This window comes from Rutilus rutilus (genome assembly GCF_951802725.1).
Source record: "Rutilus rutilus genome assembly, chromosome: 6".
In the NCBI taxonomy this organism is placed as follows: Eukaryota; Metazoa; Chordata; class Actinopteri; order Cypriniformes; family Leuciscidae; genus Rutilus; species Rutilus rutilus.
The window spans coordinates 31,394,737-31,527,024 of NC_140214.1; the positions used below are offsets into that span (position 1 = coordinate 31,394,737).

Genomic DNA, 132,288 nt, shown 5'->3' on the forward strand with positions numbered 1-132,288 from the left:
TATCCTGAGAAAAGTGGATTTTGAGGGGTATACCGCCATTGACCTCCATTCATTCTGCACTCGTCCTGTGAGCGCCCTCATATGGAATCAGAGTGGAACTGCAACCAGTTCAGAAGCCGGAAGTGTAGTGAGAGTGAAACTTCTCGCCATATTAGACATTCTCTGGCTAAACTCTGCAGGGCTGTGGCCCTCCAGGAACTGAGTTTGACACCCCTGCTCTAGAGTATCACATTACAGGATAGCATTAAGTATATCTAATGTTTGATCCATCCGGGATTGGTTTGATTCTGAAAGAATCAAATGCAAGTTTACAATTTTGTTGTTAATTAACATTTAAATAAAAGTGTGCTTAACTTTATTGATGTCAGTTATGTTCAGTTTGTTTTCGTATTCATGGACTTTTAGTTTGTATTCATTAGTTTTCTGTCTTGCTTTGTTCATTTTCCCACTCCTCCTTTGTTCAGCTGTGTTTAATTAATTAATTAGCCTTGTTTGGATGTAGTTAAGTTCCTCCTTTTCAGTTCAGTGTCCAGTCTTATTACGTTGCATGCATTTGCAGCAACTCTTATTAAATATTGTGTTTTGAACTATCTTCATCCCCCTGTCTTCAGTGTGTGCTACAGCCTTGTGACAATTGAAGTGCATTCGTACATGCTTAATCGCATCCAAAATAAAAGTTTGTGTTTATATAATATATGTGTGTGTACTGTGTATAATTATTTTGTATATATGAATACACACACATATTTAAGAAAAACTTGTTATTTATATGTAAAATATTTAGATTTATATATAATATAAATAATGTATAACTATAGGTATACATATAAATATTTATTTATATATAAAATACACAGTACACACACATATTATGTAAACACAAACCTTTATTTTGGATGCGATTAACCGCAATTAATCGTTGCCCAGCTAATTATTAGTATAAATTATATAAAAAACTGTATTTGCTGATAAAATAATACTAATGAAATAAAAGGCCAATTAATTGTACTTAAAGAGAACATACTTTTCTTATGTTTCTTAAGTACACTTTTGAAAAGCATATACCGGTAACATATTTTAATGACAGTACATTTATTAAACAAAAATGAATTATTTTATTTATCCATATACCAAAAATAGTACAAACTTTGCTAAAGTGATTGTTTTGAACAAATACTGATTTAGACATTATTAAAAACATATTATTTTTAGCTAAAGTATTTGTGCCTTTACTCCAGTGTGTGAAGGCTCCCTCGTCACCTCATACATTTATACGCTTTATCACTTTTATGATTTATTTTCACACAAAATCTGTTGCTCCATCAATGTTCACTAAAAACATATCACTCAAAAAAAAAAAAAAATGTAAGCCTTTTTTTTTTTTTTACACAATTAAATTACATAAGGATCATTCAGTTCAATTTGATGGAATTTTACTATTAATTAAATTGTGTAAATCTAAAAAAAAATAAAAAGCCTTTCTTCTGCAATCATGCTGTCAGGAACCAATCAGACTCAGCATCCCTCACCAAACAACGATCACTCTCCCCAGAATTCTGATTACTCACACCTGTTCACAATTATCAACCTCATTCCACCAACACATAAAACATGCTGCAATACCCCAGTTCTTTGTCAAGCCTCCAACAGGAACTGACCCTTATCCTCTGTCTCTGATTCCTTGAGAAACCTGTGACTTCTGAACGTAAAGTATACTCACCTGTGATTTACTAATGCTGGGTACACACCAAAAGATAATCGGGCTGATTTTGGGCCGATTTCTCCCCTTCCGACAATCCTAGCTATGTCCCGATTATCTTGATGGTTTAACAGATTATTTTATCAGATTTTCCCTTGGTGTGAGGTGTGTTAAGAGTGTCCGAACCTGCTCGGAAGAACGTCGGAGCCGCTCCGATCGCGAATCGTAAATATTAAACATGTTTAATATTTACGATCAGAAATCCTGATGTGTGGGGGGAACTCCGAGGACAAACACGCGCACGCTCTGGAGATTATCACGTGAAACGAAACAATATCCAATCAGAAAGCGAGATGATGGAAGACACGTGCTGCGTTCCAGTCCACTTAGACACGCACTTGCGAACTTCCCTAAGCACTTCCCCTTGGGGGAATCCCTGCCGCCATTTTGAAGTGCGTTCCACTTCGTGAAGTGGACGAGGGAAGTTTATATGGACAGACCCTCGTTCCCTCGATTTTGACCGAGGGAGCGAGTCTGCTTCAAATGTACACTTCAGGCACCTATATGTCCCACAATGCAGTACGATTGTGACGTCACCACATATCTCATCTAATCACCACCACAACAGACAACTCTATGATATATTAATTATATATATTTTTGTTTAAAACAACCCAAACACACATAAACATTTGGATGCTGCATTAAACAAATTCTTAAAGGAAAAAAAAAATGTAAATAATAAATCAACTCCACAGCTGATTCCAAGTGATCAAGGGCTTAGGACGTTCCAGTTCAGCCCATTGCAGTTTCCGCCAGTAGTGGGCACTCGCAATGACGTACATCCGAGTGAACGAGACGGAGGGAAGTTTGCGAGTGAAGGGCATGACAGTTTTGGACTGGAACGCAGCAACGGTCATTCTCACACACACACTTGCAGGAAGCTTAATGTTAAGATTTAGTATTCATAAGTGTAAATTTCGAGGAAACAAGCCTTTGTTTTTCATTTTAAGAGCAGAAATTTGACAATACCTAAACACAATATTGGGTTTGAAAAATAAGAAAGCTGCAAAGTGCGTTTCAATCTGTAAACATTTTCAAATTTTTGTTTAACTTTTAAGTTTGTCACTGTTTATGTATATGTCTTTTTATGTTTGTTTATCAGCTTTACTCTTTGTACCCCCCTGACTGTAATTGTATGATTCTTAAAATCAATAAAAAAAAAAGATAAAAAAAAAAAAAGCTGAGTGTTAAGGGTTCAGTGAGGTTCTATAGACTAGAGGGATTAAATAACTTTTTCTAAAGAGACAATAAATCCAGTAAAGAATAAATAAAGACAATAAAGAATGAATATATTTCTGTATAAGGTTATAATGGTAGGTACAATGGTTTTTTCACGTGAATTTTCTGTGAAAATCATTCCAAACACTATCGCAATTTCTTCCTGCATATCGTCCGTCATGCTTATTCTGAAGTCTCACGATATTTTGCGAGATTTCCTGTGTTCATAGTCGAGACTCTGGTTGAAAATCTGTTTGTGTGTGGTGTGCTGTCTTTGTCACATCATGGCATACCACACACTATAGGAGCAAAACGCTTAAATCTAGGATTTTTTGTCCTCATGTTTGTGGTCTGTCACATTTTGAAAATCTTATAAGATGTAAAAAATCTTTTGGTGTGTACCCAGCATTACCTCTGGTTTCTTGATCTGTGACCTCCAGGAACATTGTCAGTATCCATTTGTTACCTGACATCCAGCGATCTCCAGTGTTTCACTGAATCCCCCTGCCACACGTTGAACCAACGCCAGAACCTGTAAGAGAAAAACCAGTATTAACATCCCAGAACGGATTGTGACTCAATTATCTGGAGTGTTTGAACTTCCCTGTTGTGGATCCCACATCCTGTGTTTCCTCACGTCTTCTCGCTCCTGATACTCACCATGATTTGTCGCACCATCGAATAAAGCTGTGTTATATTCACTCACCTCAATCTCTGTGTGCCTTGTATCCTGACACATGCACTATGGGAGTAGTGAAAAGCCTATTTATCCCCGTTGTCTCCTTTTAAAAGTACTCTAAAGTTGACTTCTTATTCATAAAGGATGGAAGAACAAGTTAGTACATGTTAATTATACGTTATGATCACAAACAATTGCTTTCTTTGCTAAATAACTTGAGCTGATTAATTGTTCCCCATGAGACCAGGAGCATTAAGAACTTAAATAGGGTCATTTGCCTTCATGTTGACTTTAAAAGTGATAAAGTCACACATATCCTCATCTGTGTGATTGGCAGGTGGGGTGTAGACAGCCTTAAGGAGAACAGCTGCTATGGAATGTTATAGAAATACTCCCCTCCTTAATTAAGTCTAATTATTTCTCTTCTGTGTTGTTAGTGCCTGGAGCAGTTTCAGCGCTCAAATAAGCAGCGCCTTCTCAACCGAGCGCATTAACCATTAGAGCAGAACCGCTAAACAGCGTTTGAGTATGTATCGGTTGAATGTATCGTGTTTGAGTTATTGTACGTGGTTGTGACTGATGTGTTAAGCATTTGTCATGGCAGGTGCTACATGGATTCATTGTCAAACCTGTCCTGGGGCAAAAAACAAACAAACATTAAAACAAAGTGAAAATGTACACACTTTAGATCAGCACTACATGATACAGCAGACATAGAACAAAAATATATACATATACTAGACTATACATTGTAGCGTAAGTAGTCATATTTGTACATATAAAAAAAAAAACTACTTTTGCATCAAAACCTTGTTAAAGTGTACTGGCGAATGTTCTAACTGTAACGATCATGTCTTGATTAGACTCATTATCTTGGTCTGTTTAGTTTCATTGTCATAACATGTTCTGTTTAGTTTCTAGGTCATAATTTTCTTTTTCACTGTCTTTGCCTGAGGGGCCGTTTTATACAACACCATTTTCAACTAAAAATTTTAAAAAGAAAAGAAAAATTATGCGTTTTGGCTGTTCAAACTTTCAAAAACAGGTTTTGGAAAGTTTTTGAAAACTACAAAAATGCGAATTTGTGAAAACGGTAACATCATGCGCATGCGTGTTGTGTTCAGTCTATAGGCGAGTATCGCCAGCTACTGGCCTGGCATGAATAATGCAGCGTTTTTGAGATAATTTTTATATTGTCGTCTGTAAGTGAAAAATGCAAAGGAAAAACTTGTCCGGTTTTAGTACATCGTTGTTGTGTAAACACGCAGGGCCCTATCTTGCACCCAGCGCAATTGACTTTGTACACTGACGCATGTATCATTCCTATTTTGCACCCGCGCACAGCGGACTTTTCCCTCCACAGACGCATGTCGGTTAACTAATGGCGCTTTTCCATTACCAGTACCAGCTCAGCTCGACTCGACTCAGCTCGGCTCGGCTCGCTTTTCGCTCTGTTTTCCATTGCAAATAGTACCTGGTCGTCATAGCGACGCCGCAGGAAACTGCCGTGACTTAATCTTTTACGCGAGACACACCCGCTACCCACACACACACAGGGCAAAGGAGGAAATCGAGTGTATGCTGTTTTTGGATGTTTTTGTTTTTGTTTTTGCTGTTTTTTATTCAGGATACTCCGTCTGGCGCGTGCAATGATGACGCAGTGAATAGTGACGATTCTCTCTGACCAATCAGCAGTCTGCCGTGTTTTCACGTCACATTTTAGTATCGCCTCAGCTCGCCTCAGCCCGCTTAGAACCTCGCCGGAGGTGGTACGAAAAAAAGTACCTGGAAGCAGGTACAGGTACAACTTTTACACAGTGGAAAACCAAACAGAGCCGAGTCGAGTCGAGCCGAGCCGAGCCGAGGCGAGCTGGTACTGTGTAGTGGAAAAGCACCATAAGAAATAGGCTACACTTGCGCTTCCCGGGTCGGTTCAGCGCAAAGAGGATGCGTGTTCCGGCGCAAACGTTCCCTGGTGCTATTTTGCAGGTTTAGAAAACAATTCCGCCACTGACCAGGAAAAACCCAGTCTAAAGTCAGTGGCGCGTTGCGCATGTTATTCATATGCTATTTTAAGGGCGCATGCTTGGCCATAATCAATGTAGCGTGTGCACAACGCGCATACACTTTGATTCTCTACACAGAAGCAGCAGTTTTCATTTTTGCAAATCATACATTATTACGATAGATAGATTTAGACAGTTTATTATAAAAGCATACATCTTACACATTTACCCAAATTATCATACGCCTGTTTAACCGAAGTTAATTTGGGTGTGTTTCTCCATCCCCAACGTCACTTCTCTGTATTTTACGGCCCTGACAAGAACGTCGGTCTCCTCGGCTGTGAACCGCTCCTGACGTGCGCCTGGCAAATCCGCCGTTATAATAGCTATCCGCCATGGAACAAGCGCGCCTGCTCTTAAAGCAGGGGTGTCAAACTCAGTTCCTGGAGGGCCACTGTCCTGCAGAGTTTAGCTCCAACCAGCTCCAAAAACACCAGCCTGGAAGTTTCTAGTAATCCTGAAGACCTTGATTAACTGGATCAGGTGTGTTTAATTAGGGTTGAAGCTAAACTCTGCAGGGTTGCGGCCCTCCAGGAACTGAGTTTGACACCCTGTCTTAAAGGAAATGTGAGATGTCGCTCTGATTGGTTTATTTCACGTTACGCCCAAACCACACCTATGAATAATGAAGCTACTTCAGACCAACCCGTTTTAGATTTGCGTCGGGCGCAAAAGTCATTTATCCCGCCGGTATAATAGCAACAGCGCCCGAGACCCGCCCACAAAGTTACTTGCGTTTCGCGCTTGATACTTGCGTTTCAGATCGTTAAAATAGGGCCCGCAGAGTTCTTGTTGGTTACTATGGTTTCTGATTAGTGCAAACCTGATCCCTGTTTCTTTGATTATCATTCTCAGTGTATTTAAGCCCTCAGTTTCCTGCTCGTCGTTAAAGGTTATGTGGTTTATGCGTTTTATCGCTCTCTGTGTTTATTAAAGTTTCTTGTTACATTGATCATTCAGCATCACGCATCTCTTTTTGGCAACTATATGCTGCCGTGACACTAACAAGCATTTATGGTCAACTAAAATATACATTAACATTTGAATATTACATTTAAGAGGGTTGTTTAAAACCAACTTACAAAAAAAAAAGACATTTTGGAGATTTAAAGTAATTCAACTTTTGTCTAACTTGTGACAGCTTACATGACAACTCAATGTTAACTCATTTGATTTGATTGCCTCGAACCACTTAAGTTTAAATACCAATATTTATGTACTGTGAACATATTTAATTTGAGTTTGTGAAAAGAAAAACTGTATTTCCTAATATTAAATAACTATAAACTCTGTTCAAATACATTTGAAGTCAAACTCAATTGAATTAACACAACTGAATGTGGTAAAGCAAAGATCACTGCTCTGGCATGTGATTAGTTATTCATTTTCAAATAAAACAGCATGCTTTATTTGATGCTTTAATCTCAACATACTGAAAAATAATATTTTCTTATTAATCATATGCAAATAAAATCGTTCATTCATATTTAAGTGAAATTTTTGTTTTGTTTTATTGAGTATTTTTTATTCAATTTTATTAGTCTTTTGCAGTAGCCCATGTGTAGTGTAGCAGCCTACAATAAATGGCATCATGAGCACGATTCTTAAAGAAAAAGAAAAGAAGCAGATCCTTAAACAGCCTTCTAGCTGACCTCATTACGGTGTTGTCTATTGTTCATCTGCCTGTCCAGGCCTTTTCCCTCAGTGATTTGAAAAGCTCCTTCACCATCCAGCTGCATGTCCTCATGCAAGATCAAAGCGGGAAAAGAAAATACCATCAAGACCCTCCTGTAGAATCATATTCACTCTTCTGCATCTATAAACAACTTAATTGCTTCCTTGTCTGATAAACCATCTCAAAAAACTCTTTACACCTTAAGATGTGCTATGAAAATGATTAAAGATTAAAATAATGGCAACAGAATGGGGCTGTGATTAATTTCTGTGCACCCAGATGGCATCCTTGAATTCAGTCGTGACCCCTGCTGACTGTGTGTGTGTGTGTGTGTGTGCGCGCATGTGTGTGTGAATTGGGGTACATAAGTGCATTGTGCTGTGCAAATGTATGTAAATCACCTTATGTCCAACATTTTGTATAAGTGCCAGTCCATCTTCCCCTCCATTCAAGTCAAGTAAGTTTTATTGTTGTACCTCACAAGAATACTGTTACATAAACCTATATAAATACACACAGCCTATCTAAAAAGAGGTAATCTTACTAAACATTTAAACATATACTCTAAACATATACATTAAACATATACATAAACAGAAACATTCAGGACAAACCGTGCAAACGGAAACAGTTCAAGAGGACATTACGGGCATAGGGACATTACTACGTATAGTATACATAACAATATGACATAGACAGATTCACATTATATAATAAAATTAGGTGCTTCAGACAATTGTGATGTGTGTGCATGGATAGCAGTGAGGAAGTTTAAATGCATAGTCGTCTTGTACGCAGGTAAAGACTGTGCACTCAAAAAATACTTTGGCTATATTCAAGATTTATGTATTTAAATTGCACATAAATAAATTATTCATTTTGATTACACAGCTGTAACATAAACTAATAATCTTAATTTGATGCATATCAATACTCAAAAAATCATGACAGTTTATTATTAATTATTTGCTTCTATTTGATTTGATTTAAATAATCATGGTTGAATGGTAATTGAAATCTGGATAGCTGTGGAACAAGCAGTATTCAGTTAGTTCAAATATATGAGATTGAAACAAATTGGATTTATTGATGGTAAAAATTGAGTGCTATTGAGTATTTGAGGGTATGTTTACATGACAATGATCAACATTTTTCATTTGCGTTTTTGCGTACAGGCGACAATGTTGTCTAAACGATCTCGTTCACTCGGATCAGCGAAAATAACAAAAAAAGCTGTATTCTGCTCCCAGGCCAGTAGTTGGCGATATAACATTGTAAAGATACACTACGCACCTACAGACTGAACACGTAATACACATGTGCATGACATCACCGTTTTCACAAACCCGTTTTTCTGTAGTTTACACAGAGATGATAAAACAGTATCGTTTTCAAAAACTTGTTTATTTGTGTTTTCAGGCTCCCAAAACGGAGTTGTCGTGTAAATGAACGACCAAAACGCATAAAAAGTTATACGTTTTTAGTTGAACACTGCTCGTGTAAACTGCCCCTAAAACACATTTGGTTTATTGGTACTATTACAGTGTTGTTATAGTATTATTACAGAAATCTTGTTTCATTTATGACTGACAAATATGCATCACATTAAGTCTATTAATTTGTTTATGTCAAAACTGTGTAATCCAAATGGATGGAAATTTTACACTTTAAATTTAAACTTTTATTTTATTGGAAATTTAAGATTCAATTTTATATAGAATTTGGCAGTGAGAAAGGTCACATGTGACCGAAATGTTTGTCATAAAAGCAGGGGCTTTATCTCGCAATTTTTCTTCCTCATTGATAGAGTGTGCAAACTTTTTTTAAATAATTGATACGTTTTTTTGTCTACACACACCAGACAGTTTTTAAGGCGCGGTGTCTATTTCTTGGAAATTTTATATGCAATTCAAATACATAAATCTTATGACAAGGGTCATGTGGCGTGTCATGGGGGAGGGTCTCTTCTGGAGTTAATCATTCCTGTACATGAGGGATTAAAATAAGCTTTCACTATTTTAATCTTTTCAGTTCGAGAGGAACGCACATATGTCTCTGATTAAATTTGCTTTTACAATATCTGTTTGACTCTCTGTAATGAAACACAGTCCTCTGATGATGTGATTACAGAGAACTATAAATATTTGACTTTATTTGAGCATTAATTATTAGGCAAAAACAAATTCTCTAACAGTTCAGTCTGTTGTTCTTCCAGTTACTGGCAGCAGCATATAGCAGACATCATATCGCACTGTAATTTGTGACGATTGTTTTCATTTAAGCTCATGTGCTATTTTGGATGAGAATCAGAATCGTCACGTGTCACTCATCTGTATGTTTCATCATTGAAGTTGCAAAACTGAATGTCAAAGATGTTTAAATGCTTGTCGCAGTTGCCTCTTCTGCAGAACATTTGCTGTAAACAAAAAATTCTGTCTTATTATATATGCACCCATATGTACTCAAAATGTTAAAATCCCCCCAACCCCTCCCCCTCATATTTGATCACCAAAATGACATATTTAAATGTTTTTTCCTTGACAATTTTTTTAATGCCTTTAAATAGCTTGAATGTAACTCTACACCCTTGCCTCATTTAGTATACGCGGTTCTATGAATATTCAAATTAGCCCCGCCTCCACTCACTCACACCAGCTCAGAGATCCACTTCCGATCACACGTTGACCTGATTGGTTACAAGGTAGTTTGTGACATCAGAAACACCAGCGATTTCAAACCGCGTCTTTGGTTCACTGCGGTTTTAAAGAGAAAATACTCAGCAATGGTGTTGACTTATGAATTTGCACATGGTTTGTCTTAAAGCATATTAAAAACACCACATATAAACAACATTAAACCTGATTCACTACGGGGGGACTTTAAAGTTGCTCTTCTCCATACGATCTGGTTCACCTCTATACGATGAGTATATTATCTATTTGATTGTCTTGTAGATACTGCACTGCTGCATTATATAACGGTTAGGTCCTGTCCGCTCCAGTATAACGTTTTTGGACAAGCAGCATTTCAAGAGAACTGATTTTTCACATCTCTAGACATTTTCATTGTTTGTATTGGAGTGGTTTTGATGATCCTTTTCTAGTCAAATCTACCCATCATTCTTTTTAAACTTTACATATTACACATTAGAATGAGACTTTGTAATCTCTAGACACTAGATAGCACTCATGCAACTTTCCAGGACAGACTGTTCTTGTCTTGATTCTTATCCCTATCTTCTGGTGATGTTTACAGCTTTCCCATTGACTGGGTTGGCTGACAGAAACACTGGAACTTTCCAGCGACAGGTTGGTGGCTATCATTACACTCTTGCTAACTCAGAATATAGACCTCGATCCATCCCCAGCCCACCTGTTGGTAATAATGGGGCTCTTTTTTATTTTAATGACCTGTCGTTGTCATCCATAATCAGTCAAAACTCAACCACACCCCTCATATCCGGCGTGAAAACCACTTAACGAGGCATTAGCTTACTATAATGCAATATTAGCTCATAAAAATGACCGGAGACATATGAGGTCTTTCACATCTGTCCCCATTCAGTCTAGCTATAGGGACATTATTAAGATTTGTGGCCTTCTCAGTTTGCTGAAATGACCACTTTGAAACTCTTATGAATAAATGTCAGCCATGGTTGTTTCAGGTAGTGTTGTTTATGTAAAATATGTGACGTGAACAGAACAAACCAAATTCAGTATTAACACAGCTCATAAAATCTATTCAGATGCATTGATGTTTTATGCTCTATTTAAAATAAGATTCATACTTCATACAGCTGAATTACAATGCGTTAAAGGTCGGGTTTTTTTTGTCACTCTACTGCACTACTTTTTCAATGTTTTTATAGGTAAATACGTGCTAGATGGACGTGTTTGACCGTTGCGCTCGCATCTTTTGTAGATTTTGTTTAGTCTCACACGACATGGTGTTCTAAAAGAGAAGTTTAGCTTTTAAATAACCAACCCGATCTCACAGCAATTCGTACGCATTTTACGAGATATGTAAAATATATAAGATTGAGCAAATTTTTTTTTGCTCAATCGTACGTATTTTACGAGTTGCCCAATTCGTATGAATTCATACAAATGACTTGCCCCTGACCCCGCCCCTAAACCTACCCGTCACTGGGGTTTAGACGAATCGTACGAATTCGTACAAGTGAGGTCGTACGAATTAGCCAACTCGTAAAATATGTATGAACTGGCCGTGAGATAGCGTTGAAATAACGCAAGAGCTTGCAGTTTTTTTTCTTTCCACTTGTTGTTTTAACTTCATTCGTTTATACTGATCGGATATCTGTTTTGTTAAAACGTTTCCAAAACGGATATAACTTCAAACTTCAATTCCCACACTATATGCAAATTTACTACGTCCACGTCAACAAAAGCTTATCATCAGCTAATTTCAAGATCAAAAACCGCAATAGGAGAGAGAGCGGCATCAGCACCAGTAAGATCATTTAGTCTAACTAATTTTAATGAAGATGATTGAGTTTTGAGCGGCTGTGACTTTCAGTTTCATTTGCGGCAGTTTGCGCGTTGGCTTGCTGAAGACTCAGCAAGAATTCAAGAACGTTGTGCAAGTTTACTGCAACAATGGTACCGTGAACTTGAAAATCCAGTGTTTGGTTAATCCTGGAAAGCGCTCATTGTCACAGTTGTAAACATGACGGCTTTCTTCTTCCATGAGGGGGTTTGGCGTCACGCCATTTGTTTCCAGGCGGACCGTTAAAGAACGCGACACACACGTCTCCCGGACATCCTGTATAATTCAACCAACCAGATGACGACTTAAAAAATCCTGAAGTGTTTCCAGTTAAGTGTGTCATATGCATCAAACGGTCCGTGAACGTGACTCATGTCTGAGGCTGAGACTATAGCCTATAACACGCTTTTACACGTTTATTTTTTTACATTTTGGGAGGAGTAAAATTTACATATGTGGTTTCAACATCCAGATGTATTGTAAATGCATCTGGTTGTTGAAACCACATATGTTAATTGTAATCCTCTCCTTTTGCGGTCTTTGATCTTGAAATTAGCTGATGAGTAATAAATTACAGTGCATATCTGCTGCTTTCGTTGACGTGGACTTTAAATTTGCATATAGCGCGGGAATTGAAGATCGGATTTATATCCGTTTTGCGGAGACACATTTGTATGGCAAAGTGTAAATGGAACCGTTTGAACAAATCAGATAGATATCCGATCAGTAAAAACGAATGAAGTGAACAGGCCCCCAATGTGTACAATTAAATCTGTTTAATTGGATTAATATTTAATTAAATTTTACAAATGAGAAGACTTTAAAACTAAGCGGGTGGAATTTTTAAAATAACTTTAGTCATAATTAAATAAATAGATGTAAAAGGTCAGTTTACTCAAGAAAGACTGCAGTTTGAGTGGGAAACACAAGATTCTTTGTGGTCAGTTGATCTTTGGTGACCTTTGGCAACACAAACTTCCTGGATGCTTTCCATCTCCGACCACTGTCTGGATACTGTGGCAACCCAAATGAATGCAGCCATGTCTATACGCTCATTTCTCAAAGGATTCAATAGACGATTCAGAACAGAAAAGGGAGGTTTCTGGAAAGATAAAGAGGCCTGAGGAATCATGTCAAAGGACAATTAGAAGATTATACACCATCTCTGCTACAACCTGTTTATCATTACTTTCAAATTCCTGTTTTCTGTCATCCTTTTGTGTAAATAGTCTTGAATGAATGTTGTAAAAGTGTGCTTATTTACAAAGAAACATATGATACTTTTTCATCGATCAGGAAAATTCTTAGTTATTATTATTTTTTGTAAATTTACAAATCAACTCTGATGTGTCTACAATATTCCTTTAGAATAGAAATAAATTAGAAAGTGTTAAGACTATAGAGCAATACAATTAATATGGATAGAACAGCTCAGATCATTTGGTCCTGGACAAGAAATGCTGGAGTTCCTTTTAAATCCCTAACTTTTGATTACAAACTTGGCAAATCAGACTTGATTACAGTATCTTGGCAAATCTGGGAATTTGTTGAAATCCTTTCGAAACTGGGACACATAGTGGAGTCTTTTTACTGGGGCTGAGAGTGCTTCAAAATGTGGTAATCAATAAACAGGGGTGAAATCAATATCATACATGATCAGTATACCATCCTGAGGTGACTAGACATTGCAAAAGTTGTAATACCAGGTGGTAGCTTAAACTACAGCAGGTCCAAGGAAAGAAAGAAAGAAGAAAGTCATACACACATAGTATGGCTTGAGGGTGAGTAAATTATGGGATCCTTTTCATTTTTGGGTGCACTATCCCTTTAACTAAACCATATTTGTAAACTAAACTATAATTATATATTTATATATTATTTAATATACAAGTAAATCTGATTACCACAGTAAATTTATATAATTTTTAGTGCTGGGCAACGATTAATCGCGATTATTCACATCCAAAATAAAAAAGTTTGTGTTTACATAATATATGTGTGTGTACTGTTTTTAACACAGTAATATTGTGTACTGTGTATAATTATTTTGTATATACAAATACACACACATGCATGTATATATTTTTAAAAAGTGTTATTAATAGCCTATATAAAATATTTATATTATTTAAATTATGTATAAATATATATAGCTACCATATACATGCAAATATTTAGCAAATATACAGATTTATACACTGAACAAAATTATACATTTTATAAAATTATAATGTTTTTGCCCCCATTTTTCATGAGCTGAACTCAAAGATCTAAGACTTTTTCTATGTACACAAAATGCCTTTTTCTCTCAAATATTGTTCACACATCTGTCTAAATCTGTGTTAGTGAGCACTTCTCCTTTGCCGAGATAATCCATCCAGCTCATATCAAGATGCTGATTACATGCATGTGGAGGTCCGGGGCTGGTGTGGTTACACGTGGTCTGCGGTTGTGAGGCCGGTTGGATGTACTGCCAAATTCTCTGAAACGCCTTTGGAGACGGCTTATAGTAGAGAAATGAACATTCAATTCACAGGCAACAGCTCTGGTGGACATTCCTGCAGTCAGCATGCCAATTGGACACTTCCTCAAAACTTGCGACATCTGTGGCAATGTGCTATGTGATAAAACTGCACATTTTAGAGTGGCCTTTTATTGTGGCCAGCCTAAGGCACACCTGTGCAATAATCATGCTGTCTAATCTGCATCTTGATATGCCACACCTGTGAGGTGGATGGATTATCTCGGCAAAGGAGAAGTGCTCACTAACACAGATTTAGACAGATTTGTGAACAATATTTGAGAGAAATAGGCCTTTTGTGTACATAGAAAAAGTCTTAGATATTTGAGTTCAGCTCATAAAAAATGGGGGCAAAAACAAAAGTGTTGCATTTATCATTTTGTTATATACAAAATAATTATACACAGTACACACACAAATATTATGTAAACACACATTTTGGATGCTATTAATCGCGATTAATCATTGCCCAGCACTTTTACAAGTAATTCAGTGCAGTAAGCTCAACAGCACTTGGCATTTAGTGATACAACACACATAGGCTACATAAACCGATTGTGTTCCCGTGTTCATTTGTGACCTCCTGATTAATTAACAACGGGTTAAATATTTTTTATGCGGAATATGAATGCTGTGATGTCACAAACTCCCAGATCAATAAGTAGCCTACTGTAGCCTCTCTACCTGAAGCACACCGTCTGAACTGCACGCGCACGATCCTCCCCGCTGCTGACGTCACGGGCGCGAGCGCGGCTCTGTCCTGCAGCGCGCGACTCTATCACTGCCGAGGCTCGCGAGCGCGGAGGAGGAGCTGTCAAAGTTTACAGCCAAGTCGAGCGAGTTTTCTCAAGAAGACGAGAAGGCAAGATCTCTGGACATTTAGAAACCTCTGAAAGAAGAGCTCTTCAAACTATGGAGTGAAGTCTGAGAGGTTTGAAACATAAGAAATGGCAGGACCAACTGAGCTCGGATTGATTTTTACCTTTCTGCTCTCAGGGAGCCTCTGTGCGACGCCGGAAAAGAAAGGTAGGAGACATTCAGTATTATGAAACGGCTTGTTGTGTAAGATTAAACCTTCATCTTTGAATGCTCTCCGGTAGATCTAGATGGGATCGTCGCACATACCTTCAGAGATGTGCGTGCGCTTAGAGGAACCTCAGTCAGTCAGCGTGGGAACAGTGGAAGTTTGTGTTCACTGTCCCACAGAGAACTTACTGCTACTCTTGGACTCAATTAGTCTTTTAAATTACGTTTTTATTGAACGTGACATTTACAGATAGTAATACTCCTTCTGGAGCAACCTGAGGTTGAGTCTATAGTTCACACAGGGATCAGCCCAAATTTTAAGGCTCTATAACCCCACCCCATACTTTTAATAAGGTTGTGATTTCTTTACGTTAGTGAACTGGCGTGATTTATAGTTGAGGCGAAGAGAAGAGGATATTGCCTTGAACTAGCCTACTTCTTCACTATAGATTAAACAGCTGTAATAATAATCTAAAATGTGCTTCATGTGGCAAATTGACAGGTTTTATTCAAGTCAAAATATTACTTTTATGAAAAAACTTAACATAACCTACATAAGGTGACGGTTATTATATTATGACATACGGTGACGCTTTACAATAAGGTTTCGTTTGTTAACATTAGTTAACTACATTAGTTAACATGACTAATTTATTTATATTAGTTCATGTTGATCTCAGCATTTACTACATTATTTCTTTTTCCATCATTTAAGTTTCAATTAGATTTTTTTAAATTAAATTCAAAGTGGTTGAAAAACTCCAGTGAACAGCAGCAGGTTATGAATTTTGAATTTAGTTTTTAATTTTAGTGTGTTGACTTTTTCTTTTTTTAAATTGAATGTGAGTAGTTGTTACCTGAAGGATTTCTACCTGATCCAACCCTGAAAATGACTTTTGTCGGTTTAACAAAATGTAGTCAGGTAAGTTCATTCATAATAAACATTACATTCGACTTAATATTACATGAAGCTTCATTAGGTTATCTAAAATGTGTGCTAATGTGCTGGTCCACCACATTTTCTTTGATGCGAGTCCAATTAACTAAAGCCATTTATTTAATCTATGATGTTAGTGTTAGAGTTTGTCACATTTATTAGATTTGTTTAAAGTGTGTTTATATGTCACTCTGCATATTATTTAGACGGTCTCAGGGGTGTCCTGTGTGTAAACACATGGCTCTGCCAGTACTGACAGATGGGACTCAAATCACTTTATTACAGTCTGCTTCCTCATTAGGACTCATTCAGGTTTACAGTCACGGTGCCAAGAGAGGAATCTCCTTCCTTTTAATATAAGTTCTGTTTTGACAGTCATCAGTGACGTTACCTTTGAATTGGGCACCTTTTGCTTTCTACTACATAGTGGGAGTCTATTGAACAAGTTTACGTGGTCACTCATTATCATTGTGAAATGCACTGATTGCCAGTTTTCCATACCCCATATTGGTTTAGAGGACGGGTATTATAGTGTCAATGAGGACAGTCGTGACGTCCCATAATGTCTTTGGGCTCCCTGTTGTGCCTCGCTCAAGGTCAGAGAAATGCTGCAGCTATCTGTTATATTTAAGAGCGAAACAGCTGTTTAGTCTTCATAGACTATCCATCTGAATACCAGATAAAAATGCGTTCACTGGCCCTGATCCCAAGGTGCACCGTGTAGAGCTATTAGAATTTTCAGTAAAATGTCCCACATTTGGTCATCAGTCCAGCCACATGCAACATAGACTTTCAAGTGTCTCTTTCATTTAGTTTGGCATTGACCTCTGGATGCCCTCCAGCCTCATTGTGACCTAGAACAATGTCTCTCAGGTGGTCACCTCAATGCAGTGCAGTGCAGTAGAGCCATATGTGGGTACAATTGCTGGATTTTTTTTTATTGTACTTTGCCACCTAAATAAAAGTAGCTTCAAAGCATACATCCCCAATAGTACAGACAGAACTCCTAATTTCTTCTGAAAAAGGGATGGGCTACAAAGTAAAGCTTGTCACATCAAAGTGGATAAGCTCCTATTCTTTAAACTCAAGTTTCTTGGGTTTTATTCCAGTTTCATTGGACCCAATTTATTCCAAAATGAGAAAGTCCCTAATAACTTGCCCTCATTGTATGTTTTAATTGGTTTTGTCTACAGGCACTGAGATTTAATCTAGTCCATCTTGAGAGAGTTGTTCTCACAGGTCTTCTTTAGACACTTGAAACTCTCATCCGGACGGCTCAGAGGTGACTCAGAGTTAAAGCATACAAATACGTGTGAGATGAGCTTTAGTTGTGTTTGCTGGGTCTGGGGCTTTGACTGGTTTAGTAGTAAAGGTGTAGGAATGAGGTTTGTCTGCATGTTTATACTGTACAGTATGTCTGGAAAAGTCAAAGTCTTATGCTTTTTAGTAAAATGCTGCTCTTCTCACGAAGTTAAGATAAAATCTCTTGTGAGCCTTCTCTGTTTAACAGACCAAAGGTACAAGTTACATTAGTATTTCACCCTCTTTTTCCACCATAATATAATTTCTTAAAGCATTTTAATTCTGCAGAACTGCTGCAGAAAACCATATTCACCCTTATGTTGTTCCAAACCTGCATGATTTTATTTCTTCTGTGGAACACAAAATCAAGATATTATTATTCCATACAGTGAAAGTCAATGGGGTCCAAAACAACATTGGACCCCAATGATTTTCATTGTTCGGACAAAAACAATTGAAACATTCTTCAAAATTGCTTAGGCTATGTTCAGACTGCCAGCAAAAATCCAGATCCAGATGGGTTTTTGAAGGTCTGGACAACAAACAAAAAAAAACAAGAAAAAAAAAAACACATGAAAACAATTTTTTGTTTGTTCAGGTGGTTTGAAATGTGATTCCAATGCAATTTTTACAGATGCGTCTGAGTCTGAATGCTCTGGCTGCTCAAATCTGATTTTAAATAGTTTTTGCATCACTCTTAACATACACACAATGATATCATCAAAACTGGTGAGGAAATGCCAAAAGTATTCATATACGGTATTCAAACAGTATGTCCAAAGATTTCGGTCTTCAGTCTTAAGGCCCTTGCACACTGAGTCCGAAATTTTCGTACGCGTTTTTTCGTATTCGTGATTCGGTGGCTCTGCATTGTCAAAACACCATTCAAAATGCTTTGCTACGGATGCGAAAAACGCAGAAAATTGAACTTGATCCGGATTTTTTTTATGACGGACAAAAGTTTCGGACACAGTGTGCAAGCGTGATTGACATAACGCGAGGTCGTATTGATTTTTTTAACGTGCGAAAATTTCGGATGCGAATTTCGGACTCAGTGCCGAGCCTTTAGTCTTAGTTTTGCACCACGACTCAACAGGATTTGAGGAGCGAGATGATGCATCTCCATTTTTCCTGTAGTCTTTTCGAAAGCCTCGCCACGTAAGTGTGAATGTCTACGCCATTACCAAAGCAACCCATGCGGATAGATTGGTTATATCTGGACACGTAAATCTTATTTGATCACTTGCAAATTATAGCGTGGACAGTCTGCCTGAAAAGATCTGATTCGAGAAAAAATCTGATCCCTAAAGTCTGAACATAACACAGCACTGTTATTGAATCGATTTGAATCAACTCTGAACAGACTTCAGCTGAATGATGATGACACTATTATAGCTGAAATTAACTAATTTCATAATTGAAGAACTTTGCAACATTGACAGTTATTGAACTGTATTGAAACGACACTGAACACTTAAGCAGAATAATGACACAATTGTCTTCCGCTGCTTTATCTTGAACAACTTTAACAACATTTTCCTGTTTATTAATATAATATGAAGCTGTGAAGCTTTGAAAATGTGAAAAAATATGAAGGTGCTTTGAATAAAGTGCTTGAATAAAGTGCTATATAAAAGTCTTAATTTGCATTTTCTTTTTCGTGTGATCTGTCCTTTTTTCAGTTCCTTGTAAAAACATTAAGAATTTAAAAAGTCTGCAGGATAAATGCATCTTTTGATTGACACCTTTAATGTGTCGGATTACATGTACTAGACGGTCCGATTGTGTGTCTTCATCGAAGAGTCAGCTTGTTGAGTCAGGCCTCATCTAATCATTTGCAACTTGCTTGTGTTTGTGAGCCAAAAGACAGATTTCCTAAATATTTCAAAACAGCTAAACAAAACAGTCCTCGTGTGCTGTACCCTTCCTTATGCAGTCGCTGGCATGTTGTGTAAGGCGTGCTCAGGAACTTTCCAGAGTGTCAGTGAATAAGAGCGTGATCGTCAAGAGTGTCCGGGATAGTTCACTCAAAGATGAAACGTCTATCATCATCATCATCTACTCATCCTCATGCCATTCCAAACCTGTATGACTTTCTTTCTTTTGTAGACGTCAACAGGAGGTCATTCTTTCCATTCACTCATAATGAATGAGGAGTTTTCGAAATTCAAACAAGATGCAAAAGTGGCATAAAAATATCAGAAAATAAGTCCAAATAGGTTTGCATTTTTAAATGAGTTTTTATTTTAACATCATTTTCAAATTCCCTATAAATTTCAGTTTAGTTTTAGTTAGTTTCATTAATGGTTTTGTTAGTTTTAGTTTAGTTTTTATTTCGTGAATACATTTCTATTTAGTTTTTATATATTTAGTTTTGGCTTTAGTAATTGTAGTTTAGCAGAGTTAACAGAACACTTCCAGCTAAAGACATTTAATTTCAGCAAAGTTTAATGTTTGCAGTTTACAGTTAACTCTTGTGAAAACCTCTTAATAATAAAAATAAAACAATTGTTTGAGGATGAACAAAGAACCAAACAAATGCAACTAAAACGTAAAAATTATTCATTCATACTCATTCATATTAAAAATTAAATTTTGTTAAACGTGGTGTATAAGAAAAAAAAAATGCATATGATTATTCTTTAAGGTTATTTCTATGATTAATCCTTTCAAACATTATTCTTGTATTGATACATTTATGCCTTTTGTCTATTGCATTGTTTAAAATCATATAGTTATACTCATATTCAAGTGCTCTATTCAGACCAGACATTTAGTTATAGGCCTTACTTCTACAAATGTAGCCTCTACGTCTATTTCTGGGCTAGACATTAACAAAGACAGTATCAAATGTATTGCTCATGGTTAGTTAGTTCATGTTTATACATTAACTAATGTTAACAAATGAAACTTATTGTAAAGTGTTAACCATTATTCTTCTGGCACAATCACTTTAGCAAAATATCCCACCACTCACTGATATGTCCATGGTTGCACTTAAAATCACATGGTCTAAAACACAATTGTCATCATGTTTTGCCAGTAGGACAGCAATTGTGTGTAAATTTTCAGTCATCTTTGCAGGAATGTAATATGAAGACTGTACATTGGAGCATTTCTCTTTAGCAACACTATGAAAGTATATAGCAGGCACTACAATGCCGGTATAACCGTATATCAGCACTGTAAAAAATGATCGTAATTTTAACGGTAAAAGACTGTAAAAATGCTATAGTGAAAAACTGTTAATTGGTTAACAGAAAGTTTCCGTACTATATACGGTAAATAACTGTGATAGATCTAACGGTACATTTAATGTAATTTTGCTGTAAAATACCGTTAAATTTACAGTTTTTGAAAGTGAAAAAGAACAACTCATTGTATAATTTACAGTGAAAAACCGTAAATTGGCATTCCCACAATTCCCTGTGTGACACGTGCAGCTTTTATAAATTAGTATTAACTTTCTTGTGGAAGAGCTGCTTGTGATGAGCTTTGATAGATCATGTGACTCTCATCACTGCTGTGATTGGTGGTTATCAGTGTATTACAATGGTACAAAACAGATATTAATAGTTCAATAGGATGGTAAATTCACATTATATCAGATAATAAAATACGGTTTATTACTGTAAATTTTAAGTTAAGTCTGTAAAACCAATAACGTTGCTACCGTATTTTTGACGGTAAAGTTCTGCCAACCACAGCTGCCGGTTTTTTACCGTAAAAATCACGGTTTAATTTTTACAGTGAGTGTACGATATACGTCGTCGTTTTCAAATACCTCAGTTTTCGCAGTCAACACTGCAACGCGGAAGCGTCGTTTGTAAATGCATCCACGTGGGAGAGCTCTGTCTTCGTGGACAAAAACAATGTGGATGAAAGTTCAAAACGGAGAGATAAAGATGCATTTTCAAACCAAAACGTGTTAGTCAAGTCAAGTCAAGTATATTTGTATAGCACTTTTCACAATACAGATTGTATCAAAGCAGCTTCACAGTATTAAATTAAAATAATACAACAAGGTTTGTTTCTAGTGGAATTTATTGATTGATAAAATCAAATTAAATATCCCCAATTAGTGTGGAGAAGGCAGGACAAAGATTCATTTTGTTGGTTGCCAAAATATTTTCAATGCAGGAAAAAACCTGAAGGAAGTCTGTTTTGAATGACGAGGGATGATTTCATTTCATCAATTATTTTATGTTTATTCAGGTTTAACTCTCCATTTGTTCATCTCAGGTCTCTCTCATTTACTGAAAATGCAGATTTTTCTCCTTGAACTGTTAATGATGAAGGTCAAACCTGGATTTGTTTTGCGCTCTTGTGGCAGTTTTGCCTCAGCCCCAGGCATCAAACCATTCGGATTTCTCTGGAAAACACCCTGATATCCTTGCCAATGCTGAGATCTTATAAAATCTAACAAAGAAAGACCATTTGCATAATTATAGACTCGCCTGATGTTCAGAACACAGATTGCACGTAACTCCATGTTCCTCAGGTCTGCCAATTCAGCTTATTATGATAAATGGTCTTTTTGATTTGTCATGTAGCCAATAAAAAATGCATGATAATCCGATTGTCCTCTATCGCAGTCACATATCCTTCTTGAAAAGCCATCATTTTCAGTTCTTCCACTAATGGCTGGAGAGCATCAGTGTTCTCCGTTGGGATCATGAATTGTTTAGCCAGTGATCTTGGGAAATACATCAACCCTGTATTTTCCCCTAATTGTGAGATGAATTTGAGATGTGATACTGCTCTTCTTTCCCATTACCCTCCTCCCCCGCCTCAGGACGTTCCAAGATGGAGGACCGTTGCGTTAAACCCGCCCGTCAGGCATCATTTCATCGCGTTGTCATGCTGGAACATCTTGGTCCCGTTAATTGACATCATGGGAACAGTGCTTGGCACTGGATTGTTGGTCTCATGCGACTTTAACAGCTCTTTCTCTCTGTCTCTGACTCTAACAATTTCTCAGCAAATAAAAAATCATTGCAAAGGAATGCTTTGAGCCTGCAGACTTTCTGTAGTTCAACAGGTACAGCGTGGCGCTAGCGACACCAAAGGTTGAGTTAACTGGAGTTTTGGCGAATTCAAAGTGCTTTCCATAATTTTGAGAACAGAACAAGAGAAAACGTTTAAACTTCGAAACTTTTCATTTTACAGTTTTCATCATCATGAGCACTCAGCAACAATTAGTCCCGTTGTCTAACAAACTCAGACGGCTAGACAACAGCACTTTTTCATATGGATTAGTTTTACGATCTCTTTACGAACTTTTTGAAGTGTCAGAGTGATAGCATGTCAATGGAGGGACAGGAATCTCTCAGATTTCATTAAAAAATATGTTCTGAAGATTGACGGAAGTCAAGTGAGTAATGATGACAATTTTCAGTTTCGGGGGAACTATCCCTTTAAGGTTTTTAAATCACCAAAAAACAGATTCCATAGGATCATTTTAACTTTTTAAATGATTATACATCTCTACATAAATATAGTGTCAAATGGAAATCTCAGAGACAATCTGATTTCTCGATTCATTTGCAAGAGCTTTGCTTGCTGGCTACAAATGCTTATTTTTGCAAATCCATTGACACAAGCCTCCACCTACTGATAGGCCACTCGCTTCACGTGCCTGACACCATGACTTTTTGTCTCAATAATGTTTATTCTATTTCCGCATTATTGTTTAGACTATAAAATGAGTTGCAAAATGCCTTGAAACCTCACAATCTCGTCACCATCCTGATTGTCCTCATCTGTCACCAAGCTCCCACACTGTTTGCACATGCTTTGCATGACCCAGTGATCGGTTTTGCAGACGGCCGGCTGTGATTTCTCTCAGCAAAACCTAATGCCCAGCGTCAATTTCCTGTCTTTAATATCTGCATACTTCCTCCTCCACCTCTGCAAAGTTTTCATCATCCGTCCTGAACGCTCTTTCAAGAGTTACCAGAGCCCACTCACGGCTCCATATTGAGCTCCCGGGAGGGCGATTGTAAAAAACTGTCCGTTACTAAGGGGCCTTCGGCATGTGATGGCGGGTTGTTTCTGGGTCTCGATGCCTCTCCCCGGTGATTGGCTTTTCCCAGAATCACATCTGCTGAAGCGGTTGGAGTTTCAAGAGCTGCGGAGAAAGTCAAACGAGTTTGTCGGGAAAAAAGCAGACCTCCTGCTTTGATAAACTGTTGAGCAGTTTCCTAAAACTGGCGAAGAAGTCAGTGCCTCATTTTGCTGGAGTGACTCTCTCTCTTTGGCAGAGAACAATGAGGGTTTTCTTCAAGCAGTTTCTGAATGTTTCTCCATACGACTGCTATGAAGGAAAGAGCTGTGTGACAGAAGTGTCATGTTTTTGAGTTCCTTTGTCGTTCACAGTCGTGTGGCGGCTCTGACAGTTTGATTGTGCGATGATTGCGATGACAGCGACTGAGCTTGAAATGGCCAGAATCTATTTAGAGATAAACGCTGTGATTACCTGTGACAGTCTTTCTTTCTTTCTTTCTTTCTTTCTTTCTTTCTTTCTTTCTTTCTTTCTTTCTTTCTTTCTTTCTTTCTTTCTTTCTTTCTTTCTTTCTTTCTTTCTTTCTTTCTTTCTTTCTTTCTTTCCACACATACATGGACTCTTATCGTCTCTGCATGTTATCACACATGCTAATTCTCAAGCTAATTCTGTGACGTTTGCCGGCTCACGGGAAGTCTATGTTTGGAAACATTGAACCTGCACGTCATGGAGTTTATAGTATTTCCATTATTGAGTGAGCCACTGTGATGGAAAGAGACCTTGGAATCCAGGCTGGAAAAAATAAACGTTCCTTGTCGTTCCTGACATCTCAGTAGGGTGTGGCTTCACATGAGAAGCTGCCGTTTCTGCAAATCCCACATCATGCCTCATCACATTTAATTGACCAATAGAAAAGACCACTATGTAATTCCTTTTATTTATTCCAAGGTAGGGAAAGGGAACAGAATCTAGTTTAAAACTAATTGCCAAGTGCCAAGTTCTTAGAAATGATTGATATATATGTATGTATGTATGTATGTACTGTATGTATGTATGTGTGTGTGTGATATATATATACACACACACACACACACACACACAGGTGAAACTCGAAAAATTTGAATATCGTGCAAAAGTTAAAATTTTTATGATTATGGCTTGCAGCTTATGAAACCCCCAAATTCAAAATCTCAGAAAATACCTGAAATCAATAAGAAAAAGGATTTTAAATACAAAAATGTCGGCCCTCTGAAAAGTATAATCATGCATATGTGTATAGTTATATATACTAAATATATTAGTTTCACCTTTTAATTTGAATTACTGAAATACACGAACTTTTGCACGATATTCAAATTTTTCGAGTTTCACCTGGATTTATTACCAAACAAACGATTAATTCTTTTTTAATTAATGACCCCCACAACATTTAACTATCCTAAAAAGGTAAACTTGTCTGATATTTTAAGAGACAACTTTTTTTAAGAGACGCATTTTTGAAATATTAATAATATTTTAACAAAATTAAGAAAACAAATATTAGGCTACTTAAGGTTTTCAATTTCAAAAACACCATTATAAAGAGTTTATTTATTTTATATTATTTTATTATTTATATATTTTATTATATATATATATATATATATATATATATTTTTTTTTTTTATTATTATTATTATTATTATTTATTTTTTTTATATAAGGACATTTGTATTTATGCCCCCAAAATGATCAAAATGAAATATCGAAATTGATATCAAAATGATCAAAAATAAAACAATGCTTATAATAGGTGTATTCATGCCACTGTATTTTAAATGTATGTTTGATTTAATTAATCGAGCTGGTCAAAATGACAGCATCACAACATTGACTGTGTGGTGCGTCACACTGGCACTCATTGGCGGTTATATTTCATTCACTATTGGAAATCACTGAGGTGTGATATTGGAGGGAACACATTGTCCAGGATTTTGACAGAAGCAATAACACAGCAAACAGAGCCTGTACTGTGTAAAGCGTAAAACATTTACTCAAATATTTGACTATTTGATCAAACAGTGCCAGTTGTCCTATAGCAATATAACACTGCTTATGAACCCTTCGGTTCTTCTGATATCTAGTGACTCGTGTATGTGTATTAGACTGACAATCTGGGAGGATGCAGAACAGTTGCTGTTGTTTTTTAGGATTATTCTTAGACGTTCAGGTGCTTGTTCTCAGACCCTTTGAATTGAAAAGTGCTGTTTCCATTTATTATTCCATGAGGTGTATATTTAGCAAACCTTAAAGGGAAAAAGAAAAGAAAACGGTAAAGGAAAACATTGAGAAACAGGATGACAGTTTCAGGCCAGCAGCTCCTGACACACATACTCTGAAATGCACACTAATGCAAGAACGCGCAGAAAGAAAAAAAAAAACGCTGTTTATTGAGCCTGTAACATATTCGTGGTTGACAGTGGCCCATTTTGAAGTCTGGAACAGTCTTTTAGCCTAAAATGTTTTTCAAAAAAGCCAATTGAAATCTCAGCATGTCAGCTGTACTGTCTGTATAGTCAGTGAATTGCTGACTAAACAAAGATGTCAAGAAAGATGTTTTTGCTTTTTCTTTTTTAAGCAAAGGCAACCATTTTGATTCACCTCTTCCCAAACCTGACCACATCTGACCGGTCTTTCAAACCATAATTTATAACTTATGTTCATAAAAAATTTCATTTGAGGCAGAGCTTGTAAGGAAATCTCCCTCAGCCAAAGTGAAACATTCAGCTCTCAATAACCTCGTGTCTTCATGGATGATCAGGTTTCAAAATAACACTTGATCCGAACAGGCCGCAGATGCCCTGGGATAGGTGATATAGCTATCACTGACACTCCCTCTACACACTTCTATTGTGAGAACACAGTATAGGACATGGTGTGAAAATATAGTAGACGTGTACGAAGTGAATTGTAATGGATCTCTTTGTTTACCTGCTTTGTTTAGTGTATTGTTGCTCTCAGGTGAATGGCCACCGAGGCAGAATGCAAACACCTTCGGACACAGAAACTTTGCTTTATTTTATTTATTGGCATTTTGCCTTTGTTAGTGGAAAACTGACAGGAAAGTGGAGGAAGAGAGAGGCAATGGGGTCAGGACATAACCCAGGCCAAAGTTGAACTCAGGATCCCACTGCGATACAAACTGTGTTTGAGAGTTTAAGTCTATTTTTAAGTCTTTTAGGGTGTGTTTACAATTGGCGGGTTTGGTTCGATTAAAACGAACCCTGGTGCGATTGCTCTGTTAGTGCGGTTCATTTGAATAAGTGTGAACGCTGCCATCTGAACCCTGGTGGCATCAAACAAGTGGGCCGAGACCTCTGAAAGATGGGTCTCGGTCCACTTCTAAACCAACTCTGGTGCGGTTCGAATGAAATATGAACACAACACAGAGCAAAGACATGTAAACTAACCAAAAACAGGACGTGATGTTACAAGATGTGACCCTAAAGAGGACAGAATGCTCAAGCAAACCTGGTTTTTCACAATGTTGCCCATTACAGTTCGGTTCATGCATCAGAACCGCATCTTCTTGCTGCAGATCTTCTCATCAGACTCTTCATGAGTTCTCAGCTAGTAAAAATACCATGATATACACATACAACGAGCGAGTTAAACCCAGTACAGCATTGGTTTAGATGTTCTGCAAGTACCGTCACAAAATATACTTAATAAAAGCTGTTTGTTTGTTCTTTAGATTCAGTCTTAAAAATGTCAGTGTGAACGCTAAGCGAACTAAGCACTAAATGTATAATTTTCTTTTTTGGTCCTGACTAAGTGACATCGTTGACCGTTGAGTACTCTTCTGCGCATGCGGGTCAATTCTGGGTCATTTCACGGTCACACAGGAGATCACAAAAGGTCGCATTTAATTGGAAATGTGAACGACCTTGCAAAAAAATCGGAATTGAGCATTAAGCCCTGCAGTGTGAACGCAGCCCAAAAGAACCAAGAAAACCAAACAACAAGTGTGAACACACCCTTAAAGTACTTTTTTTCTTCTTCTTTAAAATGATATATTTATGTTTTCATTGCAGTGTAATATTCTGACTTTACTATAGGTTTAGGGTTTGGTTTAGTGCTAAGCTACTTGTAACTATGCATAACTTATTAACGGTTTCAAGTAAAGAGTTACCAAACATTTTAAGCTTGACTGATAACATTTGCAGACATTTTAATTACTATAGAAAATTATTTAGATTCACTTTGTAAAAACAAACAAAAAACAAATTGCACTAATAGTGGGAGTCATAGGGCTCATTTTAACGATCTGAAACGCAAGTATCAAGCGCGAAATACAAGTAACTTTGTGGGCGGATCTCGGGCGCTGTTGCTATTATTTGCGCCCGACGCAAATCTAAAATGGGTTGGTCTGAAGTAGCTTCATTATTCATAGGTGTGGTTTGGGCGTAACGTGAAATAAACCAATCAGAGCAACATCTCACATTCCCTTTAAGAGCAGACGCGCTTGTTCCATGGCGGATTGCTATTATAACGGCGGATTTGCCAGGCGAGCGCCAGGAGCGGTTCACAGCCGAGGAGACCGACGTTCTCGTCAGGGCCGTAAAACACAGAGAAGTGACATTGGGAATGGGAGAAACCCACCCAAATTAACTTTGGTTAAACAGGCGTATAATAATTTGGGTAATTGTGTAAGCTAGATTTATGCCTATTTTTTCACATCTTCATGGACACAACAATGATTTCCCTCTTGTGGTAATATTTTTCCTTGTAATAATGATTGGTTTTCTAAAAATGAGAACTGCTGCTTCTGTGTGTAGATGAGAGAATCAAAGTGTATGCTCGTTGTGCACACGCTACATTGATTATGGCCAAGCATGCGCCCTTAAAATAGCATATGAATAACATGCGCAGCGCGCCACTGACTTTAGACTAGGTTTTTCCTTGTCAGTGGCGGAATTGTTTTCTAAACCTGCAAAATAGCACCAGGGAACATTTGCGCTGGAACACGCCTCCTCTTTGCGCTGAACCGCCCCGGGAGCGCAAGTTCATTTCCTAGTTTACCGAAGTGCGTCTGTGGAGGGAAAAGTCCGCTGTGCGCGGGTGCAAAATAGGAATGATACATGCGTATCATGCGTGTACAAAGTAAATTGCGCTGGGTGCAAGATAGGGCCCATAATGTTAAAACTGTGTCAAAAGTGGTCAAAATAATTTTCTGCGGTAATTGATAGCATTCCACAAATGTGTAATGTTGACTTGTATTTAACTTGGAAAATTCCTTTATAATCGATGCATTTCCAACTAACAATGGTAAAAATGTCTATGCTAATAAATAAATAGATGGATTTTGCATCTCAATCATAATTAAGTGTCATTTATCTTGGTAAACATCAAGACTTAGAAAATCTTCTTGAATCAAATGCATCCTATCTCCGTAAACTTGCTGAACTTGCACTTCAGTGATATGCATCTCGGATGCAGGCCCTGCTGGATGTGGTTTTCCCAGCCCTAGGCTCTCTGCCGCTGAGACTTGTGAGAACAGCTCAACTTTTTCCTCTCTTTCATTATTTCCTACTCTCTTTTAATTCACCGAAGTCTTACTGTTCAGTGCAACGGAACCAATTCATCACCGTGCAGCACATCCTCATGTTGACATATTCATATCTGCGATCGCTGTGTTATTTGCTCACTTTGCCGAAGGCATTTTTGCCTAAACCTCTGCAAATGTGCATTAGGGATATTAGATGCTCTGACAAAACTGACATGGAAACCTCCACAGGCATGTTTTCACATGAATGCTTTCGAAACTGAAGAAATTCAGGTGTGACTGCAATAAAGTGTATGGCTCATTTGGAGTTTACTGGAATCTGTTGTCTTGCTTCATATCCATCCTGCTCTACTCTTGGACATTTTTGACTCATGTTATGATAGCCTGATGATTTAGCCTTGGTTTCTGCAAACCGTATCTCTTGATTTCTTTTATATCGCACGGACCAGTGTCTTTTTAGTCAGACTGTGTTTGTTTGGTCTAGAGGTGCGTTATGGTAGTACCAAAAGCGAGACTGCATGTCTCGCCTGCAAGGTCTCGCAGCAAGTGTTGATTTGCAAAGTGGATCTAATCCCAGACGTCCCACTATCCTTTAGATAATTCTTCGGTTAATTTGACCAATATCCTCCAAGCAGAACCGCAGCTCCTCGTAATGAATGAGGCAATGCATGCCATAGTGTTTGGGGAAACATTAGTGCCTGCAAATGTAATCATAGAACCATTACATGAGATGAGATTCTTGAGAAGTACCACTTCAGGGCTGAAAAATTAGAAACTTTTGTGTTAAAAGTCTTTTTAGTGGCAAAACAACACATTTCCTTAGTGTTAATTTCATTAATGAAAAAACGATGACGAAAAATGTTCGTTAATTACCTTTTGACCATGATTAAAACAAAACGATGAGACAACAACCACATCACTGGACTAACTTTATCAACATGCAATATTGTTGAATAAAAAATAAATACTTTACCAAAATCTCTCTATATTTTCTTCAACAAAGAAGAGCAGAACAAATATTATAGACGTTTTTTTAAAGCCTCCACCAGCGTTCATGCTTGGGGTTGCCAGATATCAAGAGTTTAAATCCCCTAATCAAAGCCTTTTCTCTTAAAATGATAAATTTTTCTGCCATGTGTTTATTGATGTATGTTGGAGTTTAACAATCTCTATTCATTAAGATATTCTGCTCAAAATAAAGTGTTATACACAGCCAGTCTGTGGTCGCTCACGAGTCATTTGCGCTGTTTGCTGCGACTAAATCGATCATCAAACGTTCTCAGAAGAGCTGCACGACTTTGGATAAATTGAGAATCACAAATTTTTTGTTATTGTTTCAAACAGAGATCACGATTCTCTCATGAATTTGAACAGATAACTAAATACCAAAATAACATGTAATTTACTAAAGGCTCTGACAAAATGTTAATTGCTGCAGTCTTTTCAATATATTTAATCTAAATTAATTATTTAAAAAAATCGGTTTGAATGAATGATTCAATGACTCACTCGTAAACACTTATTCAGCATTTTTGAACGATTCTCTTTAACAAATGATTGAATGACAAATACATTTTCTAACAGTCACTTGTCGCCACCTACTGGTGTAACGATGTAATTGATACAATCGTTATTTGAAGCGCTTTGAGATTACTTTCAAAAGGTGATTTCCTCTACTTTGATCTATAATGTAGATCAGGGGTTTTCAAACTTTTTGTGTGTGTGGACCACTATTTGTAATCAAGAATTTTCGCGGACCACCTCATAATACACATAATAAAATATGTCTACTCTACACACGGATTAATTCCTACCTGAATTAATCCGCACCTCTAAAAAGGCTTACTAGCACTAAAACTATTCTGGTCATCACATCAGTACATACGGCTTGTTAAAAGAAAGTTTACTGCACACAACGGCTGTTTACATATTTTATTTATTTATTTACTCAAGCGCCCGAGGGCATAATAAGGTTCATTTGAACAACAGGCTTATTTCCATAGCAATGGAGTATGAAATCTATACAGTAAGAACACTTGGATATAGTCAACATTTCAAAACCTTTGGCGATTTTAAGGGATTATTAATCTTCAGAGTTTTACAAGTCCTCAAAAAAGTAGGCTTGAGTTTGTCCACTTAACAGCACATCCGCAAAACATTACAGAAACGCGAGATCAAGAAACTAACTGGAAATTAAAATAATAACAGGCCTTATTCATTCCATTTATAAACATTTCGTTTCATATAAACTGCCTATAAACTAAAGGCTATGCGTGTGATGTGATAATGAGAACACATTTGCCTCTGCCCTTTTCTCTTCAGAGAACCTGTTGCTATCCACCGATCCATGTTGTGGTTCTAACGGCACTGAACTTGAACGTCACGGCCAATTTTAGTAATCACACAATAACTTGACAATTTAATTTAAATTGTATATCAATATAGGCCTAAATATTCTTTTTACTTTTTTTATGGGAATTTCCTGGTAAAATGAAGGTAAAAAAAAAAAATTCTTTTATATTTTATTTTGCCTCTCCACGGACCACCTGCAGTACCCTCACGGACCACTAGTGGTCCGCGGACCACAGTTTGGGAATGGCCGATGTAGATAATATGCATATTTTGTAACACAGAAATGATGATTCTGTGTCATTGAAAAGACTGTTTGTGAAGCTTTTTCATACCTATACATGACAACTGCTCTCTCTGGCTCAACTGCAGCGCAAACACAGATATGAATTTTCGCCGCAATTGTACTTGGAAAAGGTTTAATAGCCGAATCGCTGCCATTTACGAATAATATTGCATGGGTGTTTGAATCGAGATCGTGATTTTATTTAGCTCTACTTCTCAGTGATAAAAACTGTAATAAATCCAAGCATAGATCTCGATCATATTGTTTGCGATTGTGATTGCGGAATAAATGCGCTTAAGCAACCTCTTTTATATCTTTTCATATAAAAACATTAAGGTTTGGAATTACTATTGGGAATTTGTAATGTTTTTAGCTTTGGAGATAAACCTTTGAGTTTTACCAGTTTTCATAATGGAGAGAATATGGGTTTGCATATAGGTAATAGTGCAATAATTTGACAACCATCATGCTCAATAATCAAGATTTTGAGCTAAATTAATTGTGATCATCAGTTTAACCATTACGCTTTTTAAATTTACTAAAACTAGAATAACTTGACTAAAAAAAGAATTAATGATCGAGTAAAGCTCATAAAAACTAAAAAGGACATTTGACAGTACCAAGACAAACACAAAATGTACTAAATTAAATTAACACTAATACCAAGACTTGCCCTGTAACCTCAACACATAATTATGGCGTCTGCAAATTCAGAACATGAGACAAATAGGAAGTGACAGACAGTGGAAACAGAAAGAGAAACATTTGCCCTCACGACTGAGGCCAGGAACAAGTCTGAGTACATTGACGTTTCCATGGGGACGTGTGCATGTAACACAAAAGATCCTTTATTCGACGATTTAGCATCGACTTTGAAACAGGATTTACCGCCATTGTTGGCAGCATAATGCTTTGTATACACATGACTTCGCTTACAATATTACTCCCTTTTACAGCAAAGACTGCGGCAAAGGAAGATTATTATCCTATCTTACTAACCCCTTTGAAACTAAGTAATCCACATGATGAACAAACCTTCGAGTTAAGCAATAAGAGTCATGCTGAGAGTCAGAATAAGTCACCTAATGCCGTGTTGATGAGATCTCCTCCAGCAGGAAGTTGAATCATCCTGTGGATTTTCTGTCTTTTACAGAGATGCATTGGGTGATTATGATAGCACAGGTCCTGCTCAGAAGCTCGAGTAATGAAAAGATTTGAGTTTGTGCAATTCTTCATCATTAGTTGAATTAACTGAGTTAATTTCATTTTACACTGGCAATGCATGTTGATAACGGACACATCTGTGGTCATAAAATGATCTTCTTCCGATAATTTATTGCGATTGACTTGATATTTTTGTATCACCCTGGCTCCCACGACGAGTTTATGACTTTGATGAATTTTTAATTAGCAGAAGTAAAAAGCTAGACGTAGGCTATAAACAAACTGCAGCATCACTGAGCTTCCTATAAACTTTCAACCTTTCAGTCTTTATTTAAAAAAAAAAAAAAAAAACATTTTCCCAGATTTTTTTTTTGTAAGTTCTTTTGCTGTGGGAGTGTTTTTGGCTGCTATTCATTGGTATTTTATGATTTGGCTTTAGAAAAGTAAGGTGGCTCACAGTGAATCAAAGACTTGAGTGTTCAGAAAAATGCAGGTTAACAATTGAATAGTGGCAAGCTGCCAAGAAAAAGATCCGGTTTGCCTTTCAGAAGTAAAATGGACTCTGTATTTTCAATTATGTGCGAATGTCCAGGCCTCCTTATGTATTTCCTTTCTGACAATAAACTAGCCTTTTATAGTATTTAGACTGCAGGTGTGTTAGCCAAGCTAAACAAGACAGAACCTGTTAACAGACTTTCTTGACAGTTGACGTCCAAACTAAAGCAATATTAATGGAAGTCACATTTTGTGAAATTTCACAAAAAAGAAAGCGGTATTTCTGGTGCTGAGAGTTGAGACGAGGGCATAAGAACACTATATTGTACTGTACGCTGTATATTGTACAAAACCGTCAGGGTGAGGAATTTTACTATGTTTCCTCCTAAGTCATGTTTCAAGTTTGCTGTGAAAGAATGCAGGAAGCCCATGAGCGGCAAATAAGAACAATATCGCTCATACTTGAGCTCTTTTTCAAACTGTCTTGCTGTCTGTTCCCTACATAGGCAGCTGCCTTCTAAGGCAGTATCTTAACTGAAATAGGGACCCGTAACTGGCTGATTTGGAGCCAACTTTAAAGGTACCAATGGCACACAAACTCTCCTCATGTGAAGTGTACAGAAGATATGACTCAAAATTGATTGCAATCATTTTTGTCGTTAGCATGTTGCTAAGCTAACAGCAACTAATAATTACAAAATAACATCTAACAACAAAGAAATTGCCCTCTACTGTCAGGGTTGGGTTTGATTTATTACTAAGTAACTGCAGTGTAACTGTAATTTAATTACTTTTCCCTGGAAAAAGTAAAGTAATGGATTACTCTTCATTTTTCTGTAATTTAATTACAGTTACTTCTGATGTAATTGCATTATATACTGCGTTGACTATAGAACAATTCTAAATAAAACAATAGTGGATTGAACATCAACATTTAACGTCTACCGCATTTGTCAAACTGCTTTCAATAGAGATAGTTGCAGACATGAAAACAGCTCAGAAGGATGTTTCATGCGTCAGAGCAAAGCAATTCATCTGTATCATTTCTAGTGATAGGTGTAGAGTCTCTTCGGGACACTGATAACATCTCCCCCAGAGATAAGCTTGGAATGGGTCCAGGAGCAGATTAACTCCCTGACTGGTCCAGAGACATTGTTTTATGTATTTAATTTCTCTCATCAGACTGATTCTGAAAAGGAATCCCTGAATTTTTTTTCATTTAAAGAACTTGTTTTGGTTTTACAACCATATTTATCCACGGCCTAATCTAATCTAATCTAACCGTGTGCTCATAACTCTTCCGATTAGAGGATTCATAATGGTTAAAGGGTCAAGGGGGCATGAATGCGAGAGGCTGTTTTCGTAGTGGCTAGCCAAAGCTATGAGAGGAATTTGAGGCAGGCGATGAGCGTATTCCACAGTTTTCCACTCTTACAATGCCAGCCGAACACTGAGCTGCATCAGGATTTTAAAGCCAGTTTACCAAAATGCATTCAGGTCTGACACCATAGAGATGATGCTTCTGTTTTGCATTCATGTAATATTTGTTATTACCCATTGTTCTATTCTATTCTATTCTATTCTATTCTATTCTATTCTATTCTATTCTATTCTATTCTATTCTATTCTATTCTATTCTATTCTATTCAGTTTCACTTTCACTTTATTTCGATAGTCCACTTTAGACATTCTATACTAACTATAAGTAACTTTGCAACTACATGTCAACTCTCATTAGAGTATTAGTAGACTGTTAGTTTAGGGTTAGAGTTAGTAGAATAAGTTGACATGTAGTTGCCAAGTTACTTAAAGCAGTATATTGTCTGTTTGGGAACCATCAAAATAAAGTGTTAGCAGATATTAATCAGACAGTCTACTAATGCTCTAATGAGAGTTAGTTGACATATAGTTGCAAAGTTACTTATAGTTAGAATGTCTAAAGTGGACTATCGAAATAAGGTGTTCTATTGTATTGTATTGTATTGTATTGTATTGTATTGTATTGTATTGTATTGTATTGTATTGTATTGTATTCTATTCTATTCTATTCTATTCTATTCTATTCTATTCTATTCTATTCTATTCTATTCTATTCTATTCTATTCTATTCTATTCTATTCTATTCTATTCTATATGAATCCACACATTTGTTATCCTGCATGGTTTGAGAATGATACACAAGCTCAATATCACACATTTACATATTTATCTATAGTTCTGCCATAGATCAGATATAGATAATTGCTATTTTAAATATTTTATCTTGTTTTTTTTTTTTTTTTTTTTTTTTTTTGTCATATCTTGTCTTGATTTAAAAAATTCGCAAATTCTACAACTTCTAACTTTTAAATCACCAAATGTGGTCTCAGACTTTTGGACACCACTTCATTTACCCATAATGTACAATGAATATTTTTTTTTGTTGTTTATGAAATTTATGCAAGGTTAAGACCCTCGTGAACTTTCCCCTTTTCCCTTTAATTTCCCCCTACATTTAACTTCACAGTTACAACTTCCATAAAAGATCCTTTGTTCAGAAGAAAGGCTTGAAGAATTTTCAAGGTGCAAATTAGGTTTAGTCATAAGTGCAATTTCGTGTTATGCAAAGATTTGCCAGCGTCCAACAGCTGAAAAATGCGAAGCATAAAACAAATGGTAATGTTCTTTGATTTAAAACCCGCAAAGTGCTGTTTCACACCTGACTATTTGCTAACGTCAAGCACATCTGAAAACAAATCATCCAGCCAAGTTACATTGTCCATGCTGGTGCAACATGCAGCATTCTTCCCAGGAAGCATCAGCGCATCTGCAGCCGGGCGAACATCTGTTCTGACTGACGTAATCCAGTTACGGCACGTGAGCATTCTTCGCATATGCTGCTGTAAACCATCCATATAAATAAACAAGGAAAATTATTCAACTGAATTCTAGTTGTGACTACAGACTTAGACGTTCAATTAGAGATTAATTATATTTATAGAAATAATAAAAACAATTTGTAACTAATAATAAACAGTTTGTTTTCTCTTTCAAGTCTAAATGATATTTTGGAGACTTTTTAAAGGAACCAGAAGAGGAATGCTCTGGATTGAATGACACATCTGTGGAATGCTATCGATTATAGCAGAAAGTGAACTCATCCCTCAGTATGCAGAAACAAACAAGAGAATCATGTGTGCATTTATGTGCTTCCAATGAAAGTTTATGGGGCAAGTCATTCTGAAGGGTTTAAAAATTGACCGATAATTGGTTTAGACTTAAAGGGATAGTTCACCCAAAAATGAAAATTCTGTCATCATTTACTCACCCTCAAGTTGTTCCAAACCTGTATGAATTTCTTTCCTCAGTTAAACACAAAAGAATAATTCATATTTTGAATAAGACTGGTAACTAAACAGTTTCTGGTCCCCATTGACTTCCATAGTAGGAAAAAAAAAATACTATGGAAGTCAATGGGGTCCATCAACTGTTTAGTTTCGTGACATTAATCAGAATATCTTCTCTTGTGTTCAACAGAAGAAAGAAAGTCATACAGGTTTGGAACAACTTGAGGGTGAGTAAATGATGACAGAATTTTCATTTTTGGGTGAACTGTCCCTTTAATATATAGACTTAAAGAATGTAACTTTCATGGTTTTACTGTATGTTGCTATACTCCGTTCAATTAAAATTAAAATTAAAATTAAATAATATATATAGACTTAACCATGAATGACCTGACCCTTATTTATTTTTTTATTTTTATTTTTATTTAAATATATGTTTTTACCTCATCTGTTATTGGTGGAATTCCATTTGGAGGGTCTCTAAATAATAGCACCCAACACTGGCATTGCGAGTAACAATTAAACCAAATTAAACCAAAAGTGAAATGTGCTACAAAAAGGTTTGTATATTATTGTATATATATTGTATCAAATATTATAAATATTTAAAAATCAGCATTTTATTGTAGTTCTAGACTTAATGGCCCTCATTTATCAAAAGTGCGTACACCAAATTTCCAGCGTACACCTGGCGTACACCCAAAACCATGGTGACTTTGAGATTTATCAATATGGACGTTGGCGTACGGCACGCTCAAATCCTACGCCAGCTCAGGAGGTGGTGTACGCACGTTTTGAGTGCGGGAATGCGCAGAAAAACAATTCCTAACACCACAAAACGCACTGACAAACTAAAAGATATGATATATTATGACCCACTGTAAAAAAACAACAACATAGTAATTATAAACTTCAGTGTTTATTTTTGTGCAACATGGACTTCAATGTTTAATTTGTGTGACTTTACCAAAGCATTTGAATTGTAGGCATATATGTATTCCTTCAGTTGCGAGCCTGTGCGCTTTACCTGACGTTTCAAGCCTTGTTTATACTTTCGCCTGGCTCCGCAGCGCGAGTCTCCGCAGACTGCGCGCGCACCTCCCCAAATGGACGAGGCGTTTATACTCGACGCGCTCGCCGTTGTACTATTCTTTGAAACGATGGTTAGGCCAGGGTTAGGCCCGGCAGGTGTGCACGGACTGGGTTCAGTAATGAAAGGCTTTCAATGACCAAAAAATAATTCAGACTGACAAAATAATAAAAATGACATTCTTCTTTTAAATAATAATAATAATAATACAAATAATAATAATAACGACATTCTTCTTCTAAATAACAATAAGCGTCATTAATAATAAAAATCTAGAAATCAATTTTGTTTCTTTCCACTTCCCTGGTTTCGCTTTCTCTTTCTCAAAGAAGTTTCTCTTCTTTGCCGTCTTCCGTGTGTCCATGGCGTAAAATGAGGGCGTGGGGGGAGCGGAGACTTGAATATATAGGGGCGTGTTATTCTAATGACGATCGTTTTCAGCCGCGGCATTTATCAAGGGCAGGTATTGCGTACACCTGGATTTCAAAGGTACGCACAGCTTCATAAATCAGGCGATGAGAGGAGTGTAAGCATAATCTTACGCCAATATATACGCCCGTTTCTATGCAAGAATGATAAATGAGGGCCAATGTGAGGCATTTACTCATCTCACTTGCACAAAAACAGATTCAATATTCCTCAAAATGAATGAAAGGAATGAATTGCAAACACAAAATATTACGCAAACCTGCAATAATTAAATATGTTAAATTACACAAATACACTTTATGTATTTAATCTCACTTTATTAACCATTGTCTTTACTGCTGACTTTCAATCATTCAAATAATCCATACCAATAAGCATAAATCACTTTAAATAAACATCCTATCTGTGTTTCATTCATTCCCCCCTCCCCTATATTCTTCTGCAATTCAGAATGGCAGAACAACTGAAAAGTTTTTTTTTTTTTGTGCTGCACCCTCTACTGTACAGGCATGCATTTGCATTTACTTCAATCTGAGGCTTATTCATTTCACTTTTGTCCTTTACATTTGACAAAAATATACCTTTTTTTTGTTATTAAAAAAAATAAACAAGCAAGCCCAGTCCAGGTGAGAAAAAGTAATGCAAAAGTAACATAATGCATTACTTTCCATAAAAAAGTAACTCAGTTATAGTTTCTTTTTTAGCGAGTTACGCAATATTGTAATGCATTACTTTTAAAAATAACTTTCCCAACACTGATTATTTGTAAGTAAAAAAACCCCTATACAAATCAGTTCTCATTGGTTATTGGACACTTAGTCATAAATATAATAAATTCTGGTCATAAAAAAATGATTTTGTTCTAGTTTAAAAGCTTATATGTGCAATTCCTGACATATGAAAGTACTTATATTTTTCATGTACAAAAATATACGCATTTTTCACACGCAATTGTTTTTATAAATGTGTTCATCATTCTACAGATGCTGAACATCTTGTATTGAACCCAGAACATTCCTTTAACAAACTCACAAATTAATATCTTTTAATCATATTCGTCATCAGACATTGGTGCGTGATCACAGAGTGGAACGTTCTTCAAACCACAAAGCTTTTGGCAATGCGACTGCTCTTCAGTCTCAGGCTGTCACAGTATTGGCTGCATCTCCCAACACATCATCTCATGTTTCATTGCACCAGTGGAAGTCTGGCCATTTCAAAGTAGAATTTATCTTGAAAAAAGTTTATTTCGAGCCAATTTCTATGCCCAGTTGAGTGATACAAGGCAGGCCGCTCGACCCTTTCGAGTTTAGAGTGAGGGGGTGGGCTTGAATCAACTGACTTGAGGATGTGATTGTAGTTTTAAACAAATAGTGCCATTGTTTTGAGAGCTCTGCCTTGGCCAGTGCCTTGTTTTCGATGGAAAAGATGACTATTGCAAAGACATTGGTGAACTCCAGATGAGATTCAACACTGAAACTGCAATATGTGAAATATATGGCATTTCAACTTACTCATTTCCACACAATATTTCCTTAGATTAACTCCTGTCGATCACAGTTTTTGGCACATAATCTGCATTTTAAACATGACTCCTTAATGTGTCATCCAAACCTCTTTGGATTTCGGAGCGAAAAAAACCCTGATTGGTCACAGTTTCAGAGGCTTGCCAAAAATACACTAAGACCCTTTTTGCTATTGCGAAACATGATGTGTACCCCGGGAATCTTTACGGTTAGCGCGAGTAGTCCATCTTCTGCGTCATTCTCTTGAAGAGAGTCATTCTTAATCTGCATGAACAAAACCACGTGTGCCATAATGTGAAATGCAGAATGCTACAATGAGTAAATGATGAGTAACGGTTGGCAGCAGCACACAGGAAGCTCATCCCCGTGCTCTCCAATGCACTCTCACTCTTTAAATCAGAGCTCCGGCCCCTCGGTCACTCACACACTCCTAATCAAAAACATCACATCTTGTTCTGTACGCCTGAACATCTGTTATAATGATACAAAAATCGGTTAGGGCAGCTGAATAAACATATTCATACAAATACATATTGATGTTCATAAATATGCTCGATAAGGGCGTTGTTTCATGTTTTTGTCCTAAAGATACATCTGTAGTTTGTGGTTAGCTGTCACCTCTCAGATTCACTGTGTGCTGCTCTGTGGAAAAGGTTCAGGGCAACAGGGGATTCCCGAAATGCAGCTGCCTCTTTCCGGTTGGAATGATGTGTGAAATGTGTGGGTTATCCAGCAAATGGTGTAGTAGACTATTTTATTGCAGAGTAGGGCTAGGGGAAAATGGGAAAGTGACCACAATTTTGCCCATGGTGCCCACTCGTTTTCTCTCAGCTCTCGTAACCTTCTTTCCTGTAATGATAAAATGTATTGTAGTGTAAAAGGTATGTGTGTGAATATTGCTGAGGGCTTAGAGCTGATGTAATAGCAGATATTCCACCTCTCCCGGAAGAGATCGGGAGTCTACTGCATATTGATAGCGGATCCCTGACACCCGCAAATTATATACAATATCCCGGAAATCGAGCGAGACGCCCTGTTTACACATGGTATTATGACGCGTTTTCGATGATCCGATCACAAGTGGCCAGCCAAAACACATTACTATTCAATGACGATTAATGATCGTTTCAATGATGTTCAGATTTTGTTGAGACCCTCGCCTCTTATTTCACCACACTTCGACATCACTTTCACTTTGCCGCATGAATACTACTGAATGAGCAAACCCGTGTTGCGCAGCACACACACACACATATATATATAGTGGAGTCGACCCATGTAGACCCTTATGACTTAGTGTTAAAGGTGCAGTAAGCTATTTCTGAAAAACGTTGAAGGGGGATCGGACCGAGCACCAAAACAAACTTGTGGCCAATCAGCAGTAAGGGGCGGACACACTCATTAGGAGGGAGGTGCCTGTGTTGCATAGCGTGTTCATTAATTTGGTGGTGGAGCTATCAAGATAGGGGTGTGATCCTTTTGGGTAGGGGCGTGTTTACTTTGGTGATTTAAAATATCAACAGCGTTTCTCAGAAATCTCTTACTGCACATTTAAGGCCATTAGGACACAAAAAAATTCTACGCAACAATGTGAATGCAAATGTAAATGCTCCTCCGCTCGATTTCACATATTGTTGCATTTGGAAAATGTTCAATATACGTTGCTTTTTCAGTGTTTCCGCAAGGGGTACTGCAGCAAACATTAATATAAACAAAAGTCTTCTTCTGTGGTCAGTTTATTTTTTTATTTTTTTTATTAATTACTGTAGAACCAGAGCAAATGTTTGAAACTGTTGCTCTGTTTATAGTTAGCTACTGTAATAATAGCACATTTTGCTTAATGGCACAGACAATTGAAGGTCCAATAATACCACACTAACTTAACTCTTCGGAGTCTTGGGCTATTTTGGCCGTTTTTGAGTACTTTTTATTTTTTTTATTTTGCGACATAAACAAATGTTTACCATACCAATGTTTGGTATTGTTTTTTTCAGCACAACATCACCTATATGAACAGACAATTATTTTTTCACTTTTATGTACTGTATCAACATACTGGACCCAAAATCACAAAACACAAAATCCGAATAGAAAAATTATAGTTTTTTTACTACAAAAAACACAAACATGCTCAATGAAGCATTTTAAAAGGTTTAAAATGTAAACACAAGTTGTAAATGTCAACATATACAGGTAAAATTCAGATATAATCAAGCTATATACAAAAAAAAAATATGATTTACAAAAAAAAAGCGAGTTGGCCATAGGCTTTTTTTTCTCTTTTTAGCTTTGCCACTTTTTAAAAGTTTATGCACACAATTATACAGAGAGCTATATTTAAGGCCTTGCATTCCCAGAGTATGAGGGTTCCCACTTAGTGCAAATACAACATAAAAAAGGTAAAATTGAGATAAAATCTAACTATATACAGCAAAAAGCAGGTGTGGCAATTGGCGTTTTTTTCTTTTCTTTTTTTGCTTAGAAACTCTACAAAACACTTCATGTACAATTACACAGGCAGCTACATTACAGGGCTTTCCTTCCTTGAGTAAGAGGGGTTCCTAAAAAGTGCAAATATACTATACAAAAGGTAAAATGAACACAAAATCAAACTATATATACAACTATTTACAACGAATATCAGGTGAGTTTTTTTTTTTTAATCTGTGCCACTCCTCAAAACAGTTTCTGTCAACAATGAGACCAAAGACATTCGCTTCATTTTCTTTCCACAAAAAACTACCTAAACTACCTAAACTATCTACACTACTCCTAAACTACTCTCAAAATCTATTCAAACTTTTCCAAAAACTAGCAATAATATCTCTCTCTCTCTCTTTCTATATATATGTCTCTCTGTCTACTCCGTCAATCTCCTGACTCCCGCGGGCGCCTTTCAATTTCACTTCTTTGCTCAGTTGGCTCCTCCTCCACTCCCTAAAATGTGCAGCCTGAAGATCTGAGTCAGCAGATTCACACATTTTTCTCCGTTTTGTTTTATGACAAAAACCGACGAAGTTATGAGAATAAATGCAACGCCTGTCACATCCCATCTTGCGTTCCTTTACGAACGCGTCAATATTTAAAAAAATTTTTTATATAAAGTTTAAATTATCATATCTCCGTTTTTACTTGGTCTATCAACACAAAACAAAAAGTAAAATAGAGTTTCAAGCCAGCACTTTCGACAGAAGTGGACAGCAGCGCTCAACGTGACTTTGTTTTTATGCTTCGACGTCTTAAACTGGTCATGTGATTTGATCACGCCGGCGTGATCGGCGACTCGGAAGAGTTAAGAACTCAACAGGACTGTGCTCTTCTTTTCACTTGCACAGAGTGAGTTGGAAAAGTTTAAGCGCATTCATTAGCCAGCACTGCCTCACACTCAAGAAATAAGGACAAAAGCTAGCCAGGGATTTTGACTCATAAAACAGTTTTCTTCACTTATTTGACACATTTTCTGGAAGTTCACTTTGAAGTTTTCAAAACCCTACTGACCTCACTGGCTCCCTGGTTGCTGTATTAAAATATAATGTCCTTCTCAACTTTGCCTAGTCATCTGATGGTCTAGGGTTATGACAGACTTGATGGCATAATTACAGCCCTGCGGACACTAATGTTGGGTTTCATACAGCATTGGGAATGAACTGGCTGGATTTGGGATGGAACATTGTTTCAACTCATATCCAGCCATACACAGCAACAAAAGAGGTTGTACATAATGTTGTAAGCCAGTAAGTGATCTTAACTTGACGCTGATGAGAACAGTGCATCTTTGTTACTATAAAAACACAGATGCAGTGTTTACTTCTTGAGAAGAAAGAGACACAAATCAAATCTGTGGACAGAAAGAAGACAACCAATGAATCAGCTCTTGGCTCCCTCTGGTTCTTCCAAAATGATGAATAAAGCCCACGACTGTGTAAGCACCAGTGATCCCATTAGCAACTCAATGGGTAACGGATCTGAGTATCATGAATGGGCACGTTTTGTTCACACGGTCAACATAAGATGAATGTTCTCCAGTTTTGTAGCTTTCCAATAGATTCATTTGGGTCATTCTGACAATTTGGTGCCATTTAGGTTCCTAATAGCTACAAGTTATAATGTTCTACTGATTAAGCCCAAAAGCCACCAAGTTAGGAATGACCTATAGTTGCATGAAATCCTGCAGACGTGATCTCACTGCAACTTGATCACAAGTCTACAAGGAAAATGTGAAATGCTAGCGTGCTAATGTTTTGCTAATGTTACAACTAGGTGCTCAAAAGTCCCTTTCTCCAGCATTCCAACCCTGGGCCTCAGGATAAACAAAGTCAAAGATTTGCAAAGTGTAACTGGAGATGTACACCGAGTTGTTAGGGAGCGCTTTCCAAGAGAGATAAACATTTGCCTCAGTTTAGGTCCTTATTTGTCTCTCTCAGGAGTTTTCATAGAAAAAAAGTGTGATGCTTTGCGAGATGAATGACCTTAAATTGATTATCCATACAGTTCTTAAAAAAATAATAATTCCAAAACCAATATCTAAGAACACAGTGTCCATCAGATTTAATTTATATCTCCTGTGTAGATGAAAAAGAGTGGGCAAAATGTTATTTTCTAATGGAGACATTTTGCTAAAATGTTTTGCTAAAATGTTGGCATCATTATGGTGATTAGTGTTCCCTATGGTTGGGCACTTGAAACTTCAATTATATTATTGTAATTTCCCTCCTGTTGATGCAGCGATGCAACAAGAAATCACAGTTATTTCTTTTTAAAAGAAGGAAAGTAATAAATAGGTTGCTTTTAAAAGCTGATAATCATTAATCAATAACTAGTCTATTTTTCATGTCAAATAATGATCTTGCAATTGACCATGCTTGAGTCACAAACAGACTGCCAAAAATCAAGAGTAAATCTAAAGTAAATGATCAAGTATACTCTACAGTTCTTTTTTAGTTACTAGAACTCTTGTGTAAGTAACTACGCATTTGTCAGTACAAAATACCATTCCTATTTCACTTTACTTCGTTTTATACGTCAATTTTCAATTGGTTTGCATGCTTTTTTTAAAGTTAGATTTTACAGTGCAGCATTGTTACGTTTGTTACTCCCAACACTGAAGCCTACGTACTCGTGTGCAACAGAGGAAGAAGCTTTACAGCGAGTGAAATGAAATCAACACAGTATCACTTTCTGGTAGTAAAGCCAATAATGCATTTAAAGTACACTCTGTGAAATAAAATACATGGATCTTGTGGGTGTTTTGCATCTGGCTCGGTACAAACACGTGTCTTTCTTCCCAGTTCTCTCAATTCCGCCCTTTCCATCCCTCTTTTTTGCTCCCTCTGCCCTCCCCAGAGGCCACTATAGCATCTGGGTTTGGAGTAACGCAATGACCGACCCCATACAAGGAACTTCCTGAAATGTCAGAAGGGCCATTTTTTTGGGGCTTCTCTGCTTTATTGCCATCCACTTTTTTCAAATGGTAGTGGTGTTGATTTTTTGAGTGTGTGAGTGTGTCTCTGTTTGTTCCATCTTCTTCCTGTGTGTTCTTCAAGTCCCTGATCTGGAACACCCCCACATTTCCACAGTTTTGAGTCTATATCCCACTCATTGGATCCACTCCCAGATGGAATCCAGAATTTAGCTTCAAAGACACAGAATACATTATTGTCATCTACACCCTGAGAATCTTTCATTGTGTTTTGATGCTATCTTTGTTTACATTGCGCCCATATGTAGCGGAATACACCTCCTCTCCTCAGCCTCAAACAATTCTGTCCTAGCAGGAGAGGGAAGTGTGGGCTTAATGCACAGGAAGACCTGAGGAAATGCTTTATTTTCCTCATTAAAACTGGAAGTGGTCCTGAGAGGTTTAAACTGCTCTTGAAACCTAAAGCCTTGAGCTCTAGATCCAAGAAGGATGATTCAGAGACTTCAAAATTACTTTACAAAAACATCTGCCTTTATTCTTGCAAGAAAAAAAAAAGAAAAAAAAAACGCATGTGTTCAGTTTTGTGCAATCCATCTTCCAGATGGACAAATGAAACTTTCAACCAAAGTGGGGATAAACTTGGACACATGTAATGAAATTGGGGAAATAATCATCTAAATGAATGTTATCTTAATATGTTATTTTATACAGGGAGTTCCTAATTTAACCTGTTATTTTTGGTGTAAATGTTTATTTAAAATAATAATTAATCAAATAAAAAAAAAAGACTTGTATGTTCAGTTGAATGCCACACTTAAAAAGGCCAGTGTGTTCTCTGAATAAAAGACACCGTTTTAATTTAATGTTACAGGTGCCTCCAAAGAATAAATAATGACTTATATAATTACATTAGAAATCATCTATCATTGCTGTTTCCTCATAACAGTGGATTTATTTTCATGTAACTCAGTTACATGATTTGAACAGCTAATGCCATTCCAGGTAATGACACTGCATTAACGGAAAATGATCTGTTCCATTTAGTCTATTTTATGTTGTCTTAGAAATGATTTTAGTACAAATTATTATTGTCTGTCTATTTTGTCTTAAAGATGCATTCAGTAGTTTGGTGCAAATTTAAAGCCACCATAAAGTCACAATTGACAATTCTTGTTTTTTTAATGGAATATTGCAGTATTGATTATAAATGATTTATCCATACACATCAAAAAAAGAAAATCATGTTCTCTCGTAATCTTGATTCAAAATAACATCTTTTGCAGCTCATCTCTTCTCTTCTTTGATGATGTGTTTACTGGCATGAGGGCGGGGCAACCTGTCACTCACATAAGGTCGACCAATAGCAAACCACAACCATCCAATCAATTTCCCATTGACAAAATCAAGTCCCGCCCAACATTTTTTCTTGTTCAAGAAGCCGTTTTACTCCGATATACCTCACAACAGGAAAGAAAAGACTGTCGCAGGTTTTATTTCATGCCACCTACTTCTGGCGAGATTCTTGAAGTGTACATCTGATTGGCACTTTTCTATTCTAGGTCACTATTAGTAGGTCACATGACAGTAACAACATGGCGGATATACAGTAGTACGTTCAAATTTCATTCATACTAACCAAATGTAGTACCTATGCGATTTATCAGCCATTGAGGAAGGGGGATATAATCTCAGATGACAGCTGCCATTTTTAAGCAGGAATTGTGTCATACTAACCACCCAAACAAGCCTTTTCTGAAGAATTTTGTAGTAACATGTTAAAGAAACAAAACACGCTCACAATGCGTGAGTAGACAGTAAATTACATTTTCTTCCGTATATTGCAACAAAATGTACATGACTAATGTTCTTCTTGGTGTTAACCCTGTAGTATGGATGCGTGGGAACACTTAACACACATAATGAAGGACGTCCAGCACACCTACAGCCAGGGGCAAAAAGTAACACTCAAACAGTTACGTCATATGCAGAGAGGAACAGTATACCTACTGAAGTTTAGCCAGCCTAGGTAAAGCCTCACCTTAATATGGCACTGGGCCAGAAGGATTGCGAGAAGGAAGTGAGCTAACTCAATCTTTAACAACAAAACAAGTGACGTTAACTCTGGTCATAATTTCTTCATCACATGATAAAGTATCATCTATGTTAATGGAGAAAATCCTACTGTCTCGTAGAGTCATGTGTTTTATGCAACATCCAGTGAAACCAACCAAAGTCATCTGCTCTAGAAGGCCTTCATTCTGCCTGGGACTGACGCAGGAAATGAGTAACTCCATATCGGCCATCCTAGATAACACTGTTAAAGACACTGTTTATGAATTTATCTTGTCTGGTGTGTGTAGGCGATGGGTTGATGGCTTCACTCTGTGCTATGAAACGCACTGTTGCTCTCATTGCAATGAGAGTATAGCAGAGCACAGGGAACCTGTTGTCTCACCCTCAGTTTTTCCTACTGAACTGTTTCTTATAACAGCTCTTCTGTTCTTCAGAACTTCTTGCCTTTCGCCATTTTGTAACATTATAAAAGTCTTTACTGTCAGCATCCTTGCTGTCTATATTAATGAATTAATGCTTGTAAAATCTTGATCGGAGCATCCCTATAAATAATGCTACATGATAAAAAGTATCAGCTGATACTGCTTCTTATCGGTATCAGTCGATACTGTTTCCTGTGATTGGTATCAGCCGATACTGTTTCCTGTGATTGGTATCAGCCAATACTGTTTCTTATCGGTATCAGTCGATACTGTTTCCTGTGATTGGTATCAGCCGATACTGCTTCTTATTGGTATCAGCCGATACTGTGATTGGTATCAGCCGATACTGTTTCCTGTGATTGGTATCAGCCGATACTGTGATTGGTATCAGCCGATACTGTTTCCTGTGATTGGTATCAGCCGATACTGTTTCCTGTGATTGGTATCAGCCGATGATTGGTATCAGCCGATACTGTTTCCTGTGATTGGTATCAGCCGATACTGCTTCTTATCGGTATCAGCCGATACTGTGATTGGTATCAGCCGATACTGTTTCCTGTGATTGGTATCAGCCGATACTGTGATTGGTATCAGCCGATACTGTTTCCTGTGATTGGTATCAGCCGATACTGTGATTGGTATCAGCCGATACTGTTTCCTGTGATTGGTATCAGCCGATGATTGGTATCAGCCGATACTGTTTCCTGTGATTGGTATCAGCCGATGATTGGTATCAGCCGATACTGTTTCCTGTGATTGGTATCAGCCGATACTGCTTCTTATCGGTATCAGCCGATACTGATTCTTATCGGTATCAGCCGATACTGTGATTGGTATCAGCCTATACTGTTTCCTGTGATTGGTATCAGCCGATACTGTTTCTTATCCAGGGTTTTTCCTGGGTCAAAATTGGTCTTCGGTGGTGGCTGACCGACATGGTCATCCACACACAGCAAAGAGTACTCTAGTACCCACATGATCCGCAAGCCCAATATTGACAATAAATGTTAAATTTAAAATAAATACAAAGAAACAGTTTGTGATTTTTTTCTTAAAGAAAAGAAAGTAATTAAATGAACAAATATGAAAATAAAACAAAACATAGACTTAACTGTATAAATTATACATTGATACTCATTAAAGCTAAAGTTATCAGTGAAGAGCAGTGAGTGATTTTCTCTTTGCATTTTGTTGTCTTATTAGGGATAGTTCTCCTAAAAATTCAAATTATCATAATTTACTCTCTCAAGTTGTTTTAAACTCGAATAAGTTTCTTTCTTCTGTTGAAAATAAAAGTTATTTGGAAGATTGTGGGTAACCAAACAGTTGATGTACCCCAGTGACTTCCATAGTATATTCTCCTATGAAAGTCAATGGGGATCAGCTACTGTTTGGATAGCCACATTCTTCAAAATATTAATATTAGAAAAATATTAGAAAATATTAGAAGGAAATTAATAGAGGATTGGAACAACATTAGAGTGCATTAATGATGAGATCATTTTTATTTTTGGGTGAACTAGGCCTATCCCTTTAAGGACAAGCGGCAGCGTGTTTACTATAACTACTGTCTCTTTGAGTTGCGCGCGACGCGTCTAATATACACGCATTTGACAAGCAGATTTTCTCTCAATTTTCTCAAGTTTGCTTTCACTTTAGACATAACCGACTTTGTTTATATAAACCTTGTGTGTATTTAACAGTATAAGCACAATAAGACTCGAAAGATAACTTAGTCCAGTATCCAGGCGCTGGTAGACAGGCTTTTAGTGCATGTGAGCTTCACAGCACACGTCAGAACAGCGCATCAGCACGCGAATTAAATGTTTAACCGACAAGGCATTAAAGCACATGCAAATTATGAACTGCAGTGTCCCGTTCCGCTGCGTTAACATTTATGTGAACATATGGCGCGTTGTTTAGTATGTTGGGAGGCGCCAGAACAGATATAATGCACGATTCTACGATATTTCTTCAAAAGCAGATCGTGGAGACATTTTAATCGTCCACGATCAAAAATCGTCATATCGCACACCCCTATAAAACCACTTCAAACTGGATAGATTTTTTTTTTTGCGTTTATTTAAAGTTATGTCAGCTGCATGTGCGGAATGCTTGTCACAAGCTGTAAGAGAAGATAAGGCAACTTTTTTTGACTGCAATTCACACCCAGCGCTAATTCAGCAAAAATATTCTCCGAATGCACCACGTGAAACATGAATTCGGTCTTCCGATCTTTCTGATCAGTTGATTTTGATGCGAGGGAGAGAGCAAAGAGAACTGAAGACGGAGAGTGCGCGCGCGGGGGTGGGGCGCTGTGATCGTTCTCTCCGTCACTCAATCAGTAGCCTGCTTTACTCACAAAACCCAATTACAGATCAAATAAGGCTTTGGCGGGACAAAAAATCGTTTTGGCGGCCGCCAAAAAATTTTCAATGTAGGAAAAACCCTGTTATCGGTATCAGCCTATACTGTTTCCTGTGATTGGTATCAGCCGATACTCTGATTGGTATCAGCCTATACTGTTTCCTGTGATTGGTATCAGCCGATACTGTTTCTTATCGGTATCAGCCTATACTGTTTCCTGTGATTGGTATCAGCCGATACTGGTTCTTATCGGTATCAGCCGATACTGTTTCCTGTGATTGGTATCAGCCAATACTGGTTCTTATCAGTATCAGCCGATACTGCTTCCTGTGATTGGTATCAGTCGATTCTGCTTCTTGTGATTGGTATCAGCCGATACTGCTTCTTATCGGTATCAGCCGATACTGCTTCTTATTGGTATCAGCCGATACTGCTTCCTGTGATTGGTATCAGCCGATACTGTTTCTTATCGGTATCAGCCAATACTGTTTCCTGTGATTGGTATCAGCCGATACTGGTTCTTATCGGTATCAGCCGATACTGGTTCTTATTGGTATCAGCTGCTACTGGTTCTTATCGTTATCAGCCGATACTGCTTCCTGTGATCGTTATTGGCTCCAAAAATCCTCTTTGGAGCACCCTTATAATTTTTTTTGTCCATACCATGAAAGTCAAAGGGTTTTAATGTTATTTTGGACCCCACTTACTTTCATTGTAGGGTCAAACATTCTTTTAAAAACATTTCTTCTGTCTGTGTTCTGCAGAAGAAAGAATGACATGAGGTTGAGCAAATTACAACAGAATTTTTATGCTTGGGTGAACTTTCACTTTTTAAATCCTTTTTAAGCAAGATGAAATGTGAGACTTTTGTCGTTCAGTTGTTTACAAGCTTTAGCCTTTCCTTCAAGAACAGACACGTTAAAGAATGCGACCCAGCAACCCAACAATAGCGAGTATCCTCCGTGATAAATCTCACCTGCTACGTCAACACCTCATCTCACAGTACAATACTAGTTTTGCTAAGAAGACTTGGAGGAGGGGTTTCTGTAAATGTGTTGTGCAGTTCATCCATTCAGTGTTTATAGAGAGAGACTTTTTGCACTTGTGTGACTATAAAGCTCCATTCTTCAGCTCCTGGTCTCCTTGTCTCAAGCTGGCTCCTATAAACTGTCTCAACATATATTTATCTTGAAAGTGGAGTCTAGCTTATCCTAAAACTAGAAACAACTTTGACCTGAGGCTAGTTGAGTTGTTTGGCCTCTCTGTTATCTAAGCCTATTAAAGAACTGAATTGCCACCCACACAACAACCCTTTCTACCACTGACATTGCACCATATATGCCTAACTAATGCAGTGGTTCTCAACTGGTTTTGGTTCAGGACCCAGAGTTGACCTTGAACATCATGTGGTGATCCAGCACAGCACCAAAAGGTCTTTAAAATCCACATCGAAAGTATTAAAATCACCATGAACTTCACATAATAATGTGAATAATAATGTTTTAATCACATTTTGAATCACAATTTTATTTTATTTTTTCTCTCCATCAAATCATGAAGCCATGATCTAAGCTACCAAATAATAGATGACTAAAATACCGTACAGTTTGCTGTTTATTCTGTATTAATACAGTTTATTTTGTTTTGCACAGTTGTTTAACATTGTTTTACCCTGCAGTTTGCTACCTTAAAGGGATAGTTCACCCAGAAAGTAATTCTGAAAGTCATTTACTCACCCTCAATTATGAATTTCTTTCTTCTGCTGAACACAAAAGATGATATTTTGAAGAATGTCGGTAACCAGACAGTTGACGGGCCCCATAGTATTTTATTTCCATACTATGGAAGTCAATGGGAAACATCAACTGTCTGGTTACATGCTTCAAAATATCTTCTTATAATAATTCATGCTTGATGGTGAGTATTACAGAATTTTCATTTTTAAACAGAAAATCTCATTTAAATTTAATTTCATTTACTCAACCTCAATAGATCTTCTTTTATCTCCCAAATGATGACAGAATTTTAGTCTCACGACCCATTTTTATGTCCCCTCCACCACAGTTGAAGACCACTGCAATATAGTGATGGAAATATTGAGGATAAAGTAATGAAAGAATTAGGGAGGAGGAAGAGAAAGGACTGTAGCAGAACATACCAGAAGCCATGAACACATCACTGTTGATTCATTGTTTTGTATTTGTATTGAGGTTACTTTTTTCTGTTATATTTGTCTTTTCTAATGTTTTGAATGATAATTTCTTTCAAATGAGTGGGAATTCCCATCACCCTTTCCAGCTAATCAAGTGATGTCTTAGGCAGTCACTTTTGAAATGACTGGATCTGTCTTCTGTTGCACAATAACTTAATTATTACTTAAGCAGTAATGCAATTATTCACAATTTTACAGTCTGATGCATCTATTAGTGGAAACTGCCAAGATGTTGGTCTCATAGGGGATATCTTGTGGTGCAAAATAGGGGTTGTTGATACAAATTTTGTCATTAACCATTGATGCCTCACAGTTTTATCTGTTTTGATTGCTGCTTTTTTCATAATGGTTTCTCTGCAGCAAAATAGACCAGAATGAGGAAATGTAGTAGTTATTTTTTCCCAGATGAGTGTGTGAGAAAGAGTAAGTTCTCGTAGCATTCATACAAGCTCTCTCTTTGCCACAAGCACTATTTATCTTGGCCAACCGCAGAGTCTTTCCTTTGCCGCTCAGAGCACTTAAAACGAACGCCCACCTATACTGAATTCTGATTGGTTCATTAGCTGCAAAAGACACCTACATGTCTCAGATTGGCTCCGGCTCTAGCATTTGCATTCACAGATGATTTATTACAATCGTTTTAGTCTTTTATTTGTATTTAATAAAGATTTGGAAATGGCTTGGCCAGAGCCTAGACCTAAATTCAATTGAAAACCTGTGGTTTGACCTGCAGATTGCAGTCTACAGACACACTCCATCTAATTTGTGTAATTGGAACAAATTTGCATTGCAAAATGGGCTAAAATTCCACAAATGTGAAATAAACAAGAAGGTTCAATACTGTGATTGTTGTTAAAGGGGTGTGTAGAAAGCTTTTTATGCTCACCAAGACTGCATGTATTTGATAAAAAATACAGGAAAAACAGTAATATTGTGAAATATTATTACAAATAAAATAACAGTTTTTGACAGTTTAATGTTTTTACAAATATATATACTTCATTCTTTTGATGGCAAAGCTGATCATCCTTCAGAAATCATTTTAATATGCGATTTGGTGCTCAAGAATATCATATACATAATTCACCCACTATATATCGAAATGGACCTGATTTTTCATATAAACAGACAAATATACCAGTATGGCTTCTCTTGAGACTCCTCTGCTTCAGAGCGGTCATGGTTAATGATATGCTAAAGCTCGCCCTGTACGTTGACCTGATTGGTTACAAGGTAGTTTGCGACATAAGAAACACTTGAGATTTCCAACCTCAATGTTGAGAGACTGTCTTTGGTTCACTGCAGTTTTAAAGAGAAAATACTCAGCAATGGTGTTGACATTAGAATTTGCACGTGGTTTGTCTTAAATCATATTAAAAACGTCACAGACATATAAACAACAATAAAAACTTTTATATATTTGAGGAAACTGTGATAGATATGTTTAAAGAATTCTTTGATAAATATAAAGTTAAAAAAACAGCATTTATTTTGAAATAGAAATATTTTGTAACAAAAGTCACTTTTGATCAATTGAATGCATCTTTGCTGAATACACTTACTGACCCCATATCTTACTGTATTATTGAATGAATAAAACTGATTCCAATGTGTTTGAAGTATGTTCAAAAATAATTTGGTTGGGAGGTTTAATGGATAAACAAATAGCAAAAAGAAACCAAAAGCATTTTTGCTTCTATTGGAATTTGAGTTTAATTATGCTTTTTTCCATGAAGGCCTCAGTGGATTGAATTGTTCTTTCTTTCTCTCTGTGTGTTTAAGTGTGTCAGGGAGCGAACAACAAACTGACCCTTCTGGGAACAGTGGACGACCATTATCAGATCCTGGTAAAAATGTACAGCAACTGCACCGTGGTTCTGGAAAACCTGGAAATCACATATTTGACAGAAAAATACGACTTGTCTTTTCTCAGGGTATGATATATATCTGTTTACAAACACTACGTTCAGTGCTATTTTACTGTTATCTTACTGTTTGGTTATTGTAAGTCAAGTCAAGTCAAGTCAAGTCAAGTCAAGTCAAGTCAAGTCAAGTCAAGTCAAGTCAAGTCAAGTCAAGTCAAGTCAAGTCAAGTCAAGTCAAGTCAAGTATATTTGTATAGCGCTTTTCACAATACAGATTGTATCAAAGCAGCTTCACAGTATTAAATTAAAATAATACAACAAGGTTTGTTTCTAGTGGAATTTATTGATTGATAAAATCAAATTAAATATCCCCAAAATATCCCCAACTGAGCAAGCCAAAGGCAACAGTGGCAAGGAACCGAAAAAACTCCATCAAGTGACCTAATGGTGTCCTAAAACTCCATCAGGTGACCCAATGGAGAAAAAAAAAACCTTGGGAGAACCCAGGCTCAGTCGGGGGCCAGTTCTCCTCTGGCGTTTATGAACTAGAGGCCGGATTGTAATTTGAACTGTAAGATTAAAAATATTATATGAATGCCTGGCTGAAGAGATGCGACTTTAATCTAGTTTTAAACTGGGAGAGCGAGTCTGAGCAACGAACAGTATCAGGAAGGCTATTCCAGAGTTTTGGAGCTAAATGTGAAAATGCTCTCCCTCCTTTGGTGGTTCTGGATATCCTAGGTATGACCAAAAGTCTTGAATTTAGTGATCTTAAAGAGCGCGATGGATTATAGGGCGATAGAAGATCCGTTAAATAGACTGGAGCTAAGCCGTTTAGGGCTTTTTAAGTCAGTAGCAATACCTTGTAATTAATACGGAACTTTATAGGTAACCAATGCAGTGATGATAAAAAAGTGTTATATGATCATATTTTCTTGATCTAGTAAGAACTCTAGCGGCGGCATTTTGGACTAACTGTAAGTCATCTATATACCAATGTTTTATTATATTTTGTATTTCATGACAGATGCCTCAACCATATTTAAATTATGCAGTATAACAACTCTTTATATAGTATTAGTGATGGATGTTAGTGAGCTTTATGTGTAATGTTTCTGATTTTTAGAGCATCCAAGAAGTTGGTGGGTATGTTCTTATTGGGATCAACACGGCTCCCAGCATTCCCCTTGAGAATCTGCGCATCATTCGTGGCCACTCCCTTTATGATGACAAATTTGCCTTGGCCGTCCTAGTAAACTCCAACAACAGCATCGGACAAGGCGTGAACCAGTTACCACTGACTAGCTTAACTGGTATGTGGTTATATAAAAGTGTTCTTTGTCCTAGTTTTCTTTTCTTCCAAATGAGAATAACACATGCTTCTAACTGACCTCTGTGTCTTTTGCACATTTGTTTTGTAGAGGGAATAACATTCATTAATCTCCATGCCTAGTGCTGAAAGTTATATTTGGAAAACAATAATAGACCTAAATTTCAACTGTCACTCTTAGTGAAGTTCGTCATACAGTACATAAATGCATTGTTCAAACACTGTCATTTTCCCTCTTAGAAATACTGAAGGGTGGAATAAAATTTACCAGTAACAGTTATTTATGTAATGTGGAGACCATCCAGTGGACTGATATTCTGAACATGAAGACCCAGCCCACAATCGAGGCGCCGGAACCAAACTCGGCTAGACACTGTAAGTCCCTCAAGATTATTATTATTTTTTAAATATACACACACATATTAAATGGTACTAATTAATTTTGCACGTTAATTAAGAATGTTCTACTCTACCTCCCGCAGGTAAGATGTGTGACCCGAGCTGTCACAATGGTTCCTGTTGGGGTCCTGGCCCTCAAAACTGCCAAACAAGTAAGTGGTCCTAAACTACTCGAGTATCTGAATCTGAATGTTTTTCCTACTTTCAGGCTTTTTAGTAAATTAGTGAAAACATTCTTTGTAGAAGTGTTTAAAAAAACACACACAAAAACACAGAAACCTTTTAAAAGCTAGAGATTGGGAACACATATACTTTACACTACTATTCAAAAGTTTGGTTCTGAAAACAGTTTATTTGAAGAAAGCACTGCCTTTCTGATAGCCTACTCTGCTCTGATTGGTCAGTTGACTCAGTCTGTTGTGATTGGTCTACTCTGCTCTGATTGGTCAGTTGACTCAGTCTGTTGTGATTGGTCTACTTTGCTCTGATTGGTCAGATGGCCCAGTCTGTTGTGATTGGTCTACTTTGCTCTGATTGGTCAGATGGCCCAGTCTGTTGTGATTGGTCTACTCTGCTCTGATTGGTCAGTTGACTCAGTCTGCTGTGATTGGTCTACTCTGCTCTAATTGGTCAGTTGACTCAGTCTGTTGTGATTGGTCTACTTTGCTCTGATTGGTCAGATGGCCCAGTCTGTTGTGATTGGTCTACTCTGCTCTGATTGGTCAGATGACCCAGTCTTTTGTGATTGGTCACTGCTTACAGCTCATGTCAGAAACAATTTTTTTTTTTATTTTTTTTGCTCATTATCATATCTGAATTTCATCTCTGGAGGCTTCCTAAACGCTTGATAAACAGTTATGAACAGGAACAATGGAATCCGTTTTTCCGTATCATCCTTTTTTGGATTTGCTTTTGCAGCGCAGAAAGCAGAAAACTTTTTGACATGTCGACAACATGAAATACATCGAGTAGATGTTGTTCACGGGCAGCCAATGAAGACCATAGACTGGCATTATACAAATCTGCTACATTCTTATGTAACTGTAACAGGAAGTGAGACAGGAATCGCTGACGACTCGTTTCAGCAGTTCAGAATCGATTGTTGTTTTTTAGGAGACAATACCTTTATTTGTCGTGCACTATGCTCTTTAAAACTTTGCAGACCTTTTACTGTTGTCACCCTGGGTTATTGCAAGGAACACATACGACAAAGGAGATTAGAACAGGGAACAGACTTTAATGATAAATCCACAAACGCATTTACGTAAACGAGATTGGACAAGTAACTGAAAAAAACAGGAAGTATAAAAACTCATATATATATATGTGTGTTTTTTTATATATATACATATTCACCCAAAATGTTGCATGGTAGTGTACTATATAGAAGCATTAAAAAAAATACAACAAAATCAAAAACAGGAAACTTTTAGAAGTTATTTAGGCAACTAGAAACACTTTGTGGTTCATAGACTTTAAATTGTTAACCCAGCACAACATTTAACCATTGGTTATCTTAAACCTGGGTTATCTTGTTTCATGCTGTACTGGTTAGTAATGCACAATACCACTGCAAAATGCAGTGAATTGACAGTTTTTGGATTTCTGTAAGGATTTCTGCTTTTTTTTATTTTTTTTTATTTTTTTAAATACTCCTCTTTAGTTTGTTTAGTTGATCCTTGACTTATATTTCACGACTGCCGAAGTACACTACTTGACCCCTACTTGTCTGCTAGCATCTCTGAAGTTTCTTCTCTCTCTGAATCTAGTGACTAAGGTGATCTGTGCGGAGCAGTGCTCGGGCAGGTGTAAGGGACTCAAACCTATGGACTGCTGCAATGAACATTGTGCTGCTGGCTGCACTGGACCCAAACCAACCGACTGCCTGGTGAGAAACACACGTGTGCAGATGCGTTAGATTCATTTCCCAACCATTCATTGTTTGCTCATTTATCATTTAGCACATACTGTATGCTATATGTGAGCGTAAGTACAGTTAGCTAATTAGGTTAGGTATTTATGAACTGAACTAGTGTGAATAATAATAGCAGTATGACTCAACATGTGAGAAATTCACAGCCACTTGAATGTGTTAATAAAAACTAAAATAACTGTTTTCTATTTGAATATATATTAAAATGCATTTTATTCCTGTGATCAAAGCTGACTTTTCGGGCATCATTTCTCCGGTCTTCAGTGTCACATGATCCTTCAGAAATCATTCAAATATGATGATTTGCTGCTCAAGAAACATTTCTTGTTATTATCAATGTTGAAAACAGTTCCGTGAATACCGTGATACTTTTGATGAATAGATATTTAAAGGAGCAGCATTTTCTATAGAAATCTTTGGTACAGTCCTGTTTCGCATGTACATACTATGTTCTTATTATAGCAATAACTATAACTGGGTTTAACTATAGGTACTACCCTTGAGCCTTCTCCTAAACATAATCTTATCCGATGTAGTTTCCTTAAATTACCAGTACTTTCTTGGGGAAGTACACTGCAAGTACACTATAGTACATGTACTGTAAAATATAGTGTAACCAAATCTTTTGTAACATTTTAAATCTTGTTACTGTCACTTGTGATAAATGAAAAGCATCCTTGCTGCATAATCAAAATAATACAAAAAATTTTTGTTAAAAACTTTTGAGCTATAGTGTACTATATAGTATATAAGCCTTTGAAAAAAAGGTTTGACAAGAAACCTTTTAGAAGTTATCTAGCGGCTGGAAACATTTGTTACAGTGAAACATTCATTACCAATGAAGTGCACAGCTGCAGTAAATGTAACCTCAAGGGCGATGAAGATGATTTCGGACTAGTTGCCTCATGGGAAATGCTGTTTGTTTTCTGCAGGCCTGTAAGGACTTCCAGGATGAAGGGACATGCAAGGACGCATGTCCACGGCTCATGCTCTACGACCCCAACACCCACCAGCTCGCTCTCAACCCCGACGGGAAGTACAGCTTTGGGGCAACTTGTATCAAGAAATGCCCACGTAAGGCCAGGCTGAAGTCAGAATGAGACACGAATCTTCGAAACCTGTTATTTATTTATTTTTTACTTGAAACACACAACCAGATTCTAATTATATCTTTCATGTAAATTCAAAGCTGTTAGGTCTTGAATTCTTGCATTCTGGAGATTAATTAAGTTCAGGGTTAAAATATAAACAACACAATCCAGGTAAAGAGAATCGCTCTGGTGTGGATCGTGAGCCTGCAACTCAAACTCTGGTTTCTGAATAACATCTCAGAAAGCAGGATAACTATGACAGAATGATTTGACGCATTAGGATTGTGTTGCTGGTTGGTTGTGGTTAACGACTCTGGAATAACTGATGGTTTGATGTTTTTCTCAGATAACTATGTCGTGACAGACCATGGGGCATGTGTGAGAACATGCAGCCCTGGAACCTATGAGGTGGATGAGGGTGGAGTTCGGAAATGTAAGAAGTGTGATGGCGTGTGTCCAAAAGGTACAGTTGAGACTGCCGGTCAGGTTTGGCAACAAGATGTTTTTTTTTTTATGTGGAAAGATTGTTTGTCTGTTTGTTTTCTCTCTTTTTTTTCCTAGTTTGACAAACACATTAGTCTTGTTTTAGTTGCATTTACAACTGTATTCTAATATAATTTAAAAGATATAATTAAAACTATGTAGAAGGCATAAAAACGACAATCCATTGCAGTGTCTGTTAGTGATCTGTCCTTCCATAGTATTGCACGTCAACTTTTGTAAATAAGCTTTTCCAACAATACAGTCAACATATAGCCATGATATGTTATATTTCAATCAAATAAAATAAAAAACACACACGTGTGTGTGTGTACACTATCAACATTTTTTATAAAAAATATTATAACAAGGTAAAACTTATTTAACTTGTAAATCATTTATTCCTATGATGTCAAAGCTGAATTTTCAGCACTATTCCAGTCTTCAGTGTCACATGATGTCGCACGAAACATTTATTATCATTAGCAGTTTTTTTAATGCAGTTGTTTTTGTGGAAACGGTGCATTTTGTTCAGGATTCTTTGATGAATAGAAAGTTCATGAAAGTTTATGAGAACAGCATTTATTTAAAATAGTAATATTTTGTAATTTTATAAATGTCAATTTTAATCAATTTAATATGGCCTTGCTAAATAAAAGTTTTTTACTGGCTCAACATATTTAATGATTTAATTTCTTTAAATAAAATGTTACCCCAAACCATTTAAACTTGTCATAATTCGATTTTTAAGATAATTCAAAGCATAAATTCAGTCAAGTTGTTACTGGTAGCATAAGTACTGAATTTAGTTTTGCCTTTAGGGCTAGTTATTCACCTAAGAAAGGAGTTGCAGTTAATTTTTAATGTGTGTGCTAACAACCCTTTAGTTTGCAATGGACTTGGAATGGGGCCTTTGTCCAATGTCCTGTCAATCAATGCCAGCAACATCGACTCCTTTGAGAACTGCACAAAAATCAGCGGAGGTGTTGCAATCCTCACCACAACATTCAGAGGGTGAGAATGATATTTTACACTCTCTGATAACAAAGAATGGACTGCACAATGCTGAGTGCCATTGCATGTTGCTTAAAGACATCCTTCAAATATTTTTGGTTACACTTTATTTCGATAGTCCACTTCAGACATTCCACTAACTATGAGTAACTTTGCAACTGCATGTCAACTAAATCTCATTAGAGTATTAGACTGTTAGTCTGGGGATTGAGCTAGTAGAATAAGCTGACATGTAGTTGCGAAGTTATTTATAGTCAGTAGAATATCTGTAAGGGAGCATCTAGTGTCAGCAGATATTAAGCAGACAGTCTACTAATACTAACTAAATACTAATACTCTAATGACAGGTATTTGACAGATAGTTGCAAAGTTACTTATAGCTAGAGTTGGGTATCGTTTGAATATTAGCGATTCTGATTCTGGCTACTGATTCCGATTCTTATTGATTCTCATTTCGATTAAAATTACAAAATGATTCAGTCAAGATCAGTTAGTGATTTTCTTTTTCTTTTGTTCTTTGATTAACATTAATGGCACAGACAGCAGCAGGAATATTAGGCTGCTGCCACTTTAAGAGCTGCACGGATCCATTATGCTGATATTATACAATATTATGTTTTCTTTCTCAACTGTTTATGTTCACAAAAGACAAAACCGACGAGGATATTTTAACATAATTTTGAGTGTATTTGTCTGTTCAAGCAAAAGAAGATGGGAAATAGAACTCAATTCAGTATTCGCGCACTGTATGAGAGGCGGGTGCTTGCGCTTTGGATGCGTAACAGCGCACAAGTGCTGAATTGAGTTTCTTTCGCGTCTTCTAGTGCTTGAATGGTTTGAAATCACATTAAAATTTGCACACAGGAATCGATAAGCGGAATCGAAATGCGTGTCTTATTGAATCCCCGGTTCTTGGAAACTTGGTATCGGTTCTCGATATCCAACCCTACTTATAATCAGTAAAATGTCTGTTGTTGAGGACCATCAGACAGTCTACTAATATCCTAATGAGAGTTAGTTGACATGTAGTTGCAAAGTTTTATTTAGTAGAATGTCTAAAGTGGAAATCAAAATAATGTTACAATATTTTTTTGCCATTTGCTTAGCATTTCGATTGTGTGATTGAGGCAAATTTTCCACAAACTCTTTGATATCAATCTGCTTATGGTGACGTTAGGATTTGACAATCATTTTGTTTTTGATTACCAGAAAGAAAGTCATTTTATGATTTATTTTATTTTTTTATTGCAGTGACCAGCATACTAAAACTCCAGGACTGGACCCAGCCAAGCTCAACGTGTTCAGAACTGTAAAAGAAATCACTGGTGAGAATGCAGTGGTTTAATATTGGACATTTATGATGGTTAAAATGGTGTATCATGTAGGGGACCTTGAGTGTTCATAAACTTCCTCTTCACCCAACTCAAAGGCTACCTGGTGATTCAGCAGTGGCCGGAAAACATGTCATCCCTCAGCGCCTTTGAAAACCTTGAGGTCATCCGTGGACGGACAAAACAGCAGTAAGTCAATAAAAAATACTGTGGTCTCAAAAGGGGCTTTCGCACCAGGTAGTTCAAGGTTCTTAGTTATATGAACTAGCCACCAGGGTGGTTCCCCGAGAACTAATGGTTCTGCTAGGGCTGCATTCGCAACACCAGTAGGAACTCTGAAGTGGCGTAAGCCGCGCTTGTTGTTGTGACTTTTATTTTGACTGCACTGAGAACGCCAGATCCTGAGCACACAGCGCTCCCATTCTCCGTCTTCATTAGTTTACGATCAGTTTAACAGTCCTGTCTAATATGTTATTAGATAGATCTGTTATACAATGAAAGTAGACAGTATATGAAAAAGTATTAGCGTTTGCTGTGTGGTTGATGTCGCTAGCTGAGCAGAAATACATAATCATGTTTCACTTGGTCACTTGCGTTGGATTTTCTCCTCAGCGTAAAGGTTGAGAGGTCCATGTTTTCCATGTTCGTAGAGTTAGTTTCTGGAGTAAATATATAGGCTATAATCTGTGTGTTTACACAGCTTTTTTTTTAAATAGCAGGTCCTGGTGTTTCACGTGCGTTCGGCCAATCAGCGTACATTTTCATTTACATTTACATTTATTTATTTAGCAGACGCTTTTATCCAAAGCGACTTACAAATGAGAACAATAGAAGCAGTTAAACTAACAATAGGACAACAATATGCAAGTGCTATGACCCTTCCCTGTTTAATCTAACGCAGTTCATGTACTTTTTTTTTAATAAATAGATATAGAATAGAAGATAAAGTGTTAGTACTAATGGATTGAGTGTTGCCGAAAAAGATGCGCCTTCAGCCGTTTCTTGAAAAAGGCCACGGACTCAGCTGCTCTGGTTTGAGTTGGGCAGGTCATTCCACAAGCAGGGAATAGACCAGGTAAAGGTCCGAGAAAGAGATTTTGTGCCTCTTTGAAATGGCACCACAATACGACGTTCACTTGCAGAGCACAAGTTTCTGGATGGCACGTAAGTCTGAAGTAATGAGTTTAGGTAAAAGGGAGCAGAGCCAGTGGTTGTCCTGTAGGCAAACATCAGTGACTTGAATTTGATGCGAGCGGCAACTGGCAACCAGTGCATTTTTGTGAGGAGAGGAGTGACGTGTGCACTCTTCGGCTCGTTAAAGACCACTCTAGCTGCAGCATTCTGGATCAGTTGCAGAGGTTTGATAGCAAGCTGGAAGACCAGCCAGGAGAGCATTACAATAGTCCAGTCTGGATAGAACAAGCGCTTGGACAAGGAGTTGTGTAGCATACTCAGATAGATCCTCCTAATGTTGTATAAGGCAAATCTGCAGGATCGGGCAGTTCTAGCAATGTGGTCTGTAAAGTTAAATTAATCAACAATCACAACTCCAAGGTTCCTGGCTGACCTTGATGGAGTTATGGTTGACAAACCTAGCTGAATGGAGAAGTTGTGGTGTAGTGTTGGGTTGGCCGGGACCACAAGCAGTTCTGTCTTTGCAAGGTTTAGTTTAAGGTGGTGGTCCTTCGTCCAGCCAGAAATGTCTGTCAGGCAGGCTGAAATGCGAGCAGCAACCGTCGGATCATCAGGCTGGAATGAGAGGTAGAGTGTCATCACCGTAGCAGTGATCGGAAAAAACATGTTTCTGAATCACAGATCCTAGTGATTACATGTAAGATGGAGAAGAGACGTGGTCCAAGCACTGAGCCCTGAGGCACTCCAGTAGCTAGATGTTGGGTCTTAGACTCCTCACCCCGCTACCACACCCTAAAGGACCTACCAGAGAGGTAAGACTTGAACCATTGGAGTGCGGTTCCCGAGATGCCCTTCGTCTTTAGGATTGACAGGAGGATCTGGTGGTTAACTGTGTCAAAGGCAGCAGACAGATCCAGCAGGATGAGAACTGAGGATTTGGAAGCTGCTCTTGCCAGTCTCAGAGCTTCAATTACCGAGAGCAGGGCAGTCTCAGTTGAGTGTCCGCTTTTGAAACCAGACTGGTTGTTGTCCAGGAGGTTGTTCTGTGTAAGAAAGGAAGAGATATGGTTGAAAACAACATACACTACTGTCACTGGTAGTTCCTATAGTGCTAGGTTTGACCCAGTAGTAGGAGCTACTTTAGTTCCCCCTAATAAGGCGTTCCTAGAACTAAAATCATTCCTAGTTCCTGTGGTGTGAACATGCCAAAAAGCAGTTACTTCCGCCATTAGTTCTAGGAACTATGAAAAGGTTCCTCCGGTGCGAAAGCTGAAAGCTTAAATATGTTAGCAGTCTCAGATAATTTTGATGGATTACGACAAATTATATATTAGCCAGCTGCTCCTAAATTAATCACTTTTTTGAGTCTGTTTTGCATATACAGAACCTCCATCTTTCTCTCCTGCTCCCACAGAGGTGCATTCAGCTTGGCTGTCACCCAAACTAAAATCACACATATCGGCCTGCGGTCTCTGAGGGAGATCAGTGATGGTGACGTGTATTTCTCTACGAATAAGAATCTCTGCTACACCAGCCCTGACCAGTGGAAACGCCTCTTCAAATCTAAAGACCAGACTGCCAAAATATCAGGAAATGCTGATGCTGCCATCTGCGGTAAATTAATTATCACAATAACACCTGTCAAAGAATTTCAGTTTAGTTCATCCAAAGAAATTACAATTCTGTTGAAAGTTTACTCACCCTTGTGTCACTCCAAGCTTGCACTGTATGTGGCTGCCTTTATCAGTGAAGCACAAATATACACAGTTGTGGTCTTTTCATTGAAGTAAAATAATTGAAAGTGGGGGGTAAATCACATTATGCTTTTTTCCAAAACACGCTGGCCATAATTATTGGCTCTTTTTGCAACCTCCTTTTGCCAAGATAACAGTTTTCTCCTTTAATGCCTGATGAGTTTGGAGAACACCTGACAGGAGATCAGAGACCATTCCTCCATACAGAATCTCTCCAGATCCTTCAGATTCACAAGTTCATGTTGGTGCTTCTTCTCTTCAGTTCACCCCACTCATTTTCTATAGAGTTTAGTAACTTTAGGGGACTGGGACGGTCATGGCAGAAGCTTCATTTTGTGCTCAGTGACCCATTTTTGTGTTGATTTTGATGTTTGTTTTGGACCGTTGTCCTGATGGAAGATCCAACCATGGCCCATTATAAGATTTCTAGCAGAGGCCGTCAGGTTTTTTTTTTTTTTATCTGTTGGTATTTGCTAGAATCCATAATAGTCAAGTCAAGTCAAGTCAAGTCACCTTTATTTATACAGCGCTTTTAACAATATAGATTGTTTCAAAGCAGCTTTATAGTGATAATAGGACATTAAAATAACAGAGATTGTTTTGGCTTTACAGCAGCTCTGGAATAAAGTTATTGTCCAGCTAAAGTTAGCTTTGATTGATTCACGTCTGTTGCAAAGATCATTAGTTATTAACTTAGGGGGCGCTAACACGACACCGTAACAGAAAACCCCCTAACGCGCTCCGGCCCGCTCATCCGCACAACAACAGTGCCTGGCGGCTCGAGAACGCAAACCCTGAAATAGGTTCCAAGGTGCAAGCCCTGAAAAAAAAGAAAAAAAAATCTCTGGTCAAGCGCAAACCTGTGAAAATGCTGACGGCGTGCACATGCGTATTACGCGTTCAGTCTAAAGGTATGCGCGTTTATATATATATATATATATATATATATATGTATATGTGTGCAGGCGTGTAGTCTTTCTTTACAACTTGACCTCAACAAATGACTTAAAAATGTATGTTATGAAAAAACATATATTAAAAAGTACTTTCAAATAATACAGTAGTAATTAAATAAAAGGTCACTTAATTGAGTACAATTTCATTACTGGTACTTAAAACACTTAAGTACAATTTTAAAAAGTGCACTTTGTAATAATATCAAATCAAGGTATATTTTATATCTTATTTGAATGTGTGTGTTACAGCGAATCAGAGCAGCACATGTGATGAGATGTGCACGACTGATGGCTGCTGGGGTCCTGGTCCCACTATGTGCTTCATCTGTAAGCATTACAGCCGTAGAAAACACTGTGTGGCTTCCTGTAACCTACTAGCTGGGTGAGTGAGACTATTATGCCTTCTCAGTTGATACATGTTCAAACTCGAAACAACAAATGACCAAGTCTCTCAAAGTCCCCCTGTAGTCAATAATTTATCCCTTAAAACTCATCTTTGATCAACAAAATTACATATTTAAATGCTTGTTCCTTGATTTTTTTTATTTATTCATGCCTTAAAATAGCTTGACTGTAACTCTACACCCTTGCCTCATTTAGTATATGCGGTTCTATGAATATGCAAATTAGCCCCGCCTCCACTTACTCACACCAGCTCAGAGATCCACTCGTTGACAATCACACATTGACCTGATTGGTTACAAGGTAGTTTGTGAAGTCAGAAACACCTGCGATTTCAAATCGCGTTTTTGAGACTGTCTTTGGTTCACTGCAGTTTTAAGGAGAAAATACTCAGCAATGGTGTTGATTTATGCATTTGCACATGGTTTGTCTTAAAGCATTAAAAACACCACATAGACATATAAACAACATTAAAAACTTGATTTTCACCACAGGGGGACTTTAATGCAAACACCTAATTAAAATTCTTTTATCATCTGACATTCCAGATGCGTATTACTTTCCTTCTTCTGCAGAACACAAAGAAAGATTTTGAGAGAAATATTTCCACTGTCACAATGCAAGTGAATAGTGACCGAAAATCTGAAGGTCCAAAAATAACATAAAAGTGTTGTGATTTGTGTGGACGGACAGATAATATAAAAATCGCTATAAAATTATCAACTCAAATCAGGATTGATTAATTGATTGATTGATGGATGGAAGATCGATTGTGGCCAGCTTTCTCTTTTTTTTGGTCTATTATTGAGAGGATAATATATTTATTGAGAGGAATGTAGAAATAGGACAGGAAATGTTGGGAGAGTATCTGAAAAACTATTTAGTGTATTTGAACTTTTGGTGTTAAGTGATTATTTGGATATATCAATGATGATTTAAACTTAGCGCATTTTTGTCAATATAGTGAGCCTCGTGAATATGAGGTCAACAAAACGTGTGTGGATTGTGACCCTGAATGTCTGGTCAAGAATGAAACTCTGACCTGCACCGGCCCTGTAAGTATCAAACCAAACCTACAGCACCGCATGTTCTGCTAGATGTCAGTAAACAGTGTTTATTCTTATATTTGAAATAGCTGATGGCAGCATACCAGTCTCTCAAACCAGTGTTTTCTGTCCCAGTAGTGTCCTGTAGACACATCATTAAATTCACATCACTAGAAGACTGTGGAAAAGTTGCTTGTTTCCATCTAATTTCCAACTTTTGTCCAGGGACCTGACAAATGTACATTCTGTGCTAACTACAAAGATGGGCCGCACTGTGTCCCACGCTGCCCGCAAGGCGTACCTGGAGAGAAAGACAAACTCATTTGGAAATATGCTGACGAGAATCGCGTGTGCCAGTCCTGTCATGAGAACTGCACCCAGGGGTGAGAAAGGCTTCATATATGATGCTTTCATTTGAATGTAATGACATGAAACGATCATTTGTGTGATTCAACCAGGTTCATTAGGGACTGCAGCATTGTACTAGTTGTGATTTGTTGGATTTTATGTTTTGCATTGCAGATGTACTGGGCCTGATCTGAAAGACTGCAAAGATTTCAAAAGGTAAGATGTAAATCCGTCCTATAATGCTTTGGGATTTTCCAGAAATGTGATGTATACAACAGCGTTCATCCGGTGACACATTATTTCCATGGTCCACTTTAGACATTCTACTAACTTTGCAAAGTAACTGCAACTAAATGTCAACTAACTTAAGGCTGGCCCACACTAAAAGATTTTTTAAATCTTACCAGATTTTCTAAATGTGAGAGACAATAAAAAAAATCTGATTTAACAGCTTTGTTCCTGTAGCACCCTATTATACACTCGTCGCAATGCAGCGCCAGGCGCGACGCAAGTGTTTTTGGCTAGTTTCAGCCCAACGCAGGTTTCATTTTCACGTCCTGCGCCACGTTGTTTAAATAGCAAATGCATTTGTGACCATCTGTGCACCCATGGGCGTGCTGGTCTGAAAACGAGGTGTGTTCAGGCGCATTGTTGGCGCGTTGCTATTTTGAGGCAACTGAAATAGACTTTTTTTTTTGTTATTTAAAGAGCGCGTTAGTAATGTGGGCCTATAGGCGGGTGCACAGCGTGCGTACACTTTGTCCCGTAGATAGTCTGCTTTTTAACCTCGCGCACGAGCAGATCCGTTTCCTCTCTGGAGAAGCGTTCAGTTTTTCCATGTAAATAGCGAATCTGCCATGGCGCGAGCGCAACTGGCTTTTAAAGGGAATGGGAGATGAGACTCTGATTGATTTATTGCACGTTACGTCCAAAACACACCAATTACTCATTAAGAGAATAGGGACAACCCTTTTAGACAATGCGCCGCGTCGTTAAACTAGCAAAAGTGGATTCGGACACAACCTAAGTGCATTTGCGCCCTGCGCTTTAGACCATTCGCTTAGATCGTTAAAATAGTGTGTGGAGTCCCACGATGTGACTAAGACATCATATCACACCCTAACAGATTCCATTCACAAACAACCAGAGTCCCGACTGTGAACACAGGAAATCTGGCAAAAATTCTTAAGACCAAACGTGACTTTAGAGTAAGCAAACATGGCAGACGAAGGGCAAGAAGAAATGGCGATAATAGTGTTTGGACTGTTTTTTACAGAAAATTCGCAGAAAAAAAGAAAAAGGTTTGGATGAAGTCGTGGAGAAGCCGTTAACATGGACTTTATATGTTACAGCGCGAGCTGGAGGTGAGCTCGCTTTCTGATTGGGTATCGTTTCGTTTCACGTGACGATCTACAGAGTGCGTGCGCGTTTGTTTGTTTCTGATCGTTAATGTTCAACACGTTGGATGAATATTTACAATTTGAGATTGGTACAGCTCCGGCGTTCTTCCGAGCAGATTCAGTCACCCTTAACACATCTCACACCACTGGAAAATCTGATAAGATAATCTGTAGAACCGTCAAGATTATCGGGACTTTACCTAGGATTGTCGGAAAGGGAGAATTGGGCCCAAAATCACTCCACTCACTCTCTTTCTGTGTGTAACCAGCTTTAGTTGACATGTATAGTTGCAAAGTTATTTAAAGTTTGTAGAGTAGACTGCTTAATATCTGCCCATTCTACTTACTATAAGTGAGACATTCTACTTACTATAAGTAACTTTGCAACTACTTGTCAACTAACTCTCATTAACTACATGTCAACTACCAGTTAATAAAGCATTAGTAATATCTGCTAACACTTTATTTTAATAGTCCACTTTAGACATTTTACTGACTATACGTAACTCTGCAACTACGTCAACTTGTTCTACTAACCCGAATTTAAAACCCAACCTTAACCCAACAGTCTACTAACAGTCTATTACAGTCTACTAATACTCTAATGAGAGTTATTTGACATGTAGTTGCAAAGTTACTAATAGTGAGTAGAATGTCTTAAGTGCACCATCTAAATAGTTTCTGATGAAAAATAATGAGGCTGTGAATTAGAACATATTTTTAGAAAATTATACAGAAAAAAGGGATTCTGCTTTGATTACGTTAAAAAAATTTAACGTGTTAAACTGAAAACAAATTTTACGCCAAGGGTCTAACATATTATTCATTATTTCAAATAAAAACTGTTTTACCCTTCACGTCTAAATGAATTCATTTACTCTTAAAATAGACATAAATGTTTTAATGTCCGACATAAAGTAAATAATTGTTATCCAATGACAAAAAATGGATATTTTAAACTCAAAACTGCTCAAATGGAATAAATCTCACAAATGCTGATGTTCTAAAGAAAGTTCATCATTAATAAGAGCACAACCACTCAATAAATGTGTTAAGATTTAGTATCTTTGGTCAAGAGAGAAACTGGGGACCATGGGGAATGAGGGGACCATCTGCAACTACATGCAAAAGATTTGTTACTCAATAATGTTCCTTTGGTCTGTAGTTCGGGTTTGCCCATGATTGCCGCTGTTGTGGTTGGAGGTCTGCTGGCGTTTGTAATCCTGGCTCTAGGAGTGGCCGTTATTTTCCGCAGACGCCACATCAGAAGGAAGAGAACCCTGCGACGACTCCTGCAAGAAAGAGAGGTCAGACCACAAGACAACCAGGATATAAATATTCTGAATATCTACTGTTAAACATCCAAACACTCACAGAAAGAAGAGAGCTGGCAGAGTTTGATGTCTGCGGGAAAGAGCTGAATGATTTATAGCTTCAGAATAGAGTCAGATATAGTAACTTCAGACAAGCTGAAAGAATGTGAGATCAATGCAATAAAGCCGGCTTGCAGCTGTAATGTCAACAGTCTAGTACGAAAGCTGAGGGAAATCAGTCACTGAGGCAATTGTGTTCGTGAATACAGGCAGATCCGTGTCACCCTGTGCTCTTTGGAGGACAGGATGTGTGTTTGAGTGTGGAGGGGAGGTTTCCTGACTCTGTTTGTCTCTACAGCTAGTGGAGCCTCTAACCCCCAGCGGTGAAGCCCCCAACCAGGCCTTGCTGCGAATCCTCAAAGAGACGGAGTTCAAGAAGATCAAAGTGCTTGGGTCCGGAGCTTTCGGCACTGTGTATAAGGTGACTGACCTCTCTTTAGGGTTGCATATGTGTATGTAAATACTTTTTTTTTGTGTGTTTCCTCTTCTAATGCCTTCTCAATTTTCTGTACAAAATAAGATCTTAATCGGGGTGGCGCCTTGTTTAATTCTTGACAGGAATGAAAACAAGGCTGTGAGTGATAGAAGTACAGTGCGTTCAATGTATAGCACTGTTGTTTAACAACATACCGATTGTTCAGCTGATAAAACGTCTTTTCGAAAAAATTTGAAAGTTGTGAAAATTACATAATCTAGGACTTTTATACAGTGCTTGCCATTGTAAAGACTCTAAGTCTCGTTTTCATGTGCTAAATCCAATATGGTGTCTAACCTGACTAAAGCCGGGTCCATGACTGCACGATATCAGGGTATACCTTGGACTTAGGGTGTCGTGGTGGTGATTCATAAACGACAATTCTTGCTTTGGGATCAAGCGGCAACCTTCCGGTCTCTCTTGATTCCAACGCGGAAGTGACTTAAACTGCAATTAATCGACTGGCCGCTAGAGACAGGCTCCAAAATAGAGTCAATCCCATATGTCCCCCAAGCTAAAATGCCCAACTTTACAGCGGAAATATTTTAAACTCATCCGTTTAAATTATATTTAGCCTTAAAGTTCTGCATAATTAAGGGCGTGGTCATTTGAGTGACAGGTGGATAGTCGCTGATGTCACTACTAGCCGTTTGTCTGCTGTCTGTTAGCCGTCACGTCACCTCAGCTAATCCCGCCTCTTAGTGTCGCTTGTTCCGCCTTCTCGATGACATCACGCTTGTTGTTAAAGATGCGATGGGTAGTCTGACTTTCTTGTCCACGACAACAATTTAGGAGTGAAAAATCGCATAACCTAAAACACTGACTATCGTAGAAGACAAAAATATGATGTAGTCTGAAACCGGCATCTAGGTCTATTTGTTGTTGATTTGTAGACTTAACCATTATAACTTTATCTCAGGATGATTTCAGCTTTGAAAACTTGGTTACAAAACACTGGATGTTACTCATGAAATATTAACACAAATATACGTTGCTGCAGGGTTTGTGGGTTCCAGAGGGAGAGAGTGTGAAGATCCCCGTCGCCATTAAGGTCTTACGAGAAGCCACGTCTCCCAAAGCAAACAAGGAGATCTTGGACGTGAGTATTAGAGTGTGAATTGAGGTGTTTATGTCATATCTGTTTTTTTTCACTGTGACTCATTGTCAGTTTACTGCTGTCAATACTGCATAGATAATTAAAGCCAAACATCTTAATGTCAGCATGAAACGGAAGTTGCGATAGTCTTTTTTTTCCTATCCGAGTAAAACGGCTTCTCAAATAAGAAAACATTTAGGGCTTACATTGGGAATTGATTGAATGGTCGTGGTTTGCTATTGGTCAATCTCATGTGATTGACAGGTTGCCCCGCCCTTACGCTAGTAAACACGTCATCAGAGAAGAGAAGAGATGAGCTGCAAGAGGGAGGGAGTTATTTTGATTCAAGATTTCGAGAGAACATGAATTAAAAAAAATTATGATGTGCACACCCTTTACCAAAATGTATTTAATTAAAATACATTTATTTCATACTAAGTATACTACAAATCCATTAACATATTTACTGACTTGTACACTTGAGACTTACTGAAATAAATATTATAATTATTTCTATAATTATTTATTTCTATATTATTTATAATTATAAATAGTACCGTATTTTCCGCACTATAAGGCGCACTTAAAAGCCTTTATTTTTTTCAAAAAACGACAGTGCGCCTTATAATCCGGAGCGCCTTATATATGGATCTGGCGCCTTATGTTAACGTCTGTTAAACAACCGAGACTTAAACCTTGTTTATACTTTCGCCTGACACCGGAGCGCGAGCCTCCGCTGACTGCGCGCGCAACTCCCCAAACAGACGAGGCATTTATACTTGACGCAACTGTTTTGTTTTAGACTGAACACCAGACCATATAACTGATTTAGACGCGCAAACTGGGTGCCGGTGTGATGAGATGTACTACTAATATCCGTCTGCTCGGGCAGATTCGGCTCAAAGTCATGCATCTTCGGATTCAGAGGCGCGCGCGCTGTTAAACCGAATCTGCCCGAGCAGACGGATATTATTTTTTTTATTAACTTCGCGCTCATGCGGACGCGTCGAGTATAAACAAGGTATCTTGGTTTACATTTGGACTTTGGATGTGATCTTAGGCTTGAAAAGGTTGGTGACCACTGCATAACGCAAACCCAGTCAAACGTTTGACTGCAGTATCTTCTATTCTATGCGCCTTATAATCCGGTGCGCCCTATATATGAAAACAGTTCTAAAATAGGCCATTCATTGAAGGTGCGCCTTATAATCCGGTGCGCCTTATAGTGCGGAAAATACGGGTACTTCTTTATTGCAGAATGCACATTTCTTAATATTAAGCCTAACATGTTTTTAATACCACTATTATGATATCTGTATAATATCAGTGTTTAAATACAAGATATTTAAAGTGTACCTAAAGTATACTTGCAATAGTTCCACTTTAGCGCCATTAAATATATTTAAGTATATCTTTAGTTGGACCTCAGCACTATTTCTGGATAACTAAAGTACATTAAGTACAACTTTATTTTTTCCAATTTAACAGACTAAGTATACTAATGTTGTATACTAAAAGTACAATTGCAGGGTATTTATATTAAGTACATAAATATGTAAATGTATTTGTAGTATACTTAGCATAAAGTAAATGTATTTCAAATACATTTTGGTATATTTGTTTTTCACTAGGGCAGATGAATCATTTAATACTGAAATATTCCATTAAAATCAAGAATTGTTCGTTTTGATTGTTATGGTGACTTTAAGGCTGGCTGAAATTGCGCAACAAATGAAAAAGCTGACTGTTTGATTTAGTGTTCAGAAACAAATCTTTGTCACACTGACCCAGCAAAACACAACATCTGCAGGAGTTTGTTGTTTGTGAACTAGTGAACAGTTTAAAGGGGATAGTTCACCAGAAATTGAATTCTGCCACTTTAAATGTCAAAGTTTTAGATCAAATTCTAATTTATAACCAAATGGTTTTTTATAGCACTTCATGAAAAAACATTTCAGAAAAGTTGTTTGTTAGTTTTTAAGTAAAACAATATAGATATGTAATACAGTATACTGTTAATGTTCAAATTAGAATGATTTTTAATCACTTTGTGATTGTCAAATGTTACAGTCTATACCAGCAATGAACTGACTTCATGCAAAAAATGTTTGGAAATGTTTTATTGTATATTGTTGTATGTGCTAACTTCTCAAGCCTGCTTTAGCTAGTGAATGAAAACATTCTATAAATTTTTTTTAAAAACTTTTTAAAATTTTGAAAGTTGGCTATGCATTTCACTAAAATCAAACCCTTTTCTTTACACACTCTGCTAATGATAATTCATGCTGTGATAATTCATGCGTCTGCACTGTGTCTGTGTGATCCAGTTAATTATCTCAGTAAACACAGTCAGTGTTCTGTTTTGAAAATTCTGTTTTGTCATTCTAGTTAAGATAATAATTGTGCAGAAAAGGCCTCAGTCTCCAGTGGCAAAGGCAGCTGAAATATAACCTTGAGGGTTGGGTGGAGTTGATACATAACAGAAAACTTCAACCAGGAGGAGTGTTGCTTTTTGCATGCACCCAGACTCAGAAAGGGTCTTGTTTTTCTGTTTTGAACAGAAAGAATGTAATTTCCTTTGGTTTGTGAGGATGTGGCTGAACAGGCCACTTCTCAAGGACACTTTAAAGATAACTCATCTGTGGAAACACACAGTATAACCTTTTGAACGTCTGCAGAAACCGAATCCTAGCAGATCTGCAGTAGTTTTAATGTTGGAAATAAAAAAATACAATTTGAAATTGATATCAGTCACTCCCTCATTATTTGAAAGGAAAAGGTTGTTGGTATTGGCAGCTTTAAATCACTTAGGGAAAGCCCTGTGTATTGCCCAGGGTTTGATTTGTTATGTTCCTAGGTTTTTATTTTCCTGAAGCACTTTTCTTCTGAACTCCAGGCCTCAGTTCCTGCAAATATTTTCGAATGCGCCCAAGGCACCTCATTTGTTAGTTCTACGGCTTTAGGGACTGTAAACAGCCGCAGGATTTGTCAGTGTTGCTGTATACCATATACAGTGTGTTGCATGGGTTCTGACCTCATTTGTTTGCATCTATAGGAGGCCTATGTGATGGCCAGCGTGGAGCATCCTCACGTGTGTCGTCTGCTCGGCATCTGCCTGACCTCCACCGTCCAACTGATCACCCAGTTGATGCCCTACGGCTGTTTGCTGGACTACGTCAGGGAAAACAAGGACAACATCGGCTCACAACACCTGCTCAACTGGTGTGTGCAGATTGCTAAGGTGAATGGATTGTGTCTTTCTTTGTTTTTTGAATCACTTCCATTGTGATAACCAATGAGTCATTTAATTTGATGATGAACAGATGGTTTGGGATGTCAGTTCATTGTGTTCAGTACAATTAACTATTCAAAAGAATTATTTAAATGTATTATTATTATTTTAATTGTAATAATTTTTGTTATTTTAATTTATTATTTAAGATCAAATTATTAATTACAATTATTTGCAATTCATTTTATTTGTGATTAATTATTAAGAGATGGGGCACCCTCGTTTAATTATTAACATGTCCCAGTCATGTTCCACCTCTCTTAATTTAATTTTCATGAAATTTCGTGTTTAAAGCGGAACTAGAAGGTATAAGGAGACATTTTTAGATGATATTGTCCATATTTAGTGATATTAAACCAAGAATAGGTAATACCACTCACAGATCTGTACCACTCGAAAATATTCAAAATGTGAAGTCGTGTCTCTTTTCTGAAGTGCAAATCAGTGTCTGTGAGGATTTTTTTTAAGCAGACAGGACTTTTTTTGGTCCTCGCTGCTGCTGAGGGAAGAACATTTCTTTTTTGAGAGAAACTTTGATCAGAATATGACTTGAAAATGTAGTGATATGATGATTGAACATTCTGAGAAAAGCTTGAACAAATGTGTTTTCATCTTCTTGAATCCTGACTTTCTTTTTGTTTGAATATCATCCGTTCTCACAGTCATTCTTTCCTTATCGGTAGTGTTTCCTATTATTCCCTAATGATCTACACAGTATTTTCCCCTTATATGTGCACTTTTTTCCATCTGTGTCTCTCATCCATGACTCTGTATGCTGACGTAGTTCTGTTTGGATGTTAAAGTTGGATGTTGTAGGTGGCTCGTAAACACTTTACACTTCGTCTTTTCATGATCGCATTACTATTCAGTCACTAAAACTTTAATGTGTGTAAAAAAATCCTCTATCATTACATTTTCAGAAGCTTTTCGGATGATATAGACATGATGCCCATATTTATGAGGTTCCATTTTTGCCAAAAATAAGTTGACTTTGTGCTTTGCATTTGTCCTGGTCTACAGTTATTACCTACTTGTTCAGATAAATTATGTTGATGTGTATATTTATGTTGTCTTTCTCCGTCGTCCTTACTGTAGTCTAGTTCTGTCGTCTTTTGTTCTCATATGAAAAGAACAGTGACAGAGCACATGTGTCTCTGAAAAAGACTGTATTCAGAAAAGTTTTGATGGCATATTACCTCAGTATAGTGAGGACGGCATATTAATGAATTTTCTTTCAACACAGAATTTTCATTCCAGCTTGAATGAGGACATCATTATATTAACTCAAGTGGACTCAAATCTTTTGCATCTCTCTCTCTCTCTGGCTTTATTAGGGAATGAATTACCTGGAAGAGCGCCATCTTGTGCACAGAGACTTGGCTGCTCGTAATGTGCTAGTGAAAACCCCTCAACATGTGAAGATCACCGATTTTGGCCTGGCCAGGCTGTTAAACGCGGACGAAAAGGAGTATCACGCAGATGGCGGAAAGGTCTGTTATTTCTCTTTTGTGAGAAAGTGGATGTTGATGACAGAGTTTTAGCAGTTTTTGATTTTACTAGATGAATAACTGTTCCTAAACTGTCCTAAAAACGAATGAAGTGATGAATGTGGCCTAATTAGCAGGTAACGCATTATAAGTAATGCGAGTTACGTAATCAGATTAGAGTACTTTAAGTAACTACTGTAGTAAAGTAACGCATTACTTTTACAGCTAAATCTTTTTTTCAAATAAGTAACGCTAAATAATTTGTTTTCCCATTTATTGACTGACACCTCTCCTGTCAGTATTCCTCAAAATGAATAAACACAGTGAAATGCAAACCTGTTATAATTACATGTTAAACTACACAAATATACTTTATGTATTTAAGCTCACTTTATTAACCAATGTCTTTGCTGCTAACCTTCGATGATCCAATTCAACCATGCTAATATGCAAAAATGACTTTAGACATTTGCTGTATCCCAATTTGCATACTATCTGTCCTAAATAGTGTTCAAAATTAGAATTGATTTGTCCCAAATCATAGTATCTTTTATTCCAAAGATACCCGGATGGATGGTCTACTTTTTCTGGTTAGAATCTGAAGTGCCGATCCGTGCACACACTGGGGATTCGATTAGAACTACAAACGCAAATACAATTTGTTAGAAAACTACAAACATGGCAGATGTGCGAGTCCTATGGTTAAGTACAGAGTCAAGTCAAGTCACCTTCATTTATATAGCGCCTTTAACAATATAGATTGTTTCAAAGCAGCTTTACAGTGATAATAGGAAATTAATGGAACAGAGATTGTTTTGGCTTTACAACAGCTCTACAATAAAGTTATTAACAGTAAGCTTTTGATTGATTCACTTCCATTGTAAAAATCATTAACTTCGACTAAGCTAACATGACACCGTTTTAATTGAAAACAGAAAACATTTAATGCATTCTGACAACGGTGTTTGGTGGCTCCAGAACGCAAAGGTTTAGATAAAGGGGTTTGAGTGATTGTAGAACTTTTTGCAATGATACGTTTGGTCATTAACTTTTAAATGCATCATTATGCAAATTGAAATCACACGAGGAGAGTTCTCGAGACCCACGACTGGCAGATCAACATGGGTGAACATTTCTCTCCGAAACGCTAGGAAATTAAATGAAATTGAATGTTGAGGATTTCTACTGTGAAAAGATGATTGACAGGGCAGTTTAAACAGTGACAGGATGCATAAATAAGCGACAGAGCTGTCCGTTAAAGACGCAATTATGATTTCATGAATTATGGAGTAGTAGGCCTATGTCCCAAAGCCTGCCTACTGTTCTGCTACACACTCAAAAATATGTACTTTTTCCCTCTACTGTACAGCCGTGAATTTGCATTTCCTTCAACCTGAGGCTTATTCATTTAACTTTTGGTGTGAAAGGGCCTTTACATTTGACAAAAAATTGACCTTAAAAAAAACAAAAAAACAAGCCCAGCCAAGATGAGAAAAGGTAACACAAAAGTAATGTAATGCTTTATCATCCATGTAAAGTAACTAAGGAACACAATTGCTTACTTTTTAGGAGTAACTCAATGTTGTAATGCATTACTTTTCATAGTAACTTTCCCCAACACTGCTTATTAGTGTCCTAACTATACAAGACTAATATTACTAGCAATCAGAAGTTCATCTTTAGAATGCGTCAAATGCGTTCACTTACCATTTTGGCATTTAAAATAGAGATTTTATGTTGCTTTGTCCATCTATATCCTTCAACAGGTGCCCATAAAATGGATGGCGCTCGAATCCATCCTCCACAGGACATACACCCACCAGAGTGACGTCTGGAGTTACGGTTAGTAACAGTTCACAGTTCATGGCAGAAGTAAACGGTATTGCTTATTTCAGAAATTAAACTTTTGAAGTCAGTTTTACTTCCATGGACTTCAGAGTGAAAACGAAAATTCAGCAAGAAAATTATAGCAGGATTTATCCATAGGGAATTGCTTGGATCTGGAAAAGTTTTCTCTGGAAAAACATGCCCCAATGAACATGACCAGGAATGTGAATGTAGAAAATGAATTGGGTTAATGTTGACTTTATAAGATCTCTTTCAAAGCTGAGGATCTCTCAGTATTTCATGAAATTGGCTGTTTTTCAATGAATGATGCACTTCTCTAGGTGTGACAGTCTGGGAGCTGATGACATTTGGAACAAAGCCATACGATGGTATTCCTGCTAGAGAAATTGCCGAAGTTCTCGAAAAAGGAGAAAGACTTCCTCAGCCTCCTATCTGCACCATTGATGTGTACATGATAATGGTCAAATGTAAGTTTGAGTCATTGCTGTATTATGAAGTGGACAAGTTCTGAAACTTGAAGTCTTCGTTATCATCGCCTTCATCCTTATGTTTTCATATTAAGGTTGGATGATTGATTCGGAGAGCAGACCTCGCTTCAGGGAGCTCATCGCTGAGTTCACCAAAATGGCACGTGACCCGCCACGCTATCTGGTCATTCAGGTGAGAGAAGCACAACTCTGATTTGTGAAGGCTCACTGGAGCATTGCTCACATCTGATCACTGTCACTGTTTTCCAGGGTGATGATCGGATGCATTTACCCAGTCCTTCCGACTCCAAGTTCTACCGCAGTCTGATGAGCGGAGAGCTGGATGAAGCCGTGGATGCCGACGAGTATTTAGTGCCCAGTCAGGGCTTCTTCAGCAGCCCCAGCACGTCCCGTACGCAGCTGCTGCACTCTGTGGTAATGCACACACAAACTCACATTACTGCTGCCACTGGCTGCATATACAGTGCATGAGACCCCTTCCTAACATCCGGGTGGTCATTTCAAACACCAACTCATTTATAATGTGCAGGTTCGATCTTATTATAAAAAAATAATAATATCTAAAATATATATTTTCTCAATTAAAAAGAACTACTTAAAAACATGACATTTTTTTTATTTATTTTTTTATTCTATTCAACAAAGAATCCTGTAAAAATGCATCATGGTTTCCACAACAAAATAAATATATATATATATATATATATATGTACATACACACACACACACACACACACACACACACACACACACACACACACACACACACACACACACACATATAAACATATATATCTGTGTATATTTTTATTTATACAGTATAAAAATCATTATGTCTATGGAAAGTCCATTATGTCTATGTAAAACACTAAACACTGAAATCCAAAGTTAGAAATTTAGTTAATTTAGGCATCACAACTTCATAAAATACAGTTTGAAAATTACATTTTAACATTTTTACATAACATTTTACATTTAAGAGCATGCACAATTAAATATCCAACACTGGCCAATAATACACTATTATACAACATTGTATTTTGTACTTAAATTACTAGTAGTAATTATTATATTACTTATATTATATATTATTTATATATTGGAGTGGTATTTGTTTTTAATGACCCTATAAGTTAGATTAAACCATCAAAATATTTTATATTTGATTAATTATGAGGAAAGAACAAAACACTAAACTTGGTTAAAGGCAGGGTAGGCAAGATTTTTCTAAAAAACTTTTTGCCAAATTTGTTTAAACTGTCTTTATATACCAATACATAATTAAAATGTAAGTACTCTGAAAAAGAGAGTATAAAAATCGAGTGTCTGTAGTCCTCTCAGGGCTGCAATAAACACAGCTACTTATTCCATTCACTCCCACCCCCTCCCTTCTGGGCTCCTTCCAAAGCCACGCCCCCAAAACACATGAACGTGCGATGCCGACCGCTCAGCTGGAGGAGGACGTGTTTACCAGCGCCGAGCGGAGAGGAGCGCAGTGCATGTAGTGACATCATGTCAGAATCACGTAATAAAATACCTAACTTTATCATTATGAATATAAACAACTAACATGGCTGTTAGTACTCACTATCAAGCTAGCATATCGATACTGGGAAAGTTTAAAATATATTGAGTTTGATTCGGTAACGAGCTAGTAACATAAGGCAAAGCTAAAAACAGGTTGCATTGATACACGTTTTCCCATTACCATCAGTTACACTGTGATGAAGGTGAATTTCGTGTAAGATTCATAACATATACAGTGTTTTGCATGTAAGAGCTTCCACGATGAAAGCACTGTTGGCCGATATTGACTCTCGTCTGACTTCTTGCTTTATCCAAAGACTTTTTGGTCATAGCCTTTTCGAATACTGTCTTCCTTTTTTTGCCTTGTTTGCCTTCGCTGACTGTATACGCAGGTACTGGGAATTTTGACTGCTCTTTCTCTGCCATAATTGTGATTCTTCCTAGCTTCCGTGCCTCTTCCCCTCCTCGAGTCAAACGGGTGCGCGCATGTGGGCAGCTCCTGTAGCAGCAGGGGTGGTAGCCATGGTAGCGAGGGAGAGTGACAGTCGCCCAGCCAATCATTTCATTTGTTCCGAATTGAAATAAGTAGCTGTGTTTATTGCAGCCCTGAGAGGACTACAGACACTCGATTTTTATACTCTCTTTTTCAGAGTACTTACATTTTAATTATGTATTGGTATATAAAGACAGTTTAAACAAATTTGGGAAAAAGTTTTTTAGAAAAAACCTGCCTATTTTTCTAAAAAAAAAAACATTCAAAATTTGTTTAAACTGTCTTTATATACCAATACATAATTAAAATGTAAGTACTCTGAAAAAGAAAATATAAAAATCGAGTGACTGTAGACCTTTTAATCTGCAATAAACACAGCTCATTATTTCCATTCACTCCACCCCCTCCCTTCTGAGCTCCTTCCAAAGCGACGCCCCCAAAACACATGAACGCGCGACGCCAAACGCTCAGGCTCAGCTGGAAGACGCATTTATTACCTGAGACGAGTGGAGAGGAAGGAGCGCAGTACATACAGTGACATCATGTCAGAATCACATGTAATAAAATACCTAACTTTATCACTATGAATATAAACAAATAAGATTTCTTTTAGTACTCACTATCAACCTAGCATATCGATAATGGTAAAGTTTCATTCGGTAACGAGCTATATTTATAAGGCAAAACTAAAAACAGGTTGCATTGATACACGTTTTTCCATTACCATCAGTTACACTGTGATGAAGGTGAATTTCGTGTAAGATTCATAATATATACGGTGTTTTGCATGTAAGAGTTTCCATGATGAAAACATTGTTGACTCTGATGAAGACTAACGTACACTCCGAGTCCGGAGACAAGTACCGCATCGTCGGTTCGAGGACAGGTCCGGGGTTGAGGGCGAAGCAGAGGAGGTCGTTCAAGAGTGCGGGCAGGGTCCGAGGAAGTAGTTTTTGCCTTGTTTGCCTTCGCTGACTGCATATGCAGGTGCTTTGAGCTGAATATTATATATATATATATATATAATATATATATTTCCGGGAACGGTGACATGTGATGAGTGCACGCAGGGCAGCGCGCGCAGTGGGGCTCGGGCACGAGACATGAAGGCATCTGATTGGTTCTTTACATTCGCACCGAATGGCAGTGATTGGTCAGAGTTTTTACTGTCCTGCAGCTGCTACAGAGGTCTGATTTTTTTCATTCCTTTTTCTGAACACATAATGTATTGACTACTCTCAGGATGGAAGGACCATTTCACCCAGTATAAAAAAAAGTGTTTCTGAACAGGATTACCTACCCTACCTTTAAGGTATTTATCTGGCAAAATTATTTGGCAAAAAAAAGGTAAACTACAGCTACATGTTTTATTTTAATTTGCAAAAAAAAAAAAAAAAGAAGCTCACAGGAAAAAGCATACATTGACTACAGCGAAATCAGTTATTAATATTTATTTGGTTCTCTTTTTTTGTGTGTGTGTGTGTGTTTTATGACAGCCTGGCCAAAAATGATGTCCATGTTTGGACTGTTTCACTGCGTTATCACAAATAAAACAATTGACTCAACTACTAATTGTACATCTAGGCCAGCTGAACGCTCCCTGCGGTCCCAGTATCAGATCTGATGACAGTGTTGTGTGCTTGCACTCAGAAGGACACAGAGTTCACGTTGCAGAGGCGTATGTACCTGGCCTGATTCTGGTGGTCTTCTGGCCTGGCCTCCTCCACCCACTTCCTGTTCCTCTGTCTTCCTCCTCTTCTCCCTCGCTTCCTCCTGATTAATGACCGTTCCTCAGCATGAGGACTCGCCAGGCCTCAGCGTTCAGAGCGTGTCCTGGCCGCGCGCCTATACCTCGCTCTAAGTGTGTGCAAAGCTCCTTCAGCCTTTCAAGTCTGATTGCTTTCTCGGGCAACACTTGTTAAATTTTTTTTGGCAGAACGAAGGCCTTGAGCTCAGACGGAGTCTTACATAACACAGGCGCTGAGGCATGGCCATTTAAGGCTGTAGTTTCTCTGGCAGATGGTAGCTTATTTAGCTTATGTTTCTTTTCGTCGTTCCTTGTGTTTTATGAACGTGTTTTGCAAAAGAAAACATGCGACATGCTTGCGTGAACTGCTGACTGGGGTTTGTTATGGAGCCTTAATTCGTAGGCTTCTGTTCAGGCCTGGTTTGTTCACGGCGATTGGTGGTGAATACAAAGATTAATGCAGTCCTCAGTCATCTTCTTTACATGTCAGTTGAATGGATTAGCCATTGTGCAACAATCGAATAGAAATAAGAAAAAATAATAATAATAATTCTACCCTATTACTTGTCTTGTGGTACTATTTTTTTTTTTTTGAAAGAACAAAAGTTCACATAAATGTTTCATTGCCCCTCCCACATTAAAATTGTTCAGTAATATAAATTAAAGTGCCCCTATTATGCTATTTTAAAGACTGCTTGTTTTGTTTTGGAGGTCTTTTACTATAGGTTTACTTGCATCCAAGGTCAAAACATTTTTTTTCATAATATACATTGCAGCATCACCTCATTTCTCACAGTGTCTGAAACGGTTCTATAAAGTCTCTCTAAACTCTGCTCTGATTGGTCAGATGGTCCAGTCTGTTGTGATTGGTCTACTGTACTCTGCTCTGATTGGTCAGATGACCCATTCTGATGAATGAGGCCCAATAACTCGTGCACTTTGATCTTTGAAACTTTACATTCACAATCAGCTATATTACACACCGCATGAAAGGTAATATCTGAAAAAGCATAATAGGGGCACTTTCAAACATAATGTAAAATGTAAAGTATGATGATTTTGTATATCTATATGCATGCTATTATAGGTTGAGTTTGTAATGATGCTACACTTAGAATTGCATTGTTAGAATCACCAGTACAATTCAATCAGGCCTCCAATTCTCATTTTCACTTTTTATTAAAAAACTACCAAAGACAGTTTGTTTGATAAAACTATTTGGTTTGTTACAAATATATACTTGCTTTTTAGGGGTTGATACTAAACACATGACTGCTTTTATTTTGTTTCAGAGTCTCAACAGCAGTATTGGGAACTGTCACAGAAACGGGGTAAGTTACTCATGGCAGACATCAAGACACTGTATCGTATTGCTAGCTTGCACCATCAAAATAAAATTATAAATAGAGAATGTATTTAATAGATTTTAATATTGCAGTAGCAGTTCACTGTGATTATAACGTGCATTTAAATTTTAATTTTAATAAACCGTCCTGTTAACTATGGACACTTTTGCCCATCTGGACTTTTGGAACATACATTTCAACCAAAGAATGTTCACAATGGATCATTTGAGATGTCCTTTAGAAATGATGCCAACACTGAGGGCAGTAATTTGTGCAAAAATTTCAATAAAAAGATTTCATGGTATGTTTAAATTATCATAGTTTTAAAACTTAGTGTGTTTATGATTTATTTTCATATTTGGGATTGAAAAACAATGGCATTTTTAATAAAAAATCAACCCATGGAAGTTTGCAAGAAACACCTGCAAAATAAAAATGAAATGCAGGACAAAAGGTCCACTTATTACACAACTGTCCACAGCTGTGCTTTTGCAGTCTTCTATAAGCAGTCACCTATTGTTAATTACAGGAAATGAAACCGGTTTAACCATAATGACACTAATACACGTTTACTTTCTCTCAGAATGGTTTGCCGGCAAGGGAGAACAGCATGGTTCTGCGTTACATCCCAGACCCGACAGAACGGTTCCTCGAGGGAGACTTCCAGCCCGCCCCAGGTTGGAATGGTCAGTCTCTTAAAATTAAATGCTGAATGAGGACCAAAAAGATATAAAAAATACACTTTTTAGTTTATGGTGAAATGAGCACCTCTGTTGGTCAGTCTTGGTCTTACATTATTGTGGTATACTATGATGTTGTACTCTTAAAGGAACAGTTCACCCAAAAATGAAAATTCTACAATGTATTTACCCTCATGTAGTTCTAAGGCTGTATGTTTGTTTTTTTTTTCTTGTTTTTTTTAATGGAGCACAAAAGGATATATTTTGAAGAATATTCACACTGCTTTTTTCCTATAGAATGAAATTCACATAGTAGGTCACACTATTTGTGGGCTGTATTCCAAGTCTGTGCTTTAGGAACAGCCTGAAATTTAAGTCTCTTTTCAATAAAATGACCTCCAGTATAGCTTTCAGATCTCAGCCTATTCAAATGGTTCCATTGTAAACAGTTACGTAGCAAACATTTTTCAAAATATCTCCTTTTTTTCATGGAAGAAAGGAAGTCATACAGGTTTATATGGAGCCTCTATAGTGACATGGTGATGGAAAAAATATGAGATGGGATTTTAATGTTTTTGCATCCGTTAGGAAACTTTGCACTTGCCCAAGAAACTTTTAGTTAATTCTCAAAAGTTTTGTGTTCCTGGAGAAACTTTGCAATCATTTGCAAAAGTTTTGCGTTCCCCCAAGAAAATTTGAGTCAAATTCTCAAAAGTATTGTGTTCCCCCGAGAAACTTTGCGTTCATTTGCAAAAGTTTTGCGTTCCCCCAAGAAACTGAGTCAAATTCTCAAAAGTTTTGTGTTCCCCCAAGAAACTTTGCGTTCATTTGGAAAAGTTTTGAATTCTCCTAAGAAACTTTGAGTCAAATTCTCAAATGTTTTGCGTTCCCCCGAGAAACTTTGCATTCATTTGCAAATGTTTTGCGTTCCCTTGAGAAACTTTGAGTCAAAATCTGAAAAAAAAGTTTTGCGTTCCCCCGAGAAACTTTGTGTTCATTTGCAAATGTTTTGTGTTCCCCCAAGAAACTTTGAGTCAAATTCTCAAAAGTGTTGCGTTCCCCCAAGAAACTTTGAGTCAAATTCTCAAAAGTTTTGCGTTCCCCCGAGAAACTTTGTGTTCATTTGCAAAAGTTTTGAATTCCCCTAAGAAACTTTGAGTCAAATTCTCAAAAGTTTAGTGTTCCCCTGAGAAACTTTGAGTCAAATTCTCAAATGTTTTGCGTTCCCCTGAGAAACTTTGCATTCATTTGCAAATATTTTGCGTTCCCCTGAGAAACTTTGTCAAATTCTCAAAAGTTTTGTGTTCCCCTGAGAAACTTTGTCAAATTCTCAAAAGTTTTGTGTTCCCCTGAGAAACTTTGTCAAATTCTCAAAAGTTTTGTGTTCCCCCGAGAAACTTTGAGTCAAAATCTCAAAAGTTTTGCGTTCCCCCGAGAAACTTTGTGTTCATTTGCAAAAGTTTTGAATTCCCCTAAGAAACTTTGAGTCAAATTCTCAAATGTTTTGCGTTCCCCTGAGAAACTTTGAGTCAAATTCTCAAATGTTTTGCGTTCCCCTGAGAAACTTTGCATTCATTTGCAAATATTTTGCGTTCCCCTGAGAAACTTTGTCAAATTCTCAAAAGTTTTGTTCCCCCGAGAAACTTTGAGTCAAAATCTCAAAAGTTTTGCGTTCCCCCGAGAAACTTTGAGTCAAAATCTCAAAGGTTTTGCGTTCCCCCGAGAAACTTTGTCAAATTATCAAAAGTTTTGCGTTCCCCTGAGAAACTTTGCATTCATTTGCAAATATTTTGCGTTCCCCTGAGAAACTTTGTCAAATTCTCAAAAGTTTTGTGTTCCCCTGAGAAACTTTGTCAAATTCTCAAAAGTTTTGTGTTCCCCTGAGAAACTTTGTCAAATTCTCAAAAGTTTTGTGTTCCCCCAAGAAACTTTGAGTCAAATTATCAAAAGTTTTGCGTTCCCCTGAGAAACTTTGAGTCAAAATCTCAAAAGTTTCGCGTTCCCCCGAGAAACTTTGAGTCAAATTCTCAAATGTTTTGCGTTCCCCTGAGAAACTTTGAGTCAAATTCTCAAAAGTTTTGCGTTCCCCTGAGAAACTTTGCATTCATTTGTAAAAGTTTTGCTTTCCCCTGAGAAACTTTGCATTTATTCACAAAAGTTACGTAAACATTTTGCAAGAGAGAATGCAAAAGCCTAGGAAAACAATTTTTCCTCCCGTCTCATATTCTTTCCCATCACCATGTCCCTAAAGGGGCTCCATAGGTTTGGAACATCATGGGGGTAAGCATTGCTTTAGATGCTAATACCCTTAAGGTATTTTGTATGTACTGTAGATGCAGATTTACATCTTAATAAACTGACAGAATAATTTAAATTAAAACAATTGACAGAATAAAATATTTATTTAACCCATGTTGTCCTCTTTCCCAGAATATATGAACCAGAAAGACTCACTGATGTCCAACATGAACAACCCAATTTACCAACACCCAGGACCCCCCCGCACGCTTCCGCACACTTCATCAGCGCTGGACGAAACTGAGGAAGAGTACCTCAACTGCTTTAAAAGCCCTGCTACTGCTGCCGCCCCACCAGAGTATCTGAACACGTCCCACACGCAGCTCCTCTCAAGCCAGCCCTTCTTCAGCATGCGGGGCTTCAACCCCCAGAACAGCATTAACAACCCAGACTACCAGCAGGACTTCTGCCCGCTGGAGCTCAAAACACACACCAACGGCCACTTGCCGGCTGCGGAAAACGCAGAATACATGGGGCTGGAAGTGCACTAGCACATTCTGGAGAAGAGCAACTGTTAAAATGAGCCACTTTTCATTAGGTAAAAGATGGAAGGACATCTATTTATAGTGGATACACAGGCAAACATATCGCTGAGTCGAGGACAGAACAAGCTTTTCATAACCTTGAAAAGCTACCTTTCAAATGTGCTTGTTTCGTTCTGAGCTGGACTTGATCGACTGTGGCTCTCTCCAAATCTCACAAGAGACTATGACCGACAACAGGACTTGAATCTGTGGATGTCAGTAGAAACATGCTGGTGTGCTGAAACGGCATATCATGGAACAAGCTTGTCGACACACATGCTAAGACTGCTTTTAAGTAATCTGGTTTCAGGCTAGTCGATAATGTTTTTAATGAGCAAACAAATTACCGGGCTCAATAGTGTCTATAATCATAAAACTTGGCAGTGGCCCCAGAAAGTGTTTGGACACTGAAGTCACATGTCTGAATTTCATTGCATTATAGATAGAAAATACCAAACCAAAGCAAACAAAAACTGAACGTGAGCTAAGTTTGACCACCAGAAAGTATCCAATACTTTTTGTCCTTATTTTGAATAACATACACACACTATTGTTCAAAGGTTTGGGGTCAGTAAGATTTTTTTATTAAACAAATAAATTTTTCTAATCAGCAAGGATGCATTAAAAATGATAAGAATCTTACATCGTTACTAAACATTTGTTTCAGATAAATGCTGTTCTTTTGAACTTTCTATTCATCAGAAACCTGAAAAGAATGCAGAAAATATATATATATATATATGATAAGAAATGTTTCTTGTGCAGCAAATCAGCATATTAGAATGATTTCTGAAGGATCATGTGACACTGAAGACTGATGCTGAAGATTCAGCTTTTATCACATGAATAAACTACAGTCTAACATATATACAAACAGAAAACAGTACATTTTAAATTGTAATACTATTTCACAACATTGATGTGTTTACTGTATTTTGATCAAATAAATGCAGACTTCTTTTAAAAACATTTAAAAATCTTACCGACTCCAAACCTACTCCTTTATATTTTAGAAACCTGTATTTGCGATATATTTATTTAAATGTCCCTTGTTTTGATATTATGCTGTATAGGCTAATGCATCATTTTTTTTTAATAGTGACTCCAGTGTGCAGATACTTTCTGTTAGACACTGTGTGTAAGCTGAACTCAGAGGCGGTTTAATGCCTCTCTGCTGTGAATGAAAGTCAAAATAGAGTTAAATTCTACGTTTAACTGTTATGTTTTGCTGGAAACGTTGGCTGTGTGGACAGGGCTACGACGATGATCTGTGTATGGGCAGAATCAGCCTCGTCCGAAGGCCCAAAATATGACTGGTACATGTACAGAACTGTAATATAAGGCTGACATTTGCATTATTGTATCTAATAGAGTATTTTATCCATTGTCATAAAAAAAACACTCATATGCGGTCACTCATATATTCCATTTCTGTTTGTTCGTCCATGTGTTTTCACCCTCCTGTACCCCGCTTGGCTTTAGTAATATTAACTAATTGAATCTCATATCTCACAGTCAGAACATATCATGATCTTTATGATGTTGCACAAATCAAAGAAAAGTGGTTGGATATCTTAAAGTCACTGTCCTTTTAGCTTCTTTTGAAAACATTCGCATTTGCTCTCAAAATATGGTGATAAAGTCCTTTTTCCTTTTTCCTCTTGGCTTTTGTTATATAAGAAGTAAATTCAATAAAGACTTCTTTTTATAATAGGTGATCTGTACATGATGCAATCAGGTGTGTTTTACTTGCCGTCTAATCAGGGATAATTCAATCAAAGCTGTTTTAATCATGAATTCTAATCATTTATAAGGTAATGCTTGAACTAAACAGAGACAGTATGCAAAACACCTGCTTTTATGATCACAAATGTGTGAACAAGTTAAATGGTTTAGTTCACCAAAAAATGAAAATGAGTATATACTATGGAAGTAGGCTAAATAAGGCCCATCAGCTGTTCAAAATATATTATTTTGTGTTCAACAGAAGAAAGAAATACATACAGGTTTGGAGCACAACGACAGAATTTTCATTTTTGGGTGAAGTGTCCCTTTAAGAGAATACATTTTTTGTGGCTGAGTTGAAAGAAGCAAGTTCATCATGTGATCGTTTGACTGCCGTTGTGAAAAAGAGAAATAAAGAAATAAAAAGTAAAACTAACCTCAGAAAGCAAAGCACAATTTATTATGATACCTAAAAGAACAAGAAAAAATTAAATAAAGTATTATTTAAAGTTATTAAAATTAAATTTTAAGGGTGGATACCCTCAACTTCTATTTGTCACCGGCTCATGAATATTAATATAGTCAAGCTCACGCGTTCAGTCGTCACGTTTACCTTTCAGCCAATCAACTTGACGAGCGTCACGTAACTAATAAATATTCATGAGCCACGTCGTCGTCACAACATGAACAACATGCCTTTGTGCTGTGTTACACACTCTCGGCCGGCAGGGGGCAGCAACACTAAACCCCGCGCGCGCGCATACACACACACACTCAGAGGAAGGCGTTTGATAACAGGAAGGAAATAAGAAAGCTTGAGTTTCAGCCCAACAGATGAGAGTTACTCTAGAGAAGAGCTCTGGAGTCAGAGGAGCAATGCCTCTGCCGGGGGGAAAACAGATTTTCTGTCTTTTATGGGCCATAATTTTATTATCACAGTGGGTAAGTGTGACGACGCGCTGTTTGTTTACGTTATTGTGGCTGTAACTTGTGTACGTAATTTGTAGCCTAGCACAAACTTCAAATAGCCAGACAGTTTCCAAGAGTTGGCAGGTCTCGTCTGGTCAAATCCCAGAAAGAAATGATGCGTATTGTTGAAGTCAAAAGCCCTGATTTTACTGGTAGGTGTTTTTGTGTTTTTGTCGTTGGAAGAACGAAACGGGCTCTTTTCATCTAACGTTAGTTAAACTCCATTCGAAGCTTATGGACAGAGGAAATATGATTTGTCTACATCATAAGAATCATCTGTCAGTCCTTTCAGATTTACACAAGAGCACATGATGTTCTAACTTAACCTGCAAGATCAGCGTTTAGTTGACTAGAAGCGCGGTTGTGCTGTTTTTAAAGGAAGGGAAGAGAGCTGTTAAGCTGATTGATGGCTTGAGTTTGCGTTACGACACACTGGATGATGATGGATGTGTCCCAAAACCCATTAGACAGCATTGTTTTGGCCTTCGGATTTACTGTATATATCCTGTGATACACGAAAATGCTGTCTAGGTGGGTAGCTCACTAGGTTTTGAGTTACAACCACTCTTTCACGTCGACTAGAAATAGATGCAGAAAGGCGATTACCTGTCTAAGTCCCAAGTTCAAGTGCTCTTGCTTTCATTTAGCATTTCCTTCTAAGAAACATGGGCATTTATTTTCATTTCGAGCTCCCTGCTTGTGTGTCTGTTGGGATGTAGTCCAAAACAACTGTCTAATCTTAAATTGGCTCAAAGGTCGCATTCTCTAGCATGTGCAGCCACTGTTTGTTTGACACAATTAATGTTTCACACCAAATATGAAACATTCAACTTTCAAGACGGTTTTTTTTTCTCTTCATATATCGGATCATTTGACTCATTGACAGTGAGTCAGAAAATAATTTCTCCATTAGCAACCTGAGACAAACATCACGAGTGTTTAGTAACCAAGTGATCCAGGTTGAGCTCATTTGTCCTATTTCCTAATTCTAATTTTAGGATTTCAATGGAACCACTTTCAACACTACATATCAAGGCGGGCTCTGAGTATTGATTTTGTTTCAAATAATTTTCAGTAAACTGATCATATTCATTAATATGCATGTAGAATACACAAATCTCATATTAGTGTAATTGTCTAGATTGGCAATATGTTCAATCTGCCCTGTATTAAACAATATTGCTATTGTTAATAATAACGGCACATTAATCTATCAATATGCTACTTCTAAAATTCAAAGTGAAATTAAAACCCAGGCTGTAATTTTCATGATTTGTTAGCATACCTTTTCTGTTGATTTAAACTAATCTCTTTCTTTGTATTAACTCAATTTTTTTAGTTTAAAAGAACGCACAATTTTAAGTTAAGGCCACTTGCATTATGTTAAACCAACAAATCATTTTTACAGTATCTTTTTATCATTTCTCTGCATGTCTGCAGGTTAATCTAATTCTACATCATCTCCAATAATCCGTTTCCAATTAAAATGACGTTTTTTAAAGTAAGTCCTTCGTGTGTGTGAACTGAAGCGCTCTATTTTCGTTAACAAAGTTTACACCTGTAGTGTGATGAGGGATGAACGCAGCGAAAGCCTTTTACAGTGAATGAGAAACTGTTGTGCGTTTCTCTCCCATCACATTATGTAAAGTAAACTGCATTTATGACTAAGAACTTCACCGATATCATAATCAATAAATGCCCACACATTATCCCCTGCTTCTGCTGTGGATTGAACAACACTGACGAAAAGAGTTTTCATAGGAGTTTTAATGGGGACTGAGGCGATCACGAATTCGTGTACAGATTACGCAGCTAATCACACATTTTTCGGGGGGCTAGGTGGAAGTTTAGGGGCTGAAGCCCCCCTTTAAAAGGGCCTAGTGACGTCCTTGTTTCCTTCTGTCTAAATATCAAATAACAACATCTACTTTCTAGTTGTTTCTCAGTTTGTAAAGCTTCAAAGCCTTGTGTTGATCCCTTGTGTGTAACTTCTTCATTCTGACACTTTCACTTCTTATCTAAAAATACCCGTGGTCTGTCAAAATTATAGTGAAAGACCTGCGCTAAAATAAGCACTGGACCAACACACACACTCAAACCTTGGACAGAAACACACGTTTACTGTACACAACACTGACAATTAAAGGTTAGGCTATCAAGGAATCATTTTGTATTAATCTGTGCAACGTGTGCTACTTACATTTTCTTACAAAACGTCAAATACAATTATGTAATAGTTATTATCTAGTTTGAATTAATGAAAGATTGGATAGTACAGCATAGTTTAAAATGAATTTTCAGCTCATCTTTTCAGTGTTGTAGTCGAGACCGGCTTACTTGAGTCTGATGTCCGAAAATGTCCGAATCCATGACAAGACCATACAAATATTGTCTCGGCATCCCGCTTGTTGGGAAAAACAAACATTCCCATGTTACAAACATTCCCCTATGTAAATCCAGCTTTCCCCTTACCATCCCTGTTAGATGAACAGTGCTGTGTATATGCAAAAATATTGAAATTATCTACTGATAATTAATGAATTATAAATATCATGCGTGGAAGGGTGTTTCTAGATTTTTCACCACACCTGCCCAGAACAAGCAACAGTCATATAGATCCAATTGTTGGAGAAGTTGTGGGGTCGACAAGGCAAACCACTTCCACATTTTCTGGAGCTGCCCTTCTATTAATCAATATTGGTATGAGATACATAATTGTTTGGAAACTATTCTTAAGATTCAAATTCCTTTTAGTTTTGAGGTGATGTATTTGGGTTTGATTACCAGTGATTTTCCAAACAAATATCTGTTCAGAATCCTAACAATAGCCAGTAAGAAAGCAATTACAAGAAAGTGGCTGCAACCAAATTTGCCCACTCTCGAGGACTGGAAGAACATAGTACGTGATATTTTTACAATGGAGAAGCTAACCTATGCTCTAAGACTAAAGTCCCAGTTGTTTTCAGTACTATGGAGAGAGTGGATTGATTATATATCCCCTATATGATCAGATTTTGGTTAACTGAATAAAATAAAGACCGTCGTGATTTAGCGATTTAGGGCAGACATCTCATAAGAATTGGGTCAATAATGTGTTGCAGTAGTTTTGTTTTTTTGTTTTGTTTTTGTGTGTGTGTGTGTGTGTGTGTGTGTGTGTGTGTGTGGGGGGGGGGGGGGTCTTTAATAATTCTTGGTTGACTTTATTTTGTCTTATTGTTTTCATATAGGGATTGTATTTGATCTATTCTTCAAATGTATAAGAATATATTCCTTGGTTTCAAGTGATTCAATACTTTAATGTAACTAAGAATTGATTATCTTGGTATACTACACTGATATAATGTCTGTGTTTCTCTATACTGAATATTTGCTTCAGTTCTGTTTTTTTGTTTTGTTTTTGGAAAAATAACTAAAATAAAAAATATAAAAAAAGAATTATAAATATCAGCAAATAACCAATCAGACCTCAATATTGTAACGCGCTTTCGTCATTTTCCGCGCTGGCGCTGTTCAAGATGACCAAAACAAATTTGTGTGTGTGTGTGTAAGAGAGAGATGATGAGTAATGTTTGTCATACAATACTACAGGCACATTATTTGATGAATAATGGCAATGCAGATGTGTATTATACTCTAATTTTTTAAGTACAAATGTTTTCAAAATTAGAGCTGTCCTCCCATCATAACCATATTTGCATAACACGTGTCTTAAATGTGGCTATTTCTGAAAATCCCAAATGTTTTTTAAAAATGATTTTTTTTCTATTTGGGGATGGAATTTACATTATTATATTTTTAATCAATTTCAGCCACATTAAAAGTAAAAATATTATGTAATTTTAATAGCAAAAATGTGCATTTATTATACATTATATCAACAGTATTCACTAAAATATTCAAAAATAGAACCTAGTGTTTCTGACAAAAGCACTTGTTAGATTTCAGAGCACTTCAAATTTTGCCAAACTGTTTTTTAGGTTTTTTTTCAAAATGGCTAATTATCATGTGACTAATCAGCCTGAGATATATTGGTCCATTACCACTTGTCAGACAAGTAAGGGTTTATTTATGCACTCTCTAAATTACGTTTATTAGTGACCTGGAGGTATTAGATTTGTGAACAATTGAATACTTGGGCTTGGCTGTTATCACGCTTTTTTATCTCAGTCGTATGACTAAGAAGAGCAGTGAGGAAAGATTCAGTTCAGTCTGGTATGTTTCCTATCAGTCACTGATAGTATGATCAGCTGCGTAAACTTAGCCGCTATGTTATGACTGTGTCTTAAGAACTAGTTAGACAAGAGGTGATCAGAGAATGATCTATCTTTTTATGTAACCTGGCTTTAAAAAGTTTGGACCAGTTTTGAAGGAAAAACAAACAGGCTAGGCTAGGCTAGGTTTTTTTGGGAGATCTTTGTTTTGTAGGGGATTTCACTTGCAAATTATCTGAATTTCTTCGGCCCAGCCTACTCATAGTTTCATGTCAATAAGTGAGTCATAAGGTTGTCCTTGTATCGTCCAGCACAACAGAGCAAACGGGGAAAAAGACATGATGACTCGGCTGTCCCCAAGTTTCCTGTGTAAGGGATGGTCCAGCCCTCAGTCACATGCACAGTCAAGTCACGCTCTTTTGTTTCCAGATTCAGCCTCAGCACAACAAAAGCTTGACAGTTCCTCAGTCTAAATGCCAGGATGTCAGTTTGATTATACATCAGTCAGAAGTTGGGTGGAGACGCGGTTCTGCTGAATTCTAGTCACATGACTGCAAAACTGAGGCAATAGCTGAGGAATGCACACCTTCTCTGGTTTCAGCGAGACTCGTTCACGATGAGTGACGTGGTTACAGTCTTGGCGGGTTTATTGGAGGGATTTTTTTTTTTTTTTCTGGCCCAAATAAAGTGAAATATCTTGTTATCTTGAAAGTATCCCCACAAATAAAACTGAAAAGAGGAAGAAACCTGGTTTTGAGGAACATTTCATTTTAAACATCAGTGGTTGCGTATCATGCCGAACCGATGCTCAGAGCAGATGATGACGATGATGATCTCAAAGATTAATAAATACTGTGTTTATGACTGTTTATAAATTGTTATTCCTCAACTATTGTTCCCAATGTCTGCCCAGGTGCATGGCCAGCACTGTATCTGGTATGGAGAATGTGGAAACTCCACTGTAGTAGAGGAGAAGAAGTTAAACTGCAATTACACAGGCCCTCCTAAACCTTTACCTGATGAAGGACTGGAACTGCTACAGGTAAGAGGACCTTTCACCCTCACGACCGGTAGTCTGCTCTTCATGATGTGTCGTAGTCTTTAGAAGGAATGACAAAGCTGTCGTCATTTACTCACCCTGATTAGAAACATGCTAGCAACATGTTAAAACGTATTAGCAACATGCTAAAACATGTTAGCAGTTTTAAAACATGGTAGTGGTGTGTTAAACCATGTTAGCAGTGTGTTAAAACATGTTAGCAGTGTGTTAAAACAAGTTAGCAGTGTGTTAAAACAAGTTTGCAGTGTGTTAAACCATGTTAGCAGTGTGTTAAACCATGTTAGCAGATTTAAAACATGTTAGCAGTGTGTTAAACCATGTTAGCAGTGTGTTAAACCATGTTAGCAGTGTGTTAAACCATGTTAGCAGTGTGTTAAAAAATGTTAGCAGCTTGGTAAACATCCTAGAAATGGTTTAGAAACATGTAAAACATGTTAGCATCATGTTAAAACATGCTAGCAATGTGTTAACATGCTAGCAACTTTTTTTGGGGACTTCTCTGAGTAAAACCTTCAAACTTCAAAGTTTGTCATCAAATTTTACTCTTACATTCGCTTCATGCCAAACTTTCTCGGTTCTTAGACTTTCACTCACAGTTAATGACATGGACAAGGTGAACGGTCACTTGTTTTATTTCTGTGGAGACAGAAAGAAAAATATAAAAAACACACCTCTGTTTGACTTCACAATAAATACTAGGCTATATACAAGTTGAACCAAAAGAGATACATTTTAACTTAAAATATTATTTTCACAGCATTAAAGAAAATCATAAGAGCCTATTTAATTGTTTACATGATGTGTGTAAATATATCGTGACAGGCCTAACAGAGACTTGTTCTTTTTTTCTTCAAAAAAGCCTTTTAACATGGCTTTAGTTTGACATTTCAAAAGGACTTCTTCCTATTATCTCACGTGTCAAACCACACAGTGACACATGCTGTAGGCAGCGTGTGAACGAAGACCAAGGTTTGAATCGATGTGATTTGATCAGTCACTGTTCAGACATGGGAGACCGTCACGCTTGGCATTTCCTGTACTTTAAAGCGTAGGAACCCCTAAAGCCCTGTAGACTACAGTAGGCAACGCTTCAGTGGACTTATTAGCTTCCTTTTACATGAACACGCTATGAGAAGTTTCATTTCTACAACAACAAATTGCTAAAAAGAGTGGCTGCTTTTTAGACCATCGTAAACACGTCTGTCTTTAGCAGAGAAAACGGTTAGCAAAGAATCAAATAAACAATGTAATGAAATTGTCATCAAAAGCAATGATTCATGGTAAATATCACAAAAATATGTCCAGGTCATTTTACCTCAAAATCAAAAAAAATTGAATTTAGTTTAAGTATTCTATTTAGTATAGAACTTTTTGCTGGTATTCTCATCCTCGTGATGCATCAGCATGTTTTACTTTTACTTTTGCTGTGCTTTTTTTTTTTTTTTTTTTTTGCTGTTCTTTTTTTTTGTAGACAAATTTCATTATTTTGTTCTCATGGTTTACATGTTTTTTTGGTTTTTTTCTGTTAAAGATCTTATAAAAAAGTGTATTTTATGTATGTTTTGGAAAAGTTTATTAGATAAAAAATAAAATAAGGGTCTTTTAAGCATACAGCAAGTTTAGTTTAAAGTCCTACATTTGTTTGAACTAATCTTTATATAATGTTTTCAGGAGCTCTGTCCTGGTCTGGTCTATGGGGACAACAGGGTTTGCTGTGACACCCAACAGCTCACGACTCTGAAGAGCAATATCCAGATCCCCCTTCAGTACCTGTCCAGGTATGGCTGAAATGCCTCTATGAAGATACAGAGACAGTAGGCAGTTTGTGACTCGGCCCATTATTGAGTCACCAGCAGGTTATTGATTAACCCAAGTCACGTTTTCAGTTGGACCCAAACATGTACTTGCTTGACTCAGTTTACATTGGGAGAGTTGCCCAGTTTATGGCAGTAATATAATATGCAGCTTGAACTTGTCCCTGTTTTTGTGTGCTAGGTGTCCAGCATGTTTCTTCAACTTCATGACCCTGTTCTGCGAGCTCACCTGCAGTCCCAGACAGAGCCAGTTCGTCAAGGCCACACAGTTCTCTCCAGACCCGGAGCAGAACAAAACCAATGTGCTTGAGGTGTCCTATTACATCAGCCAGACCTTTGCCAATGGTGAGGAACAGAAGATGCTTCAGATGCTTGATTCAGAACATCAGAACGGGACTGACTTCAGTAAAGCCCTTGATTCAGAAATGGTCAACAGTCCTGATCGATGAGAACACTTAGTCCTCATCTCTGACAATGGGTCCTAAACTGCTTTTAAAACACACATTAGAAAACCATCTACTAAGTGTTTCTTAGTGTTAAGGTTGTACAATATATTGGTTATTATTAATAATAATAATAATAATAATTAATTTTGGGCATTTTTTTTGTATTATTAGTAGTAGTATTTCAATAATACTTATTGTGGAAAAGATTAGCATTATTATTTGTTAATACAATTAGTAGTCTACTAAGAATAATGATAATCTTATCAACAATGAATAAGTATTTTTGATGTTATTAATATTAACAGATAATTAATAATAATAATAATTCTTATTATTATTATTATTATTATTATAAATTAATAAATATAATAATAATAATAATTGTGGATACAATTTGTATTTATGTATTAGAATTAGTATTATGTCCATACTACTAATACTACTACTTATAGTTATAATAATAATAATAATAATCCTTTTTCAAAAAAAAATGTTATTATTATTTGTGGTAGTAGTAGTATTTCAATAGTAATACTTATTGTGGAAAATATTATTATTTGTTAATAATAATAATTAACTGTGGATAAAGTTATTATAAGTAGTAGTATTTACATACAACAACTACTACTTATAAATTCTTATCATTATTATTATAATTATGTTAATATTAATCATGTCAAATACTTATCATTGTTGATATTATTATTATTATTATTATTATGATTATGATTATGATTATGATTATGATTATTATTATTATTATTACACATTAATAATAATAATTGTGGATAAAATTAGTATTTATATATTAGTTTATAATTAGTATTTTTCCATACTACTGATACTACTACTACTACTAATATATACTATTTATATTATTTAATATTAATAATAACAAAAATAATTAATAATAACAAAATACTTAATTGGGGATAGTATAATTCTTCTTCCTATTATTCTTATATAATAAATAGGCATCCAGAATAAATAGACATACATGTATATGTGGTGGTCTGATTTGTCCAGTCTTAAAATCAGATCATATCAGGACTTGTTTATTCCAGTTCATTTACATTTCAAAGCATTCTGTAGTCACTCTGGATGTCTATTTCTGCTCGCTGGTGAAAGATGCCTCGCTCGATCCTGACCTGGAGCGAGATAAAACACCAACGCTCTGACTTTGAAAAAAACATGCTCTTCGCTTCAGGCAAAAAATGCAAAACTCTGCTTTATTTGCACTCTGTTTCACTCAGTACTCTGTTCTGGGACGCCATGAATGCTAGTGAAGTGATAGTGTGATACAGTGAAGTATAAGTGGGACAGAAATGTTATATTAAATTACTCGGTCAATCAAATTAGAGGACTGTAACTAAATGTTGTGTAAAATCTAGTAGGTAACCAATATGATAGTCATTTATTTGACGTCTCTCTACAGCCATGTATAACGCCTGCAGTGACGTCCAGGCTCCCTCCACCAACGTCAAAGCCCTCAGTCTGCTGTGCGGGCGAGACGCCAGCGAGTGCACTCCCCAAAACTGGATCAAGTACATGTTCGACATCAACAATGGCCAAGCCCCCTTTGCTATCGACCCGTTTTTCTCAGGTACAAGCACACACAAGCACTTTCAGGATCACAAGATTTCCTAACGAGTTTGAACTCATAAAACCTCTTTGTAAGCTTCAGCATTGTTACTTGAAGTAATCCACTCATTTTATTGCTTTCAAACTCATATATTGTTACTCAAAATCTGTTTTGCATCCATGAAGCTTATATTCTCGAGATTGATTTCGGTGTTGAAAATGTTTGGTGTTCCCAGATGCACCCGTCATGAGCATGACTCCCATGAACAACAGGACGTTCAACTGCACGCAGTCTCTGGATGACGGCTCAGGGCCCTGCTCCTGTCAGGACTGCAGTAAAGCGTGTGGTCCCACACCCGTGCCTCCTCCGCTCCTTCCCCCCTGGACCATCCTCGGCCTGGACGCCATGACCCTCATCATGTGGTGCTCTTATATAGCCTTCCTCTTCATCTTCTTTGGAGTCGTGCTGGGAGCATGGTGTTACAGGCAAGTTACAGATTTGTGAGGGACAGTTCCTCAAAACAATCTGACATTGCAGAAGGGTTTATTTGCATGATAAACCACAAAACAACACACCCAGTGATATTGTTTTAACCAAAACTCAATTGCTTAAAGCACCAAAGTCCAATGCTGACAAAAGGGAAACCAGCGAGTAAAAAGTCAACATATCACAGTTTTGTATGCTGCAAACTGAACATGAAAAAATCACAATATAATCATAACCCAGACATATCAGTATGATATAGTGTTGCCAGGTCTCTGCTGATTCCCATTCCTGGTAATTATTAGTCGCTAACAGTGTCAGTAACGCATTATAAGTAACGCGAGTTACATAATCGGATTACTTTTTCAAGTAACTAGTAAAGTAATGCATTTTGCAGATTGTAAAGTTGGTTTCTAGAAGAAAATAGCGTCATAGTCAAGCTTAGGTATGTGTAAGGTGTATATATATAAATATAAATATATATATATAAATAAATAAAATCTCCGCTCTTGAGAAAACCGTGATGTTATCGGTAATGAAACGCATGACTTTCCATAAAAAGTAACTGCACACCTATCAGTCCAGTTTTGTTTGTTTTGTTGTGTGTATTTGTTTGTTTATTAGTTTATTCATTCATTTATTGGTTCATTTTGTATTTATTTTTTGCTTATCCAATTACAGACGGAGGATGGTCACATCTGAATATGGCCCTATTCTTGCCAGCAACCAGCCCTACTCCGTGAACTCTGATGGCACAGATTTTGTGGGTATGTAAATTATTTTATTATTAAAATAAATTATTTAAATAATTATAGAGTATTTTATTTATTCTCTAAACTTTATTATTAAAGTCAACTTGACAACTGCCCCACCGTGGTGTTACTCCCAAAACACTTTTATTGATTTTTTTTTTTTTGTGTGTGTGTGAATGCTGTTTTACGTGAATAATACGACACTAGAAACACAAAGCGTTTTTTACAAAATAGTTAATAGGTTAGGCTAGCAATTAAATGTTACATCGCAACCATGGAAACATTTGGATTCGTGTCGAATGAGAGAGGTACATGAGCCCATATGTTTAAAGGGGCATTTCACCCATTTGAACATTGTTTTTTATTTAAAGTGGGTCATATGTAGTCGAAATGTTAAAGAAATTTAGAATTTGGTGCCTTTGTGACCGAGAAAAGACAAAAAATAACTTCAGGACGCATTTGTATGAAAGACAACAACTCCCACAATGCACCACATTGCACAGCTCCGCAAGCCACTCCCACTAATCCAGAAAGCGCATATCTGCCTATAAGAGAAATCACTCTTCCATCTACAAGGCTAGCTACCACCAGAGCTTGAAATTCATTTCACATTCACACAAAATGTCTAGTTAGTTGGCGAACTCATTAGTGCATTACTCCTCGTTTGTATTTCTTTCGATAAGGTGAATTATTGCATGGTACCTGGATGTTCAGTCAGAACATATGCGGTGCGAAACTAGGAAACTAGTTCACAACACAAACGTCCGTGTCCTCGTCTGATTCAGAGATTTCGTCCAGGAGAAATTGTCATCGTTGAAAATCTTTGCCACAGACGGACTCTATCTCTGTGTTCGTAGCGGTTCATAGTTGCATAGTGAGATCACCGGCGCCACCAGTCCGCCCTAACCCGAGCCAGTCCGGGCTCCTCGTCCGCGGCAGGCAGGTCTTCTGCCTCGGCTGCTCTTCGCTATAATGCGGCTTGTAAAGGTAGCCACAAACACCTGATTCAAGCATCAGACTTCCGAAATCCTCTTCCTCTAGTCTATATCATATTGAGTACTCTCCTCCGCTATTGTCATAACTTTACATCTGTCTCCACAGCGCCTGTTAGCTTAGCTTCAAACAAGATGGAGGATATTGCTTTCAGTTTCAGAGAGTAAAGTCCCACCCACTGATCTGTAATAGGTCTGTAGCGTGAGCGGGTCCCGCCCCCTGGGAAAGATGAGGAACTAGTGCTTGTAGTATCAACAGAAATCCCCCCCTCTTACACTTCCTCCTACAATGACGCAAAATGACGATTTTTGATTCATTGTAGGAGGAAGTGTAAAAGGTAAATAATGGATTTCTCCCGTCTCAGGGGAAAATGAGAGAGTGTTGCGCAACCATTCAATAGTATGACTGGGTTTCTAACAATGCAAAGCTTAATGCAAATGGGTGAAGTGTCCCTTTAAGCCATTAGTCGGATTTGTATTGTTTTGTCACAGCCTATTATTATTACAATTGAATTTTGTGTGTACCATTGGTGCACACATCACCTTTAACATCCAACAAAATGATCACTTCTCCACAAACTAGCACGTTTCCTCCAGTCCTCAGTCCTCACTTAATGTGGTCCTTATTTCTCAGATGAAGCTACTTGCTGCGAGACGTTGGGCGAGCGTTTCGAGAACATGCTGCGTGTTATCTTCAGCAGGTGGGGCTCACTGTGTGTCCGACAGCCCTTAACTGTGATCCTGACCAGCGTGGTGCTGGTGTCCATCTGCTCAGCAGGACTGTCCTACATGCGCATCACCACCAACCCGGTGGAGCTCTGGTCGTCTCCCAGCAGCAGGGCCAGGCAGGAGAAGGACTATTTCGACCAGCACTTTGGGCCATTTTTCCGCACTGAGCAGCTCATCATCACCACCACATGGAATAATCCAGGCTCCTTTTCACCCCAGTCTGGACCAGACATCTACTTCTCCCCCATGCTGAACATATCACTCCTCCATCAGGCAAGTCATCAAGTAGTACTGTGTAATAGAGCTGCGTGATTAATCGTTAAAAGATTGCGATCTCGATTCAAACACTCACGCCATCTTATTCCTCAATGACGGTTCGTCAACTGTGTCTATTAAACCTTTGTCAAGTACGATCACAGCGAACATTCAGATTTGTGTCTGCACTTCCGCTGAGCCAGAGAGAGCAGTTGTCATGTTTAGGTATGAAACGGCTTTGCGGAAATCATACAGTATCATAATTTCTGTCTTACAATAATTTAAATTATCACAGAAGTACTGGGGGGAAAATTTATAGTTCAGATATAAACACTGATGTCTACGAAAGCGATCATAATAGAGAAATCACCTTTTGAAAGTAACTTGAGCTTCAAATAAAGATCGTATGAATTTCATCGTTGCGCCAGTAGGTGGCGACAAGTGACTGTTAAAAATGTATTTGTCATTGAATCATTCATTCAAGAGATTCTTTAAAAAAAAATGCTGATTCATCCAGTAATGAAACAAGTGAAAACTTTGAGTGAGTCATTGAATCGTTCAATCAAACTTTTTTTTTATTTTTATAATTTAAATATTTTTAAATGGATTTTGTCAGAACCTCTTCTAAATTACATGTTATTTTGTTTAGTCGTCTATTCAGAACTGTGATCTCTATTTTAAACAAAAATTTGTGATTCTCAATTTATCCAGAATCGTGCGGCTCTAGTGTGTAAGGTATACCATACAGTCCCGTTGATGATGGTGAATGTTAGGAAAAATGAAAATGTCTGACCAATCAAGTATAACTTGAAAGCCACTCGATTAGATTTGATATGTTAAAATCTATTGTAGGAGCCTGTCACAGTGACATTCAAGTGTTTTTAAGTGTGGCTTTAGTGTCCAAATGCTTTAAAAACAGTAGGTTTTACTGTAAAATTATTATTATTATTATTATTATTATTATTTTATTTAAGTTGCATGTATGAAATTTGAGCGAGTGCCTTGGAGATTTGATGTTTTGTTAACATTTTTAGCATTTTCGCTCTACCATACTCACTGTTTTTTCTGTGTTCTCCTCTCCTGTTTCCATGTAGGTGTTGGATCTCCAGACAGAAATAACAAATCTAAAAGCTGAATATAAAGGAGAGACGGTGACTCTTCAAGACATCTGTGTTTCTCCACTGGCTCCGTACAATGACAACTGTACCATCCTGAGTGTGTTAAACTACTACCAGAACAGCCATGAAGTCCTGGATCATGTGTTTGCTGACGAGTTCTACGTCTACTTTGACTACCACACTCATTTTATGTATTGTGTCAGGTGAGCTTTTCTGGTTTGTTTTTTTGATTGTTGGAGCGCTGCAGTGATGATGTACTTTTGTAGGTCAACTCTGAATAGCATCACCCTGTTTCCCTCGACGAAAACGATAGGCTTTTGGATCATTGCAGAAAATAAGCTCTGTGACATATGATAATCTTCACAAATGAACACAACTTTAATGAATTTTGAAGCGTAAATGCAATCGTAAGAAGTAAAAAGCTAAACGTAGGCTATAAACGAACTACACTGCGGTCACACAACTTCAGCGTCGCCATTATTAAGCGTCAGACAACTCTTTCAGTCCTTAAAGGGTTAGTTCACCCAAAAATGAAAATTATGTCATTAATGACTCACCCTCATGTCGTTCCAAGCCCGTAAGACCTCCGTTCATCTTCGGAACACAGTTTAAGATATTTTAGATTTAGTCCGAGAGCTTTCTGTCCCTCCATTAAAAATGTATGTACGGTATACTGTCCATGTCCAGAAAAGGTAAAACAGACATCAAAGTAGTCCATGTGACTTCAGTGGCTCAATCTTAAGTTTATCAAGCGACAAGAATACTTTTTGTGCGCAAAAAAACATCAAAAATAACGACTTTATTCCACTATTCATTTCCTTCTGTCTGGGCCTCGAGTTAGTTCACGTAGTATAACTGCGTAGCGCTTCTGTGTTGTACGTCACACGTAGGCTCACTATTGGCCGACGCTGGTCATGTGTGTGATGCGTGTGACGTACAACACAGAAGCGCTACGCAGTTATACTACGTGAACTAACTCGAGGCCCAGAGAGAAGGAAATGAATAGTGGAATAAAGTCGTTATTTTTGATGTTTTTTGCGCACAAAAAGTATTCTCGTAAACACTCTATTATGATTTATAATGCATTTGTTTCCATTAAGCTTTGAACATTGAATAAACTCCCAATACACTAAACTGTTTTTTTTTGCTCTGACGATTTTAGAGTTTTACTCAGGCTTTCTTATCTTTTGCTTTTGGTCCTAGTTCTCCCACGGCCCTGGATGACACGGGCCACTTTCATGACCCCTGCATGGGTACATATGGAGGTCCAGTTTTCCCCTGGCTTGTTCTTGGTGGATATGAGGGTGAGTTTGACAGGACTGAATATAAAGACAAAAGAACAAAGACATATTTGTGGTCTTAAAGTCCCCCCTGTGGTGAAAATCCAGCTTTTAATGTTGTTATATTTTTATGTGGTAAATTATATCTATGTGGTGTTTTTAAGACAAACCATGTGCAAATTCATAAGCATGTAGCCTTCAAATATTGTTATATTAAGTAAAAATTGATCAAATAAGTTAGTAATGAAATGAAACGCAAAGGTCTTGCAGGTCTATTGCACATACTCTTTAAGACATAATGCACAGATCTATTTTGACATACCAGATTTTTTTTGTCCCGTCCATTACTGTGGTAATCACTATATCAAACATTGCAATTTCAGATTCAGTCCCTCGTTTTAATGCGGTTATCTACAGTAGATAATCATTTGTTTCTGTTTTGTCCTTTTTCATATAAAGGCAATGCCTACAACAATGCCACAGCTCTAGTGATCACCTTTCCAGTCAACAACTACCTGAACGACACTGAAAAATTAGGCAAAGCTTTGGCGTGGGAGAAAGTGTAAGTGTGTTAAGTTAGTAAATCTTATGAATAGGTGATTTATGAAAAAAAAAGAAAAAGAAAAAAGATCTGATCTAGAATGACAACTACTGCTTAAGAAAGATATAACAAGCATTTAGGAGTAACTTTATACCTCCACAGGTTTATCGACTTTGTGAAGAACTATACAAACCCGAACCTGATCATCTCGTTCAGCTCTGAGCGCAGCATCGAGGATGAGATCGACCGCGAGAGCAACAGTGATGTCACCACCATCGTGATCAGCTACGTCATCATGTTCGTCTACATCTCGCTGGCTCTGGGACACATTAATAGCTGCCGGACCCTGCTGGTAAGACCCTCGTGACTCTCCATTCTGCGTGTGGCTTTAAGTCTAAAGGCCCCGATATACTCAAACTTTCTTTCCGTTCTTTGAGGTATAAAGAATTTGAAATAATTTTGCAGAGATGAACTGTTAGCGAACATCCCGACACCTCCCACACTGCCGATAACGGCGTTTAGATGAATATAGAAATAAGTGCTGCACACTTTCCCCTCAATAACAAAATAAATGCACAATGACATTGGTGAAAAAAAAACAATCTGATCATAGTGGCGTGGAAATGTTTGCACCTGTTCTGCAATTCAGTTCCTCAATCAGGTCACGTTATTTTGATTTATACAGCACTTTGTACTACAGACTTCTGCTTGAACGCAAGCAGCTTTACAGTATTAAACTTGAAAAACTGTGTCGATGTCGCTTTCAATCAGAATTACAACTTAATTTTCTCCTATAAAGCAGCTCTCCAGCGTGTTCATGTTTAGCGGGAAGTTCATATTGGCAAGCTGTTTCGAACTGCCTAAACGAATTCTAAATTAACTTTGTTTTCGAAGTGATCTCACGCCAGTTTGTTCTTTTCTTGAAGTATATCAGGGCTTTAATACTTTGTATTTCTTCATACAATTCCAAATATACCACACAACTTTAACTTTTTAATCTTCAGACAGTGACACTTTAATATTGAAAATGAATAAATTTCTCTTAGCTAATACTTTGCCACATAGCACATGGTAGGGTTTTTCATATTGCACTTCAGAATTCTGTTCACTTCAGAATTAAAATTTCCTGATAATTTACTCACCCCCACGTCATCCAAGAAGATGTTCATGTATTTCTTTCTTCAGTCGAAAAGAAATTAAGGTTTTTGAGGAAAACATTCCAGGATTTTTCTCCATATAGTGGACTTCAATGGGGTCCAACCAGGGTCCAAATTGCAGCTTCAAAGGGCTCTACACGATTGGTCATTTTCTAAAAATTTAAATAAAAATATCTATACTGTTTCACCACAAATGCTCGTCTTGCACGTCTACGACTTCATGCTTTACATAATCACGTTGGAAAGGTCAGGCAGTAAACTGATGTAGGTGGAAAACGTAGGATAGGGTGAAAAACTCAATCTAATTTTCTCCTCCAACTTCAAAATCGTCCAAATTTTATTTTACTTTTTTTTACTTTTTTTTGTAAAGGGCATTTGACTTAGTCTTTGCACATTCACTTTGTAAACACTAGGTCGGTACCTCTGCCTACGTCATGCGTGACCTTTCAACATAATAATGTAATGTGGCGCATAACAGCTAGTGCAATATGAGCATTTGTGGTTAAAGTGTATATATATTTTAATTTTTTTTAGAAAATGACAGATTGTTTTGCTAGATAGGACCCTTATTCCTCGGCTGAGATCGTGTAGAGATCTTTAAAGCTGCACTAAAACTGCAATTTGGACCATTAACCCTTTGGTTCCCATTGAAGTCCACTATATGGAGAAAAATCCTGGAATGTTTTACTCAAAAACCTTAATTTCTTTTCGACTGAAGAAAGAAAGATTCCAAGAATATCTTGGATGATGTGGGGGTGAGTAAATCATCAGGAAATTTTTATTCTGAAGTGAACTAATCCTTTAGTCCCAGGTTTTCGTTGTTCTTTGCTTTTAACCCTGGGTAAGGCAAGGCAAGGCAAGGCAAGTTTATTTATATAGCACATTTCATACACAATGGCAATTCAAAGTGCTTTACATAGAAGAAATTAAAATAATAAAAAGAAATAAGAATAATTAAAACAGTTTAACCCTGGGTAGAGAAACGTTTCACACTTTGTAATTTTTAAAGCGGGGTTAGCACAGCTTTTTACCTGGTGTTTTATAAACCGGTCAAGCGATCCATTCAGTGACACTGACACCACAAAATAAGAATATTAACCCAGGGTTTAGGAATGTACAGTGTGAAACATCAGTTTATAAATACCCAGGATTAATTGTTAACCCTGGGTTAATTATGAGCAATGTAAAGCATGAAGCAATTTTACCCTGGGTTTAAAATGACCCACGGTTGGCCATTTCAATTTTGAAAACCCTTATTGAAGTACAGATCTATATTTTCTCTCTTCTTTGGCTGTTCTTTCGCTCATGTGAGTGCTGTCATTAGACAGACCTTGCATGTTCTCATAATTTTATTTGAAATACTGCATTTGAAATGTGTGGTACAGGTGGACTCCAAGATCTCTCTGGGTATCGCTGGTATCCTGATCGTGTTGAGTTCAGTGGCGTGTTCTCTGGGTATCTTCAGCTACATCGGCATCCCCCTCACGCTCATCGTCATCGAGGTCATTCCCTTCCTCGTGCTGGCCGTGGGTGTGGACAACATCTTCATCATTGTGCAAACCTACCAGGTGTGTGGTGATGTCTTTACAGATGTTAGCTCAAGCGTGACACATTCTGATAAGTCCTGTGGTTGTTTTGTCGATGTCAGTTGACTTCTTGCACCTAAAATAACTCGAGCGAGCATTTTTAGTTCCTAAAAAGTTTGGTTCCACTTCATCATTCGTAAGGTTGTTGAAGGTTGAGATTGTTTGCCTTCGTAATAGAGTTTTGTTTTCTTCAGAGAGATGAGCGGATGGCGGAGGAAGAGCTTCATCAGCAGATTGGCCGTATCCTAGGAGAGGTGGCTCCCAGCATGTTCCTCTCTTCGTTCTCCGAGACAGTTGCTTTCTTTTTAGGTATGTCAACCTGCAATTAACTCCTTTATTACTTATGAATGATCGTTGGATCATTTGATTCTCATTTCCCTTTCCAGATGCCTATAGTTTCTGTGTTTCCATGTCCACAGGTGCTCTGTCCACCATGCCTGCGGTGAGGACGTTCTCTCTGTTCGCTGGTCTGGCCGTCTTCATTGACTTCCTCCTGCAGATCAGCTGCTTTGTGTCTCTGCTGGGCCTGGACATCCAGAGACAAGAGGTGAGAGGTCAAAGGTCACACCAGTTCTAGCTGTGGGAGAATAGAGAATTAAAGGAATAGTTCACCCCAAGACGGTTGAGTTCACGACCTCTCAAGTGACGTTCGAAATGTCACACGTGACATAGGCGGCAAGAACCGCCCCATTGTTTACAAGAGGAGCTTACATCCCGTATAAAAATTCTTATCCACACTTGCCTACATTACGCGTGACTTTCCCAATGTGTATACGTCAGGCGTCGTATACATCTTGGATGCTCTTGGGGTGATTTAAATAATTAGAAAATGTACATTTTTGTGTGAATTATTTCTTTAAGGCCTGTTCACCTTAAGAATGATAACTATGAAGATAACGATAAAGATAACTATATTAGCGTCCACATCATCAGACAATTTTGTTCTGTTTATTCTACTCGCGCACTGCAGTTTTGCGCCTGTCTCTTTAAATGCTGGAGCTCTTAAAGCGGGATAGATTCTGATTGGCTGTCAATGTTTTTACCGCTCATGAGCTGGTATTGTTTCAATGATATCGTTTCTCTGGGCTGTTATCGTTATATTTGTGGTGTGAACTCTGCGGTTCTTTTATATTTAGAGCAATTTTTAGAACTATATCTTTATATAATCTATATCAGTGGTTCTCAATTCCAGTCCTCGGGACCCCTTGCTCTGCACATTTTGTATGTCTCTCTTCTCTGACACACTCAGTTCAGTTCATGGAGTCTCTCCTAATGAGCTGATGATCTGGTTCAGGTGTGTTAAATAATGGAGACATACAAAATGTGCAGAGCAGCGGGTCCCGAGGACTGGAATTGAGAACCACTGGTTTATATAACTGTCTGTCGTTATAGTTATCATCCTTGGTGACTAGGAACATGTAAAATGGATTTGAAAATAAAATGCTAATTCACAGCAACCGATTTCATTTGTCAAGTAACAAACTTTTTTTGAAAGTAGCATGATTAGCTTTTTATATCATTGTATTTTTAAGCAGCATTTTTTTTTTTTTTTTTGATATGCGAGTATGAATGGTCTGATAATGATTTGAGATGCTTTAAGATATTCGACTTATGTTTTTGTTTTTCCCCCAGGCGAATCGGACGGATATATTGTGCTGTGTAAAGTTGCCTGATGGACCGCAAGATAAATCCGAAGGTTGTCTGTTCCGTTTCTTTAAGAAGATATACGCTCCTTTCATCTTAAAGGATTGGGTGCGCCCGCTGGTGGTAGGTGTAAAGCAACAATAGAATATTGTTACATATTATAATGTATTATCATACTTTTGGTTCAAGGTATACATTTTATCTGTATGCGTTTTATGGGAATTGAACCCATGACATTGGTCTACCAGTTTAACTAAACATGGCAATGATGTACAAATAGAGTTCATCCTCCAATTCAGTTTTCTGATTCTCATCTACAGGTTGCTGTGTTTGTGGGAATGCTGTCATTTAGTATAGCCGTTGTCAATAAAGTGGAGATTGGACTTGAGCAGACGCTGTCCATGCCTGATGTACGTATATATACCATTCTTCACATTGTTGACAGACCTTTAGCACACATTTGCATTCTGAAGAACCTGATTGAACATAAATCGTCCCGGTCTCCCTGTCGCAGGACTCCTATATGCTGGATTACTTTAGGAATCTGAGTGAGTACCTGCACACCGGGCCGCCCGTTTACTTTGTGGTAGAGGATGGACATGACTACAAAACATCGGAGGGCCAGAACGCGGTGTGTGGCGGAGTCGGCTGCAACAGCGACTCTCTAGTCCAGCAAATTTATGCCGCTTCTCTCTTGGATAACTAGTGAGTGACACTTTTTAACTCCTCTTCAGTGAGGAAAAAGTTTCAATACACCAGTGTTGTTTTATTATCATTAGCCGCTTTCCGACCAAGTAGTTACAGGAACTTAGTTATAGGAACTGTCCACTTCTAAACAGTTCTATGACCTACTCTCCCCCAAACTCGGTTTTGCTGTTTGCGTTCGCACTGGCCAAGTGGCCATAGGAACTGGTAGGAGGGGTAAGGGAGTGACGCAACCACGGCGACTTTTATTTTGACGGCGCGACGGACCTTTATTTTGGCGGCGCTGAGAACGCCAGAGCAAGCAATGCTCACATTCTCTGATTTCATTAGTTAGCAATCTAACAGTACTGTTTAATATGTTATTAGATAGAACTGTTATAGAAAGTAGACAGTATATGAAAAAAAGGTTATTAGCCTATGCCGTGTGGTTGATGTCCAGTGTTGCTAGCTGGGCAGATAAACTAACATAATCATGTTTGGCTTGGTCCCCTCAAAGTTGCGTTGGATTTTCTCTTCAGCATAAAGGTTTAGAGACCCATCTATCACTGTTTTCCATGTTTGTATAGTTAGTTTCTGGAGTAAATGTATAGGCTATAATCTGTGTTGCGGGTGCATATAAAAATGGCAGGTGCTGGTGTTCCGCGTGCATTCGGTCATCAGCGTACACTAACGTCACGGGTAGTTCCTATAGTGCTGGTTTAGACCCTACTCTGAAGTAGGACCTAAATTAGTTCCTCAAAATGGAGTTCCTAGAACTAAAATCGTTCCTAGTTCCTGCGGTGTGAACACGCCGACATCCGGGTACTTTAGCCAATAGCTCTAGGAACTGTGAAAAGGTTCCTCCGGTCGGAGAGCGGCTATTGTATTCATATTTTAGTACATCAAGTCAACCTAAAATGCCTTGGCAACAAGCTGAAATAAAATGTGTTATTCAGTTAAGATTTATTTTATGTTGAGTGATTCCTTCAAGTCGAAGTCCACAGTAGTCGATTGTCGAGTTCACATTGACAGCTGACAGTCTGAGATCATGCGCGTGAACTCGACAATCGACTACTGTGGACTTCGACCGAAAACAGGAAGTAAATACAGGTATGTGCGCTGGCTGAATTAACAACACTTTTATTCATATCTTTCACATCTACTGCAGTCAGATTCACCGTGTTCACTCTGAAGGAATCATCTAACATGGCTGTGCACTTGTAATGACACATCAAGGATGTTAAGAGGCTAAAAGCAGGTTTAAAACTTGCCCCATTTAAGTCAACAGGGTGCAAATTTTAAAAAGAGGATAACACGGTGTAGGCAACACCGATTTTTGACGTTGTTCTCTGTACTGACAGCACTCCAAATTTACTGTCAATGTTAAAATTGACCGGAGTTCTCCTTTAAGTGTAGGAAATTCCCAGAAAGTTTCAGAATTTACTAACTGCTTTCAGTTTATGAATCACCTCTGTCAGATCAATATGGTAATATCCTGTGTCGCAATTTCAGTACTAAGATCAGCAACGTCCCATCGTCCTGGCTGGATGACTACTTTGACTGGGTGAAGCCGCAGTCGTCCTGCTGCAGATATTATAACGCAACAGGAGCTTTCTGCAACGCTTCAGGTAAACCATTATCCAGCGAATCAACAGAGCCTTGACCTCCACTGCAGCAGAGGACCTTTATGCTTTTGACATCAGATTCCACTGTACAGATCACTCTGTTCTTGGGTCTTTGAACTCACTCTTTGCAAATAGATTTCGATGGGAATTGTTTGTCATGATGTATGTACATATATCCTCACAATCAAAGCATTTTTAGTATCTAATTGTGTTTTTATTTTTTATTTTATTGTTTTTTTAATGGATAGTTCACCCCCAAAAATTAGAATTTTGCCATTTAGGGTATGTTCACACTTGTAGTTCGGTTCTCTTGGTTCTTTTGGTCAAAAAAAGATAATGATACATTTAGTCCTTAATTCGTTTAGCGTTCTCACTGTCCTTTTTAACGCCGAACCTAATGATACAAAACAAAAAAAATGACTTTTATGATGTATATTTTGCGACGGAAAGTACCGAACATTTAAAACAATGCCGTGCTGGGTTTAACTCACTCCTTTTATGTGCGTTTTATGATGGTATTTTGACCAGCTGAGAACTCGTGACAAGTTTATCAAATGTTTAAAGTAGTCAAAACAGCGGCAGGAATCCCTGGTGGATCATGGAGACATGGTTCAGATGCCTGTACCGAACTGTGATGGGCAACATCGCGTCTATGATGAGAAAAAACTAGTTTGCTTGAGCATTCTGTCCTTTTTAGGGTCACATCTTGTGACATCACGTCCTACTTTGGTTGGTTTACACGTCTTTGGTCCGTGTTGTGTTCATATTTCATTCGAACCGCGCCAGAGACTCATCTTTTCAGAGGTCTCGATCCGCTTGTTTAATGGCACCAGGTCAGTTGATCAGATCGCACCAAACCTGCCAAGTGTGAACTCAGCCTTACTCGCCTTCATGTTGTTCCAAACTTGTACTTGTATTGTAAAGGTGTTGACAGAAGGTTTTTTTTTTGTTTGCTTTTGTTTTTTACTTTTGTTTTTTCACTGTATCTTGATCATGATGTTTTTCTTTTTTCATTTTTTTTTTTTCATCAGTGGTGGATAAGAGCTGCGTTCACTGTAGACCTATGACCTCTAGTGGGAAACAGAGGCCTAATGGTACCGAATTCATGCACTTCCTCCCCATGTTTCTCTCGGACAACCCAAATATCAAGTGTGGAAAAGGGTAAGTTTACATTTTTCTATGAGCAGATTTGCCATCCAGTACATGTCCACCATCCGTTTAGTGACCATCTGATGTATATTGTACACAAAAACGTACGTTTTTGCTGAAATCGCAAGCCGTGATTGGCTGATTGTATGCGATTTTCAGGGTTTAGGGTGCATTGGGTTTTACGAGTAAGCTGAGTAACAAAGTTTTGCACAATTAGCAAATAATTTAAGCGTTTTGTACAGCAGGAAACTGGATTTTCACGTACACAACTGTATATTCACTTCATACTTCTGTGAAATATCCAGTACTTATTATTTTTAAACATTCAGGTGTTTTTGTCCACTGAAATTTTTTCACAGTGAATCAAATACTGCAGATGCAGAAGTCTCAGTTTTTAATTACCAAAATGAAATGGTCTTTCATTCTTTTTTTTGTGAAAGACTTGCATTATTTTAAATTATTCTCTTGAAGAGAAAAGCTTTGGAAACCCTGTTGTGAGTAATAACTCCTTTTCTTTCCTGCGCAGCGGTCATGCTGCGTACAGCACTGCTGTGGATCTGAAAGAGAACGACACTGACGTAGGCGCCACATACTTCATGAGCTATCACACCATCTTAAAAACATCAGCTGACTACATCGACGCCATGAAGATGGTGCGAGAGCTTACGGACAACATCACGCAGGCCATCGCACCGCATGACAAGAGTTACCGTGTCTTCCCTTACAGGTAAACACACCTTGAGAGGATGTCTTGCTCTGTTTGCATTGCATTTTTGCAGGTGTGTCACCAGGCTAAACCATCCTTACTGTTGAGCCCTGGCTTCAGACAAACTTGAAAAGAGATCCGTGCTGGTCTGAAATAAGGATCCATACACTTTAACTATCAAAACAAATGCTTAAAAAGAGCAGCAGAGTCAAAGTCACATGGAACGTTCAGGAAAGCAAAGATCATCCTTAGTGACCCATAAAGCATGGTGAAATTGTGCAAATGTATCATAAACCCAAAACTCTATGAATGCAAACAGATGTGTCTTCCTCATGAGGGTCAGTTATGTAGGGCTGCCCTTTTTCTAGGCCTCACCATTTGTTGTTATTGTGTAATAATACTAGGATTGTCAGTTGTCTATCACATTTAGAGCCAGATTTATTAACAGCTTGCGCCAACGCAAACCCTCTTTTGGCGTTAAACTACTGTCAGGATTTACTAAAGACACGCAGTGAAAAATTAGTGCTGAAAAGCGTGGACAGGACGTGGTGCGTTTGCATTTATAGGAGTTTCCCTTTCAGATGCTAAATTTATGGGAGGAGAGTATTTAAAGTCCCCCTGTGGTGAAAATCAAGTTTTTAATGTTGTTTATATTTCTGTGTGGTGTTGGTGTCTTGTCGGTTTCTGCTGTAAAACATGAACTCGCGATGCCTTGACAGTGAACATTACCGGCTTTTGTGACACAACGTGTTTAGGGTTCAGTCAATCTTGTCAGCCGTCTATTTCAGATGAGGAGATTAACGTTATAAAGACACACCGGCAGACAGTATGGTGAGTAAACGAAAATGCGCACTTTTCCGTAGATGGTCCTTACGTGAGGATGTGGAGAGTGTCAAAATAAAGGTACCATATCGATATTTTACGTGTGGCATCGATGCATCGTATCGTTAGACGTTTCATCGATCCATATCACTGTATTGTTACACCCCTATAACCAATCAGGTCAACGAGTGGATCTCCGAGCTGGTGTGAGTGAGTGGAGGCGGGGCAAATTTGCATATTCATAGAACCGCGTATACTAAATGAGGCAAGGGAAGGGTGTAGAGTTACATTCAAGCTGTTTTAAGGCATGAATATTTTTTTTTTTTAAGGAAACAATTTTTAAATATGTCATTTTGGTGATCAAAGATGAGTTTTAAGGGATAAAATAATTGACTACAGGGGGACTTTAAATGAACGTTTAAAGGTTTGCGCTAGTCAATTTACTGGTATTTGTGCCATTATTTAACAGCCATAAAGCATGTTTTAAACCAGACGCTAATTTACTCTGCTCTTAATAGATTGTGTTGGCCATTATGGAAATGATCCGGCTGCGTCTGTGTTCTTCAATATGTGCGTTGCCAGCCCATCAGCACTTTTTGGGATTGCGCTCTCAGGGCCAGATTTACTAAACAGGGCAAATTAGCATATGTAATTAACTCGATCATCATGGCCCCTGCCTCATTTGTGCATTCCTTTTTTCCCCCCATGGACAGTATATTCTACGTCTTCTATGAACAGTACCTCACTATCGTCCACGACACTGCCTTTAACCTTGGCATGTCACTGTTGGCCATCTTTGTGGTGTCGACGGTGCTCTTGGGCTTCGAGCTGTGGTCGGCAGTGCTGGTGTCCTTCACCATTGCCATGATCCTGGTCAACATGTTCGGAGTCATGTGGCTGTGGAGCATCAGCCTCAACGCCGTCTCATTGGTCAACCTTGTCATGGTGAGTGAACACAGGAAGAGTGAACAACAGGAACACGTCTGTTGAAGTTTTGTGACTGGAACCCACTATGATTTTGTAACACTTTATTTTACAGTGTCCTTGTTACATATGTTACATGTACTTACCATAGTAATAACAGTAAACTATGCATAATTACATGCAACTAACCCTCAACCTAATCATTCCCTAACCCTATAGTAAGTACATGTAGTTAATTAATATTACTCAGTTACAATGTAATTGCACATTTTAAGTACCAACACCTTAAAATAAAGTGTAACCCAATATTTGAAGCACTTTATTAGGAATGGTTGTTTTGATTTTCAACAAATACCATTAAAACTCTGCACACGTAATTATTTATGGAGAAATGTGTGGCCTGTTGTTGTTTTTTGCAGAGTGTTGGCATATCCGTGGAGTTCTGCAGTCATATAGTGAGGGCTTTCTCTGTCAGTACGAGGAGCTCGAGGGTGGAGCGGGCGGAGGAGGCGCTGGCACACATGGGCAGCTCTGTGAGTCATGTGACCTACCGCTACACAAACATACACAAACTACATGATGAGGGCAATGAAGCACCTTCTAACATGCTGATCTGGATCCGCAGGTGTTTAGCGGCATCACCCTCACTAAATTTGGTGGGATCCTGATTCTCGCCCTGTCCAAATCCCAGATCTTCCAGATTTTCTACTTCCGCATGTACCTTGCAATAGTCCTGCTAGGAGCCACTCACGGCCTCATCTTCCTGCCGGTGTTACTCAGTTATGCAGGTAAATCGCAACGTTTTAACATTCACAATTTGTCGTAAAGGAGTCGTTCACACAATATTGAAACTTACAGAAACTCAGAAATATAAAAGTTTGGTTTAACTTGAAGAAATTGTGACTTTTAATATTGTCACTATTGTACAGAGGATGTAGTTCTACAAGTAGTAGTAATATTAATAATACAATTATTAAAGCTTTAAGGAGTTTTACACAACTTCCATGTTTTGATTGTAACAGTAAACCTCTGTTGTGCAGCACTTTGTTTGTTAAATCAAATACATTTTACAATCCCTTTTATTTTGTGGCAATTTGATTAGTTTTTTTCAAATGTAATGGTTTATGCCTTGATTTGATTACCACCGTTTTTGAGAATACGTGGGTATTAAATCATAAATGCAGAACAATTTAAACAAACTATTTCATTTCTGAAATAAAACATTTCTTAGTGCTATATTATTGTAAAATAAATTTGTTAAAAGTGTTAGTTTTATGAATTCAGTTGATGCTTTTTAAGTATTACATTTTAAAGTGTGTGTGTGACAAATTTTGGTGGGAAAAGGATTTTAAAACTGTCTTTTTTAATAATTTGTTAAATTGTAGAAGTTCTGTGATTTTAAGTAATTAAACATGTTTTTTGAGTACAAAAAAATAATGTAACCATTTAAACTGAATGGAGAAAAATTAACATGAAAACTAGCTGAATCCAGAACAAATAAAATGTTAGGAAAATTTTATTTTAATAATTCCATAGGGCCCTAGATTTCTGAAGCCTTCTGAACCAAAATGATAAGCTTTGTGTGAATAAATGAATTGACATGATGATAAATGTATTTGTTTTGATGAAAGAAGCGCTAAAAAGGTTCTTTCTTCTCACAGGCCCATCTGTAAATAAAGCGAAAGCAATGGCTGCTCGCAACAGGGTAGTGGGTTCAGAGAGAGAGCGGCTCATCTACTAACGGCTGGGACGCTGAACGACAGCTTTACATTTCCACGTTACACGCATAGCAACCCGCTTCGGCCGACTGAACTCAGGACTCTCCTCTGGGTGTTCAGAAGCTTTCCCTTTCAACATCCACCAAAGAAACCTAAACTCTGAAGGACAGACTTGGAAGATCCTTTCAGTATTGAAATGGTACAGTAAGGAGAAGTCGGTATGTGGGAGAGACACCAGTCATTTCCTTAAATGTGTGTAAACATCCAAAACAAGCTGTAACCACATGTAACGCTGCAGTCATTGTGGTTAACCAACCTAGACAACAAAGGAGACAATAGTAACAAGAGGGCAACCTTTTTTTGTATAAATGTGTATAACTAATCATTTTTATTTATTTGTGTGAATTCTTTTTCATTTTCTGTTAGCATATTTCATTTAATTACTGTCAAATTCACACATAATGAAAGAACCGTCGACAATGAGCCACGATGGACAATCTCTTGATGTATTGTGATGCTATGACAAGAACATGTTACACAAGCGGCTAGCAGTTCTCTGCTAGCGCTACCAGAACTGTGTGGTTTTCAGGCAGTAAAACAACTTTAGTCTTGGCTAATAAGTTGGGAAAATGGGTTGCAGTGGGACATAATAGACATTTCTTGTTTTTTTAAATGTTTACTTACAAAGTTCTGCACTGTTAGCATTGACGTGCTAAGAAAGGGAGTGCTAGCATTAATGTAGTGACTTGAGCGACTAGGCTAAACTGAGGTTTATTTAACCAAAGCACAAGTGTACACTTTGGCATCGCAGTTTGGTTTAAACTCACGTTCCTCAGGATTTGCCTGCTTAATTCTGTTACTAACACGATGTAGCTTCAGAAAAGCTGCTAAACAGGTTTGGTACCTCATACATGTGTTTGGGAGAACACTATTGAATCAAAGTATATCTGAGGCATAAATGTGTTGGCATACTAATAAATGGTTATTTTTTTATGAAGATAAGTTGGGATTTATGTGGACTGTGGGTATGATGTGATGTTCCAAGAAACATTTCCACTGGCAGGAGTTGACAGCATTTATGAAAACTTATCTACAGTAAAAAAAAAAAAAAGATTGTGTGCTTCATGAATGTAACAGTGTGTGTTTTATGGGGGAACAGTCCTTGATTTGAAGAATTTTTGAAATAAAGTATACTAATTTGTAATAAATGGAGATTGTTTAATTTGTTTGCGCTCGTGTCCACCCTTGTGAAAAAGTTTGCTTTAGCATACTTTTTAAAAGACATGCTTATGAAAATGACACAAATTAATACTTTTTTCATTTAATTGTAAATAGCACTTAAAGTTTACATTTCTATTAAATATATATGCTAAAAGTCACCATGAAAAAAGAATGGAAAATTTTTATTTATTTATTTTTACAGAAATATGCAGTTTATTTTCAAGGATTTATTAGTGTGTGTTTTTTTTTTTTTTTTTTTTTTTGTGTGTGTGTTTATTTACATGTGTACTCATAATCTCATAATCTGATAAATGTCACAATAGGTGGTGCAGGTATGATGTCACTTCATATGCCAACCGGCATCACGCTGGTTCCCTCGAGGAAAAACCCAATAGTGACTGCATAATGCAGTCACCAGGAGTAAAAAGCTAAAGGTAGGCTATAAACGAACTACACCACAGTCGCTCGACTTCATTGTCACAATCATTAGTTTCTGACTACTCGCTAAAAAGATTTTCCAAGAACGTGTGAGAGAATTCATAAGAGCACAATTATAAGCATAACAAGGCTGTTAAAGTGGACTTAGTTTACATGTTCAGCGTGATGACGTTTAATGTCCCCGACAGCCTCTGTAGTCCTATTTAGCTACTTGTTAGAAACCGCCTATTTCAAGACACATATCAGCTTCAAAAAATCACGAGTGGGGTAATACTGATGTGTTTTATGTCGTAGAATAAAACGTGGAAGTATCCTGAGCTTGAGTTCACCACAAAACCCATTGACCTTGGGAGATGGAACCGGAAGTGCTAAAATGCTAACTCGTTTCCGTGGTTTGGCCTACAGAGCGACGTCATACCTGCACCAAAGACAATCGCAACCGCCATTTCATGCTGACTTTATGTGCTGATACTGACAACAAGCATTTACTTTAATGTATTTTCTGTCGAATCTTGTATGTCATGTATTTAAACACATAGGCTACTTTTAAAATATACTGTATTAACTTAAAATAATCAAGTACTTTAACTTTACATGTGCTTTAGTATATTAGTCAAGACATCAAAACACTTCTTTAAAACATTAAAGAACACCAAAATTTCAGCCTACTCTTATTAAGCACACTTAAATGGCCTTTTATTTTATTAATATCAGCAAGAGTCGTAAATAAGTAGCCTATAAAAATTTTGTTGCTCCTGCACCGCACACACACACACACACACACTCGCAGGGGTGGCCTTAAGCATCTGGGGGCCGTTTCAATAACTAATATGGGGCCCTGCCCACATAAAATGTAAACATGAGCAGAAAAAGCAAGGATTCTTGTTGGTTTGCATTATATTATATAAAGAGATGTGTTTTTAGTCTAGATTCAAACTGACAGAGTGTGTCTGCTTCCCGGACAATGTTAGGAAGACTGTTCCAGAGTTTAGGTGCTAAATAGGAAACGGATCTACCACCAGTAGTCGATTTTGATATTCTAGGTATTATCAACTGGCCAGAGTTTTGAGATCGCAATAGACGTGAAGGATTATAATGCGTTAAGAGCTCGCTCAAGTACTGCGGAGCTAAACCATTTAGTGCTTTGTAAGAAATCAGCAATATTTTAAAATGTATACAATGTTTAATAGGGAGCCAATGCATTGTTGACAGAACCGGGCTAATATGGTCATACTTCCTGGTTCTGGTAATAACTCGAGCTGCTGCGTTTTGGATCAGCTGTAGTTTGTTTATTATGCGTGCAGGGCAACCACCCATAAAAGCATTACAATAATCTAGCCTTGAGGTCATGAATGCATGAACTAATTGTTTCACATTTGCGGTTTTACAGATGCTAGAAACGTGACTTTCTAATGAAAGATTGGTATCAAAGAGCACACCCAGGTTCCTAACCGACGACGAAGACTTGACAGAACAGCCATCAATTGTTATAGGTTAGTAGGTCCGGAGGTTTTTGGTCCAATCATTAGAAACTTTTATTAAGTAATAGGATTTTATAATATTTATATCAGCTATGCATTCCGTTAACTTCTTGAATTGGCAAGTTTTGTCGAGGTGCGAAGAAATATAGAGCTGTGTATCATCGGCATAACAGTGAAAACTAATGCCATGCTTCCTAATGATATCTCCCAAGGGTAGCATGTACAGAGTGAACAGCAACGGTCCTAGTACTGAGCCTTGTGGTACACCATACTGAACTTTTGATCGATAAGACATCTCTTCATTTACTGCTACAAACTGATAACGGTCAGATAAGTATGATTTAAACCATGCTAATGCAATTCCACTAATGCCAACATAGTTTTCGAGTCTATTTAAAAAATGTTGTGGTCAATGGTATCAAATGCAGCACTAAGATCGAGTAACACTGATAGACAGATACAACCACGATTGGATGATAAGAGCAAATTTGTGACTCTAATGAGAGCTGTCTCAGTACGGTCAAAATCCTGACTGGAAATCCTCACAGATACCATTTCTTTCTAAAAAGGAACACAGTTGTGAGGATGCTGCCTTTTCTAGTATCTTTGACAGAAAGGGTAGATTTGAGATCAGCCTGTAATTGACATTCTCTGGGATCAAGTTGTGTTTTTATTAATAAGAGGTTTAATAATAGCCAGCTTAAAAGTTTTCGGTACAATTCCTAGTGACAAAGATGAATTTATGATATTAAGAAGATGATCTATGAACTCTGGAAGTATCTCTTTCAATAGCTTAGTTAGAGTCTAACAGACATGTTGTTGATTTAGATGATTTAACGAGTTTGGACAATTCTTCCTCTCCTATAGTAATGAATGAATGGAATTTTTCCTCAGGGAGACTACAGGGCTTTCTTCTGTGTAGATATAAATTCACATACAAACTTGCATGCAGCTGCAGGGTAGCCTAAATGAAGGCTGTCATAGCCTACCATGGTCGCCCAGTAAGTTAAAAAATAATAATAAATTAAGATTTTTAGAAATATCTTAATTAAGAAATTAAGGTGGGGGTTGAGGAGATCACCCCCCCCCCCCCCCTTTATTGCCCTTTATTGCCCTTTATTGCCCTTTATTACAAACAACATTTAAATTATTTTCTAAATTATAAGGTTTCTCTTATTAGATACTTCTCTATTTCTTTAAATGATACAATGGTTTTGGTTGATGCAATATGACACTGGAGGGTGTGGCTACATCTCAAGGGAGGACACCCTTATTGTTGAAGGTAGACATAACCTCTGACATAAGATTTTATTTTCTAAATTATAAGGTTTATCGCTAAATGTCAACAAATGGGTATATTATTCTGACAGTTTGTTACTACAGTTAACAGGGAATCAAAAAAAAAAAAAAAAGAAAAAAAAAAAAGATTTTAAAATGTGTAAAAGCTACAATATGTACGATTTTTGTAATAAAATAACCAAAAATCACTTGCAAAGTGTGATATATTTCCTGCAGTTGTGTACTTCCAGTATCCCAAAAGTTCCCAAAGATTTTTCATTTCAGAGAAATTCCGATTTTAAATAATATGCCTTTGTAGCACCATCACCGCCTGGTAATAAAGACACAGGACACGGAGCTGAAGCATCACCTCTGTCTCTGTATTGTCTGAGCAGCGCGCTCACTAGATGCAATAGAACACCTTTAATACATTTTTGCACTTATGTTGAATACATTTATTTCAGGTGTCAATTTAATTGGCAGGGACGTTTCTGCAGTAGAGCTGCTTGATCGCTGACAAACAATAGAAGACATTTGCCAAACTTTGTTTCCTACACTGAATTGCAGGTAAATATCCACCTCATTCAGCGCTATTTTTGTTTTGTTTTTAAGTATCCCGTTACTATTTCTGTGTGAGAGAAAAGCTGTAAACGATTCAGTGTGTGAGTGAACTGAATCAAACTGAATCATGAACCGTTTTTCTAAAAGCCGTTTGACCAAGAATGATCGAATCTGGCATTGCTAGTTCTGGATCTAAACATTTGATCAATTTCCAAAATATTACCAAGAAAAAAATGATTGTCAGGTACGGCACTATCAGACAAGGATTTATCAATTCATCAGTCAAATATATAGCCTATATTTGGCCAAACCTGTTGTTTTTATTTTAACCGTGCGGTGGCGCCATATACTCTTTAATCGGCAAACGGAGACAGGCCTGATGAATCAGTGCCCTTCACAATATCCTGACTGACCTACTTCTCACGTCTGTGGATACATTACAAATGCATTTTTTAACATTTTGTATAGCTTTTATAATGTGTCACATCTGTGTGGTTTTTTTTTTTACAGTATATGGTCAATCCACCTAGTTGTCTTCGTAAGACTAAAATTATGTCTGTTTTGCACACAGTCCAAGAGACCATTAAATGTCTTTGGGAAAACAGAATTAGGCCTATGTTAAAACACAAGTATTATGATAATACTGATAAAAGAACAGTATAACAGCTATGGCAGTGCCTGACCTGAGCCGACTGTCTCCTTAGAGTTGTTGTTATTCTAGCTGCCAATTCATCATTTATTAACATGTTTCTTTCTTGCCCCATGTGGTGGAGAGACAATGAAATATTGATTTCCTCTGGTTTAGGCTGGCAGTAAAGATAGGGTTCTCGTTTTTTATGTAAGCATTTTGGATTGTCATTTCTAAGACTCCCACTAGCCAACATTAGTAGACAGAAAGTGAGGTGTGTAGCTTATGTTAAAGGGATAGGTCACCCAAACATTTAAATTGTGTCATTGCTCGCCCTCAAGTTGTTCCAAATCTATATGAGTTTCTTTGTTTTGCTGTACACAAAAGAAGATATTTTGAAGAATATCGGTATTCAAACAGTTACGGTAGCCATTGACTTCCATATTATTTTTGTTTTTCCTACTATGGAAGTCAATGGACTGTCTGGTTACCCATATTCTTCAAAATATCTTCTTTTGTGTTCAGCAGAAGAAAGAAATTCATACAGGTTTGGAAGAACTTGAGGGTGAGTGATGACAGAATTTTCATTTTTTGGATGAACTATCCCTTTAACATCTATTGAAAAAAATCTTCCATCTGCCTCCCACTATGACCTTGGCAATTTTTGACCTTACAGTTTCAAGCCAGCATTATTTTTATTTCCTTTATGCATTATTGCACTCTTTCTAAAAATCAAATTAAATCAACTTTTATTATAAATATAAAAAAACAAAAATAAAAAACAAGAAAGACTGCAAAACAAATGATAAAGGGAGTTTATATCAAAAACATTAATCAGAAAGTTCAACATTAAAAAAATGCCTGGAATTAAGCAATAATTAAGATTTTTACAGAACCAACATTATCTTATTCTTCTGCAAAATGTAGGCATTGAAATGCACTGTCACTGTGAATGTAGTTATTGGTGTTACATTATGCGTTAAAGGAGAACACAACTTGCGCAATACGGCACCAGAGTAAACACCATTTTTAATTTCAGTTCTGTCACAAAGGCCCTATAGTTTGAAACAAAGTCAAAATTTAAACCAATCTGAGTCATTCTTTTTTTTTAATAATAATAATAAAAATAAAGCATGAAACCTGCAAATATTAAAGTCCACCTGTAGTCTGTATGGTGCTGTATGTAACTTTTTTTACTCTACTAAAGCATAAAAATACCATAATATGTTTGCAAATATTTAGGGAACATGCTAAGTTCACATACTCGTTTATCTGAAAAACACTTCTACATCCAGTTATTTTACTTTGAAATGTGCGTTCTGTGTCTGAATGTCTGTTTTTGTTTTGGTCCAGTTCACCCAATAGTACTTCGCCAGCACAGGTTGCCAGTTAGCAGGGAACACAGCGTATTGCAGCCGTTGCAGCCAGCAAACAAACTGGGTCAGAGATTGCAGATTCCACACAACCTAAAAAGCCTCAGTATCCATCTAATAATCTCTATGAACAAGAGCATATTAAAACGCGGATAAATCAACTCATTGTCAATTGCGCTCGTTCCTGTTGCGTGTCCTCAAACTGGCAACCCGCGTGAGCATCTAGTCTGAGCAGGAGGGGGCGGGGGAAACAACGATCTCCGATTTTTTGAATTTGGACTGCAGTACCGATTTCAACCACTAGCTGTCATTCTTACAGACTGCACCTTTAAAACTCATCTTTGATCACCAAAATGACATTTTTAAACGTTTTTTTCTTTGAACATTTTTTTTCGTCATACCTTAAAAATAGCTTGAATTACACCCTTGCTTGATTTAGTATACACAGTTGTATGAATATGCAAATTAGCCCCGCCTCCACTCACTAGCTTCACCAATGCTGCGTTCCAGTCCACTTTTAGACACGCACTTGCGAACTTCCCTAAGCACTTCCCCTTGGGGGAATCCCTGCCGCCATTTTGAAGTGCATTCCACTTCGTAAAGTGGACGAGGGAAGTTTATATGGACAGACCCTCGTTCCCTCGATTTTGACCGAGGGAGCGAGTCTGCTTCATATGTACACTTCAGGCACCTATATGTCCCACAATGCAGTACGATTGTGACGTCACCACATATCTCGTCTAATCACCACCACAGCAGACAACTCTATGATATATTAATTATAATTTTTTTTCATTTTAAACAACCCAAACACACCTATAAACATTTGGATGCTGCATTAAACAAATTCTTAAAGGGAAATATTTTTTAAATAATAAATCAACTCCACAGCTGATTCCAAGTGATCAAGGGCTTAGGACGTTCCAATTCAGCCCATTGCAGTTTCCACTAGTAGTGAGCACTCGCAATGACGTACATCCGAGTGAACGAGACGGAGGGAAGTTAGCGAGTGAAGGGCATGACAATTTTGGACTGGAACGCAGCACAGCTCAAAGATCCACTCGTTGATGATCACACGTTGACTTGATTGGTTACAAGTTTGTGACGTCAGAAACACTAGCGTCTTTGGTTCACTGCAGTTTAAAGAGAAAATACTCCGCAATGGTGTTGACTTATGAATTTGGTTTGTCTTAAAGCATATTAAAAACACCACATAGACATAAAAACAACATTAAAAACTTTAATGTTGACCTTCCCAATACAGTATATAAAATGTTTGTTAAAATGGCAACAATATTACCCACAACTATTAGGTTTAATCCAGACACTTAAACAAAAAAAAAAAGCATTATTAATTTGTACTTGCTTTTATCTCTATTTTTAACCAGTAATTAAAAATGCGTGTCCTTTTCCAGTTCTTAAATTGAATTGAAGAGAAATTAGGCACCTTTAATGTGGGGCCAGTCGATTTCACAGCGCCATTAATAAATCAGCGTCTGGAATTCAGTGTCTTCTTTTTGCGTCATTGGCTGACAGTTACTGGGGTCGTTTGACAGGAGAACGGGCCACGAGTGGAGAGAAAGGAACTGGATAGCCAGTACTATAGCCATCTCAAGTGCAGGAGGCCGGGATCAGATTCATTGTCACGACCGCAGCACGTTTTCGTGTCTCACTTCGTTCAAAAGCCACCTCTGGCCAAACTTCACATGGCCACGTTCAATTAGGCCCATTGAGAATGCTTTCAAGCACTTCCTTGTTTACAAACTGCCTTTGAGCGGCACATGGAGCGGAACCAAGAGGGTAAAACTGAGTCACCGCGGGAAGGAGATAAACTGCCACCTCAGCCAAAATTCCGACCATTTGAAAAGGAAGCGAAGGGACGCACGCACGCATACCTTGACTATTTACACATATTTCTCGACAATGAGGGTGACCAATGCGTGTCCAGGAAAGATTCAGGAATTTCAAATCAGGAAAGGGCTTTTATTGCAGGCTGAAGGGGGAATTAGCTGGTGAATGGGGAGGGCTAAGCTACGTACATCGTGTCCGCGGTCAGGCTCATGTCTTTGTTTTTATCGCTGCATGAGACTGGTGTGACCGGGCCGTGTTTACCTTGGAACTGTGTCAGAACTCACTCTCCGCTTGAAACCCTTCCTCTCGATTGCATCAGAACTATGGGAACAACATTTTCAGAGCCCATCTGATGTTTTGGCTGCTGCTCTGAAGTTCTTAGTACAAACTATCAGGGACTCGTGTAATGTTGTGTACATGCATTTTACCAAGAACTGTACTTTGGTCAATATTCGGATGGATATGCCACCAATAGAAAGAGCTTTGTAGCATTTTATTAGTGTGTGTCTGGATGAATTAAAATGAAATAAGCCTGGTCTTTCTGGCATATTGAAATCCTTTAAATCAAAACACCTTTGACTAATGTACATGCTTTACTTTTTGCTGTACTCATCAGTTTATGGGCGAAAGGAAAGCTGTCAGCAGACATTTAGTGCTGATGAAATCGGGCCATAACACTGAACAATGGAGTGTTTGCTCACCTGTCAAATAACAGACCTAATCTCTGCGATATGTGTCAACATCAGCTGGCTACTTGTGATAAACAGGCATTAGGTATACGATCAAAATATTTCTGGAAAAAAAATATTTATAGTAATATAAAAAATCAAAAATCTGAGGAAAGCAAAAGTGGAGTTTTGTATTAAAGTTTGTGAGTGAATGAGTGCAGATAAAATGGTGAAGGAAGAGGATGGGTAGTGAGGAAAATGAGGAGGGTGTTCCTGCAATATACTGGAGGTTGCCGCTTCAGAACCGCAGTCCTATAGGACCGTTTTATGTACTAGCCCAGATAGCAAATGACATCTGGCCCTGTTGTGGCCCACATCTCCCACATTCTTCTAGCCCACAAACCGCATGGAATGACGGTGATGACTCAACCTGAGTGTGGTTGGCAATAGCATACATATCTGGGCCTCATCTGGGCTATGGCACATATGGCTCAGTTCTGGCAGCGGCAAAGGTCACATGGGCCACAACTCACACTAAAACCGGCTTGATGTGTGTGGGCCAGATACGCTGCCAGAAATCAGCCATATGTGCCATAGTTGGCCCAGATGAGGTCTGGATATGTATGCTATCTGGGAGCAGTTTATACTATTTCAGAGCATTTACTATTCAATTCGGTATTTGATTTATTTTTAGGAATGCTTTAGTTGTTTATATTATTGAGGAAAACTTGAAATGTGAGGTTGATAAGATTGTTGTATGTTTGTTTTATCTTTTTAAACGCTGTACTTAAACTTCCCACCAGTCTGTTTTTTTAGTTGAACTAACAGACTCCGATGTAGGGCACTCTCCCGTTTGTGCATGGCACAAGCATCACATTTGCCGCCCTCGATGCACACTTCTGGCGAGCCCAAACTGAGCTTCGCAGCAGACTTCTACCTGACAGTCAAGGTGGCATTGCGTCATGAAAGTGTGGACTTGGAGGAAGACTGCAAAGGCTTAGGTCCTGTCCCAAATGGCACCCTAATTGCTCGTTGTCTACCTCCGAGTCCACATACGTAATGCCGCTTTGACTGTCGGGTTGAAGACATGTAACGGCCACAAAGAGGGCACTCATGAGCACTCTTCAAACTCAACATGACAAATAGGACCCGCTATAGCAGGGGTGTCCAACCCTGCTCCTGGACACCTACCGCCCTGCCGAGTCCTACAGTTCCAACCCCAACCAAAAACCCCTGAACCAGCTAATCATATTGTTCAGAGTTACTTGAAAATGACAAGCAGGTGTGTTGGAGCAGGGCTGGGATTGAAGTCAGCTGGAAGGTAGTTCTCCAAAAGCAGGGTTGGACACCCCTGCCCTACTGTCTTGTGGACTTCACGGGCACATGTATGCGACAGTACTTGTGGTCTTGCGGACTTACAATGGCACATGAATTGTGCCATTTGGGACAGGGTCTAGCTGGGCTTCATCCAGCATGTATACAGGTTAACTCAGACTTCAAGTGTCCTTGGCATTGTGCAGCCTACAAGTGACACACAATGTGTACTTAATCCTTCAGATATTTGACTACTTAGACGAGGGTGTCAAATCCTACTGAAGGGCCACTATCCTGCAGAGCTTAGCTTTAATCTTAATAAAACACCAGAACCAGCTGATCAAGGTCTTCAGGATTACTAGAAACTTCCAGGCAGGTCAGAGCTTCTCTGCAGTAGATTGGCCCTCCAGGAGCAAGATTGGACACCCCTGACTTAGATTGATGATTGTGGCTCAATTTAGCAAAATCCAGCTATTGCTCAATTACAACTGTGCATGTTAATATATGTAAATGTGCATCCTAAGTCCAAAGTGTACTTTGTGTTCCGCTCTGTTATGCGGACAGTGTGTCTGAATTTTTCAGCATCAGCTCAGTCTGTTGATGTCCGTGCAGATAAAAAAAAATTTGTCCTAAAATAGAAGAGGCCACTATAGTGCACATCCATCTTCTACTAGTCAACTTTCTGTAAGGTCAACTACTGTTGTAGCAACATATTCAAGAGAATATTGTTGAGCAAGTTCAACTTTTGACAGGTGTTTAGCCATACCTGAATAACAACGCTCTAAAGCACATACTTTTGAAAGTAACTTTATCTCTCCGTTGATTTCTCAGTGTTTGTTACTGCAACACTAACTTATGTAACCGGACCACACACTTGCAATGCATTGGACTAGCATTCATGTCTGCAGTCACGTACAGTACTTGGGTGTTTTTGATTTGAGTGTGAAATGTGTAACTGGTGAGTCGCTTGTGCTCTGTTATCACCTAGGAGTTCATAGATGAACTGGACCGTCATGAGCATGGACAAATGGGAAAGAGTTGCGAATTGACCCAGAATAACCAGTACATTTACCTGGCTCAGGTGTAGTTTGATGAAGGATTGGAAGTAGCATTAGGTAATGCCATTGGCATGGTCTTGAACTTGATTCTAGCAGTTCCTGGTTGCCAGTGCAGTGCATTTGAGGTACAACACGAGAGAATGTGCAGTGGCCAAACGCAAGTAGTGCAGCATTGTTGAAGATACTCACAGGGAATGTGGCGGATACACGTGAAGAGGGAGTAGAGCTTGTCCAGAAGGTCAGTTGAGGAACAGACTATCTCCTTACGGTGTGGAGTGTGAATTAGCATGTCTGAAAGCTTTGAGACCATGAGACAGAGGGCACTGAGTCTCATTGAGAAAGTGAGTTCAGGGAATCGGCTGATATTTTGCAGTCAATTCAAGCAGAGTAAAGTGAAAACAGGTAGAGTAATGGAACATTCTTGAGAAGTTAAAGCATTGGCAGAAATTAATGTTCGACAAGCATCAAATGCGTAAAAATGAGCTTTAGTAAGTAAATTTGGTTTACAAGAAAACCCCTGTTGACCTTTCTAAAGACCTTTACCTGACAAATTGCTTGTGATGTTCCACATTGATAAGTTGCTTTGAATAAATGCAGCTTAACAATAAATAATTGTAAATGTCATACAAATAATGCAAAATACAGTTTTATGTTTTAGGTCCCTGGTAGGAGGGAGGAAGAGGAAGAACACACTGTGGTATTAGGAAGAACATATCATGATAAACAGTAAGATAATGAGACTGTAGTGTGTTGTAAACAGAAGCTTGAGTGTTGAAGGACGTTAGATGATGTAAGCTGAAAGTTTCAATATGAATGTTGAAATTACCAAGAAGGTTATGTTGGTGAATTTTTTTTTTTCTATAGTTCTCCTTTTTTTCAAAACTTTGTCAGAAAGTAAGGAATGAAGTTCCACAGCATTTCCTGTTTAACGAAAATGAACCCTGCACCATGGTTCATGGTTCAAGGCCTATCTAGGCTATATATTTACAATATCTGTTCATTTAGGGGCAGTTTACACAACACCGTTTTCAACCAAATACTGAAAACTTGTTATGGGTTTTGGCTGGTAATTAACCCATTTAATCCCACCGGTCACAATAGTGACCGTAAAAAAATGTTTCATTTCTAAGGCTATAAAAATGTTACTGAATGATCTATCAATGCATTTCCAGCAGATATTGAAATAATAAAGGGTCTCAATGAAATATGTGCAGTGTCGCATGTTTACTGTAAATTGTCACATGACCAGAGCTGTTTACTTCCTGTTTGCGCCAAGAGAAGAGGATGGCAGCAAGAAAGCTCCCAAAGAAAAGGTTATTAAAGTATGTTAACATAAAGATAGGACATAGATTTTTGGTACACATCATGTTTAAGGTGTCTAGTATTGATATATGCATTTGCAATTACTCAACTTTATTTAATGTGGTCATAGAACTCACAAACATGTCAACGGCAACAATAGTGACCGGTGGGATAACCCATTGTATCAACATGCTAATACACATAGGCTAACTGTTCTACCTTACTTTCTGCTGCTACCTAACTTTCTACCTAATTTTACACACAGACACTATCCCGTGACCTCGAGACACTATCCCGCTATCCCGTGGCCTCGAGACACTATCCCGTGGCCTCGAGACACTATCCCGTGGCCTCCAGACACTATCCCGTGGCCTCCAGACACTATCCCGAGGCCTCCAGACACTATCCCGTGGCCTCCAGACACTATCCCGTGGCCTCCAGACACTATCCCGTGGCCTCCAGACACTATCCCGTGGCTTCCAGACACTATCCCGAGGCCTCCAGACACTATCCCGTGGCCTCGAGACACTATCCCGTGGCCTCGAGACACTATCCCGTGGCCTCGAGACACTATCCCGTGGCCTCGAGACAGTATCCCGTGGCCTCGAGATAGTATCCCGTGGCCTCGAGATACCATCTCGTGACCTCGGTATACCATCCCGTGGCCTCCAGACACTATCCCGTGGCCTCAAGATACTATCCCGTGGCCTCGATACACTATCCCGTGGCCTCCAGACACTATCCCGTGGCCTCCAGTGGCCTCCAGACACTATCCCGTGGCCTCGAGACACTATCCCGTGGCCTCGAGACACTATCCCGAAGCCTCCAGACACTATCCCGTGGCCTCGATACACTATCCCGTGGCCTCCAGACACTATCCCGTGGCCTCCAGACACTATCCCGTGGCCTCAAGACACTATCCCGTGGCCTCCAGACACTATCCCGTGGCCTCCAGACACTATCCCGTGGCCTCCAGACACTATCCCGTGGCCTCCAGACACTATCCCGAGGCCTCCAGACACTATCCCGTGGCCTCCAGACACTATCCCGTGGCCTCCAGACACTATCCCGTGGCCTCCAGACACTATCTCGTGGCCTCGAGACACTATCCCGTGGCCTCCAGACACTATCCCGTGGCCTCGAGACACTATCCCGTGGCCTCGAGATAGTATCCCATGGCCTCGAGATACCATCTCGTGACCTCAGGATACCATCCCGTGGCCTCCTGACACTATCCCGTGGCCTCAAGATACTATCCCGTGGCCTCGATACACTATCCCGTGGCCTCCAGACACTATCCCGTGGCCTCCAGACACTATCCCGAGGCCTCCAGACACTATCCCGTGGCCTCGATACACTATCCCGTGGCCTCCAGACACTATCCCGTGGCCTCCAGACACTATCCCGTGGCCTCGAGACACTATCCCGTGGCCTCGAGACACTATCCCGTGGCCTCGAGACACTATCCCGTGGCCTCCAGACACTATCCCGTGGCCTCCAGACACTATCCCGAGGCCTCCAGACACTATCCCGAGGCCTCCAGACACTATCCCGTGGGCTCCAGACACTATACCGTGGCCTCCAGAC

At 37.9% G+C, this 132,288-nt stretch overlaps 2 protein-coding genes across 3 annotated transcripts; both read left to right on the forward strand.

Moving 5' to 3' along the window:
- The first annotated feature begins 15,207 nt into the window (after nt 1-15,207).
- Nucleotides 15,208-88,259, forward strand: egfra (epidermal growth factor receptor a (erythroblastic leukemia viral (v-erb-b) oncogene homolog, avian)). 2 transcript variants are annotated; one of them, XM_084410235.1, is made up of 28 exons: nt 15,208-15,453; nt 54,182-54,333; nt 55,391-55,577; nt 55,835-55,969; nt 56,077-56,145; nt 57,763-57,881; nt 58,859-59,000; nt 59,364-59,480; nt 60,385-60,511; nt 61,763-61,836; nt 61,941-62,031; nt 64,391-64,590; nt 65,936-66,068; nt 67,053-67,143; nt 67,360-67,517; nt 67,657-67,698; nt 70,048-70,189; nt 70,554-70,676; nt 71,731-71,829; nt 74,882-75,067; nt 76,453-76,608; nt 78,372-78,447; nt 78,774-78,920; nt 79,016-79,113; nt 79,191-79,355; nt 84,001-84,039; nt 84,638-84,740; nt 87,165-88,259. In XM_084410235.1, exons 1-28 carry the CDS (start codon nt 15,375-15,377, stop codon nt 87,521-87,523), a joined length of 3,609 nt encoding a protein of 1,202 aa, XP_084266361.1. In that variant the 5' UTR covers nt 15,208-15,374; the 3' UTR covers nt 87,524-88,259. The 2 variants fall into 2 exon arrangements, with proteins under 2 accessions (XP_084266361.1, XP_084266362.1); XM_084410236.1 differs by having other exon boundaries at nt 84,638-84,731.
- A 1,812-nt stretch (nt 88,260-90,071) lies between these two features.
- npc1 (Niemann-Pick disease, type C1) lies at nt 90,072-118,736 on the forward strand. The gene is made up of 25 exons (XM_084410234.1): nt 90,072-90,223; nt 95,375-95,503; nt 97,193-97,299; nt 97,517-97,680; nt 99,217-99,384; nt 99,599-99,848; nt 100,528-100,613; nt 102,225-102,592; nt 103,669-103,895; nt 104,896-104,996; nt 105,432-105,534; nt 105,676-105,865; nt 108,056-108,238; nt 108,451-108,565; nt 108,676-108,803; nt 109,889-110,023; nt 110,221-110,310; nt 110,415-110,605; nt 112,097-112,212; nt 113,241-113,370; nt 113,885-114,085; nt 115,600-115,831; nt 116,230-116,343; nt 116,436-116,598; nt 117,472-118,736. Exons 1-25 carry the CDS (start codon nt 90,116-90,118, stop codon nt 117,549-117,551), a joined length of 3,879 nt encoding a protein of 1,292 aa, XP_084266360.1. The 5' UTR covers nt 90,072-90,115; the 3' UTR covers nt 117,552-118,736.
- The last annotated feature ends 13,552 nt before the right edge of the window (nt 118,737-132,288 follow it).

Bases quoted from the DNA above. Each gene is read 5' to 3' on its own strand.
- npc1 (XM_084410234.1), top strand. From the start codon at position 90,116: ATGAGAGTTACTCTAGAGAAGAGCTCTGGAGTCAGAGGAGCAATGCCT. The intron at 90,224-95,374 runs GTAAGTGTGACG...ATGTCTGCCCAG, and splicing joins TAATTTTATTATCACAGTGG to GTGCATGGCCAGCACTGTAT. The intron at 108,239-108,450 runs GTGTGTGGTGAT...TGTTTTCTTCAG, and splicing joins TCATTGTGCAAACCTACCAG to AGAGATGAGCGGATGGCGGA.
- egfra (XM_084410235.1), top strand. From the start codon at position 15,375: ATGGCAGGACCAACTGAGCTCGGATTGATTTTTACCTTTCTGCTCTCA. The intron at 55,970-56,076 runs GTAAGTCCCTCA...TACCTCCCGCAG, and splicing joins ACCAAACTCGGCTAGACACT to GTAAGATGTGTGACCCGAGC. The intron at 70,190-70,553 runs GTCAGACCACAA...TTGTCTCTACAG, and splicing joins GACTCCTGCAAGAAAGAGAG to CTAGTGGAGCCTCTAACCCC.